Source organism: Amblyomma maculatum, chromosome 3, assembly GCF_055883805.1.
Source record: "Amblyomma maculatum isolate TAMU_Amacu chromosome 3, ASM5588380v1, whole genome shotgun sequence".
Taxonomy (NCBI): domain Eukaryota; kingdom Metazoa; phylum Arthropoda; class Arachnida; order Ixodida; family Ixodidae; genus Amblyomma; species Amblyomma maculatum.
The window spans coordinates 117,320,284-117,454,731 of record NC_139346.1 but is presented as its reverse complement, the minus strand read 5'-3'; the positions used below and the strand labels follow the sequence as shown (position 1 = coordinate 117,454,731).

General features: G+C 45.1%; 3 protein-coding genes and 2 pseudogenes across 3 annotated transcripts; 1 reads left to right on the top strand and 4 right to left on the bottom strand.

Annotated features, from left to right (window-relative positions):
- Positions 1 to 20,044: 20,044 nt before the first annotated feature.
- LOC146195791 (uncharacterized) lies at positions 20,045 to 74,790 on the bottom strand (annotated as a pseudogene).
- An 18,358-nt stretch (positions 74,791 to 93,148) lies between these two features.
- Positions 93,149 to 94,577, bottom strand: LOC146195790 (uncharacterized). Its single transcript, XM_084597921.1, has one exon. The coding sequence runs from the start codon at positions 94,145 to 94,147 to the stop codon at positions 93,569 to 93,571; it is 579 nt and encodes a 192-aa protein (XP_084454047.1). The 5' UTR covers positions 94,148 to 94,577; the 3' UTR covers positions 93,149 to 93,568.
- A 298-nt stretch (positions 94,578 to 94,875) lies between these two features.
- Positions 94,876 to 95,493, bottom strand: LOC146195789 (uncharacterized). Its single transcript, XM_084596863.1, has one exon. It carries the CDS (start codon positions 95,491 to 95,493, stop codon positions 94,876 to 94,878), a length of 618 nt encoding a protein of 205 aa, XP_084452989.1.
- Positions 95,494 to 104,562: 9,069 nt separating this feature from the next.
- On the bottom strand, positions 104,563 to 106,516 carry LOC146195788 (uncharacterized; annotated as a pseudogene).
- Positions 106,517 to 108,327: 1,811 nt separating this feature from the next.
- On the top strand, positions 108,328 to 112,876 carry LOC146195787 (uncharacterized). Its single transcript, XM_084597920.1, has 3 exons — positions 108,328 to 109,132; positions 109,392 to 109,589; positions 112,315 to 112,876. The coding sequence occupies exons 1-3, from the start codon at positions 108,859 to 108,861 to the stop codon at positions 112,731 to 112,733; spliced, it is 891 nt and encodes a 296-aa protein (XP_084454046.1). The 5' UTR covers positions 108,328 to 108,858; the 3' UTR covers positions 112,734 to 112,876.
- Positions 112,877 to 134,448: the final 21,572 nt, after the last annotated feature.

The window sequence follows — 134,448 nt, the reverse complement described above, 5'->3', positions numbered from 1 at the left end:
AAAGAAACTTTTTAAGAAGTCATTACCACAGGAATGAAATTAATCATCTAAACTTTGAGTATTAATTTGCGGAATTAAAATGCCCATTACAACCGCTCAAAAGGACAGTGGACAGGTAAGAAAACAAGATCAAGCACTAAATATCAACCGAGGGTTATGGCACAGATATATTATATTTACGCAGCCACCGCTATCAAACAGAAATCTAGCATACAACCATACCACACTACTTTCCCCCAGGCGTTTTTGGGATAGCTTTCTATGAACATAATAAAACATTTTATCGGATACAGCTACCGAGGTTTTGCTGACATAACGCCTAATTCTATCTTAATACAGTAAGCTGCGTATACTTCTCTGCTTGGTTTGGAAACGAATTTCTACAAGAATATCGTTTAGCAAAACCGAGGCATGTAACCACGGCAGTGGCGACAATGGTTGGCCAGTTGCCAACCCGTTGCCAATTTGCTTACTCCTGCGTGGCGCTCCTAAAGTTTGCCGTTTCCGCAAACCCCAGCTTGTTTTATATAGCATTTTCAGCCGGACAAGGATATGCACGGCATGAACATTTCTACTTGCTTCTTGCTGGATTCCTTTTTGCGCCTTCCCTGCATCATATTTCTCAGGTTAGCCAGTTTCTTTTGTTGTTGTTTTTTTTGTGCAGTAAACCACCGCGATATCACCTTCCCAAGAAAGTGGCTAAGAAAGGTGACGTCGCGGGGATCTACTATACCTAAAAAAAAAAAGGATTGACGGAGAGGACGTCTCCGTCAGTCCTCTCAGCAACGCAGGAATGTTTTTAACGCACCTTTATATCTGGACTAAATAGATTTAATTTTGCTGCAGAAATGAAGGGGTTATGGTGGCGAGAAAAGGGGACGGCCGTCCTCTTCTTCCTCGAGAAATGCTGTATCTAGATTTTCCGCAAAGTAGCGACAAGGTCCTTTCTTTTTTTTTTTTTTTGAAATTTTTAATCTTGCGTGAAGAACACCAAACATATCGGCTATCTAAGGTGAAGCTCCGTAGAGAGGATTAGAGAGATGTCAGCCTAATCGATTTCACCAGTTGGCAGAGCAATTTTACAAAATTATTTTGAAGGTTTCGACTCCAAGCCGTGCTTTTAAATTTCACTCGATACTCACAAGAGGCACTTCTATAGAGCCCTTGCAATTAAATATTACCGCAATTACTATTTCAGTATCCCTTTAATTAAGCTTTGTTTGCAGTAGACGCTATAGCGCCTTTAACGCCGGAATTACGTTTCATGATGTGTCTTTTTCTTATATTCCCTACACGTAACGTGTTCCTGTTGGCATCTTGAAGCATGGCATGCACCCGCAACGGCGAAGTGACCACATGCTAAGCAACCAGTCTTTCACGCTGTGCTCCGAATTTTGTTTTCAGCTCCTCTTTTTACGTGTGTTTTTAAGTGTGCCTTTTCCTAATTTGTAGTAAGAGCGAATGTTAACTCTGCTCAGATAAACCTATGCGCAATATTTCAGCTGCACATATATCCACTCTTCGTCAAGCTAAAGCCCTGCCTAAATTTATTTTGCCAGCAGTTCCCTGATTCAGATTCACTAAACCCAAATCGGGTATTGGGCTGAAGGACAGGAAAACTGTTCAGTGATATTCTCGGATGAATCCTCAATATATCGGTAATAGAAACGGTGATGTAGAAATCTAGCGCCGCAGGCGAAAAATTCTTGCCTGTGCTGAGGCGTCTGTGCACTTTTGTCTGCTTTAGTACAGGGCCCCTAGACTTTAAAGGGAACAAAGTTTCAGGCTTTATTAAACAATTGCTCTATTATTATGTGTGACAATAGCACTTTTGGTTTACTAACTAGAATTCTTCCAGGTGCATATTATTCAAAAGTGAGTTCTACGTTCGTAAAGAAAAAAATTACTGATTAGCATTCTTGTTCAAACTAATGACTCCTTTTTAAACTTAGCGACACTGTACATGAGACCTTTCGATTCCCAGCTACGTTTTTCGTTAGCCTGTATAGATATCTAGCAGCGGAGAGCCTCAGATTTATTTTATTTAAGCATTCTTTAAATATTCACCTAACCACACATTCGTGTTTGCCGATTTACAGTAAGGCCCTCCTGACAGTAAAAATAACACATTTTAGGCAAATTTTCCGAGTGTTACTTAATCAAACAAGTGCTTTCTTCCTTCTAGCTAAACGTATATGGTAGCAGCAGGTGACTGAGACCCGAGTTAAGCCGCCTTACCTGCACGACCGAAGGACAGAGGTGCACCCCGATGTCTTCCAAACATCCTGCCCGTGAGTCGACAATGTTGTTATAGCGACTGCTCTTTACCATTTTCTGAGTAGGGCCAGCTAGCCGCTATCACCATCTTCCAATTTTTTTTTAAACTGGAAGCTCAAATTCATCTACGCGAGACCGGAAGGTCATCTCGCGCCTAACATTTCAACCTGAACTCGCGCACTGTGCAGCAAACATAGTCTTTATAATGTTCCAACTGCAAAAATTCTCGCGCTGTAACACCGTCGTCTTCATAGAGCTTCATCTGCGGCCATCCTTTATTTAACCTAGGTAAATACTCTATACACATGCGCCAATTGATCGAGTGCGGGCGAGGACCTCGAGCGTATTCTCGGGCGAATCCACCAGGCGGCGTGATAAAACGAAGCGGCGTGGCGTAGAGGAAGCCACACTCTCTCCATGCTGGCTACCGAAACAGTCGAACAACGAGACGCCAGACTGCCCATTTGCGGTGTAAGTTACCAAGCGCGAAAGAGTGCCAGTATAGAAGCGGCACCAGCGACTGCAGCTGGCTTACGCTCATGAAACTTAATTGGTTCAAACACAGCTGACCATATACAACGTTGTTTTTTTTTTTATTCTGAGTATCCTCCTTATTTCGGTGGCTTGTAGAATACAATCGCCGTGAGTCTTGCTTTTGAGCAGTTTCAGCAAATTGATGCTCATAATGTCAGAGTGCACGGACAGGAGCCCTCCAATTCATTTATTTCCTTGCTAACTCTTATTTCATGCTGAAAACGACCCGTACAAAAATCTTTCTAGCAGTTCTCTCGAGATTCGTTGCATCGCATTCTACTCCATGCATTTCTCATATGTGCTACCAACCCTCTTTCTTGGACCAAATGCTGGTCGTTCCATGGGTTTTCTTCATGATGGCTGCTAAATCTAATTCATACCTTCGAGTAAGATGCCTGTTATATAATAATACCACAGCATTGTTATCACACCAGCTGCGCTCATAGAGCGACAAAGCTACCACTGATCCTCAATCTACCAAGTCTTCTGCTTGTTGCCGCCTCCAGATCATCGCAAAGTCTATAATTTCCTCTCATCCACATAAAGGCAGCAACTTTAGGTATACACCCCACCGCGGAGGTGCAGTGGCTAGGGCGCTCGACTGCTGTGCCCAAGGATGCGGGATCGAATGTCGGCCGCCCGTGGTCGTCGCTTTTCGATGGAGGCGAAAATGAAGGCGCCCGTGTGCTGTGCAGGTTAAAGAATCCCAGGGGGTCGAAATTCCTAGCACCCTCTACTACGGCGTCCCTCATAGCCTGAGTCGTTTTGGGACTTTAAACCCCATAAAAGCATAACCTTTCGGTAAATTTCAGCAGCTGGTGTGTACTGTACAAAAAGCCTTTATTTGGCCAGCCATCGCTAGAAGCCTTTCAAGCGTCCTGTATGCGAGAAAGTACAAATAAACCACACTTCTTGCCCGGAAAGAATTCTCATCAGAGAAAAACATCGGAAAGTATTATCGAACTACATCAAAGCTGATAAATGTCATTTGCTCCTCCTAAATAAACTATTCCTTTAACTTTTCAATTGCAAATGTTGCTCGCCTAAGATTTATTTTATGTGTTTCCAGCGTGCATTTCGATATGCATACAGCATCTTGCACACACGCTCTTGCATGTGCAGGAGCTCGTAAACAAGTTTACGGGTGCTGTCACCAACCACATATCAAAATTTAAAATGAATGATAGGAACTATTGTCAAAAATCAGTATATTTCTGAAACCGCTCCATCAAAAATGTCGCCGAATCGCTTCCATGGGCTCGAAATATTCATCAGTGCCAAAGCCATCATAAGACAACTACAGGATATGATGAGTAAGAAAAATCCGGCGTTGTTGTTTCCTCTTGTCTCCGGCTGCTGGCACGGAGAAAAGGACGTGCTGCCTACCGCTCCTAGAACTTGTAACATATCATCTGTCATATAAATGGATGGTCGCTACTTTCGCTGCATTCCAGCACGTGCATCTTACTGTCCGTTAACAATAGAAAGCGACTGGAGCGGAAACTTCCGAAAACATGAGCGCCGTTCTAGAAGTGACTATCATCATCCGTTTAATGGCAAAAATACTTCTCAACTGCTTCTACACGGACGCCTGAAGTTCAATGGGTTCGAAGATCAGCTGACGAGAAACTGCAAGCGTTCTCGTAATCTAGGGACAAGAGACTTGATGCCTGGAAATATGCCCGATGGACACCAAAGCCAGGTGGCATGTTCAGAGTGCTTGAAAGCATAGCACGAAAATGATAATGAAAAAACTTTATTGGTAATAATAAAGTAAATTCAGTAATGAAAATGCTAGGCCTGTCAGATCCTTAGTAAGTGATTTCATTGGCTAAGAAGGACAAATTCCTTTCAAAAGCACAACTCGGTTATCTGGGTCGTAATTCAATAAAACAGCAGCCTCATTACATTTCAAGTATGCGGGAGCTAGAAATAAAGCCAAATGTACCGCAAGGATAACAACAAAAAGTTAGCATGTTGAGAAATATTAATTCGGGCAGCACTTCAAATATAGAACATGAAACATATTTACTGAAAGCAGAAAACGTGCGTCAACAATTGGTGTGCCCCATCTGCTCTTCGCAAAGCAAATTTAATCTATCTTAGGTAACCCTATTATATAGGATCAAAAATGATGCTCCTTTTCTACCCCTAAACTCAGCTCAACATAGTGTGCAAGAAAACCAAAGAAAAGAAATCGCGATCATCCCTCACCGCACCACTTCCTTGTCCAGTCACTTGGGAGTGCACTTGACATGAACGCGAAGGAAGTGGCTACAAATGCGCGGCAAGATGTCGCACAAATCGTTTACGAACTATCGCCAGAAGCCCCTTTTAAATATTACTCGCATTTGTAAATATTACAATTCACACAGAGCTTTGAAGTATATTGCCCGAATATTCATGAAGATTGGCTTATCGTTCTGCTAATTTAGAATAATACCAGAGATGTCGCTGCAGGGTCCATTTAAGCTCTGCCTAAAGTAATGATGCGTTGTTAAAGGAGTATAGACACCAATTTTTGAAGCGTCGGAAGAAATACGATTGCTTTCATGGTTATACACAGATGCTCCCCAAGATATCCTAACCTCGCACGTTGCCGCAAAGATATTTTAATTTGATTTTAAAAACAAGCCAGGCAAGTACTTCGTTTTTCAAGACCCATCGGCAGCGACATGTCTATGACGAAAACGTGTACATAGGTAAACAACAACAACCGGCGGCGGCGCCGCCGCTGTTCGAGTCCAGCCATGTGTCGTCACTGCTCTTTGCTTTGTCCGCGTCACAGCGGTGGTGCCGCCGCCGGTTTCGGCCGTGCCCTGAGAAAGTACTACGCTTCTTCTCGCTTTACTCGGTGGCTTATTCGTTGGTGCATGTTAAAATTACCTCACCGGTGTACGTGCGAAGACTGCCTGCTATACTCGGGCCCCAACAGCATGCCTGCACAAGTGCAGGCCTTTCGGAAACAGTGCCTCTGATGGCGCGCAGGGAACGAACTGCGCCGCTTTCCGCCTACCGTAGACGTCGCGGCCCTAGCTGGTTTCAGCGAACGGCGCATCGGAACGGGCTAGCTCTAATAAACGTCGGACTTTAGCGCCGCTTTACTGGCAAGTCCATCTCGTAAAATATTTTCTTGATTTTCGCGATGCCTTCAGCAGCGGCGCCAGCGGATGTAAGGTGCGTCGCACAGGGCAGCAGCTGTGGGGAAAAAAAAGCTCGCTTGTATCACTGTAATTACTTCTACCAGGACCTCAGTATTGGCCGAAATATCCTAGCAATTTAATCGTGACAGGTAGTCCTTTGTACAATAAGCGAACAGTGATCCGCGATAGCTAGATTACCGATAGCGGATGCTATGAGTCCGCTATGACTTGGGAGCTGATCGCGGTGGCGCCGCCTTTACGCACCCACATTGCCTTGACTGCGCCAGACGGTGCCACATGCTCGGACGGCGGCACGCAGGCCCGCCGCATCGGGACCAATCAGCGCGTGAGCAGGAATGAGCACGGAAGCCATCAGGAGAGCTTACGAGTTACAGCGGCTGATTTACTAGAGAATTTTATCTGAGCGAGGTTTCGCGTCCGCTCCGCTCAGCGAGCTATCGGGAGCGCTACTGCGCATGCGCGAAACGCTCAGACGGGAGCGCGCAAGCGGAACGTCTCCTCGTCCTCGCTCCCGCGCGAGCCAAGCGGAGCCCGGAGCGGCGCGGCGAGCGTGCTTTAAGGTTACAGCCCCATTGCTATCAAATAATGTAGTGAAACTACAAAGCATAGCTTTATTTAGCAGCTCTACTACAAAATATGCAGTCTTAAATCATAACTTTTTTTTGCTCTAACTTCACCTCTGACCGATAGGTGGCGCGACCGATACCTTACGCTCTTAAAGCTGGAAAACGACATGGCGACAGTTAATCAGGACATAAGAAAGTTAAGCCTGGAGAAGCGTTTCGAAATGGTTGAGGTAAACAGGGAGGTCCATAAAGCAGATTTTGGTAGGGCTTTTCAGCGAGATGGCATTCATTTTAACAGAAGGGTGGGAGCAGAGACCGGCTGGCGCCTGGCAGGCAGGGCTGTAGCTTCTTTAGGGGGTCCGCGAGGACTCCGTGCACAGAGGTAGTTAGAAGTGAAGCAGAAGAAAGTGTAATAACGGAGGCTGAGCCCCCAAAAATGGCAAAGAGTAGGTCGAGAAAGAAAAGTACAAAAAAGAAATTTAACACTAGGATCAGCTACATAAACATGCAAGGAGGTAGAAAAAGAGCGAAATGGCTAGAGACAGAACAGCAGTTGAAGGATGACAAAATAGGTGTGTACGCTCTTTGCGAAACTCATCTCAGGGATCTAGAAGATCCGCCGTTTATAGAAGGCTACGTCTGGGAAGGGTGCAACAGAACGAGAACGGAAAAAAAAGGGTGGAGGGGTAGGTATATTGACACACCAGGGAACAAATTGGCAAAGAATTAAGTCATCTTGTAAAGAACATATCTGGGTTTCAGGAACAATTGCCGGCATAAGGACATGGCTAGGGGTAGTTTATTTAGGAACAGGACATCAATGCAGGCAAGAAAACAAGGATCTTGTTGAATGTCTGAGTGACGATATAAGCCAGTTTGGAAACGGGACCAATATTATTCTACTGGGGGACATGAACGGCCACATCGACGATCTGGATGGACACACGGATTGTAACGGGAAGCTAATGCTAGATTTCTGTGAGCGACACGATCTAGTTATAGTAAATAGAGAAACAAAATGTGAAGGCCAAATCACGTGGGAATTCCGCAACAGGCAAACGACCATTGACTACTGTCTAATGTCGCAGGAAATTTATAGCAAGGTCAGAAAAATGGAAACAGACGAAGAAGGGGAGTGTAGTCTGGGAAGTGATCATAAACATATTAGTCTGCAGATGAGGCCCTTGATGAAAAGAGAAATGGAACTTAGACAAAACGCAAACGCAAAATTAAACGACGATCAAATAGCGCAGATAGCAGCAGACATAGAGGAAGCAATAGAGAAAAGCCCCGTGGAAGACTGGGATTATTAACAGGTAGAACTACTCATAAGGAGGAAAATTAAGGAGGTTAAAGTAGCAAACCGCTGGAATGGAAAGAGAAGCCACGGAGCTGGTGGAATAAGGAAATCAGGGAATCTATTGAACAACGACGGTCTGCTTCTAGGGAACACCGAATGGCAAAGAAAGCACAGGTATCTCAGGAGGAAATCGACCAAAAATGGGCATCATATCGACAAAAGAAACTTGAGGTGCAGGCCCTTGTCCAAAGTAAAATAAGGCAGTCCACCGATCGCTGGACGGCTGACATACACGATGCCTCTAGAGGCGGAGCAAAAAACTTCTGGAACCATATAAGCTGGCTAGGGAAGACGAATCAAAGAACGCAGGATCGGATTCAATATAACGAGGGAAATTGTTTGAAGGGAGACAACGCAGTGAACTACATTATATTAGTTATAGCCGAGTCATTTAAGAGCGACGATAGGGCACTCTCCGCAAATCAGGAAGCAACACAAGGTAGCAGAATACAAAGCAGCTTAGAACTGACCAATCTAAACTGAAAAAAGGCAGAAACAAATATTCCTAGAACCACATCTACAGGAATAGATGGAATTCCGATCAAGCTGATTAATGAACTCGGTCAAAAAAGTAAGAAAACGTTGTTAAAAGCTCTGGAAACAGTCTTAACGAATAAGCAAATTCCGGACAGCTGGCGGCAGAGTAAAATGAATTTGATTTATAAAGGGAAAGGAGACAGGATGCACATAACATCCTACAGGCCGATTACCATAACATCTGTTATGTACAGGTTAGCCATGCAGGCGGTGAAATTAAAGGTGCAAACATGGTTAGAAAGTAACAGGGTACTTGGAGAACTTCAGAACGGCTTTAGAAATGGTAGGCGCTTAGATGATAGCCTGTTCGTGCTTGCCCAATGCATTGAAATATCTAGAGTGGAAAATAGACCTTTGTATTTGGCCTTCCTGGACATAAACGGGGCGTACAACAACGTAAGCAGGGAACTCCTGTGGAACATATTAAAAGAAGAAGGTATCGGTTATGAGATAATAGAGTTCCTACAGGAAATATGCCGAGATAACAAAGTAGAAATTACGTGGGAAGGGATAAGAAGTACGGAAGATGTCAAAGTATGCAAAGGATTAAGACAAGGCTGTCCTCTATCACCGGTGCTGTTCATGCTTTATATGATAAACCTGGAACGGAGGATACAAGACAGTAACCTAGGTTTTAACCTGTCATATAGATTAGGTGGAAAGGCGGTAGAGCAGCGCCTCCCCGGTTTGATGTATGCAGACGATATTGTGCTGCTAGCTGAGAGTCTGGAAGAATTGGAAACTCTTGTTAAATATTGCAGACACAAAGGGGACGCTCCAGAATTCAGTTTCAGCGCTGTTAAGTCGGATCTGATGATTTTCAACGGCTCAAGTGATCAGGATCTTAAAATACAAGGCCATGAAATACCTACAGTAACAGAATATAGGGTATGGGTAAACGAAGGATTGGCATACATTGGAAAGCATGAGCGATCACTTAAGGCCAAAGGGCGAAGGAATGCCGGGATAATGAAGCATAAGGTATTGTGGGGATATAATAGGTATGAGGTTTTGAGGGGTATTTGGAAAGGAATTATGGTGCCCGGACTTACTTTCGGAAATGCGGTTTTGTGCGTAAAATCAGAGGTGCAGTCGACATTAGAAATAAATCAGAGATCCGTTGAACGATTAGCACTAGGTGCCCACGGCAAAACTACAAATGAGGCGGTACAGGGAGAAATGGGCTGGGCATCTTTCGAAGTACGGGAAGCTCAGAGTAAAATAATATATGAGGAACGCCTGAGGAAATTGGACAATAACAGATGGGCAGCTAAAGTATTTAAATACCTGTACTTAAAAAGCGTTGACTCACAATGGAGGAAAAGAACTAGGAAACTAACTAGTAAGTATGCTAGTCACAAGGACGCAGAAATAAAGAGCATTAAGCAACAGGTGAAAAACACAGAAGGTAAAAATTGGATAAATTCGATGGAAAAGAAACAGAGTGTGGAATTATACCGAAAGTGGAAAATGCAGATCAGGAAGGAAGATTTCTTTGATAACTCAAGAGGCAGTGCCCTACTTTTTGAAGCTAGATCAGGGTGTCTTAGAACACGCAGCTACAAAAAGAAATTTAACAATGGAGAGGACGCATGTGCTGTATGTGGTAACTCCAGTGAAACAATTGACCATATTATACTCGAATGCAATGGTATCCATCCGGAAGTTGATGCAGGCGCAATCACTGTTCCTGAAGCTCTGAGGTTTAGAGATAACAGTGGCCGGGTGAATAAACCGGCGGTGGAAACTAGCAAAAAACGACTGGAAGATTGGTGGCTTCAAAGCAGAGAAGTGACATAATATTAGTAATGTAGGAACAAAATTTAATAAATAGAATGATGGTTTAGTTAACCATTCTAAATCAATAATTAAGATATAGGGAGAAAAATGAGCATGATAGCTACTGCTACCACCCCGTTTCAAAGGGGACGCTCCTATATTCCATCCATCCAGCTCAAGTAGGCGAGTCGCCGATCGGCTAAAACCACGGCTAAAACTCCGTTTATGCACTATGCTCCGCTAAGGTTCCGCTCAAAGTTTTGAGCGGAGCAGAACGCAAATCCGCTCAGCTATAACTCTCCACTAAAACATTTTTAGAACGCCAGCTTGGCTCACAGCGCTGGCCAACCGGACTGATAAAGCAGCATCTTCACCGTAATCAGTTCCTTTGTTCAACATTCCTACCAGTTGACATTTCCTGCTCGTCAACCCACCAAGTTTTCGTGGCTAGCTGGCCTAAATATGGCAAAACTTCTTGCAATTTGTTGAAGGTGATAAAATAGAGAAGTTTGCTGGATTTCGAGTTCAATGGAATAAAAATTGGCGAAACAAGAGAATGGTTTAGAAAGGAGAAAAATGATAAACATCGGTATGATAGTCGAATTGTTAATGGACTCCAACATCAAGACTAGAGGAAATACATAACAACAAACTTCCCAAATATTGTGTACATTAAAGAAACACTAAGGAACCTAACGTATGCACGTATACAGGTTCAAGGCATCATTTTTGCAAACGTTTTGTAAACACACATCGCAATAAATGGACATGCAAGACACTGAAATGTGGGCCCATATTACAGTATTATACTGTTGGCATTCCAAACAGAACAGCGTTCAATAATCAACTCAATAAAGCAAGCTCAGATGAAGTCTCGCTTCGAAATGAGGTCGTCTACAACATATCACACTTATTTAAATGTACATTAAAAATAGGCACTGTGATTGTAGAACTAAAATGAAAAAAAAAAAATAAAAGCCCAAATATTCAAGACCAAGTGCAAAGTCAACTTGACATTATGTAAGGGATACAACAGACGCAAAATATAAATGGTAAAAATATCAGAGAAAGCAATATTGTGATCACATATTTTATCACACTTTTTAAGAGAAAGGTTAAAATGCCTACAATAAAAGATCAAGGAAAGGGATAGAAGCAGTGCAGATAACATGAGTTCTTTTAATACATTTGGCCACATACAAACTTAAACAACAATCAATCGATTTAAATATTTTACCTAAAGAGCACACAGACGTACGTGTACCTAAGACCTTTTTCAGATGTGAGTAACAACAAATTCAGTACAACTTCCCTAGATTATGTCAACAAAATCCCTTCGTGACACCTCCAGTAACTTTATTAACAAAGATGCACAATGACATGAGCAATAACCTTAACATTAACAGTGCTATAAGCTTGACAACACTCGCATAGTACACGAACTTGTGTTCATACACTTCAACATATTACAAAGTGAACAATTGAAAAACATTTCTTTCTAGAAAATTAGAACACATTATTCTTTTTCAAGAGCATGAACTGGCTCTTAAGTCGGTTAAATTGTATAGTCCACGTGGCACTACTGTGTCGGGCAGGGCAATCTTCTGTTGCAGGATGAGTGTAGCGGAAAACGTCGGCGTATAGTCGAGGTTTTTATGTAATACGTCACCAAACAGAAGGTGAGGGTACGAGGTTGCCGTTGCTGATCGAGATTACTTCTTTTAGAGCGTAAACGCAAGTGTGTTCAGCACATATATGCATGAAGTGAAATAACTTGAAACTCTTCAGGCAGTGGGATCTGTGGAATGTTAAATTAGTCAGTGAGCAACAATTCGTACTTAAAGCATGGCTGATATTCTCACCAGAGAGAAACATGTGGTACGCAGTGAACACGAGACGGACTGGTGGGCACTAAGAGAGGTATAAGCTTTCGGTTTTTTTTTTTTCTCACTCTAACCTAAAAACAAGCGAGAATGTAACAGTTAAGCAAGAAAAGGTCGGAAAGTATCTAAAATCGCACAACTTGAGGAAGCTAGCCCGTGTATAAGGCTATTCGGGCATGTGTTGAAGCGATCAGATGCTAGCCACATCTCGCGTGGTTTTCACGAGGCTTCAAATTTAAGCAGTCAAGTGGAGCTATAACGGTTTTCATTAAACAATATCGTGCTCGCTGAAACAATTTCCTGCGTCTTCAAGTGCTTGTTTTGCGTATTGATTTAGGCATTTGTGCATTCATCCCACCTAACCATTCGAGCAAATGCTGTTAACTACGCTGTTGCACTTCATAAATTCCACTCTTACTGTAAACCACCTAGGCAGTATACGCAGTAAACCGCACGAAAGAATCAATTCGAAAGAAGCATGAAATTTCGTTACGGTACACAGTGTCACTGCATGCCGTCCGTACTACACTGAAACATCAGTAGGCTGTCTGACATATCGCGTAATACACAGACTATGGTTCGGTACCACCACATTATCAGTATTTTTTACACGAGCATGGCTGTAGCGCAGTACGCTTACGGCGAAAGGGTAAATCGACAAAGAGCGAAAATAAGTGCGAAGTTGACGAATTTTAATCGAGAACAGAGGTACAGCCGCGCATTTTAAGCGTGCTCATCTTAAAGTATAAGAAAACGCACATGTCACCAGCGCGCCTACACGCATGCGAACGGGCAAAACTATAGCGCTTAATTACCAACCTGTACTGTTCATAGATTGTACCCAACGACCCGAGCCACCGACCCGAACCAATATCACAGGTAACTAGACTCATCAACACAAATTCTCGCTTGATAAGTCAGTCATGTACTGGTAGAAAGCTACTGAACCTGATTTAGGTATGCAGTTACAGAGCGAACTTTACAAATGAGCAGAGAAAATACACGTTTTGATAAGCAATGAATAAACGAAGGCTACATGAATCGTTACTGTGTTTTAGATGAAAAAGGAGCCACTCACCCAAATCCATGATTCTGCCGTGAGCGATTAACAGTTGCTGCATCAGTCAAAAATTAATCGTGCTAGCTGCGAAGCCGTCCGACGAGCAATGATGTACCACTGACAGCCGCATAAAGGATCGTTGCAGCTTCCTCGATGCACATCTCAAAAGTCTCTTCCATTTAGCGGCATTGGCGATTTTATAGTACGTACACAGGCCCAAAAACTTCTATATCACCCCAAACAATGCACACAAGAAACGCCACTAGCAAACGGTTTGGTTTATGAGAACTTTGAAGCCCTCGAACTGATTGCGCTAATGGCGCAGCCGCCACAACGTCGTAACGTTCCGGCTTTCCGGTTGTCCTGACCACTGCGTGGGACTCATGCAACCGTTCGACAAATGATGCCGCTTTTCAAAAAAGTAGGTCACGAAAGTAGCAAAGGTTACTTGGCAATAATGTGATGGTAACCCTTGAAACGCTGCAACATTGGCAGTTGTAACCTTTAGTCTGTGCAAAAATATATAAAACATGACAAAAACATGAAAACTGGCAACTTGTAACTTTTACTGCATAGGCTACAGACATCTAAAAGTTACATTATAGGTCACTGTGTTTAGAGTGTATATATAATGCATGGTATAGTCATGATTCTCTTTGCCACGTGTCCGTTATGCCTGAAACATCGACGCATCATGCCCATCCAGTTCGTCATTCCGTTTTTCTGATCTTTTAGCCCACAAAGAGTGTGTTTAGAAAACGCGTTCACATTAACGCCGTATTGCTCTTCGCGTACTCAGTAGCAATTTCTTTGTGGTTACAACTGCCTTTTTAAAGCCTTAGATGAGCGGAATTATAAGAAGATAAGAACTCTTCAAGGCATTCCAGCGAAAGCAGGAGCACCTATCCAAAGTTATATTCTAGCCAACATGGCGCGTCCATTTTTTTTATTGATTTATAGGAAGGGAAAGGGTCGGTAACTGTCTCACTTGTTTTCTGTGGACACCTCAACCGCACCGCAGAATTGTTTTTCGTGTATCATCTGCTTTTCGAGACGGGGAAAACGCTCGCAAGAAAGCAAGACACAAATCTTTTGTTAGAGTAATAAGCTACTATAACAGTTTCCATTCATTTAAAAGAAGCACTGAATCCAGTAGTTCTTTATGTGCCGGTTTATCCAGCGGATGCTTCTGAAATTTCTGCTTGACCAATTGTCCTTCCTCCGGGCGCACTCCGTGTGCTGTGGAAGAATCTGCTCCTGGTCCGGCAGTACTGGGGGCCGTCGTTTCTCCCTGAATAGGCTCTTTTCCCAGTGGGGACGGTGCGTCTGCATGCAGGACAATACAAAATCAACAATCCCGAACACATGTGTTTTCAACAAGCTTAATACCAATGCTGACTCTTCTAAAGCAATGATCAGGACATCAGTCATGCGACAATCATGGCCCCACTACTCCGGACATCAGCAGATGACATTAGGCTCCAAACAATGGTAATGTCGCGTGGATCACGTTAGTAGCTTAACGCAAAACTCCAACTTGCGGTTTCTAGAATTACCATAACCGTAAGTTTTCTAAGATTATGATTATAATATTATCGTTAGTATTGTTATCACTTAATTTTCTTGCGTTGAAGTTTTATCTTTATCATACTAGTAATGTTGTTACATTGTGGCATTTTTATTGCCGCTCACTTGATTTGTCTCATCTTTCATGTCACGAAAATGCGGAACAAAAGAAAGAGAAAATAACAAGGTGAGAGCATGCACTGAAGTTGGCGCAACGGTTACTTAGCAAATGCTTTCCGGTTGTTCTGACCACTGCGTGGAACTCAGGCAACCGTGCGGCAAATGACGCCGCTTTTCAAAAAAGTAGGTCACGAAAGTAGCAAAGGTTACTTAGAAATAATGTGATGGTAACCCTTGAAACGCTTCAACATTGGCTACCACCGAAGCTTGGCCTTGTGGTAGAACATCCGCCTCGCATTCGGGAGGTACGGGGTTCGATCCCCAGTGCCGCCGGGTACCCACCGGTTTCCAATGGGTACAAGATTTCCCCCCGGCCTGGTGCTCGGCTCTTCTGGGATGAAATGCTTGGGAAAAGGGGCCATGAACCAAAATCTTGGTTCAAGAAAAAAGGGCCACATAATGGGCTGCTGCCGCGCAAGGCGGACTTATTGTTGTCCGATGGCGGAACGAATCACTGCCACATCGGCGCAACTAACAAGGTGAGAGCATGCACCGAAGTTGGCACAACGGTTACTTTTACGATGCAAACTCACGGGAGAAGTGCAAACGCTTTTCGAAAAATAACAGTTCATGTGCAGGGTCCACATTTTCCAGCGTCCTTTTCGGGCAATTCAAGTATTGGGCCATAACGTTCACAGCCACTGCGTGCCATAACAACGTTCATTGGTAACAACCACCTTTGTCGCTTACTGCCCTTACTACTTTTTCATCGTCTACTTAGTTTTCATCACTATAGCTACCACTCCCGGAGCCGGCAACATGTGTGTCGCCTCCTAGCAGCAAACTACTACGTTAAGCTTACTGGTATTGAACCTGCGGTGTTCCATATTGGAATAGAACCCCGTGTTAAGGAGGTGTCAGCCTCGACTAAACGACACAGAGGTGCCATAAACCATAAAAGAACCCGGAAATATATAAATATATCACTGCGATAGGAGTGCGATAAGAAACGCTAACTGAAAGAAAGGAACACATCATGAAACAACCACGCAATATACTTTATCAAATGGCCCCTTTCAAAATACATAATTTCAGACACGTTTTATATTTCTGTAATACCGTTTACGTGTTCTAAAGTCCACCTTAAAGTCGATGGCTTCTGGCATTTTCATTTATTTTTTTAGCATAGGGATGTCAACCATCGAAGTGCACCGAATCACCATGCTCTCACCTTACATGATATCTGACAGTATACCCTTTAGTCTTACCGAGAAATATATTTGTCAGTGGGAAGATAAAGAGAGATCCCGCATTCAGTAATACCTTCAAGGAGGAACAAATAGAAGCAATACACTTGAAGTATGGCCGCATTTTAACTAAATTTTAAATGGCTGAGCAATGTACTATTTTGTGTTCTGCATGCGAGAAAGTATCACCCACACAACGAGTATGACTATCATGTTTAGTTTCTTCGTTTTAGACCCTGCAACACCTACTGATGTCCCTTTAAGAATTAGTGGCAGATAAGTGAAGTACATCCCAATTATAAAGCACATGCGTCGCGGCGTATTCTCTGGATTAGCGCTGTCTGAGGTCACAAGACCACGTGACATGGCCGAGCTGGCATGAGCCAACAACTGAGGAGTGTGAACAGGAAATCGTACCTACCAGCACACTTCGAACTTGTGTAAGACCCGATACTCCCAAGCTGAGCAAGTAATTCTTAATGACTGGATAAAGCACGACATCATGTCTAAGTAATGTTATCTTTCAGTAGCACACGACAACATGTTAACGAGCTCAAATAATATAGCCACATATTTAACCATGAGAATAAACGAGTAGCCAAACACATGTATGAATATTCGCAATTGGTGATGCAGACGGGTGGCATTAACGTAGTCGAACCGTAGACGACGAACTGGAAGCCCAACTCCAAATTTTTTCGATACCGGCCAGCCAACCAATCACAGCCCGGCCATATCACTGGCCAACAATCAGCTGCCAGATGCGCGCTTGTAACTTTTTGCTCACAATGCCGACGCCAATAATTCCAACGGCAGAATTTCTCGACAATGGAGCCTTTAACGCCGCCAAGTTATTAAGACTATTTCAAGCTGTTCTTGCGGTGCTGCGGTGATGCGGTGATGCTGTGCTGTCGGCCCTGACTTGATAAAATTTACAATAAACTGCTTCAAAACTTGTTTCACGAGAACAAACAATTTATGGCTAAGCTTAATTCTCATTGAAATTCATGAAATTGTTAACATTTCTACAGCCTGGACTCCGGGACAGGATGAGAGATGAATTACCCCACACCTCCAACCAAATGTTACGGGGTGGCAAGCCGATGCACACACGGAACAGTGAAGAGATGATTTAATGAATCGCGGCGGGCCTAGCGCTAGCACTCCTGCCCGCGTCACTGTCCACTTTTTTCTGGTCCGTTACAAAATGGTTTAGTGCTATGCGGCCCTCGCGAATCATTGTCGATAAGCTCAGCGTAAAGCTTAATATGCCTGCCGATTAGCGCCCCACCATCAGTGAATCAGTTCGATGCACGTGTAAAGTCAATAATGACATACGAGAAGATATAAACGATTATGGCGTATTGCCGACATTACCTGCTGAATATAGCGCAGTCGCGAAAGGTTTATGTGAACGTAAAAATACAGAAACTAACGCCAGATATTCTGCCATGTGGCTAGAGAAATGTTTTACCCTAGTGCTTGCAACAGCAATTTGTTAGTAAACGAGGTAGCATCTGCTGCGCTGAACCTTAAATTTATATCATTAAATATTATGCGAAAGCCTAAATAACGCCAACTTTTCAATGTAAGCTCAGTGCAAAAACAGCAACTTTATCCTAGTTGAAAACAATTTTTTAAAGAATTGTTTTATACCTCTTTTGGAAAAACAATAATTATCTGCCTCCTTGAATCAATTGTTCTGTGAGTTTTAAATGCTTATAAAATGTTTAAAAATGATATGACTTATATAGATACATTCGGGCAGCAAAGATAAATTTTCAGATTCATATTTGAAAAATAAGCTCATGTTTATCCAATAATACGTTGCAAATACCTAAAACAAAATTGTGAACATTGCTGTAGTTCCCGTACGATAGAACTAATGCTTGCTATCGTGTGGCACAAATACGTTCTCCGTGCATTCAAGCAAACGACACCGTTTTTTCCGAAGAAAACAAAAATGTTTCGGCACTCAATTTCAGGCGCTAGATCTGCCCCGATATTGTTTGTCGCAAGGCATTCTGCTGCATTCGACCTCGAGCAAAATAAAAATGGCGCAGGCAGTGTCCGTGAGATCTTCTACAGAGTTCTCAACACATCTGAGCGAAAAACCTTTCTGTAAAATTCGCACTTCGCAGCCACACTTATCCGACAAAAATATAAGCACACAGTACCTATTTCTCGTACTAAAGTGGGTTACAACGAGAGTGCCAAGCGGACGCAAGAATGGGACATGGTGAGTGTCAGAGAGGAGCCTTTACACGGCTGAACACACCGAAGTTGTTCTGTACAATCTGCAGGAAGTTCACGTATCATCACATGAAAACTCTAAGAAGTTTCTTTCATAGCTTGCACAAAACACATTGCAGAAAAGTAATCAGTGGTTAAAGTGCTAAGCTGCAGACCAGGTAGACTTGGGTTTAATCCCAGCTACAGTGGCTGTGTATCTATGGGGTCGAAATAAAAAACACACTTGTACATAGAGGTGCACAGAGGAAAGGTGACTTGGAACAAAGGTATGAGTCCTCGGCTATTAGTATAGTAAATGTCTGCATGGACATAGCCCCATACTTTTAAAAACGATGGCACAGGTCTGACAGAGAGAGGTATAGGGGTGAACTTGGTGCCCCCCTGAGAGGTATAGCTCTCCCCCCCCCCCCCCCCGCCTCTCCAATTACTCCAAGGGGGCGCCAAGTTCACCCTTAAGCGCTAACCGCATGAGGCGACAATTCGCGGCGACATGCCGCGCGACGCCGTCGCGCGACGGGCTGAGGGCCGCCAAAGCATTGCCGCTCGTCGCCGTCGCTCGGTTTCCGGGGATTTTAGAAAATTTCGCGTGTCGCCCGGAAGCAGCTCGCGAGGCAGCCAATCGGAGAGGGCTTTAGGGTGCTCAACTTCCGTTCTGGCTTTTTTTTCTTTTTTTTGCGTGTGAAGTTTGTTTTCCTAGTCCAGTTTGGGCGAAGAATCTGGTGCCTCCACGCGCTCACTTCGTCTGATCCGTGTATATATATAAGTGCATCGAGATAATTCAGTAAAAACTTTGAAGGATAATAAAAGAAAGAAAAAGGTTAGCGTGGCTTGATATTGTTAATTTCCGAAAGGAGCAGGAGAAAGTCGCTGCTTACAATGCAAGTCGGCATCGCAGTGTATAGTAATGCACCGCTGCGCTGTGACCCTTTAAAATACTATGTGTTACAAGAAATTTCATCAGTGTTCTATCGTACTTCATGCTGTTTAGTGTTAGAAATGGGATATAGCGTGATTGCAATCCCCTTGACCGAATGACGAGGCGGCGGTAACAGAGCAACGCTGAAAACGCGCCTCTGTCGCTGAGCGCCGTCGCTCCGTGCGGTATGCTCCAGCGACAACGACAGACGTTGGCGGCGGCGTCGCGCGACGGATCGCTAGGGGTTGTCGCCCCATGCGGTTACCGCTTTATGCCTGCCTCCCTCTGTCGTACCTGTGCCATCGTTTTTTACTATATTGGTGGACTCGTACTTTACCGTTCCAAGACACCTTTCCTCTGGAAAGCCGGGAACTCAATTAGGCAACCATTGTGAGAAATGCGTCGTCGAGTAGTTTTCAACTCTGAATCCTTGGCAAAGCTTGATTTTTTTCTTAAGCGCAGAGTATTTTGTATGTGTTGCTATTTCATCACCTCAAAATAAATGCTTTATAACCATTCCTTATCTGGGCACTATGTTTTGGCTATAAAGAAAGGGAGGGAGGTGCACTGCGGTGAAACTTGGCTCCCCTAATACAGAAACTGAAGTCCCATGTGCCACTTTACAACATTAAACCCAGCAATTACAATTTTTCAAACCAGATTAACATATAAATGTGCTCTTTTCCCTTTAAATTAGTCCTACTTTCGAGAACTCTGGTTCCTCCTTGTATTAGGCACATTATTGACATGCACATCAATGCTATTCTTTCAAAACACTTGCTTCAGTTTTTGTTTGAAATAAATGGCAGCAAGTATTAATAAAAAATGTGCAGCGGTCCACTAATTCAATGAAGAACGATTCATTGAACAGCACTGTAACCTGCAAGCACTTCTCTTTACTGTAAACAAACAGCACAAACGACTTCATCTCAGCCACACCCATTTGCATTTGCACTTGCGTGTAGTACTTGCTACTGGGCTTCAGGTTACCATTGCGTAGCTCCCCCTTTGCAAACACTTCTACATTCATTGGAATTTTGATCTCAAGAAGGCGAGCCTCACAGCAACTGCATGAAACAATACCATCTGGACTTGCACCCAGAAACGGCTTGAGGCATGAGAGAAAAAGGCCACATTATCTGACATGAACGTCAACATGGCTCTCGTTCTTACTGATGAAGGCACAAGCTGCTCGTGCCTCGGCTTCAAGCAGCAGCCCTCTTTTCATTGTATATGTCGTACGAATTGTTTGCCCATTACTGCACTAATAAGAGACCGTGCATCATGGGGCCCCATTTTTGTCCTACATGTGTGCACCTATGTATAAACCCTGTGTGCAATTGAGGTTGTGATTAAGCCTTCCCTGTAAGAGTGCCACAAGGAACTTGCACTTTGCAGGCGTGTGGCTGCCTCAATGACCGTGACCTCCTCATGCATGTACAGTTTTGAAGGACACTTCTCTTTCACCCATTCCAACCACCGGGAAAACAGTTTACAATCGCTGGCTGTATCTGGCTCCACAGCTTTGTTTGGACGGGCAAAAACTCATTTGCTTCCAACACATCGGCAAAGCACTGAAGGCTGTTACGACCGTGCATCATCCGCACTTGCGCGCTCTATTGTTCGCCTGTGGGCATGGATAAGTGCTGTGGATATGTGCTGTTGGTACAAGGGCGCTAAGTGAGCTGTTTCCATGAATCCTTTTGTGTAAGCCTGTTTTGCCTTTTGGAAACCCTGCAAATGCCAAATTGACCCTGTCAAGAGAACGTCTAGAAAAATACAAAGGAATGTCGCCCTGTGGGAAATAGCCGGAGGTACTTTCGTTCAATTGTTCATCCTTCCCGTCGAGAAGCCCTATCGTCCAGTGAGGAATGCCTACTGTCCAAAGGAGACGACAGAGTGACATGTCCGCTGACTTGCAGGACAAGAAAGGAGCATGACGCATACGGCCATTAAATGATTTTCCGGGAATGCAGGAAAGATTTGCAATTGTCGGAAAGGGACAATGCTGGGATCAGTATGTGGCGCGCACGTGCTCTTAGGTTCTGAGAAGGAAATCCACTTGCCGGAACCAGCCTATCGTTTCTTTGCTGAAGAATAGAAATGTGCCTCCTCTCCTCGCCGTTCCCAAGCTTTTCCCGCCAACAAGTGATCACGCCCAACGAATCAATGCCGGACCAGTCAGTGCCTCAGACCATCAGTGCAGTGATGTGTTCGATTGGATGCCGATATCTGAGGGGCGTGCCCTGGAACTGGTTGGTCAGCATCTTCAGAGGGGGGCTGGACATAGGGGGTTTTAAGGACATTGCAGAGCACGAAAAAAAGGCTCTGAGCCCTGGGTAAACGGCTCATCCAGTCGCTTCTCGCTATGAACTCTTAACGCTTGCCATTTTGCTGATGTGCCCTTCTTCTTCATGTAAATAATCATGTAAATAAGTTTTCTCAAAGTGCCATTAAACCTGCTTGTATATGTTTTACCAACTTCGAAGATTCAATCCTTCATCAACCCCGAGTCTCTGCACGCTACCAAGTGAAGGCCGGGTCAACTTAGCCCCAGCGTCCCGACAAGGCCACTTTCCTTAAGTTTTTCGTGTAGCTACACCAATTGTGGGGTGCGAACATTTAAGTTTTCACGCCCGAGTGTTGAATATTCCACTCGCCTTTTGTGGTGAGTTATCGCAGGTCTAATCCTTTGTGATGTGTCCTTGCAGAAAATTAGGCTGTTAACCTCCTCGCTTACTGCCCTTGGGTTCCTTGGCTAGTACCAGTGGCGTTCTTTCTCTGTACAAGAAACTGAATCTGGTACACAACTGAGGTCATGCTGAGCAATATACATAAGTCCATAGAGCACAAAACAGAGATGTTTGCACACCCCCCCCCCCCTTTCCTGCAACACATGAGCAGTGGCCGGTGATTACATCACCATCACACTTCGAGACTTCAGCACCGACTTTGTAGATTGTTCGTAGTGACATAAATGCCAGCACTTCAGCATGGACAATAGTTTCTGGGGATTCCCTGGTAGAAAACTCAAGTTTTTGAAGGTGGCCAGATGTAAACAGGCGCAGGCCGTCTTCTCTGTGCTTCCTTGCTCCCTTGTTTTCGATGTACCTGCGTGAGAAAAATAGCAGTAAGGATGCATCAAACAGCCACTCTTTGGACACTATGAAGAAGTGTTAGGAGTCACAATTGCCCAAATAACTACTGCCTCTTATAAGAGTAACAAGAGTTCCTTACTAAATTAAGATGCATAGCATTAAAACATTAGGCTCCCTACCCATTATGGTTCCACCAAACTACTCGATTAAAGAGCTATAATTTATTTTGTAATGTTATCATGCTGCTTTGTTTAGTAAACAAACAGTAATTTGAGCTTTATTGTATAATTTTGTTTATTTATTTTGCTATGTGCTTAAAGGGTCGTTCCACACCAAACGCCATACACGTTTCGTTCGACCACCTCCAGTTTGTTAAAAAAAAAAATTGTGGATACTGAATGTGCATAATCAAAGCCTAAAATATTTTTTTGTTTTCGGAAGGTTCGAACTGTGCTCAGCTCAAAAATAAAATTTCGCGGCAAAAATATTTTAGGCTTGGATGACAAACACTGGGATGTTTTTTTTTTTTTCTTTAACAAATCGGAGATGATTGAGCGCAACGTCTAAGACGTTTGGCTTAGAATGACCCTAAATTAATTAAAAGTTCTCTTAGGGCCTCTGAGTCATGATTTTCTTACCTGTATATGTGCTCCTTCGCAAAAAACGGATTCAGTGATCTCGTTTCGCGAGTCCACCCCTGCTTTTTGCGCTCGCCGAGTCTAGCCGTATTTGGTTTCACGACGGCCTGCAGAGAAAAGTGATTGAACCCACAAACCTGTCACATGTTTTTGCACAGTTCAAGGGTCCCCACAGTTGTCATGAACGTCTGAGATAAAAATGCACACCTCTATACGCGCAACAGCTAGAGTCCGCAATCCCGCTCGAAAGCTGGCATGCCCTTCCTGACGACACGCAAAATACTTTTTGACCAGGCATTCACTGTCGCACATGCTCATATTACGGGGTCGCAATTTTCACTGGGGCATTCCGTGCAAGTAACAGCTTTTGAAACAAACGCCGTTCTGTCAGTGCCAATACGGGCGCAAAAGGAACAAATCAAGCCTTCGCACTTTTTTTTTGTCGATCTAAAACGTGAATCACTTCTAAGCTTATTCCGTTTATGACCGAGTGACAGCAGTGCACAAAATCAAGGAAGTCAGGTTTCGCGATCACCTCCAGGCACTATTACTGTGCAGTTTACTCAAACGTGTTGACACAGCTTTGTGAGTATGCTTTCCGTTTGCGAGGGGTCCTTCAATATTTCTGTCGCTATTTTCCCTGAACAAACTGTATCGACACTCGTATCATGGCTAAATGGAACTTCTGAGAAGCTGCAGCACAGTCGTGCAGCTTTTTCTCTTTTTTTTTTCAAAGCGCTAATAAGGAAACCAAGAGCAGGATTGCATCGAAAAAGCCGCGAGCACAGGAACAGAGTCCATTGCGAATGAAACTGTTTCCTTGCAAGTCTCCGAAGTCCTATATCAGAACATGGCAGGTAGGTTGCTATACTCACATGAGAGGCACTGTTGACGATGGGAAGCTTTGGTGTAGTAGGTCCCACAATGCAGAATGTGGGTCAGCCTCAGCCGCAGTAGCACGCGTGGAAACGAAGGCGACGCCGGGAAATCGTCTGCTGTACCACAACAAACATGGCGGCAGAGCAACTCCCGGTATTCCCGAGCTTGCGCAGTTGGCCTTGTGAAATCGGCCTATTAAAAAAAATGAGAGTCAATTTATTTATTTATAGACACTGCGATCTGGTATAGATCATAGCAGGGTGGGAAAACCAAAAAGAAATACAAGCATATAACGCTCTCAAATTCATAAAATTTGCAGGCACTTTTCAAAAATTAGTAAAGAACTCTGAGTTACAGTCTCGCTATTAAGTTTATTCCATTTCATAATTGTCCTCGGAAAGAAAGAATATTTAAAACAGTTATTTCACGCGTTCACAGGGGTTATTGTTAGTGCATGCCTTTGTCTCGTATTATAACCTGAAGAGTAAGTAATATAATTGGAAGTGTTAACATTATAATGACCTTTTACGAGCTCGAAAAGAAACTAATCGGCAGATACGACTGCGCTCAGTCACAGAAGGTAATCCACTACGCTTCACAAGCTCGCTGACAGACGCACGGCCATATGAATTAAATACAAACCTAACGACCTTATGCTGTATACGCTCAAGTTTATGAATGTTAGTTAAGGTTAAAGGGTCCCATATAATTATGGCATATTCTAACAGATTCTTTTCAGATTCTTATGATTACCCAGCCCGGCCTTGTCCACTTTTTCAGGAACAAGTGTAAGATTTCGTCGGATACTATTATAAACATGTTGACGGAAATGGTACAAGCCTGCGATGCGTAATAAAATTTTGTCTCAAACTTTTTTCTGCGCTCGTAACGAGCAGTTAAAACTGCAGTACAAAACCAAGCAGCTGATTGTTAAGAACTTCGAGGCAGCTGTAAAATATTGTTAACTACTATTATGATGATATCCTTAAGAGTGATCTACATTACCCATGGGTAACAAAAGCTTCTCTTCTAGAGTTTGCAATGCGTTTACATGTCATACCAACCCAATGCGTAGCGTTTTTCAATGCCTGGGGTGCAGCGGTACTTTATAAACAAATTGGCAGAGATCGTCAAAGCTTCCGATACGTGCCAAAATTTTCCTTCTGAAGTCTGTCCTGTGCTAACAACAATTACGGACTCCAAAAGAAACAATGCGGTCAGTGTTTGACTATAAATGGCAAACAACTACGAACCTGCGAGGAAGGATCTATGCATTCACGATTATTACGATACGCTTGTGCAATATGTGAAAATTCTTTCCCGGAATTTGTCAGATTTTTCGGTATGAGAGCGTCCGCAATGTCTAGCCGCTTTCGGTGCATGATGCTCTTTACCATTGGCTGAAATTTTTTTTCGGATGCATTCAGAGAAAAACAAGCATTCACAGAGAACCGTTTGAAAACATCACTGAAGAGATAGCTTGTGTATACTTCACGCCCTATTGGTGGAGTAGCTGAGCGCTCTCTCTGGATTAGTTTAACTACCAACCGCACCCCTCCCCTTGCTTTTTCTAATGGACGCTGAGTAAAACTGCATCCAATTTATTTTTCTTAGCACAATTCAGTTCCATAACTATCTCTGCGCATGTTGATGTTTGTCTGGAAACAAACGACCCATTTTTGTGAAAAACTTACCTTTGCAATTTTTCCCGCTTCTGAATTTTAGTTTGTGAGATCGGCACTTGATTTTACCTCTAATTTAAGTAGAAGCAGCTCTACTTTTTCATACACCCCGGAAGAAAAACTGAAATGACTAGCGGTGGCACCAATTTCGTCGAACGAATTGTCAGCCGCAGCCAAAGCACTGTGGCTCAACGCGACACAAGACACAGTCGCTCAACACGACTCCAGCACGAAATAACGGAATGGAGGTGTCGGCTGCTATCTCGTTCGACAAAATGCGTACGACCATTCGTCCCGTATGTCGCTGAGTGTGCCTGTAAGAGTAGCTCTGTTTTACTTTGAAGAACAAAATGTATCAACAACTACCCCATGACTTTTACTGTGCAAAATAATAGTGCACATTTTATATAAAGAGATAATGACACACTTAAAAACTTCCTGGCTTCAGAACAACATGGCTTTCGTAAGGGCTTATCTAGCACGACACAGCTTATTGAATTTTATCATGACCTTGTATTTATTCTCGACAACGGCCTACAAGTCTATTGCATTTTCCTGGACTTTCAGAAGGCGTTTGATACTGTTTCGCACCCTTTACTTTCAAGAAAACTTGCTGCACTAAATCTCGAAAGCTATCTTCCTCCCGACAGTACGTGGTAATAATTGGAACGCAACTCAGTTTTTGTAGATATTACATCAAGTGTCCCACAGTGCTTAGTTTTAGAATCCCTCTCGTTCTTAATATATATAAATGGTATTTGTTCCGGAATCAATTTGAATATGCGGTTGTTTGACGATGACTGTCTTTTATATAGAAAAATTAGAAATCAAGGCGACGTTGCCCAGCTATAAAGTGACTTATCATGTGTTCTTGAGTGGTGTTCGAAATGGAAAATGACGTTAAACACTAAAACATGTGTTCGTGTTATTTTTACACTTAAAACAAATAAGTTAGCCTCAGAGTATAGAATAAACGGTATTATAGTGACACAAAAAGTGGTGCATGAATGCTTAAGTGCGACATTTATAGCCGACTGTTCATGGAATACACATGCGGTTGCCGTAGTTGCAAAGGCCGCCAGAATATTAAACATTATACAGCGAAATCTGAAGCGCGTGCCTCCATGTTTGAAATCAACAGCCTACTTAACATACGTTCGACCACTGCTCGAATACGCTTGTGTCGTATGGGATTCTTGGCAAACTACACTGAGCAATAGAATTGAATCTAAAACAGAGCAGCAGCGTTTGTCCTGTGTCGGTACTCGAGAAGTGATAGCTGCACCGTCATGAAAAGTAAATTAGGATGGGAAACCCTTTTCTCTCGACGAAGGAAATTACGACCTAAACTCTTGTACCAAATATATGCCAACAAAATAGGCATTCGAAAAGTAATATACTTACATAGGCCACATTATGTCTCTGCTCGCGCAGATCAGATTTAATTTTTTGGAATACCGTGCCAGAACTAGCATGTATGTCAGTTCCTTTTTTGTTCGATCCATCAGCGAATGGAATCGTCTTTCAGGTCATCAAGTGTGCTCCATAATCGAAGATGTGTTTTGTTTTCCGCTCTGTAACCACCCCCCCCCCCCCCCCCCTGCTGTAGCGCACTGGGGCTAAGCGGCGTAATCATTGAATAAATAAAAACAAATAAATAAGTAATAAATTGCAATGTCCTAGCCTCTGGAACCCGCGAGGCGAAAATCGGTGCCAAAATTCTGCACTGCACTTCCGATATATGCCCTTATAGTGCCAACACAAGTATTTCGTTTTTTTGTTTTTTCTTCTACATTATTGAAGTTCTGTCTTCAGGCAAAGAAGCTTCTATGTCACCAAAACGTCATATTCTTGAATGCAGGAAGATTTCAGTTTCGCCTTAGCGATCATTTGAAACACAGCATCCATCAAAAAAGAGCTTTGGTTCTGAAGATGCTGGAAAGTGGGACGACTTTGTCGAGGATTGTTCTTTCACTCAGGATGCATCTGTTTCAGATTTCATGGCCCATTGTGAAGTGCTTAAAGGAAAACCAAACTACACTATATGTTTTGAAAAATTCTTCGAACGATGACTATTCTTTCGTTAATACTGCTTTCAATAAACAATTGACGGCGGATTTGCATTGCCCTAACATCACAGACCGTAGTGTTTTTTTTGTTTTGTTTTGTTTTTTTCACATTTCGTCTTCATCTACAGGTGTTCGTTAGGGCCAAATTCAATATCGTTAGCGTGGGCCAGAGGAACTGAAAGCCACTAACACGACGCGCAAATATGCGAATGCAATACTTAAAAGTATGAACTGAGGGTTTTGACGAACAAAGGCATCGCATGGGCTTTGAAAGACGCCGAAGTGGAGGCGCGGGATTAATTCCCGCCGTATGAGATTTTTAGTGAGCGTACCATTGCGTTTTGCCACCATCGAAACCAAGTGGCTGGTATTGAACCGAGGCCCTCCAGCTCAGTAGCCGAGCGTCCTAATTACTTTTTTAGAAAACATACTGACCCCTTCACTTCATAATTAGCTCCACCGATCACCAGTCATTCCAAATGCCAGTGATAAGTGCGACTCAAACAACAGAACTCCCAGGACGCCACGTCATTGCTCAAAAGGCATCACAGGCTCACCAGTCATCTATAGTCACTCAAGGCTTCTCGCTTGAAAGCCTTCTTTTTGCCTTTCTTCTTACTTAAAGCTGGCGCCCTTCCCAGTGCTTGCTAGCTAGCACTTGGAAAAAATTGTGCCTAAGCAAAAATGCATCATCATCATCATCAGCCTGACTATACCCACTGCAGGGCGAAGGCCTCTCCCATATTTGAGCAAAAATACATGTGCTGTTTAATATAAAATTATGCGATTGGTTGGAGAGAAGTGACATCACCAGACCTGAAATGACAAATATACGTTTCGATGTATCTTTATTACTTTCATGTCGAGAGCTCTACACACCTGTAAAGAAAATATGCAACTGCCACCTATGTGACCCGAAGTGATGTCTGATTGAGTGCCGACAGATACGTTGAGGTGTGAATGCTGAACCATGGAAGAATGACACAAAACACGATTAAAGGCAGGCGGCCATTGGTTGTTTTCGCAGTGCAAGCAGATTCTTCACTTGGGTTTCCCTGTGATTTTTATTTTGATGAATTCGTAGCCACATAGTTGTATTTCGCATGTGTGGCCCTGAAGCCTCCTCCAAGCGACCGATTCAGGCAAGCTTAGAACACAGGCCAAGGCAAAGGCATCTGCTTTGCCAGGCACTGCCTTTGGGTGCTGTGCAATCTTGGTAGCCAGCTTCTTCCCGTCCTAAGAAACCAGTATCTCACGCCGTAATTTGGATGTCGTCTTTACCGTCTTGATCAGCTGTGAAAAAAATTTCTCTAAAGACCTGGATTGCGCCTCTTTTATCCAAACAAGATTAAAGCATCCACCAAATATGTAGCTAAACGGTAAACACGTAGAAATGCAAATCTAAACATAGAAAAACATAGCTAAGCAAGCACAGAATTTTGCTTCTGTGAGTAAATGCTTGCTTTTCCAAAGTAAACAGCTGCTTAATTTTTTTTATTTTCCTTGCTGCTGGCTGATGCGGGCTGATGATGCCCTAACTGGGGTACCAAGCCGAAAGGCTGGAACATTTGTCCGCAGACATTCTCAGATAAATGCTCCATCTAGCACGAACAGACGTGGTAGTGCCGAAGTACAGCGCCGCCAGGAAAACATCTTTTGGGACTGGTAGCAGATCGGAGCAATTCTGCCTCCTTATTATGAAAGCGAATAGAGGTTCAAGACTTATTTATGATTATGAAACTAATTATTTGCAGTGAAATGCATATGGGGGATTGTAGAAAAATCTGTCCTTGCAGTCTGACGGGCCCATAATCCCTTATAAATTATTAGTTCGTACATATATGTGAAACGAAGATAATTTTCTTGTGTGGTAACAAGCGTTACTCTCAGAGCATATTATACGAAAACCCTTTTCTACTTTATTAAAAAAATAACGGAATATTTGGTCTTTTAGTCCAAAGTGACGATTCCCTTTTATACTAAGCAGTCTGTGCAAAAAGCTTCCCGGTTTTCAAGTACCTTATTCTTCAGACAGCGGCTTTCTGGCAGCCACCACTCATAGATTAATAAGTTTGTCTGTTCTTTCCATGTTTCCATGAGCACGCATAGGTGTTCAGCGTTTTACAATGAGAAATTCGCGGCAGTAAAATTAACCTAAAATACTTTCAGGAAGATTGTCTGAATGCTACGTACACTCGTGAGCAAAAGTGGTAAACGACACTCAGTCGTTGGTGGAGCTCGGGAAAACTGCATTGCGACTTCATCTAACAACATCTATTTTGGATTGATACTGTAGTGGCGTTGCCCCATTTTACATGCACGTGTCACTGTCGCTGTCCCTGTTGCTATCGCTATATGGAATTTCAATGCAGTTTTCCCGAGCTCCGTCACTGGCTGAGTGCTGTATACCAGTTTTGCTCACGACTGTACATTAATCCAGAATTGGTTTATGATGATGATGATGATGATGATGGATTTTAATGGCGCAAGGGCGACTCAGGCCAAAGAGCGCCAAACTCAAGGTTGACGGTGTACTCAAGTTTATATAATGGAATAGTTGATTTTTTATGAAGGGATAAAAAACAGTGGTGTATAGGGCCTAAAAATGTATTCGCTCTGTAATATCGCTAAAAACAACGGTGTATAGGGCCTAAAATTCATTTGCGATATATAATGGATGCGCAATGTGTAAGTAGATGTATTAAAAGATCTCATCCGTCCTCTCAAGGAGTAGCGGGCTGAGACCCACGTCGATAAGAAATTTCATGTAAAAAGCCTACTTGTAATAAAAATTTAAGCACCTGTTTTAAATGAAACATTGGGTTGTCGCCAATAAAAATGGATGGGTGTGCAGGTATTTGATGAGTGAACAAGGAGGGAAAGTGACGTCTTCTTTCTGGTTCCAGTTGTGCACATATGATTAAAACATGAATGACAGTGAGTCGATCACCACATCTCGAGCAGTGTGGTGCAGGAGAGTTTGTTAAAAGGTATGAGTGTGTAGTATGTGTATGACCTATTCTCAGCCTGCACAAGGCTACTTCTTTCAATCTGTCTCTTTTGTCTGCAGTGTACCTGCCTATGATAGGTTTTATAGTGTGTAGTTTATTTTCAGTCGCTGTGTCCCATTCCTCTTGCCACTGTTGTCGAATTTTGTTTTTAATGTGTGGCTTGAGGTCCTGGTATATTATTTTGTCGATGTCTGTAGTATTTCGACAGGCAGCTGACACAGCAAGCCTATCAGCCGCCTCGTTACCTGGTATGCTACGGTGGCCTGGCACCCAGCAAAGTGTAATTTTAAGTTGTAATTTATGGGCAGTGATAAGGTTGTTAAATAGAGTATTCAGGACTGGGTTTTTATTGTGCCATTTCCAAGAAGTTAGGGAGGTTAAAACACTAAGGGAGTCTGTGTAGATGACCGATGACTGTATTTTGTTTTCTATAATGTGTCTCACAGCTAACAGGATACCGTGGGATTCTGCAGTAAATATACTTGTATGTCTGTTTAGTGTTTTTGTTAGTGAAAATTGTGGTCCATGTGCGGCACATGAGACTTGAGTCGACTTTGAAGCATCAGTGTAATACTCATTACAAATGTATTTTGCCTGCAGAGACATGAAGTGCTGTTGTATGGCTATAGGCAACCTGCAATGGAGTTTGCTGAGACATGTGGCGCCACCTGGCGGCCGACGGGAGCTAATACTGAGTCGGCGCAGAAGCTGACGCCGTATATGTTGCGGCCGCTGTGTTCCTTCTGCGTTCGCGTTTTGTTATCCCAGTGAGTGTGATTTACTCATTTAGTGACTTCAGTGGTATCGTGCGATACTTCGACTACTACGGATGTGAACAAGAATAAAAATAAGCGCAAGGGCGGCGAGAAAGACTGCCACAATCACGAAGGAAACCTAAGTGTACCGCTTGCTGGGAGAACCTGGGGAGAATGATGAGAAAAGGAGATATTGGCTGCGAGAGAGTAATGTAACTGAAATTCGTTTTTTTTTTTATGGGGCCATTGGCGTACAGACGCCAAGAAGCTAAAATAAGGCGACTGCCCGTGAGCGGAGGAAACGGTATAAACTTCTGACTCGAGGAGTCGCGTGCTGGTTGGGGCACACTACACAGTACGTGCTCCGCGCTGTAAAATCTGGCGTGTACTGGTATATGCCGTGCGTAGATCGAGTGGCATACGTCCAGAAAAGCAACAAAGCCGTGCAGCCGTAGCATCGTATTCCAGCCGCATTTCAACGGAGGCGAAATGAAAAAAAAAATGTTCGTGGATCTGTGAACCGGATTTCTAATGCGGTGTCTATTCGGAACCACAAAGCCAAAATATCTTCAAAACTTCCAATTACAGATTTCAGTAAGCATATTTATCTGCAAATTAGTTCTTAAGGTGCTGAAAAAGTCGAAGTGGCGGAGTGTAGAGGCCCGTGATACTGTGTACGCTGAGAATGGAACTTCGTTCTATTGAGCTGCGCCAAATATTTCTTTCACCGACTGCTCAAGCTACTCAAGAGTCTCTTGTCCCAGACGATAGACTATTTCATCATTAGTAGCAACAGCAAAAAATTCTAACTCTTAACGACCTCCTTTACGAAAGCTTTGCTGTTGAGTGCCAGCATTAGCCGCCGGCTTTCCCCAAGCTTGAGGTACGGAGGTACAAAATGCATGCCAGTTGTTGTTAAGAGCTTTATTTTTCCAACGATGTAGGAGGACCCCTACTCCCCGTCCCCGGCACGCACAGTTTTCGTTGATGACGCACGCTACAACCGCACAGTGCTTGCAATTGCCACGACATCCGTAGCGGGTACCGCACCATGTCTCCTGTAACCTCCGTGGCACTGTCGAAAGGTGCACCACGAACAAAAGTGTTCGCCATGGTATTAAACTGTAAAGCGAAACCGCGAGGAAATTATTATGCGTCATGGTATCAAACTGTAAAGCAAAACCGCGAGGAAATTATTATGCTGCTGTAATCAAACAGCAAGAACAAAAAAGAAGAAACGGCGATCAATCTCGCCTCAGGTTCTCTCTGCACTTTCAATGATTGGGTATGAGGTGTGAACGCAATAGGTAAATGAGAAGCTACATTTACAAAATTTTTCATTCATTTAATTATTTCTTAATTCATCATTACATATCCGACTGATGCCCTGAGAGAATAACTTTGGTTAAAAAAAAGTTCCGTCTACTCGCGCGAAATTCAAAGCTGTGCGCGCGGTTGTTCCGTAGCGAGCGGCGCGCACTTCGCGGTGACGTCGACACCGTTCACGTTTTAAACATGACCATTCTCGAACAGGCGGTATCCTTTCGTCAGTATTGGTTTTCGGAAGTAGCTCTGAAGACAGTCGATTGCCTTAAAACCGCAGAAAATGAGAGCCGAGATGCTTCCAGCCGTACAACACGAACGCAACCCGACCGCGCCGGCCTACTCAGATTACTCGGCGCCGCCGTTGGCGGCGCTGAACGCTGCGCTCCACTAGCGCCGCCTGGCCACTGCAGGTTGCCTATAGGAAGGGCATGTTTTCCAACTTGAAGGAATGTTAGGTCGCAATTAACAGTGTGCATTTCCCACGGGGCGATGAAGTCTTTTATGGAAGTTGTATGGAGGCTGCCAACCGGGATGTCCAGATATTCAATATGAGCGGCTAGTCTTATTGGGTATGGTGGTGTTAGTGACGGTTTTCTTGTGAAAAGTTCTGTGTTAGCTGTGTCAAGCAGGAGCCGGCGACAAGGATGGTCCAGTTGAGACAATATTTTGGTAGCATATCTTACAGCAGTAAATTGTCTTCTTCGCTGTAATGACCATCGGTTAGCCTCAACATAGAGGCTAGCAATTGGGCTAGTTCGAAAAGCACCTGTGGCAAGGCGAAGGCCAAGGTGGTGCACTGGAGCGAGCATTTTTAGGGCAGAAGGTGATGCTGACCCGTAAACCATTGAGCCATAGTCAATACGAGACAAAACTACGCTATTCAGAAGGCTCAAGAGGCAGTCACGATCTGTGCCCCAGGACTGGTGGGACAGAATTTTTAGCAGGTTCATTGCCTTCAGACATTTTAATCTCAGCTGTTTTATGTGTGATATGAAGGAAAGCTTTTCATCAAAAACTACACCGAGAAATTTATGTTCTTTTTGAACTGCAAGGCTCTGACCACTCAGTGTAATGTTGGGCTCAGGTCTAATGCCACGCTGCTTAGTGAAAAGCACGCAGACGGTCTTTGCAGAGTTAAACTTAAACCCATTGTCGTCAGCCCACCTAGACAGTTTGTTGACGCCTAGTTGAATCTGGCGTTCACAGATGGCCAGGTTGCAAGATTTGAAACTTATCTGGACGTCATCGACATATAAAGAATAAGAGATGGTTCTTGGCAGCACGCCCTTTAGCGAGTTCATTTTGACAATAAAAAGCGTGCAGCTGAGGACACCACCTTGAGGGACACCATTTTCCTGTATAAACAGCTTCGAGTATGTATTGCCAACACGAACTTTGAAGGTTCGTTCAGACAAGTAGCTTTTTAACGTGTTCAACATGTTCCCTGTGATACCGAGAGAGAAGAGGTCGCGGATAATACCATAGCGCCATGTGGTATCATATGCTTTTTCAAGATCGAAAAAGACAGATAGACAGTGTTGTTTGTGTACAAAAGCATCCCTTGCATAGGACTCAAATGCAATGAGCTGATCGTCTGTTGATCGCCCAGCCCTAAAACCAGCTTGGTTTGTGTCAAGAAGGCCATTGTATTCTAGGAAGTGAACAAGACGACGGTTTACCATTTTTTCGAAAAGCTTGCATAAGCAAATGGTTAGGGCGATGGGCCGATAGCTCGCTGCAAGTGTGGGTTCTTTGCCAGATTTTAATATCGGGACAATGATTGCTTCCTTCCATGCTTGAGGAAAGCGTCCTGTGGCCCATATTTTATTATACAGGCAGAGTAGGGTTTCGAGGGTGTCCACATGGAGGTGCCTGAGCATTGCATATGTGATCCTGTCAGCACCAGCTGCTGTGTTCTTGCATGTGTCTAGTGCACTCTTCAGCTCCTGTAGTGTGAACGGGCTATTGTACCCTCCTGTGCATGGTCTCTTATCATGTATAGGTTTACTCTCTTCGGTCACCTTGTGCCGCAGAAAGGAATCTGTATAGTGTGCCGAGCTAAATATGTATTCAAAGTGTTTCCCTAGTGTGTCTGCTTGATGTTTTAGTGTGTCGCCACTAGTGCTGACAAGAGGTGTGAGAGTGTTATATCCTTTGAGTGCTCTTATTCTGGTGTAGACTTTGTGTGCGTCAGTATAAGAGTTCACAGACGAAAGGAACGAGGCCCAGCTTTCTCGCTTGGAGATGCGTCGAACACGCCTTTGCCTTTGCTCGCTTAAAGGCTATTAGGTTTTCGGCAGTGGGGTGTCGTCGCAAGTTCGACCATGCCTTGTTCTGAGCTTCACGAGCAGTCTTACATTCTGCATTCCACCAGGGTCTTCGTTTGTTTCGTGGCTTACTTGACGTTTGTGGGATGCATTTTTCTGCAGCTTCTATAATGTGCAGTGTGATCAAGCGCTGAGTTTCATCTACATCTAGACCACTAATGGATGAACAAGGCAGTGATGAGTGTTCCCTGAACATCTTCCAGTTGGCTGCATTCTCTTTGAATTTTCTGGGATTCGACACATTTTCATTTCCGTTCTCAGTATATTTTATTAAGATCGGAAAATGGTCACTTCCGTATAGGTTGTTAATGACAGTCCACTCTGTAGCTGCCAGGAACATCGAGGAGCCAATGGCTAGATCTATGGATGTGTAAGAGTTATGTGCTATATTGTAGTAAGTTGTGTTGTGTTGGGTGTTGTGTTGGGTTTAGTGGCGCATAAGCAACTTAGGCTATCATGCGCCAATTTCATGGTTAAGAGTGTTGTATTTATGTAATTTAAACTTACATTCTGTTTAGGACGTTTGCTTCTATTAAAAACCTGAAAACACAGGGCAAATCAACAAGCGCATTTTCACCTAAAAGCAAAGCTGGATGAAGAGGAATGTGTTGTTTGTAAAACTGTGTAAAATGTTTTTTCCTCAGTTGTTCAAGTTGTCTGCATGAGATTAAAATGTGGATGACTGTTAGCTCGTGTCCGCATGAATCACACAGGGGCTTATCCTGTTTAGTTAAAATGAAACTATGTGTTAAATGTGTGTGTCCTATGCGAAGACGGCATAGAGCCACTTCTTTGGAACGTTCAAGATGGGTGCTCGATTTCCACTCTTCTATTACAGGCTTTATGAGGTGTAGTTTGTTATTTGTTTCAGTGTTCCAAGTGGACTGCCATTTTTGTATCAGTCTACTCTGTACCAATTTCATGCAGTCTTGAGATGGTATCTGCACTTGTTTTATTTTCTTGTCTCGAGCTTTGGCAGCGCACCTATCTGCTTTTTCATTACCTCGGATTCCTACATGACTGGGTACCCAGCAAATTTTTATGCTTCGTCCTTCATCTGTAAGTGTTGCTATGCTGTGTATGATGTTTCCAAGTATTGGTATAACTGCATTTCTTGTGTGAAGGGCTGTGACTACACTTAGGGAATCTGTGTAAATAATACTTCTCCTGAGGTTTTCTTTCATTATTTTCTCTATGGCAACAGAGACAGCATAGCATTCAGCAGTAAAGATGGACGCGCACTGTGGAAGTCTCATTATTTCCTCCCATTCGCCTTGAACAACTGCGCTTCCGACATAATGATCTGTTTTCGAGCCATCCGTGTAAAAGTCTGTGAAGTTACTGTATTTTTCTTTCAGCTGAAGGAATTCTTGTATGAAGTGCTCTTGTGGGGTTATTGGTTTTTGGAACTGTGTAAGAGAGAGGTCGCAAACTTCAGGGACCAGGTACCAAGGAGGCAGAGGGTTAGGTCTTTTGGCAATGCTAGGTAAACAATCCGGTAGCTCAACCTCTTGACACATTTGCTCAAATCTTAGGAGCAGTGGTCTCACTGCATTGGGTTTGTTGGTGAATAGTGTTCTAGAAGGGCATTTAGTTACTAGAGAATAGCAGATATGCTTTGGCAGAGATCTGATTTTAAATATATAGGCACATGTAAGTGAAGTTCTTCTGATTTCAAGAGGAGGTTCATTTGTTTCCACAAGCAGACTGGATATAGGAGAAGTTCGGTATGCTCCACATGAGAGTCGAAGTCCTGTGTTATGTACCGGGTCTAGTTTTTTTAAATATGATGGTCTAGCTGACCCATACACTATGCAGCCATAGTCTAAGGTGGAGCGTACGACAGATCTGTAAATGTGTTTAAGGCATGTCCTGTCCGCGCCCCAGTGTTTACGGGAAAGAACTTTTAGTATGTTTAGAGATTTGGAAGCCTTTTTCTTCAGGACATTTATATGAGGAAGAAAGGTGAGTTTTTTGTCAAAAGTTACGCCTAGAAATTTGTGTTCGTTTTTCACCGGTAATTTCGTTTTGTTCAGGTGTAGTGTAGGATCTGTTTGTAAGCCTCGTTTGAGAGAGAATAGGAGAGCCACTGTTTTTTGAGGAGAAAACTGAAATCCGTTTGTGTCTGCCCATGCTGCTAGTTTATTTATGGTCAACTGCACCTGTCTCTCACATGTAGATACGTTAGAGGATGTGTATGCAATCTGTAGATCGTCAACATAAGCTGAATACATTACGGATTTCGGGATAACTGTGCTTATGGAATTCATTTTTACTATAAAGAGAGTTGTGCTTAAGACGCATCCCTGTGGTACGCCATTCTCCTGTACAAAGTTCTTTGAAAAAGTTGAGCCCAAACGCACACGGAATGAGCGATTTGACAAGAAGTCCTTTAGACAGTTTAACATCCTACCACGTATGCCTAAATATGCTAGGTCACGGAGGATGCCAAACCTCCATGTAGTATCATACGCCTTTTCCATATCAAAGAAGACGGCAAGGCAGTGCTGTTTGTGAATAAATGCTTCACGAACAGTGTTTTCAAGGCGGACTAGATGGTCCGTGGTAGAACATGCTGTTTTGAACCCGCATTGCTGTATGTCTAGAAGTTCTTGGGAATGAAGGACAAAGGCTAATCTGGTATTAAGAACACTTTCAAAAGACTTTGCTAGGCAACTTGTGAGAGCTATGGGTCTATAACTGCTGGGGGCCGTTGGTGGCTTTCCTGGTTTCAGGAAAGGCACAATAATAGCTTTTTTCCAGGCCTCAGGAATACTCCCGGATACCCATACTTTGTTGAAAAATTTCAGAAGTGCTTCTAATGCAGGTGTAGAAAGATGTGCAAGCATCTGATAGTGAATTTGATCTGGGCCAGGTGCAGTCTTCTTGCCGGCAGATAGAACAGTGTTTATTTCTTGTAGTGTTATTAACTTGTTATATGTTTCATTAGTACTTCCACTTGTTGGCAGTTTTTGTTTTTCGGCCTTGTTTTTGTATGTTATAAAAGATTTTGGGTAGTGTAGTGAGCTTGAAATTGCAGAAAAATGATCGCCTAGAATATCTGCCTGTTCCTGTAAGTTTGTTTGGGTGCCAGGAGATGTTAGAAAGGGGACTGTGTACGGGGAGAAGTTGCCATCCAGTTTGTGAACGAGCTCCCACATTTTTTTTTTATGTGATTGAGCTATTTATTGATGATATGTATTTTTGCCAAGAAGCCTTCTCAGCGTTTCGGCGGATGTACCGTGCCCTAGCTTTCGCCTGTTTGAATTTTACGAGGTTTTCGTTTGTAGGGTACCTGCGAAAGGTTTCCCAAGCTTTGTTTTGTTTCTTCTTTGCATCTCTGCACTCCTGAGAATACCAGACTTTGCGATTTTTCAGTACCGCTCCTGAAGACTGTGGTATAGCTACAAGTGCTGCGTCAATGATGCAGGCCGTAAATTTTTCATTTATCTCGTCAACACTGAGTTTTTCGGAAAAGGCCTTTTCCAGGCTGGCTTCAGACTGGAATAGAGCCCAGTTCGCAAGGTGCAGCTTCCACCGCTTGGGTTTGTTTAGAGTGATGGAGGGTGAGGGTGTTAGGCTGATAATGACAGGCAAATGATCACTTCCTAGAGGATTGTCAAAGACGTCCCATTTAAAATCAGTAAAAATTGATGGGGAGCTAAATGATAAATCTAAAACGCTCATTTTCCCCGTGCTTGGGGAGCAGTATGTATGCTTTCCTGTATTTAGCAGGCAGACATCATTGTATAATATAAAATCCTCTAATATACGACCTCTAGTGCCTGTCTGATCGCTTCTCCAAAAAGTGGAGTGCGCATTAAAATCTCCAACAACCAGATATGGTTCTGGCAGTTGTTCTAAAAGCTCTTCCAGATCATGAAGGGTTACAGTTAGGTGCGGTTGGAGATACAGTGAGCATATAGTTATTGTTTTATAATGAATGATAGAGACAGCAACAGCTTCGAACTTGGTTTTGAGGCTAATTTCACGTGTTGCTACTCCATTCTGCACTACAATAGCGACACCTCCAGATAACCTATTTGCTTCTTTTCGGTCGCAGCGAAAAACGTTGTGTCCTTTTAAAATGTTTTGGTGTGGTCCTAAGTTAGTTTCCTGTAGGCAAAGGGCTACAGGAGAAAATGAATGTAAAATGTCTTTTATATCGTTGTAGTTGTTTATGAGACCTCGGCAGTTCCAGTGTATGAGGAACGCCATTTTTTTTTTTTTTGGAATGTACCTGGATTTAGGTTTCAGGTTTTTCTGGTCCTGTTATACGAGGTTTTTCTCTCCGTTTTCTTTCTAGAGAGTTATGCCGCCGCTGCAGCGTGGACGAGGAAGGGGTTGTGTCCATTGCCTCAGGGGCTTTGGACGTTTGGGGAGAGTTTGGAGTGTTGGTTGCAGGCTTCCCTTCTGGGGGAGAAGCCTTTTGGGCTGTTGGCTCTGGGGCCAGTGTGCCCTGTTTCTGCGATGGCAGGGCAGCTTTCGCTGCTTCTGCCTGGGGCAAGGATGGCCCTACCTGAGGCTTACCCTCGGCGGAGACCAAACCCTGTTGTGGTGTGCTGCCCCCATGCTCCACCACATTGGAATAGTTCGGTTTGGCTGTGAACAAAAAAGTGCCCTGTTTAACAAGATATCGCTGTCGTGCCTCTTTAAACGTTATGTTTTCCTTGACTTTTATGGTAATGATGTCCTTTTCCTTCTTCCAAGAAGGACATGACCGTGAGTACGCGGCGTGTTCACCTGCACAGTTTGCGCAGTGTGGCGCAGCTTCACACTCGTCAGATTTGTGTTCATTTGAGGCACATTTTGCACATGTTTGTCGGCCACGGCAGCTCTGGGAGCCATGACCGAATCTTTGGCAGTTGAAACAACGTCTAGGGTTTGGAATGTAGGGCCGGATGTCTACTTTGATGTAACCGACTTCAATGGATTCAGGGAGTTTGCTGGAGTTGAAAGTCAGAACTATGTGCTTTGTTGGTATTTCTTGGTTGTTCTTCCGGATTTTGATCCTGTGTACACCGATTACATTTTGCTCAGAAAGACCTTCTAGAAGTTCTTCTTCGGTGAGTGACAGGAAGTCATTCTCTGATATCACGCCTTGGACTGTGTTCAAGGATCTGTGAGCACTGACCGTTATTGGGATATCCCCAAATGTTGTAAGTTGCTGAAGGTTGCTGTACTGGAGTTTGCTTTGCAGCTCAAGCAGGAGATCCCCGCTAGCCAGTTTACTAACTTTGTATCCTGGGCCTAGTATGGTTGTGAGAGACCTAGATACTGCAAAGGGGGATATTAGCCGAGCTTGTTTGGCAGGGCTTTCACTGTGGATCACATGATATTTAGGGAAAGTGTCATGCTTTGCTGAAAAGAACTGGGCTGATACATCGGTCCGCCTTTTCTTGGAAAGGCGATCAGTTTGTTTGGAGGAAGAAGCCATAAATAATGTATGATGTTCGGCCGCGGCGCCAGCCACCCACCATGGAGCCCAACGAGGGGACGGGGCAGGAATTGGCAGGCAAGTCCTGTCCACGTCAGCTGTACACCGTAACTATAACCTAATATGGCGTAACTCAGGGTAGTCAGCCACACAAGGTTAACCCTCGCCACCTGGAAGTAAGGAAAAACCGGAAGAGAGTAGAGGACAGGAGAGTTGTAGGATAGAAGATAGGAACGTGAAAGATGAAGGGGAGGATAGGAAAAGGCGACTGCCGATTTCCCCCGGGTGGGTCAGCCCGAAGGTGCCGTCTATGGGAAGCGTGGGCCAAAGTGGTGTGTTGCCTCCACCGAGGGGCCTTAAGGGTCCAAACACTCGGCATCGGCTCAACCACCAGGATCCCCTTTTCCCCAGACACGACGATGCCACGCACGGCTAAGCGTGGGTGCTCGGGGTCCGTGGTGTCGCACAAAACACACAAACACCTGCTTTAACAGGTGCCCCCTGCGGGGTGTAGTAAGTTGGCTGTTTCGTGTTTAGTAAGCATGATCCCGAGGACAATAAGAATTTTTCGATTAGAACACCTCGGGAGTCCGTTCTTGTACATCCCCATAATGGGTGGTGAGCATTAAAGTCTCCGACCAGCAACCAAGGTTCCGGAAGTTGATCAATCAATTTTTCAAAACTTTCGCTACTTAGCTTATAAGTTGGAGCAATATACAGGGAACATACCGTTGTTATTTTACCATAAACTAAGCTTCTGATTGCCACTGCCTCTAAGTCTGTGTTGAGTGAGATGTTTCGAGAGGGGATTGATTTTTGTGTTACAATGGCAACGCCACCAGAGGAGTGAGAGCTGCCTTGCCTGTCGTTCCTGAATATATTATATTGCTTAAGGAAATTTGAGTCTGCTGGTTTTAAATGGGTTTCTTGCAGACATAGTATGTTTGGTTGATAGTCCGCAAGAATTTCATATATATCATCTAAATTTTTTAAGAGTCCTCGACAGTTTCAATAAATGAGGAGCGCCATAATTAAAAGTTATTTAGGGGGCAAGTTTAAACTTAGGTTTGTAGGTGCTTGGGACCTGTTATTGGGATTTTTCCCTTTCTTTTTCGCTCCAGTCAGCTTTGCCGCCTAGGCAGCTGGGGTGAAGAAGTTGTGTCCATCACATCTTCAGATGCGGTGCACGACTGTGCAGAAAGCACAGGATTGTCAGTTTTAGGCCTCGACTCATGGTTCGAGGCCTTTGGGCCGGCTGACCTGGGGGTCCGCGCAGCCAGCTTTGCGGGTGGTGGTGGAGTAGCGCTAGCTGACTCCACCGAGGGCGCAGGTGGCGCTGCCCTGGAAGAACTGTGTGCTTCCTGGGCAGGTGCCGACGACCGCTGTGATGCCGCGCCCTGCTGCGTCACAACGGAGTAGTGTGGCTTTTGAGGAAGAGAAAGCCGCTTTCGTGCCTCTCCGTAAGATATGTTTTCGGTGACTTTCAGTGTAATTATTTCTTTTTCTTTTTTCCAGTACGGGCATGAGCGTGAATAAGCTGGGTGGTTACCTTCACAGTTTGAGCAGAGAAGCGGCTGTTCTTCGCAGTTGTCTGTAGAGTGTTCGTGCGAGGCCCACTTTGCACATGTGAGTTGGCCACGGCAACTCTGAGAGCCATGGCCATATTTCTGACATTTGAAGCAACGGCGTGGGTTAGGGATGTAGGGCCTGAGTTTTATCTTTGTGTAGCCTACTTCGACAGATTCTGGGAGAGTGCTTGCAGCAAAGGTGAGTACAATGTGCTTTGTTTCTATCTCTTTGTTATCTCGTCTGATTTTTATCCGGTAAACATCTGTTACATTTTGTTCCTTCAGGCCTTCAAGAAGTTCTTGTTCACTCACGTACCTAAGGTCGTCATCAGAGATGACTCCTCGGGCAGTGTTTAGTGATCGGTGCGGGCTAATCTGTACCGGTATTTCTCCAAATGATTCGACTGCACTTAGCTTCTGATACTGATGGTTGTATATTAATTCTAGTAGCAGGTCACCGTTTCCAAGTTTCTTTATCTTATAGCCCTGGCCAATGGCCTCAGTCAACGTTCGGGAAACAACAAATGGGGACACAAGTCGTGCAGTGATTTCCTCGTGGTCACTGTGGACCACGTGGAAACGAGGAAAGTTGTTTATGTTCTTTGAGAAGAACATGGTGGCCTCGGTGCGCCCCCTTTTAGAAGGAGGACGATCGGGGTTAAGGAGTTTAGATGCCATAAAAAAGTGTATTGTTCGGCTGCAGTGCCAGCCACCCACCATGAAGCCCAACGAGGGGACGGGACAGAAATTGTCAATTCCTGCCCACGCCAGCTGTACACCGTAACTATAACCCAATATGGCGTAACTCAGGGTAGCTAGCCACACAAGGTTAACCCTCGCCGCCTGGAAGTAGGAAGAAATGAAGAAGGTAAGAGAGGACAGGACAGTTCTAAGAAAGAAAATAGGAAAGTGAAAGATGGAGGGGAGAACAGGAAAAGGCGACTGCCGATTTCCCCCGGGTGGGTCAGCCCGGAAGTGCCGTCTACGTGAAGCTGGGGCCAAAGTGGTGTGTTGCCTCCGCCGAGGGGCCTTAAAGGTCCGAACACTCGGCATCGGCTCAACCAAGAGGATCCCCTTTTCCCCGGACACGGCGATGCCACGCACGGCTAAGCGTGGGTGCTGGGGTCCGTGGTGTCGCACGGTACACCAAACATCTGCTTTAGCGGATGCCCCCTGCGGGGAGAATTGGTTTATACATTCTAGATAAAGGCATGGTGTTACAGCAGATGAGATACATAGCCCATGCCTCCTAGTCACTCCTACTCATGCGTCCTCATTCTCACCCAGTGGTTGCTCTCTTTTATACTGTCCGAGAAGCGCCAGCTCGACACTCTCTCATCCTTCTAATTCTTTTTTTTTTCTCCTTGAATATTCGCTCTGTAACAACATAATTATTATTCCTCAGCGTTGTCGCGTAACATATTTCCTGTGCCGGCATTAAATAAAATGACAACCGCATGTAACTAGAACACAGACATTGAAGACAGGACGAGCGCTAACGTCTGTATCCCAGTTACATGCGCTAGTCTTTTTAATTAATGATGACACACCAATTATCCTGGCTTTCTGCCTTGATTCCTGTAACGCCCTGTCTATCCTTTTCTCTTCTTTCTCTATGCCACTAACCGGTCACAAGTTATTCGTTTTCTTGCTCTGTATGTCAGGAGCAAGTGAATTAGCTCAGAATTTAGTCCAACCCTAACAAAACAGAATATTGAGTTTTGAAGTTTGTTTTTATGAAGTGCGACACAACATGCGCAATTTATACAGAAGAAATTCCCGTATTCTGAGACCGTTTTGTCTCTCAATACCTCCTTTTGTCTTTATGATAAAATTAGGTTATATTTATAGGGTGTCATCAGAAATTATTCATAAACGCTGCACCCGTTGTGTTTTGCAGAAGGCTGGCTTTTAAATTATTTGAGAGTTTTTGCATTAGCTTTCCTGATGCTAATAAAAAGGAGTAGCTAGGGTGCCTAAATACCAGCGTCCCGTAAACCAAGAGGCATTGGAAAGCCACGTCGGCATCGAGGTAACATGAGAATTATGTCAGAATTTCTCACCCTCCCAATTTCGGTGACCTAAGGTGCACATTTGTTTGTCATCACTCTTGCTTTTGAAATGTTCCTGCAAACCGCTGCTGATGACGTCTGAGTGTCTGTACAGGCGCATTGAAATTTCTTATTTACTTGCTAATTATTGTTTTGTGGTTCGAACGATCCGCGAATAACAGTTCCCCATTGTTCTCCTTAGATTCTCGAGATGCTACCCGACTGCTAGTGTTTCCCGTAAGTATATAGGCACTTCTTTCTTTAACCATGGGCTAGTCCTCGTATACGCTTTCTTCATGTGAGCGTCAAAGCTAGTCTCATTTTGACTATTCCAAACGTAATATACAACTGCAACACAGCATCATCCTGAGGACAGCTGCGCTCAATAAAACACAAAGCCTACTTGAATCGACCTCCCGCGTGTTTCACAGACTGAGGCGCCACCACGCGGCTAAAAGTGTCCCTGTCTCCGTGATGATCGGATGTAGCGGCGGCGGCGAGCGGCTACTGCTTTCGGCGTTCGTTCTCTAGCTATGTATGGTGCTTGTGAAGCATTTTCCAATTGATTTACCATCCATATTATCATCAGAGTTATATGCGTGAGTGCGAAGAACCTTGATACAGACAAAAAAAAAAGCATTTTGCTTCATAGGGAGTTAATCTATAGAGAGAGTCGTTAGCGAGGCGTCGACTTTGGTTGAGTGCAAAGTTTTACAAATGGCGAGTGGTGAGCGCGTGTATTAATCTCACAGTGACATGCCTCTCTCTTTTGTATTTTGAGGATAAATTATGCAAGTTCAACATTCAAGTTAGAAGAAGGTGAATTGTATAACCGAAAAAGTGATTGTTTTGTGACAGCGTATGTACAAGCAAACTTTGCTTAGAGAGTGAAAATTGTTCTGCTGAAAATGACCAACTCTGCACTGCTTTTTTAATATAAATCATATAAGTCACTGCCCAATGTGTAGATATATTGTTTGGTAATGGACATCTCACCTTCACGCACCGCAACATTCGCACTAGAGCGTTGTTCGGACAATATTAAGTCTCGCGCTTTTAATGGGAGGTTCTAGCTCGATGAGATAATGATTACGCACGTTCACCTTTCTTTCCAATATATGAATTGAAGTGGTCAGCAAGTATAACTAAAGCCTATTACACGGAGATCGAAAATCCACGGGTTCGCAGCGCTAACATCGTACACCTGCGAATTCGTAATTAGTTTGAGCGTAGGCGAAAACAGCACGTGGATGCGGTTAAAAGTTGTGTACTGCGTTTTCTAATGTGTTACATCAGCTTGCGTTCATACAGTTGGCAGCTTGAAGTACAAGTAAATGATAAATTTTGTTTTGAAGGAAAATTGATTTTCAAGATGGACCTTGGACCGTATAGTCAGTGACGCGGAATCCGGTCTGAGTTTCTTTGTAATAATCGCATGACAAACTGTGGATTCAACATTATATGAAAATTTGCGGTGGACCTCACAGGGGGGGAAAGGAGACCTGCGAATATTGGTCCTCAGTTGACGCTCACTAACACCACACACTGTGCTTGTACATTCACTGCTATAGCCCAGTTTTACACGTGCGGTCAATGTGGCTGAAAAAAAACCCGCTGCCTCATCCTAAGCCGCACAAAATTTATAGTAAAAGGTTACCTCTCCGGGTGATTGTAATATTCATTAAATAAAACATCAAGGTGGGAGCAAGGCTTTCTACCATTGCACTGCCATTAGCTAAGCTGCGATATTTTGTGTATCCGACGTTTGCACTAAATTTAATTCCTTCAAGCACTTTCGGCTTCGTCGAGTAGGAGGGCACATTGGTATTGTCAGCGCTTTCGATGCCCACCGCAAAAATAGCAAATAAACGAACAGGCATTTCATGCCAACCAAGAAAACCTTTTCAGAATGAATACGCGGGAGCTGTGAGGCAGCCGCGATCATCCAGTTGCCCGCCATATTGCACGCCTGATGGCGCCCTCTACAGGCCGTGAAACACGCGAATATCTTCAGCATGCTCCTTATCTAGTCAGCATGCCCGACCCTCTGTTGTACTTTGCTTCTTTTTCTCTCTATTAAACTCCAATCCAATGTCTTTAATTCCGTCATAACTACTCAATGACATCTACCCAAGCACAGCCAAACGGCGACAAAAACAAACTTCACAACCGATTGGATGCGCTTCAATGAATGTCAATGAGTAATTCGTCTCTTACCACAAACATATTCCACCTTGCGGGGTTCCCCTAAATATTTGACCAACTCCGATATCTTAATTTGTCATCTGTTATTTTGCCTTCTGTATGCCTGGTACTATTAGGCAAACAGCGCTTTCCACTCATACAGGAAGAACATGCCGACATGTTTACATTGAAAATCCTTTTACCTTACCAGCCATCGAAGCTTTTGCGAAAACCTTTTCAATCGTCCAGTTTACCTGAATATACGAAGAAATCACTCTTGTAGCCAGGTAAGATTCCTCGTAGAAATAAAAAAAAAAACATTACAGAGGATTATTAAAATACTACAGAGCTGGCAACGTTAATCACATCTCTTAATAAATGCTTTCTTGTAGCTTTTTCCACCATATTTTCTTCACCTAACTTTTATTTCAGGTGTGCTTGCTACCATCACTGTTTCGGTATGCATATAGAGTCCTGTACACATGCGCGTCCTGTACACTGATCACTCGTGAGCAGTGTCCACAGACACTGTCACAAGCCCCATGTCAGAGTTAAAAGAATAGATGGAAACCATTGTCAAAAATCAATGCATTCATTTGAACTTTCGTGTAAAATATGTCAACCAATTTCTTCCTTAGATTTGCAATATTCCTGAGAGAGAAATCTGTCAGAACTGCAAGATATGATGGGCTAGCGGAATCAGATGTTTTTGTCTCCTCATGTTTCAGTCCCGCTGCCAGAGAGAAAAGGTCGAACTGCCCTGAGCTCCAGGATATTACAATATACGATCTGTCATAACGCATAAATCATCGTTGTTTTCATGGTCTTGCAGCACGTGTAACTCGCAGTCCGTTAACAGTCGAGATGCTGGAGTGGAAATACTCGCGCAAAAATGGGCGCCGTTTCCTCACAAGTGGTTATCGCCGTCAGCTTGACGGCAGGGAGACTTCTTGACTATCCCTGCCCGGGTGGTTGCAAATAAATGAGATTCAAGGCCTAGCGTCATTGCAAGGGCATTTATAATCCAGGGAAGAAGGGACGTGTTTTGACATAGCCATGATAGGTGAGCTGGCACCCTCCCAGACATTCCACTGACGCCAGGTGGCATGCGCTGACTGTGCTTGAATATGGAGCCCGAGGACAAATTTCCGTCTTAGCTTTAATCCTTTATCTGTTCCCGATCTAATTTATATCAATTTATTTAACGGACGCACAATCACCATCACCTCTTCGGCAAGCGTGAGCCGGCGACAAGCGGAAGTGCAGTACGAAGATTACAACAAACGGCATATTGAAAATTTAAATTCGAGGCGCACATGAAACAAAAGGATGGAGTCAAGCATGTAGACAATGGAATTGAACGGCGGCGCAACACGGAAACGGACACAGACAAGAAGGGGACACCACATGTGCACACTACCAACTATTTATTAAACGGAAAGGTGGCATATTTATACGTCCATCTCAAGCATCAGACTCATCGCCACAGTCCGCTCCAAACCAAACACGTGAACGCCGGGCAGCACCAACAGGAAATCAGACAAGATATTTCTAACCTCAGTAGATAAACTATCAAAAACGGGAAAAAAAAACATTTTTTTAAAAACGGAAGGCAGGCCATATCTCATAGCAAACGCAGTGTGGACCGAAAACAGCAGAGTAAGACATGAGAAGCGACCAGCCCGAACCCTAACAAATAAAAAATAAAACGATAAAACAACCGTAGCAAAAGCAGAGTCAAAACAGTTAAGCAAAAGCAGTCAAAACCTTAAGCCAACAACAAAAGACGATCGTAGCAAAAGCAGAGTCAAAACAAAAGAAACAACAGCGGTCAAACCTAAAACAACAGCAACAAAAAGTACTGGTAGCAAATGCAGAATCAAACGAGCGACGAAATTAACAACTCGCCTAACTAAACATCACAATGCCGTTAAAAATTCCGGGCTTAAAGTCGCACAGTGCATGCCGTCACAAAAAATTATCAAGGAATGAGTTGTGTTGTGTTGGGTTTAATGGCGCATAAGCAGCTCAGGCTATCATGCGCCAAGCACAAGGTTGTAAATGGCGTACGCTATTTATTCTACAGTTTCCGTAAAACATTTGCTTCCTTTAAAAAGCTAAAAACGCATGATAGATCGACAAGTCTGCTTTCACCTAAAATCAAAGCTGGATGGAAAGGAATGTGTTCATCGTAAAATCGAGTAAAATACTTTTTCCTTAGCATTTCAAATCTTGTGCATGAAAGTAAAACGTGGTTTATGGTGAGTTGCTGTCCGCATTCTTCACACAGAGGTTTGTTTTCTTTTCTCAACAAAAAATTGTGCGTCATATGCGTGTGGCCAATGCGGAGACGGCATAAAATCACTTCTATAAAACGTTCTTGATTGCGACATGATTTCCATTCCCCTAAAGTGGGCTTCACCAACTGCAGTTTATTATTTACCTCCTTACTCCATGATGACTGCCATTCGTCCTTTAGTTTGTTGTGCACCAGCATCATACAGTCTCTGTATGGCATGTCTATGTTCTTTATTCGTTTTCCATGGGCCTGGGCAGCGCAAAAGTCTGCTCTCTCATTGCCTCCAATGCCGACATGACTCGGGACCCAACAAAACGTTATTTTATGTCCTCGAGCAGAGGCTGTTGATATGTTGTGTATGATTTCCCCGAGTAGTGCTACAACTGCATTTTTGTGGTGAAGGGCAGTGAGAACACTTAAGGAGTCTGTGTATATAATACTGTTTGTAATGTTCTCGTTTACTATTTTGCTTACAGCTACTGCCAGAGCATAACATTCAGCTGTAAAAATACTTGCACACTGAGGTAATCTCACAGTTTTTTCCCATTTTCCATGCACTATTGCACTTCCTACGTGTTTTGTTGTCTTGGATCCATCCGTGTAAAATTGTGTGCAATTGTCATACTTTCCTTTAAGAGCTAGAAATTCTTGCAGGATGTGTTCAGGTGGTGTTGTATGTTTAGAAAACTGAGTTAGTGTGAAATCGCACACAACAGGAAGGCTGTACCATGGTGGCAGTGAATTTTGTCTTGATGCAATATTGGGGAGGGCGTTTAGTATTCCTAATTCTTTGCATTTATCCTCAAATCGAAGTAACAAGGGTTTGATTGACTGAGGCCTATTTTTGGACAATATTCTGGAGGCACATTTAGTGACAATGGGGTAGCATATATGTTTTGGTAGGGAGCGTATTTTCAGGATATATGAAAATGTGAGCATGGTCCTTCTAAGTTCTAGGGATGGTTCGTTGGTGTCTACATAAAGGCTTGCGATAGGTGATGTCCTATACGCACCAGTAGAAAGACGCAAGCCTGAATTATGTACAGGGTCCAAGCGCTTCAAATATGAAGGTCTTGCTGATCCGTATACAATGCAGCCATAGTCTAGGCAAGAGCGAATGACTGTGCGGTAGATGTGCAAAAGGCACGTCCGGTCAGACCCCCAGTGTTTGCGTGAGAGGACTTTGAGTATATTCAGAGATTTGGAAGCTTTCTTTTTCAGGACGTTTATGTGAGGAAGAAAAGAGAGCTTCCTATCAAATGTTAAACCTAGAAATTTGTGTTCGTGTTTTACTGGTAGTGTGATTTCATTTAGGTAGATGGTGGGGTCAGTGTGCAGTCCTCGTCTAAGAGAAAAGAGAACAGCCACAGACTTTTGCGTGGAAAACTTGAAACCATTTTTATCTGCCCATGATGCCAGCTTATTTACAGTTAGCTGAATCTGCCTCTCACATGTAGTTACGTTTGATGATGTGCATGCAATTTGCAAATCGTCTACGTAAACTGAATACATAATGGATTTCGGTATTACTTTAGCTATAGAGTTCATTTTTACTATGAAAAGCGTGGTACTTAAAATGCACCCTTGGGGCACTCAAGTTTCTTGTGTGAAGTTTTTAGAAAGTACGGAACCAAGACGTACTTGGAAGGATCGATTATGTAGAAAGTCAGCTAGACATTTTAGCATCCTGCCGCGAATTCCAAGCTCTCCCAAATCTCGCAGGATCCCAAACCTCCATGTGGTGTCGTAGGCTTTTTCAAGGTCAAAAAAGACGGCAAGGCAGTGTTGCTTATGTAGAAACGCTTCTCGAACTGTATTTTCGAGGCGGACAAGGTGGTCAGTAGTGGAACATGTTTTCCTGAAGCCACACTGGTGAGTGTCAAGCAGTTTTTGGGATTCGAGGACAAACATCAATCTTATATTTAGAATACTTTCAAAGCACTTTGCAAGACAGCTCGTCAGGGCTATTGGCCTGTAACTACCTGGAGAATTTGGAGACTTTCCAGGCTTCAAAAGTGGCACTACAATGGCCTTCTTCCAGGACTCAGGAATTTTTCCGGATATCCAGATTTTGTTAAACAGTTTTAACAATGCTTCTACAGAGGTTTCTGATAAATGGGCTAACATTTCGTAGTGCACATCATCAGGTCCTGGTGCAGTGTGTTTGCCAGCTGACAGTACTCTATGTATTTCTTCTAGTGTAATTAAAGCATTAAAAAGTTCATTTATGCTACCAGTCATTGGGAGTTTTTGTTTTTCAACTGTTGATTTACACTTTAAAAAAGATTGTGTATAGTGCGTCGAGCTTGAAACTGCAGCAAAATATTCTCCCAATATGTCTGCTTGTTCCTCTATACTGGTTTGTGCACCAGAGGTTGTGAAAAATGGAACTGTGAAGGGGGAGTACTTTCCATCTAGTTTGTGTACTTTTTCCCACATGTCCTTGGATGTAACTGAGCTGTTGATAGAAGATGCATACCTCTGCCATGATTGCTTTTCAGCTGTGCGGCGGATATACCGAGCTTTAGATTTTGCCTTCTTGAAATTTATCAGGTTTTCATGTGTTGGGTAGCGGCGTAAAATTCCCCATGCTTTGTTTTGTTCCTTTTTTGCCTTTCGACATTCTTGCGTATACCATGCTTTACGATTTTGTCTCACCACACCGGAAGTCCGTGGAATGGCTAGGTAAGCGGCGGCAATAATACGTGCTGTGAAAGTTTCATTTAATTTATCCACATTAGAACTGTCCGAAAAGATTTCTTCTAGGGCAGCTTCCTCGCGGAAGAGCGCCCAGTCGGCCAAATTTAGCTTCCAGCGCCGTGGTTTTGTTAGGGTGATTGATGGTGATGATGCTAGGCTGATAATGAGTGGAAGATGATCGCTTCCATAGGGGTTGTCAAGGACGTCCCATTTAAAATCGGTAAAAACACTTGGTGAACAAAAAGACAAATCTAGGCAGCTGAATTTGCCAGTGCTTGGAGAGCAGTATGTGTGTTTCCCCGCATTTAACAAACAGACATTGTTGCACAGAATAAAACTGTCTAAAACCTGACCTCTGACGTCAGTTTGTCTGCTTCCCCAAAAATAGGAGTGAGCATTAAAATCCCCAACTAAAAGATATGGCTCTGGTAGTTGTATTAAAAGAGTTTCTAAGTCATGAAGTGTAACGGTTAGATGAGGATCAATGTAAATGGAGCATATTGTTATGGCTTTAAAATGGAGCACTGTGACTGCAACTGCTTCGTATGTGGTTTTAAGGTCGATTTTTCGGGTTGGAACACCACCTTGGACCACAATAGCAGTGCCACCTGAGAGTCTGCTTGGGTTCTGTCGATCGCAACGAAAGACGATGCTTTTTAAGGATGTTTTTATTCTGTGGTCCAAGGTTTGTCTCCTGGAGACACAATGCGACTGGGGAAAAAGAACCTAATATATCTGTTATGTCAGTGTAATTGTTTAAAAGTCCACGACAGTTCCAGTGAACTAAAAATGCCATAGTAAAATATTAGTTGAGGATGGTTTAAAAACCTAGGCAGTTGGGTCCTTTGGACCTGTTATTGGGACTTTGTCCCTTCGTTTTCGCTCGAGAGAGCTTTGCCGCCGCTGACGCGGCGGCGAGGAGGGAGATGTGTCCATCACATCCTCAGATGTGTTGGACGTTCGTGCAGAAGGCACGGGTGCACTTGTTTTAGGCCTTGCCCCTTGGGACAAGGCCTTCGGGCCCGCTGACCTGGGGGTCAGCGCAGCCTGTTTTGGGGGTAGTGGAGCAGCACCAGCTACTTCCACCAGGGGCGCGGATGGCACCACCCCAGACTCATTTTTCGTGGCCTGGGTAGGTGCTGAAGACTCCTGTGGTGCCGCGCCCTGCTGCGCCACAGAGGAATAGGAAGGGTGTTGGATTGAATATCGTTTGCGTGCTTCGGTGAACGTGATGTTTTCTGTTACCTTTAGAGTGATTATATCCTTTTCAGTCTTCCACACCGGACAGCTACGCGAATAAGCAGGATGGTTGCCCTGACAGTTTGCACAGAGATGGGGTTGAGCTTGGCAGTCATCAGTTTGGTGCTCATGTGCAGCACACTTTGCACAAGTGAGTCGGCCTCGGCAGCTCTGAGCACCGTGACCGTACTTCTGGCAGTTAAAGCAACGTCGTGGGTTCGGAATGTATGGCCTCAGGTTGAGTTTTGTGTACCCCAACTCCACAGACTCGGGGAGTACGCTCAGTGCAAAGGTAAGGACAAAGTGTTTAGTCTCGATTTCTTTGTTGTCACGTCTTATTTTTATTCGGTATACATTTGTCACGTGTTGCTCTTTCAGCCCTTCCAGCAATTCCTCCTCTGTCATGCACTTTAAATCTTGGTCAGAAAGAACACCGCGAACAGTATTCAAAGAACGATGTGGGCTAATCACAACAGGAATGTCACCAAAAGCGCTGACTCCTGAGAGTTTCTCATACTGATGATGATATAAAAGTTCCAACAGCAGGTCTCCATTTGCAAGCTTCTTGATTTTGTAACCCTTGCCTATAGCTTCAGTCAGTGTCTTTGCAACAATGAACGGTGAGGCTTGTCTTGCTGTCTTTTCTGAGTGCTCACTATGAACTACATGAAAGTGTGGGAAGGTGCTCTTTGTTTTCAAAAAGAACTGGGCAGTTTGGTCGGTGCGCCCTCGTTTCGAAGGAGGGCGATCAGTTGAAGAAGAAGAGGAAGCCATAAAAAAAGTATATTGTTCGTCTGCGGTGCCAGCCACCCACCATGGAGCCCAACGAGGGGACGGGACAGGAATTGGCAATCAAGTCCTGCCCACGCCAGCTGTACACCGTAACTATAACCCAATATGGCGTAACTCAGGGTGGTTAGCCACACAAGGTTAACCCTCGCCGCCTGGAAGTAGGAAGAAACGAAGAAAGGTAAGAGAAGACAGGAAAGTTGTAAGAGAGGGGATAGGAAAGTGAAAGATGGAGGGGAGGACAGGAAAAGGCGACTGCCGATTTCCCCCGGGTGGGTCAGCCCGGAGGTGCCGTCTGTGGGAAGCGTGGGCCAAAGTGGTGTGTTGCCTCCGCCGAGGGGCCTTAAAGGTCCAAAACACTCGGCATCGGCTCAACCACCAGGGTCCCCTTTTCCCCAGACACGGTGATGCCACGCACGGCTAAGCGCGGGTGCTCGGGGTCCGTGGTGTCGCACAAAACACACAAACACCTGCTTTAACAGGTGCCCCCTGCGGGGTATCAAGGAATGAAACTTCATTTTTACGGAGGGATACAGACGAGTCGCTAACACAAATGCTACCCTTCTTTTTGATCATAAAAGCTTCAAGAATTTCCCGTGCCACCTGATCGCGACTCCTGCCCAGAATCCTTATACCGTTAAGCATTGGCTGACAATTGCATTCTTTGCAATGGGTAGACAAATTTAACCCGCCTCCGTTTTCTAACGATTTCTCATGCTCCCGTGCTCTGTCGTTAATACAGCGACCCGTCTGGCCTATATAACCCCTCCACACGTCAGTGGGATTTCGTAGACCACTCCGACGGCACAGGAACAGTAATGCTTGCCGTGCCTCTTTTCGCACAGGGCTTTCTTCTTCTGCCCGATTTTCGAGCACAATCCGCTCAGCTTTTTGGGCGCGGAGAAAACGACAATGACAATGATTCACTAGGAGTGACTCGACTGGAAGCAACGAAGCAACTAACGGGTATCTACAGCTACATCGTTACCGTAGACTAAACCTGTCAGAAGAGCATGCATCAGCTTCCCAGCATCTCCACTCAAGCAACAAGGTTGTCATTATTCCAGCAGACAAGGGTGACCTGACCGTTGTCCTCGACCGCAGGACTACGACCGCAAATTTATTCGCCCTCTTGAGAGCCATGCATGCAACAGGGTTCAAAAAGACCCTGAGTGTAGGACCCAGGCGAAAATTAAAAAACACCTCTCACAGATTTTAATACTTCATCCAAACCTCAAACCTCTCTATCTGAAGCCTGCTTGCAAAAATTATTGGCACAGTGCTTCTACGAGCTCCCCAAAATTAGACAAATGGCGGGTTTTTTCCTCGTCTGCCCTTAAAGCTTGTCGAGCTACCTCCAGAGTGGTTTGTCCCCAATGGCCGCTAGAACATTTGCGCAAGTGTGGAACTCGGAAAGTTTGATGCAGCTCCTTTCAAGAGACAGCGACCCTGGATAAGGTGTTGACCTCGTTTCGACTTATCCTTCTCCTCGCCACCATACCAGTTCCCATGGAAGTCAGATTAGCTAAGACGGCGCTTGAGCGTACCACTCCTTTCTGACCGGTTTGTTTTCGTTCACTGTTGCACATGCTATGCTAACAAGCTCACTTCAAATGTGTCGTCTCTCACCCAACTCGGGTTTAGGATAGTTCGCCATGAAGTAATGCTGTCGCAATAGACAGATAATAGATGTTCAGATGATATAAAGCGATAAACTGCGTAAGCCCCATAGTCTTTTGGGATGAAGGTTTTCCCTTTAATGCTTGATTTCCTTTTTGCCACATACTCGTGCCTCATAGTCGAGTCTATTGATTTCGCTGTTCGGCTTCCATTGCCCGCTGCTGACTTTACGATGTTGCTTCAATTGCACGTTGTGTTCTTTGAGCTGTGCCTATGGTTTCCTCACGATTTTTATGCCTTGTATATTTTCTGTGCTACACAATATTTTGCATTATATTGCACGCCGCTTTGAATCAGCGCGATGATGCCCGGCACCGTGGCTGATGCACATTTTCCCTTTCGCTTCCACCAAGGGCCGGTTCCGGCCCTAGGATGGAGACAGCCGCAGGATGCTTTTGGGGCGACGTATATAGAAACGCATGCTACTAGCACGAAATGCTTTCATATTAAAACCGCTGCTGCTTAAACGTTTGCAAAAATTAAATGACAGATTTGCTAAGTCCCCTTTGAAATGATTCTGTAATTAAGAAAAATAATAGCCACTATAAATATAGGCAGATACATAGGCAGATAGGCAGATACATCTTGCGAGTGAAGCGGAGTTTCCTTTTCAAATGACCATAGCTGTCAATGACATGGAAACATTGTCATGACATCGCGGCATCCGCGGGAAACCGAATAAGTAATGGTTCTTAAGCATTCCCTTTAACAGTACGAGCCCCCACAGCTGTAGCTCTCACCTGCTGCTTCTCTTGCGGGTCTTCGTTCACGTATACGCAATAATTAGTCAATACTCCCATATGCTAGTCCTCCGTTACTGGCCCGTACTCAGATATATTCGTAAGGTCCACACAACGGAAATGACACCAAACCTCCCAAAAGCTACGCTGTGATGACTGCGAACTGCAGCCTTACCGCTCTTGCATTAAAAGGCCTCCACCGCTAGTTACGTCCACCCGTTCGTGAACCTACCCAGACAGCGTCCGTTAAAAAGAGCGCAATTTTATTAAAAACGCCGATTCAGTGCTTAACATATGTCGCGCCTAATTGACCAAGGCAAGATGGTCTCTCAGTTGTGCCGACGACTGTCAGGTGCTAAAGAGGTTTGAAGGAAAGGAGATGTAGGGAATACACAGCGCCACAGGACATGGAAAGTAGTGTTCTAGATAGACATGAAGGCAGGAACATTTGGAACAGGAGTGGTCAAAACAAAGACAATAAAATTGTCAGGGATGGGTAATCGAAATTTGTGTTCAAATCTTCGAATCCTACGAAGCACATGTACTTGGGCAGGATCGCAATGCGGCTTGCAGCTCGATGATAATGCTTTTCACCAATCTCACGTTGAAATTTGGTTAAACAGCTCTTTTTGATGTTCTGCCGTGTAAACAATTGCACAGCAGGGTGATAACGCTGGCTCTGGCGCGCCGAAGGGGGGGGGGGGGGGGATTTCTCGTTGTTCGTTCACCGTTATTCGTCATGATATTAATGCAACGTGCGCGACTCAGTGTATCTTGGTGTATTATAAGGATGCATCTAGACTGCAACCATCGAGCGATCGTAACTTAGATATAACAGCCCCTTTTTGCTTTTAGGCGGTTTAGCTAATTATTTCATTTATTATGGTAATAAACAGCGGCCAGAAGCGAATCCACTGTGTTCCTCTTACCTTTGTGAGTAGCTCCTGGCATTGAAAATCAGAACTCACTGCTAGCATGGTCACCATTCTATAGATAGATTATGATCCTAAATTACACATTCAAGATCAATATGAAACCAAACCTAAAGTTTGGCTGCGCGACAGATGCGCGCGCTCCTCCCCTATCGACGAACTTCTGCTGCGCTTACCTGGCTTGACGCCGTTGCAGCGCCTTGTCTAACAGCGCAACACGGGCTGCATGCGCTTTTTCTCTCTGCGTCCTGCTTGCGGCCGTTGCCTTCGTGTCTTCTCGAACGCAGCAGGTACAAGCAGACGGCCGGTAGTACCGCACGCCAATTATGTTCGTTGGTGAGTAGTTTTGCGATGTCCTAAGCAGCGTCGCGGCTGCCTAAAAGCGGCTATGCAACTTCCTTGTCTTCCTTGCTTCCCTTGCATCTTGCTTTCCTCAGATGATGCATCCGGCTGCAGGCTTGTTTTATACACTGAAACTTTTGGCAGGCGGCACGAATTGGATATGCAAGTGAAATATCAATAGAGTAGGACATACCTCAGCTGCAACTTGGATGTAATTGGAATGATACATCGCCCGCTGCAACGACAAAGAGCACGTCCGCGGTCATTCGTAATAAAGTTTGCCCTTACTGGGCCCCTGCAAATCGGCAGCGCGTACAATTTAAAACTTGAAAATGGTAGAAGCCATCTCATAGAGAAAGATCTGTCGTACTTATGGAATATAAATGCTGTCTTCAGATACCACGCTATCCACCTACCGGTTTTAGGCACACCCGAGATAGGTATAAAGCCCGCCTTAATTGGGAACTGCAGTGGTTTTCAAACTTGCTCACCTTTTACTGTACTGAAGTAGACTCATTGTAGGTCAGGTCTGTAAAGTTGTAAACACCAGGTCTGTAAACACCAGAGCAATCGCCGATTGAAAGCGCAGCTTTCAAACTTCCCGCGGCCCGCGACGGCGCAAGAGAGGAGGAGAGTGAAGAGAGAAACCTCACCCGGCGCCGGCGTGCGTGACGTCACCGTGAGGATAGGCCAGGCGCTCCCAGTAGCCTGAGTGCATTTTTAACCTGTGTTGTTGCTTGTGTTTCGAGGTTGCGAAAGTTCAACGTGTCGCTTGAGTTGAACACTCGTCTCAACATGCGGTACTGCTGTGCCTTCTGGTGTAAGAGCACCTTCGACCGCGACGATGTCAGTTTCCACAAGTTCCCGCAAGACAAAATGCTCCGAGCGCAGTGGGTCGCTTCTGTGAAAAGCGACAAGTTTACGCCAACTACATTACCGGGCAATGGAAACTACAGTTGCTGAATTCAGTATGTTGTATTCTGAGAGCAGCTGCAATGCACCTGGCAGAGCTATTTTCTAGCAATATATAAACAGCTATTGTTAAATAATATTATGTCCTAAGCGAAAATACGATTATTCGCGCGAAAAAAAAATCGCAAAAGAGCAGCGGGCATGTACCCGTTTTTTTTTTTTTTTTTTATTGAGCACGAGCGAATTTCGGCAGTTCCTTTTCGGAAGGAGGGCTTCCACCAGCGGCTGCGAGCCTCGACTATCTGTTGCGTCAAGCTTCCCGTATAGTTACCACTCGAGCATAACTATACAAAGCAATATTGCGAATATGTATACTGCTGTAGATCAACGCACATTTGAAAACTAAAATCGCATATACCAGTGTCACATCCCTATTGCGAAAACCAGCGCCGCTGGGTCCCAGCGCCCCAGTGCCATACCTGATTATGGGCCCAGTATGACGCTCGAGCCTGGGCGTACTGGGGCGCGGCATACTGACACGCGCCGCACTGGTCGCCCGCAGAACAAAAACTCCTCGGATAAAAAGTAAAAGCTGAAAAGTAACGGAGTACTTCAACTACATTAAAAAAGGCTAAAAAAAATCTACCGAAAAATGAAACTGCAGCACTAGCCCGCTTTGAACTCGGTACCTCTCACTTCGCAGCTATCTATGCTAACCACTCGGCCACGCCGATTTCTTTTTTTCTTTATTACCATTTTTTTTTAAACACACAGCATACACTCTGAATACACAACAACAAAGCAAAACAAAAGGAATGCTAAAACCACTAGGCACGTTCTGCTTAAAGCGCTAGATTTAAAAGGGCTTTACCGAAGCCAGCTGGTCCAGTACAGGTAGCCACTCCGGAGAATTATCTTGTGTACGCAGAATTTCTCTCAGATATACCACGCTCTCGATGAAGTAGTGTCGAGCGGGGTGTACAACGGTTCGCTCATGCCTGACACCCATACGCGGTTTCCATACGCTATGCATACATAATAGCATCAGCATGTCATTCGGCACTCCTTCAGGGTCGGCGCATGGCAGATATCGGATACCGTTATTGGCAATTCCTTTTTTTAAGTTCGTTTCAAGATGTCCCAGAGGAAAACTGAGTCATGGCACTCCAAGATGTGTTCAATGGTCTCGGGTTTTCTGCAAATAATGCAGTTAACAGACCAAGGTACAAAGAGCCCTTTGTTCTGCAACCATGGTTTGACTGGAAGAGTGCAAAAGTGCTGGTGCAAAAACATTCTTTTTTCTCGGCCACGCCGAAAACGAGGAAACTGTCAAACATTTTTGCCTGTTATGTCATGATCGCATTCATAGGATTGGGACTTGAAGTTTCGAAGTATACAGGCCATTGCTGCCGTTCTAACAATTACAAATTATTGACCATTGGAGCTTGCTGCCTGCTCTCACGACTTGCACCTAATGTTCTCGATGCCTACGCGCACTATTTTGTGCACTGGAATCATTTTAACATGTAGAGTCTGGCATCGCTGGCAGATTTACCAGCGGCGGCTCTTCGGTGGTGCTCTGCTACCTTGGGTGTAATTTTCGCTGAACACGAAGCTGTAGCACAAACCTTGAAGATAAAAAGTACAACCATGCTTCAATACCGGCAAGCGCAGCAGCGACGACACTATTTTGCTGCTAACTGAATCTTATTTGTATGTAAACATTTCGGGGAGCGATGCGATGTTCAAAATTGCAAATTATGAGCGCTGCGACAGAGAACAACGAGAGAGTAATGGCGTTGTTGTTCTCCGTCGCAGCGCTCGTAATTTGCAATCATGTACCAACTAGCTCAACTTTCCGTATTACTGATGTTCAATATATGTGGCTTGAGCATGCAGTTCCGAATAATCCGTATCACCATATCTCGAGAGAACCGAAAACACTATACACCACAATCAAGACTACACCGAGTACTCGGTTCGCACGCAGCTAGCCAGCCAACAAGCAAACACCCCAACGGGTTTCGTCACTTCTCTAGTAGGCAGAGCGTTAGGGACGCCTGAATCTGCCTCCGGGTCGGAAAGGTAATATTAGAAGCGCTTCGTCGTTGAAACGCTCCCACACATACATCTAATTTTGGCTAATAAAAACATATGTAGCTTTGCAAAATGCCGTTCCGCATGCCAGAGCCACATTACGATGCCAGTAGACGCTGATGGCTGGCCTTCGCTTTGTCGATGCCGCGTCCTTTGCGGCCGCATCTGGTGCGTATACATACGACGAGACCCAGATAGTCACTTTACCGTGCCTCAACAGTTTTTATAACGTCGCAGAGAGCTGTGACGGCAGCGATCTACATGTCGCGCAGCGCAGAATGCATATCGGAAGCATCTCGGGTCCTCACGACGACGTCACGACAGCTCGACCAATCGCAGGAGGCGCGGCCAGCGGCATGTCTCGAGATGCCGGTCGCTTATTTTAACTAAAAAAAGAAGGACAATTGGCGCTTGTTTCTGCCTAAATTTAATTAGATAGTCGAGTTCGCGGCGTGAGAAAGTGGTATAAGCCATAAAAATCTCTATTCCTGCAAAAACTTCTGCAGTGAGAAGTCTTAATAACTTGTCTGCGTGGCCTAGGAGTACCCTAACTCAGCATCCAAGGCCCCTTGAATTTTGATCATCCCACATTACAAAGTCAAATGAGGAAAGTTAGTTTTTGCTCCTCGCTACTCTTGCAAACTCCATCAAAAGTGGTCTCGTTAATTTACGCAACTAATCAGACTGAGCGCTCGGCAAATTAGCCTGCCAAACAACAGCTGCCGAAAGTACCGTCACCTTAAAAGTTACTTCTTCATAAAACCATCTGCCAGATAACCACAAAACGTTACCTAATAGATCTGCCAAAATTAGTGTCCCCCGAACACGTTACGTCACTCAACAATCTGCCAAACGTGGCATCACCTAAAAAAGTTACGTTATAAACAAACTGTCAAAAGTGGCACTACCTAAAATTGCATCATAGAACTGCCAAAACTGCTGCCACTTGAAAAAAGATACATCATAGACCCACCTATCAAAAGTGGCGTAACCTTACAAATGGTACTACATCATAGAATCATCTGTCAAAACTGACGTCATTTCAAACCGTTACGTCACGAGAACCATCTGCCGAATGTGGCGTCGGCTCTAATCGAATAGAATCACAGACATGTATATTGTTCACAGACGTATAAAACGGCAATAGATCGAAGGGGCCTGTCATCGCTCCTTTAAATGGTACATGTTGCACGCAGACAACAGTTTGTAGAGTCGCGGTGAATTTCTTAAACCAGACTGTCTATTTCGAGCCGCATTCAAACGTTGAATGTAACCGCCAATTTCAGAGCCCTATACTGGGACAACATTTATCTTCGTCACGCATAAGCTCACTAATTTGTGGGTACATTTAGTACTGCATTGCATGGCCTAGAAGTGGATCTTGCCGACTAAAGACTTGGCGGGAAGTGTACATATTTTGTGCTATAATATCCAAGGACTGAAAAAGATGAACATTCGCTATTAGCACTACACTTTTCGAGACATTTGTGTTGCACAAAGCTTTCAGTGCTCCCAATATTTATTGATACGCTCTTATCATAGCAATATTTTTGTTTCGCATCGTTTCATGTGGCCACGAGAGCGTGAACCGAAAAATGTGGCCATTAGACGTGCTACATTCTCTGCCCTGCACTGAGATTGAGTGACCGAGGTGATGCACGAAAACAATCATTGCATACACAGTTCACAAGAGAGGCTCTGGAAGCCAGTGAATGGAAGGGCAGAGGTTTTCATCCAAACTACGGTCTGCAAAAAGGATGTCTAGCTCATGTCGAATGTTCAGCTATGACATAATTCGTGTTGTTCTCAATATTTCGATCTGAAAAATTTCCTTGTCTGGAGGGCTCGAAAACAGCAACACATCTCGCAGTATGGATTGTGCTTTTTAGATGTATTCTGAAACATACGTGAAATATATCAAAGGTATGTAGGACGTGCTTCATGTCAAAGTGTGAGGGTGATATTCTCATTTGCACAGAAGAAAATGTCGCACATTACAATACAAGCTGTAGGATTGCGCTGCACGATAAAAGTTGAGATGTATAGCATGCTCATTTTTCTGAGGCAACGGAGCGAGCACCCAGGTGATCGTTAATACTTTTGGCGAGCATTTCATCAACATTTGAGGTAAATATGCGACATTTTCCAGATGAGGGACTCTCTTGCCAGGTCAGTAGTACGGGCACAGAACAGTATGCAACTTATCGTGCACCCAATACACAGACAACTTAAACAGTTGGGAGACGTCGACGTGCTTGTTTAGATCACATGCAACATTTTAAACCAGTCGAATTTAGTTTTTGAAAACAGAGCCTCAGTGACGGAAGGGTAGCGCTTCGAGCTCACGACCCAATTGCCAGAGGTTCGATTCCATAACTTTACTATTGACTTTTATGGCATGAGCCGTTATACGGAAAACACCCTTATCCGCAGCGTGAACGATGTCCGTCCATAGTCAGCGATCGAGGTAGCCAGAAAAGAAACGTAAGGGAACAACGATGGACGACGATAACGGAAAACAAGAAAATATGAATGACAGGATGTTAGAAACGATGTGAGCGACAATGTGATACAAAGGCAAACAAGATAAGAAACCAGAGCAGCGGCTCTCCAATGCATCACTGTCACCCACGCCTATCAGAGCAGTATCCGGCTCACTATGCACACCATTGCAAGCATGATTGCTGCTGCTCGTCAATGCCCTTGGGCTCAGCTTTTCTATTCCTAGATTTGTGCATTAATCTCTTCATCGTCGAAGTGAGTGGTTGAAAATCAAAAGCAAAAGTACGCGACAGAAGTAAAGAGCCAAAATTCCTTCTGAAGGGCACCAGAGCGTGTAAACAAAATAAAGCTCAAAACCAGCGCATGCGGGTTTTGAAGCAGCGTGTGGGTCGCTTCGCGGTACTGCGGTAGATTGCTCCCTTATTACATCTTCTACCCACTTTGGCGGATTCAACTAAATATTCGACCGACACAGTTCCCACTTCGAGTTACCGATAAATTCGCTCTTACCCTACCATCTGCTCTGCTGGCCGTCCTGGATAGGTCAGTTCGTACAGCGACTGCTCCGCAATGACGGTGCTGCCGGGTTCGATCCGATTTTTCTATAACTACGAAGTTTCTGAGAAACCTGTATCACTTTACTTTATAATTGTTTACCTGCGCTTGTACTTTATAATTGTTTACCTGGTATGGATGGCAATGGGCAATTACTCATTTATAGCTGCAGAAGAAGCGGAGAACGCTTGTAGCTCACGGGAGGCTTGAAGTCGGCGCAGGCAAGAGAAGATTGCTTCTTGTCTGAGCGAAAAATTAGTCATTGGCGTAGCAAAAGAGATGTGCGAAGGGCGATTAAGGATTTCAGCAGCGAGAATGGCACCGGTGACAACGCGCAAAGACCAGACCTTCAAATTCTGTGACTGCCGACCATGAGCAAACTTCCTGTTAGGAGAATAGCGCAGCAACAGGAGCGTAGAGAGCATCAGCGTAAAGAAGCCATTGTAGCCCGGCCGACGACTCATGCCAGCTTCTTACACAAGAGCCTAAAAAACTCACCCTGCAGAAAAAGCGCTCCCATCTGGAAAATGGTGCATATTTACCTAAAATGTCGATGAAATGCCCGCTAAAAGTATTAACGATCACCCGGGTGCTCGCTCCGTTGCCTCAGAAAAATGAGCATGATATACATCTGAACTTTTATCGGGCGCGCAATCCTACAGCTTGTTTTCTTGTAACGTGCGGCTTTTTCTTCTGTGCAACTGAGAATATCCCCCTCACACTCTGATACGAAGCACGCGTCCCACATATCTTTTGGAATATTTCACGTATGTTTCAGATTACATCAAAAAAAACACAATCCATACTGCGAGATGCGTTGCTGTTTCAGAGCCCACCAGAGAACGAAGTCTTAAAGATCGCAATACTGATCATAACACGGATGATGTCACAGCTGAAAATTCGCCATGAGCTAGACATCCTTTTTGCAGACCGTAGTCTGGATGAAAACCTCTGTCCTTCCATTCACTGGCTTCCAGAGCCTCTCTTGTGAACTGTTACAATGATTGTTTTCGTGCATCACCTCGGTGACTCAATCTCCGTGCAGGGCAGAGAATGTAGCATGTCTAATGGTCACATTTCTCTGTTCAGGCTCTCTTAGCCACTTGAAACCATGCGAAACAAAAATATTGGTGTGATAAGAACGTATCAATAAATATTGGGAGCACTGAAAGCAAAGTGCAACACAAATGTCTCCAAATGTGTAGTGCTAATCGCGAATGTTCATTTTTTCTGTCCTTGGATATTCTAGCACAAAATATGTTTACTTCCCTCCAAGTCTTTGGTCGGGAAGATCCACTTCTAGGCCATGCAATATAGTACTAAATGTATCCACAAAGCAGTGAACATATGCGTGACGAAGATAAATGTTGTCCAAGTATTTTAGGTCTGTGAGTTTTACGGTTATATTCTACGCTTGAATGCGGCTAGAAATAGACAGTATGGTTTGAGAAATGCTCACCGCGACTTTACACACTGTTGTCTGTGTGCAACATGTACCACTCAAAGGGGCGATGACAGGCCCCTTTGGTGTACTGCCGTTTTTTACGTCTGTGATTCTATTCAATTAGAGCCGACGCCACATTAGGCAGATGGTTCTCGTGACATAACGCTTTGAAATGACACCAGTTTGGACAGATGATTATATGATGTACCTTTTGTAATTTTACGCCACTTTTGATAGATGGGTCTACTCTTTCAAGTGGCAGCAGTTTTGGCAGTTGCCTCTATGATGTAATTTTGGGTAGTGCCACTTTTAACAGTTTGTTTAGAACGTAACTTGTTTAGATGATGCCACTTTTGGCACATCTATTAGGTAACGTAATAAGGCTATCTGGCAGATGGTTTTATGAAGAAGTAACTTCTGAGGTTACGGTACTTACGGCAGCTGGTATTTGGCAGACTAGTTTAGTGAGCGCTGAGTCTTTGATTAGTTGCGTAAATTATCGAGACCGCATTTGATGATGTTAGCTAGAGTATCGAGGAGTAGCCAACTCACTTTCCTCATTTGACTTTAGAGTGTGGGATGATCAACATTTAAGGGCACTGGGATGCCGAGTTAGGGTTTTCCTAGGCCACGCAGATAAGTTCTTAAGACTTCTTTCAGGCGGGCTTTATACCTATGTCGGGTGTGCCTAAAACAGCCCAGTCGAAAAACACTACAGAACTGTGTCAAAAATACGACAAAATTTCCTGTAGTTCTGTCGTAACCATCAGATTTTTCTGTAGTTCTGTAGTACTTTTCTGTAGTTCTGTAGTTTTTCTGTAGTATATTTCTGTTGTCTGTAGTTCGGCTGCACTTTTCCGTTGTAACTACAGAAATATCTGATGTTACTACAGAATGTTCTGTTGTCACAACAGGTTTCCCGTCAAAAACCGCACAGAAATTCTGTCGTAACATCAGAAAATTTTCTGTAGTTTTTTCCGACTGGGAGGTAGGTGGATAGCGTGGCAGCTGAAGACAGTATCTATATACCGTAAGTATGACAGGTTTTTCTCTGTGAGAAGGCTTCTACCATTTCGGAGTTGTAAATTGTACACGCTGCGGTTTGCAGGGTCCTAGTAAGGGCGAACTTTATTACGAAGGACCGCGGACGTGCTTTTTGTTGTTGCAGCGGGCGATGTATCATTCCAATTACATCCAAGTTGCAGCAGAGGTATGTCCTACTCTATTGATATTTCACTTGCATATCCAATTTGTGCCGCCTGCCAGGAGTTTCAGTGCATAAAAGAAGCCTGCAGCCGGATGCATCATCTGAGGAAAGCAAGACGCAAGGGAAGGAAGTAAGACAAGCAAGTTGCATAGCCGCTTTTAGGCAGCCACGACGCTGCTTAGGGCATCGCAAAACTACTCACCAACGAACATAATTGGCGTGCGGTACTACCGGCCGTCTGCTTGTACCTGCTGCGTTCAAGAAGAGACCAGCGCAACTACCGCGAGCAGGACGCGGAGAGAGAGAGCGCATGCAGCCCGTGTTGCACGGTATAGACAAGGCGCTGCAGCGGCGTCGAGCCAGGTGAATGCAGCAGAATTTCGTCGCTAGGGGAGGAGCGCGCGCTGCTGTCGCGCAGCCAAACTTTAGGTTTGGTTTCATATTGATCTTGAATGTGTAATTTAGGATCATAATCTATCTATAGAATGGTGACCATGCTAGCAGTGAGTTCTGATTTTCAATGCCAGGAGCTACTCACAAAGGTAAGAGGAACACAGTGGGTTCGCCTCTGGCCGCTGTTCATTACCATAATAAATGAAACCATTAGCTAAACCGGCTAAAGGCAAGAAAGGGCTGTTACATCTAATTACGCTCGATGGTTCCAGTCTAGGCACATCCTTATAATACACCAAGATACGCTGAGTAGCGCACGTTGCACTAATATAAATTCCGAATAACAGTGAACGAACAACGAGAAACAGCCCCCTCCCCGGCCCGCCTGAGCCAGCGTTGTCACCCTGCAGTGCAATTACACGGCAGAACATGACAAAAAGCCGTTTAACTAAATTTCAACATGAGACATGGGTGAAAAGCATCGTCGTGCTACGTGCCGCAGTTAGATCCTGCCCAACCACATGTGCTTCGTATGATTCGAAGATTCGAACAAACATTTCGATTACACATCCCCGGCGATTCTATAGTCTTTGTTTTGACCCCTCCTGTTCCAAATATTTCGGCATGTATGTCAATCTAGAATACTTCCTTTCATGTCCTGTGGCGCTGTATATTCCCTACATCCCCTTCCCTTCAAACCTCTTTAGCACCTGACAGTCGTCGGCACAGCTGAGACCATCTTGCCTTGGTCAATGAGGCGCGGCATATGTTAAACACTTAATTGGCGTTCTTAATAAAATTGCTATCTTTTTATCAGCGCAGTGGGGCTAAGTTCACGAACGGGTGGACGTCACCAGCGGTAGAGGCTTTTTAACGCATGAGCGGTAAGGGTATACAGTTAGCGAAAATCACAACGTAGCTTTCGGGAGGTTTGGTAACATTTCCGTAGTGAGGATCTTACGACTGCATGTGAGTTCGGGCCAGGTAACAGAGGGATAACATAATGGAGTATTGACTAATTATTGCATATTGGCGAACAAAGTCCCGCAAGAGAAGCCGCAGACGAGAGCTAATAGCCTGGTACCTCGTACAGTTAAAGGGGATGAATAACAACCACCACAAATTGGATTTTCCGTGGACACCGCGATGTCATGGCACTGGTACAATGTCATTGGCAGCAATGGCCCTATAAAAAGAAAACTCCACTTTACTCGTAAGATGTATCTGCCTATACAGACTTATAGCGCTCATTACTTTTTTTAATTACAAAGTCATTTCAAATGTCACTGAGAAAGTCTTATATAATTTTTGCAAACATTAAAGCAACAGGGATTTTACTACGAAATCATTAGAAAAAGATGGCAACATGCGTCTCTACGTCTCCCCAAAAGCATCCCGCGGCTGCATTCAGGGCCAGAACAGGTCCTTGGCAGAAGCGAAAGAGAAAATCTGCATCAGCAACTACGGGCGGGCATCATCGCGCTGATTCAAAGCGGCGAGCAAGGTTATGGGAAATTTGATGTACCACAAAGTATATACGGCATGAAAATCATTAGGAAACCATAAACAGAGCTCAAAGAACGTCACATGTAAATGGAGCAACAGCGTAAATTCAGTAGCGGGCAATAGAAGCCAAAGAAGAGCGAAATCAATAGACCCCACTATGAGGCACGACGATGTGGCGAAAAGGAAATCTCAAAAGGAAAACCACCATCACAAAAGCCTATAGTGCTAACTTTGTTTATCGCGTGACATCACATGAGCGTCTACCATCTGTCTATTGCGAAATCATTACTTCATGGCAAACTATCCTAAACCCGAGTCTGGTGAGAGGCGAGGCATTTGAAGTGAGCTTGTCAGCATAGCATGTCAAACAGTGAAAGGAGAAGGACCGGCAGGAACGGAGCGGTACGCTCAAGCGCTACCTTGGTTGGTCCGACTGCCATGGGAACTGACATGGTAGTGAAAAGGACAATAAGTCGAAAGGAGATCAACAGCTTATCCAAGGTCACTGTCTCACAAGAGGAGCTTCATCAAACTCTCCGAGTGGAGATGTTCCAGCTGCCAGTGCGGACAAACTACTGCAGATGTAGCTCGATAAGGGGTTAAGGACAGATGAGGAGAAACCCGCCATTGGTCTAATTTTGGAAAGATCGTAGAAGCGGTGTGCCAATCATTTCGTGCAAGCAAACTTCAGATAGAGATGTCTGCGGTTTGGATGGAGTTTTGAAATTTTTGAGAGGGGTTTGTTTATCTTCACCTGGGTCCTATGCTCAGTGTCTTTTTGGATCCTTTCGTATATGTGTCTTTCAAGAGGGTACATAAATGTGCGGTCGTAGTCCTGTGGTCAAGACAACGGTCAGGTCACCCTTGTCGACAACCTTGTTGTTTGAGCGGAAATGCGAGGAAGCTGTAGCCTATTCTCCTGACAAGCTTTATCTACGATGGTGATGTAGCTGTAGCTACCCGTAAGTCCCTTCCAGTCGCACCGCTCCTCATGAATCACGTCTACACGCTTGACTCCATCCTCTAGTTTCAAGTGCGCCTCGAATTTAATTTTCAATTTGCTGTTTGTTGTCCTCTTTGTACTGCACTTCCGCTTGTCGCCGGCTCGCGCTTGCTGAAGAGGTGATGCTGCTTCTGCGTTGGTTAAATGAATTGATATAAATTAGATAAGGTATAGATAAAAGATTTCAGGCTAAGACGGAAATTTGTCCTCGGGCTCCATATTCAAGCACAATCAGCACATGCCACCTGGCGACGGTGGGATGTGTGTGAGGACGGCAGCTCACCCATCATGGTTATTTCAAAACATGCCCCGTTTTCCCTAGATTCCATACGGCTTTGCAATGACGCTCTGTTAAGCAGGCCTTCAGTCTCATTTATTTGAAATCACCTGCGCGGAGATAGTAAAAAAGTCGCCTTGCTGTTAGGCTGACGACGACAGCCACTTGTGATTGAACGGCGGCCTTTTTTTCGCGAGAATTTCCACTCTAGCATCTCGACTGTTAACAGACTGCGAGTTACACGTGCTGCAAGACCATGAAAGCAACGATGATTTATGCGTTATGACAGATCATATATTGTAATATCCAGGAGCTCAGGGCAGTTCGGCCTTTTCTCTTTGGTAGCGGGACTGAGACATGAGAAGATGAAAACGTCTGATTCCGCTCGCTCATCCTATCTTGTTCTGACAGATTTCGCTCCCCGGAATATTGCAAATCTAAGAAAGAAATTGGTTGACATACTCAACACGAAAGTTCGAACGAATGCATTGATTTTTTACAATAGTTTCCATCTCTTCTTTTAACTCTGACATGTGGCTTGTGACAGCGACTGTGGACACTGCTCACGAGTGATCAGTGTACAGGACGCTATATGAATACCGAAACAGTGATGGTCACAAGCACATCTGAAATAAAAGTTAATTGAAGAAAGCGTGCTGGAAAAAGTTACCAGAAAGCATTTTAAGAAATGCGATTAAAAGTATCAGCTCTGAAGTATTTCAATAATCCTTTTGTAATGTTTTTTTTTTTTTATTCTACAAGGAATATTTCCTGGCTACAAGTGTGATTTCATTCGTATTTCGGACAAACTGGGCGCTTGAAGAGACTTACGCAAAAATCTCGATGGCTGGTCAGGTAAAGACGATTCTCAGTGGAAACTTAGGCCGGTGCGATATGTCGGTAGGCTGTACGAGTATAAATGAGGAGCGCTATTTGCTTTCATAGTACCAGGCATACAGAAGGCGAAGTAACGGATAACAAATGAATATGTCAGAGTGGTCAAATATTGAGGAGAGCCCCGCAAGGTGGAGTTTGGTTGTAATAAGGGAGTAGTTACACATTGACACCCACTGAAGGGCACCAAAACGGCTGTACAGCTTGCGTTTGTAGGCGTATGGCAGCGCTTGAGTAGAGGGCAAACAGTAATTACTCCGTGATTAAGGACATCTGATTGGATTTTAAGAGATGTCAAAAGAAGCAAGGTACAACAGGGGCGGCCATGCTGAGTAGATTAGGAGCCTTGGGAGAATTGGGTGGCCCCAAAATGCACAAGATATAGTTGATTGGAGATCTATTCAAGTAGGCTTTTTCCTTTATTGAGCGCAGCTGGGCTCAGGCTGATGCTGTGTTGCAGTTGTATATAACATTTGAATAGGGGAAAATGAGATTAGATTTGAACCCCACATGAATAAATCGTATACGAGGACTAGCCCTTGGTTAAAGAAAGAAGTGCTCAAAATAGTTATGAGAAACAATAGCAGCCGGGTAGCATCTCAAAAATCGAAGCAGAACAATTGGGAACAAATAAATCACGGATCGTTCGAACGACAGAACAATATTTAGCAAGTAAATGAGGAATCGCAATGCATCTACCCAGACACTCAGATGTCATCAGCAGCGTCTTGCAGGAACGTCTCAAAAGGAAGATGACAGATGCGGGCGATGTCCATTACAGGTCATCTAAATGGGGATCGTGACAAGCAGTTCGGACAAAACTCTTATGTTACCTCGATGCCAACGTGGCTTTCCAATGTTTCTTGGTATACGGGACGCTGATATGTAAGCACCCCAGCTTCTTTTATATTGAGACCAGCAAATTTAATTCAAGACCTCTCAAAGAATTCACGATGGCAGCCTTCTGAAAAAGACAGCAGATGTTCGTTTGTGAATAATTTTTGTGACATCCCCTAAATATATCCTTATCACATCATAAAGACAAAAGGCGCTCTCATGTTGGCGTGCGAATGTTGTGTTGAATTTCATTAAAATAAACCAGACTCAATAAACCAGACTCTGGTTCTAAAGTTAATATTCCATTTTGCTAGGCTGAGCTGAATTCTGAGAAACTTTTCTTACTCCTGACAAACAGAACAAAAAACGAATAGCCTATAACCTGTTAGTGGCGTAGAGGAAGGAGATAAAATGCTAGACAGGGCGGTACAGGAATCGAGGCAGAAAACTGGGCTAGTTGGTATGTCATCATTTATAAAATAGACTACAGCGTATAACTAGGGCACTGACATTAGCGCTCGTCCTCTCTTCTTCTTTGTCTGTGTCCTATTTACATGCGCTAGTCTATTTATTTAATGATGGTACATGAAATACGTGATGTGGCGAAGCTGGGGAATAATAAGAATTTTAATACAGACGACATATTCCAGAAAAGAAAGAAGAATCGGAAGAATGTGACAGCGTCGAGTTGGCGCTTCTCGGATAGCAAAAGACCGCAATCACTGGGACAGATAGAGGACGCATGAGCAGGAGTGTCTAGGAGGCATAGGGCTAAGTATCGCTCATTCAAGTATGAAAGACATACCCTATTTCTGCTCTCGCTCATCGCTGCAACACCTCGCCTTTACCTAGAATGTATAAGGCACTTTTTGGATTAATATACGTAGCACTGAAAAAACGTACGTAAAAGTATATGTTAGGTTAATTATACTGCTACGAGTTTCTCATTGTAAAACGACAAACACGCATGTGTGCTAATAGAAAAGTCGAAATAACAGACAAACCTTAGTGTAAGACTGGCGGCTGCTAGAGAGCCGTGATTTGTCAAGAATAAGGTACTTGAAAAACGGGAAGTCTCTTGTACAGACCGCTTAGTATACAATGAAGTGGTCACTTTGAACTAGAAGGCTAAATATTCCGTTATTTCTTTAATAAAGTAAAAATCGGCTTTCGGATAACATACCCTAAGAGTGAATCTTGTTAGCACACAAGAAAATGAAATTATATTCACATATACGTACGGAGTAATCATGTATAAGAGATTGCGGACCCGTCAGGCCATCCAAGGACAGCTTTTTGTACAATCCCCCATATGTATTTCATTGCAAATAAATGTTTTCATAATAAGCATCATCATCAAATCCTGCAACTCGATTCCCTTTCATAACAAGAATGATGTGCTGACTGAGACAGAATTGCTCAGATCTGCTGCCAGTCCCCCTCAAAAAAATGTTTTGCTGGTGGAGCTAGACTGCGGCACTGCCATGTCTGTTCGTGCTATACGGAGTGTTTATCTGAGAATGTCTTCGGAGCTTTTCGGCTAGGTAGAGCTCCATCAGCCCACATCAGCCAGTAGCTTGGAAACTAAAAAAGATTAAGCGGCGGTATACCTTTACAAAACAAGCATTTATATGAAAAAGGAAAATTTAGTGCTTGTTTAGCTACGTTTTTCTACGTTCAGCTTCGCAATGTCATGTGTTTTCCGTTTAGCTAAATATTAAAGTATCCGTGAAATATTTCACGGATACTTTAATCTTTTATTTTGGATAAAGGAGGCCTAATCAAAGTCCTTAGGGGACTTTTTTTTTCACAGCTGATCACGACGGTAAAGACTACGACATACGAAGTGCGGCGTCAAATACTGGCTCTTTAGCACGAGCCAAACTGGCTGACACGATCGCACAGTAGTCAAATGCAGTGGCTGGAGAAGCTGATGTCTGCTTCTGCTTTGTTTAAACCTGCTTTAATCGAGATTCTTCACGTGGTCGCTTGGAGGACGCTTCAGGGCCACAAAGGAGAGGGTCTAACTATGTGGCTAGCAATCCGTCACCAATAGAGGTCACAGGGAAGCCCAAGTGAAGAATGTGCTGGCACTGCGAAAACAACCTTTGGGCGCTATTAATCGTGTTTGTATCATTATTGCATGGTTCAGAATCCACATGTCTATGCATCTATCTGCACCCAATCAGACATCACTTCGGGTCATCTAGATGGTAGTTGAACGTTTTCTCGCAGGTGTCTAGACCTGGTGGCATGAACGTAATAAAGATACATCGAAATGCATATTTGTCATTTCAGGTCTGGTGACGTCACTTCTATCCAACCAATCGCATAATTACGGCACATGTATTTCTATTTAGGCATAAGTTTAGTGCACTAAAACCGACGTGGTTCTCTGACAGGTTTTCCAAGTGCTTGGAAGCGTGCCAGTTTGAAATATGAACACAAGCGGAAAGAATGCTTTCAAACGAGCAGCCTTTTGACTGACTATAGGCGACCGGTGACACTGTGATGCCTTTTGAGCAAGGACTTAGCGTCCTGGCAACTCTATGATTGCTTGAGTTGCACTGGTCACTGGCGTATGAAGCGACCGGTAATCGGTACGGCTAATTATGAAGGGTAGGGGTCAAATTGTTATCTGAAAAACTGGTTGGGACTCACAGCTACTGAGTGACAGGTACTGGGTTTCAATGGAGGGCGAAACGCAATGGCATGCACAATAAGGATTTCGTGCCTTGGGCCGTCAACGTCCACAGTTAATAAATTTAAGTATTGCATTCGCATATTTTCGCGCCTTGTTCAGCGGCTTTGCACTTCCTCAGGCCCACGATAACGAGCCTTGACAAACAAGCCCACCTAGATATTCCCTCCACTATCCGGCAAATCGTGCGGGAAGAACTTCTACGGCTCAACCTACTTCCCCCGCATGAATCTGCTGAGGTCTCTGTCCAGAGGATCTCTACACGGCCGGCTTCCCCCCAGAAGCGATTGCAATGCAGCCTTTCTTCCAAGCTCCTAAAGTTGCAACTTCAATTCACTACACTCCTGGGCATTTTGCCAAACCGAATGTGTCGATGCTTGACGCCCCAAGGTATGACGTCGCCTCAAGTGCACCTAGATCTTCTATTCGATCTACCAGGGTTAGTGAGCAGTATGTGCATTCAGCCACACCTACGACGCGCCCTGTTGTTCTTGGCTCTTATCCACAACAGCATCTTCTACCTTCCCCACCAATACGCTACCGCTGCGGCGTCGAAGGTAACATCGCCAAGTTGCAGGTTGCACCGTAACAATATATATATATCGTGACGGAGAAATCAGAAAGGGGGTGTTTATTTACAGTGCTGTGGCAGCAGGACAAGGTGAAGCCTACTAAACCCCAGAAAACCAACGCTTAATTCTTCCTCTTCTTCTGCCACAGGATCACAATCTCTCATTGTCGTCAGTAGCGTGACATTTCCCCCCAACACAGGCTAAGCCCTCTGGGCGTGTTCGTGAGTCGTGCGAGGCTGACACGGTTGCAAGCAGGCAACATGACATAGTTCGGTTTTGACAGACTGGCGACCCGAAGCTGTCAGGCGGGCTATTGCATAAGTTAAATCACTGATGCATTTGACAACCACATATAGGCCATCATAGTGGGCCAAGAGATTTTTATGTATGCAGCGGCGCGGAATTGGACGCAACAGCCAAACTAAATCGCGTATAGAGTACATGACCCGCCGGTAACTGGCGTCGTATCATACTTTGGAACGTTCTTGTGATGCACCAGATCGTAAGCGGGCGATTCTCCGAGCTTCTTCGGTGAGATAGAGGGTCTCAGCCAGGAAAGGATCTTCATGGCTTGAGAAGGGCAGGATAGTATCCAGGGAGTACCGTGGTAATCTGGCATACAGCAGAAAGAACGGGCCGTACCCAGTCGTCTCATGCGTGGCGATATTAAACGCATACGTGATGAAGGGTAGTATGGTGTCCCCGTTCTTATGCCCTGCAACCACATAGAAGGCTGGCATATTTATAAGCATTCTGGACACGCTCTCAGTCAAGCCATTTATTTGTCTGGCGATGGTATGGCGTCGAGTTACGGGAAGTTACGGCGCACATACGCATGAGCTTTTCAACATCAGTGGTGCATTGTCGGCCCCGATCACTCATGACAATTCGTGGCGGCCCGTGTCGTAGGATGACTGAGTGCAGCAGAAAAAGCGACACCGTAATGCGCCATAGCAGATGGAATAGCGCCGATTTCAGAGTAACGTGTGAGGTAGTCCACGCAGATTACAATCCAGCGATTTCCATCCACGGACTTCGGAAACGGACCTGCGAGGTCAATGCCTACTTGATCAAACGAAGCTGTCGGGGTCTTCACAGGGTGCAGCAAGTCAGATTGAGTTGCAGTAGGACGTTTGTGGCGTTGACATTGCTTGCAACTGGCAACGCATTGTTCAATCGTCGAGCGCATTCTAGGCCAGTAAAATCTTGAGCACGGTGGAGTGTTCGAACCGATCCCCAATGTCCAGAAGTTGGATCATCATGAATGACACGCAATACGTCCGTGCAAAGCGTCTTGGGAACTACGAGTAGGCATCGCTGGCCGACAGGCGAATAATTCTTCTTCCATAGGAGGCCATCAGGCACACAAGAACGGATTGTAGCTGCCCTGGATTGGGAGGCGCCAAAGAGAGGCTGCAGGCTGCTATCCCTTTGCTGTTCCGTTTTGAAAACATTCATGTCAGCGAACGCTGGCTCCAGGGTCGATATATAATTGTCGAAATCGTCGCGGTCAGATCCGGTCGTCGTCATTGGCATCTTAGAAAGACAATTTGAGTCGGCATGAATCCTCCCGCTTTTTTACACCACGGCAAAGTCATATTCCTGTAACCGGAGGGCCCAGCGTTCGAGGCGACCACGTCGGTCTTGATAGTTCCGCAGGCAACATAGTGAATGATGGTCAGTTACGATAGTAAACGACCGTCCGTAGAAATATGAACCGAAACGCTGCACAGCGAAAACGACAGCCAGGTATTACTGTTCGGTGACTGTGAAGTTTCACTCCGACTTGCTGAGAGTACGACTTGCGTACGCGATAACATGGTCTCGTTCTTCGTGCCATTAGACAAGGACTGCACAGAGACCGATTCCACTAGCGTCTGTGCGAGCTTCTGTCACTGCAGCAGGATCGAAGTGACGTAGGATGGGTTTCGATATTAAAAGAAACTTCTGTTGACGGAATGACGTGTCGCAGTCTGGTGTCCACTGTTGTGCCGGTGAGGTTATGATACAGTAGCCCACCATAAACAGGGTTGCGCCAAGGAGTTGGTTCCGTAGCGCTCGTCACCCGTTTCGTGAGCGAGGGCTGTCAGCTCCCTGGGCGGTAGCGATAAATCCTAGTGGGCGCTGGTGAGATGAAGAAAGAGCTTTATACACTATTTACAGGCATTTACACGAGATCGGCTCTGGGGCCGAAAGCTAACATAGCCATACGCGACTGTTCTCGCGCAGCGACGGCCGGGGAGATTCCGCCGCGTCCGCTCTCTCAGGGGGCGAAGTGCTCCCGATGGACGCTAGTGACGAACTCACACTAGAGTCTCGAACAGAAGCACTTGAGTCTCCGTAAACCGAGAAACCGTTGACGCTCAAATGGTCCAATCCGACGGCAGCACTTTCGCAGGGCCAACGGGAGAGCTTGCTGTGCTCTTGCTTCAAATATGCCGCGGGCGAGAAGGGGTCCACCGCCAGGGCCACGGCGCCGAGCTGTCTGGATGCTCAGCTCGTGTTCAAACACGTCGCTTCTCTCCCTTTGGCACGGCTCGCCTCCACTGCACCGGTGCTTTGCTGAGAAGTATCTGGATTTTGTGAAGGAGGCATTCGCCAGAGAAGTTTGGCGTCCGGCTGAATTTCTGGGCGGCTTTGGCCGGGCACAACGCCAGTCAAAAGTGCAGTTTTTGTTGAGAAGGCATATCAATGGGTAAGCAACATCAACAAAACGATGTAAAAGCTTTTAAATATGAACACAACGCTAGAAAACGGCGCAACTCCTTCACTGTCTGCGGAGTTGAAATGACTCAATAGCAGCAGTTTTCTGGGAATCCGAAATTACACTATCACCATTTACAAGGTGTCCTAGCACCAGCGCTTGGCGCTCTCCAAAGCGGCACTTTTTCGAGTTTAAAATTAGGGTGGCGTTGTGCTGACAATTCAAGACGCGTACAAGACGGTCATTGTGTTCTTGGAAGGACTTCGCAAATATGACGACATCGTCCAGATAGCAAAGACAAATGGCCCATCTTCAGACGCGCAAAACTGTGTCCGTAAATCGTTCAAAATGTGGCAGGCGCATTGCACAGCCCGAATGGCATAACATTAAACTCAAAAGGCCATCTGGCGTTACAAAGGCTGTTTTTTTTTATCCGCAGGATCCATTGGAATTTGCCAGTAGCCAGATCTGAGATCAAGACAAAAAACGTAGGACGCACCAGAGAGGCCGTCGAAGGCGTCGTCTATGCGAGGAAGAGGGTAGACCTCCTTTTTCGTGACATAATTTAGACACCGGTAATCGACGCATAATCGCCAGGAACCTTCTTTCTTGCGTACGAGAATAACAGGGGCTGCCCAAAGGCTAGATGACTCCTCTATCATCTTCTTCCGTAGCATGTCCTCCACTTGGTAATAAATGACTTTGCGCTCAGAAGGGGACACGCGATACGGCTTCTGACGGATGGGATGAGCCGAACCAGTGCCGATGGTATAATGGGTCCGAGTTGCAGGGCGAGAGGTTCGTCCATCTGTTTGAGAAAAGTCAAACATAAGCGAAAAGGGTATAAGAATATCCCCAATAGTGCGGCGTTGAGGTGAGCTGAGATCGGCTCATCATAGATGAGCTGAGATCATAGATAGATGGAGTACGCCATACTTCATCATCTCGGCGTACTCCATCATCATAGATGGAGTACGCCGTCGAAGGCGAAGAAATTTCTTCTCAGGAATTTGAAAATGATCCACGGTGGACCCGCGCCGTCCGGGCCCGCAACAAACTCTACCCCACCATGAAGCAGTCATCAAATGACGCATCAGCAGAGTCCAATTCCCAGGCAGGTCCAGGCAAGCCGGCCCTGCCGTTGCAAGGCGTATCTACTACAAGCAAAATCAAGAAGCATGCTCCCCTTCCTCGCCTACCAACTTCAGATTTCAAGATCGTGTTCCGCCCGGGTGGTCGTCTCGACCTGCGTCTCGTGAATGGCGGTGCTCTTCTCCACCTTCTCTGCACTGGCACAGATATTGACTATGCAGATGCTCGGGCTCAGGACAAGCTACGGATTAACCCTTACAACTCATTCACCGTAAGTACGCCTTCAGAAGTCCGAATGAAGCGCTATGTCCAGATTCAAGAACTGCGACTTCACGACCAACAGTACCCGGTGAAAACATACGTCGCTGCCCCTGACAACGCTGTCAGGGGGATACTATACAACGCAGTTTATAACCAGACCCAAGAAGAAATCTCCGACCTTGTGGCGCTGAACGCTAGCCGGCATTTTACGATCGCTGACGCTCGCCAACTAGGACGCACGAAGTCCATATTGGTTACCTTCATCGACAATATGGAGGTTCCAAAACAGCTTGTCTTCTACGGCACCCTCTACGCATGTTACCCTTTCAAGGCGAAAGTTGAAGCGTGCACCAACTGCCGCAAGCCAGGCCACCGCGCTGATGTGTGTCCCAAGGAACGCACCGGCCTTTGTCCACGCTGTGGTGAGTCTCACCCCATCAAAGAAACGCCGGATTGCACTCCCAAGTGTATCATCTGCAACGGAGCGCACTTCACAGGAACGCGCAAGTGCAAAGTGCGTTTCGGGCGCTCCGGCAACAAGACGCCTGTCCCCAATACTGGGACAACGCCTCCAGCAGGTCTACCACCAAATCCATCACCCAAAAGTCTCAGGGAGTCGCGAAGCCGCCGACGCTCTTCCTCCCGCTCAAGAACTGACCGCAGTCGGAGCCGTTCCGTGTCCTTCCCGCCACTTCCAGGCCGAAAGGTCCAGGATTCATCTAAAAACCAGGTGAGCTGGCGGCTGCAGCCTTCGTCGCTCGAGAAAGAAAACGCGGAGCTGAGAGCCAAATTATCATCCCAAGGTCGCGAAATCGCTGCTCTTAAAGAGCAGCTCCAAATCCTCCTAAGGCGTGAACGCTCCGCAGCGTCATTGCCCCCAGTGGTGCAATCCCCGACAAATCCAAACATGCCCCATTCCTCCTCTGCCTCTACCCCCTCCACCTCCTCCTCACGCGCCACGTCACCAGCACGTGGGCTCCCCGCTAAGCCGAAGCCCGCTGATGATGCTAATTCCCTTTCCCAGCCAGTCACTGACAACCTTGTACATCAGGTCACGTCATTCATGCAAGATTTTGAGAAACGCATGATGGCGACACTTAACACATTCCGCTCTGAAACTCAAACGTGGATGAAGAACATTTCTGACCGCGTGGCGGCGCTCGAAACACGCCAGAGCAATCAAGAGGCGTCTGTCGCGCAAATCCAAACGCAATTTCTCGAGCCTCCCCCAGAGGTCATACGTCACCCGTTACATCTTCCGCGCTCTCCGTCATTGTCCAAAATGGCTGCGACACCCCAAACCATTAAAGGTCAACTCCGGTGGTTTTTCCATCATTTTCTGTTTTTCCTTGAATTACATTCCTCGGCACGTCCTGACTCCAACACAAAAAACCGCTTTTCGAAATTCCAATTAGAAGTATTTTTAAAAAAGAAAAACAGCAAATTGAAACCGAAGCTGCTTTCACGGCCAGAAACGACGTCCCAGGTGACGAAATGGTGACGTCACACTCAGTATTAGAAAAAACACTCGTACGGGCATTGGATGGTGAAAGTAACGTACGGAAATCATGAAGCACTGCATAAAATGTTCCAGGTAGTTTAATATAAGCCTCACAATTTCATAATCATGCGGGAAGTGGACAGTAACGCCGGTATACTGTTTGTGACGTCAGAAACTCAGTGTTGCCGGCAGAAATAGTCTCAACTTAAGCCATGAAAACAGCATATTTTAAAGTCGTGTTGCGCGCGAACGGATTGTCGTACGGCGCCCAAATTTTGTAGAATGTGTCAGGACGGACAGGAGAATATACAGTAAAATTTTTATTAGAATATTCGAATGTCAAAAACCTCCGGAGTTGCCCTTGCAGGGGGTTTAGTTCAAAACGAGACAACCTGCAGTTTCACTTACAGACCCTTTCCTGCTGCGACACCCCCAGTGTCATTGCGCTTCAGGAAACGCTAACGTCAGTCAAGCTCCGTAATTACACTACATACGAACCAGCTACTCCACCACAGACCAGGGTCGCGACACTAGTCCATCGCAATCTAACTGCGATAGAGCACCCGTTAGAGATAGACGACGTGGAGTCTCTTGCTGGAAGGCCTCTCCCTGCTTAATGAGACCATGTTCCCCACGCTGATCGGGTCAAGTGTTCAACACAACACCAGCCCAGACCTCACACTTAGCAAACACATCCACGACAGCCGATGGGTCAACACAAACCATTCACTTGGCAGTGACCATTATATAATTTCCACAGAGCTCAATATTTCTTCAATTACCCCGCTTAAACGACGAGGAGTTCAAGTGGTGAACTGGGACAAGTTCCGCCAGATACGGAGGCTGGCCCCGGACACCATCACAGACCTCTTTGAATGGACCGACACCCTCACCCGCGATGTCGCCCGCGCTACTTCCACCATTCCCGAGCCTGAGGACACGTCGAGTGCTGATAGCCGCCTTCTACATATGTGGGAAGCACACGCCAGCCTTCAGCGGCGCTGGCTATGTCAAAAGCACAATAGACCTCTTAAACGACGTATCTCTAACCTTGTGTGCGAGATTGAAGCGCATGCACGCGACCTAGCCCATCAACAATGGGGACAACTCTGCGACCGCATATGTGGCAATTTAGGCCTCAAAAACACTTGGTCCATACTGAGGCATCTCCTCGACCCGGGTCACTCCAAGGCTACCCAACACAGGAATATCACACGCATCTTGCATCAACTCCCCCTCTCAGACGACGCGCTTGTCCAAGCCCTTAAAGATCAATATCTAACCACAACCCCTCCCACGCCTCTTCCCCCGTATTCGGGGAGCCCCAACCCGGAGCTCGACGCGGATATCTCCCCAGCAGAAGTTCGCGCGGCCATGCACAAACTCCGAACCACCTCAGCCCCCGGCGCTGACAAAGTCACTAATAAGATGCTCCGCAGTCTGGACGGCTCGTCTGTAGAGGCTGTTGCGAACCTGTTCAATCAGTGCTGGCGAACGGGAACCCTCCCCTCACAGTGGACTCATGCCTGCATAACTTTCATCCCCAAGCCAGGCAAGCCTCTTGATATCAAAAATCTGCGCCCTATTTCCCTTACGTCTTGCCTCGGGAAGCTCTTCGAGAACGTAATCCTTGCTCGTCTCCAGGAACACATGGATGATAAACTCCTCTTCCCCCCCCCCCCCAATGATAGGATTCCGACCCCACCTCTCCACTCAAATATCATGCTGCAGATCTCAGAAGACATCATTCACCCCCGCAACAGGAAACGCACGCGCGCGGTGCTTGCCCTCGACCTGGAAAAAGCATTCGACAATGTACAGGGTCCTTCAAAATATGTGCGAACACGGCGAAGCGTTCGCACAAATTCGCATATTCGCACATATTCGAAGCGTTCGCATGCGCACATAGCGTGCGCATGCGCCACATTGTTTCGATGCGCGACCGCGCCGGATGCGCTGACGCTCACGGAGCGCGGGCACGCTTCGCCGTGTTCGCACATATTTTGAAGGACCCTGTACACCATTCGGCCATTTTGGAAGCTCTATCATCCCTACATGTCGGCCATCGTAATCATCAATACATCTCAGCCTTTCTTCGCCAGCGCACAGCTGAAATCACATTTGGCTCCCTCTGCTCCCCTGTCTTTACCCTTGGTAACCGAGGCACGCCTCAGGGATCTGTGCTCTCTCCGTTCCTGTTTAATATTACTCTCATCCCAATGACAAAGGCTCTGTCAGCCATTCCCGGCCTGTCGCACTCTCTATATGCTGACGACATCACCCTGTGGACCTCCACAGGTAATGTGGGAACCACTGAAGAGAGACTGCAGGCTGGCGCAGATGTGGTGACCTCTCGTGCTCAGAGGGTCGGTCTTGCATGCTCACCCACCAAATCTGAACTTTTGGTCCTTCACCCGCCTAGAGCGAGAATTGACAAAGCTCCCCCACCTAGAATCGAGGTCACTATTCGCGCCGTCCGTATCCCGGAGGTGGAGAGTTCGCATCCTGGGGATGATTCTTCAGAACAATGGCAAAAACACTGCCACGATCACCAAGCTCAGTGTTACTGTTCAACAAACAATCCGCCTGATTAGACGAATCGCTAATAAACACAGTGGCATGCGGAAACACGACCTCCGTCGCCTGATCCAGGCTTGCGTTCTTAGTCGGGTAGTCTATTCATTACCATTACCAGTAGAGGAGAACAAGGTCAACTGCCTTATCCGCCAGGCGTACAAGACGGCCCTCAACCTTCCCCGCCACACGTCGAATGAACGTCTTCTTAAGATGGGCGTACACAATACCCTCGCCGAACTCATCGAGGCTCATCGGTCTGCCCAACTTGATCGGCTCTCCTCCACCTTAGCCGGCCGTCACATTCTTGACGCCATCGGTCTACGTACCCCTGGATATTACGCCCACACCTTCTCCCTCCCATGCCACACACGAGAACTCCTTACCATTCACCCCCTACCCAAGAACATGCACCCCGAACATCACGTGGCTCGTCGTGCTGCTCGGGCTGCCGCCCTACACAAACACTATGGCACAGAGCCGGAGACCGTCTACGTCGATGCTGCCTCTTACACATCTTCTCCCGTCTTCGCCCTAGCTGTAGTATCAAACTCCTCCACCCTTCTTACCGCAGGTACTGTCATCGCTTCCACTTCCGCGGAAGCGGAGGAGGCGGCAGTAGCCTTAGCAATCTCTACTACATCGGCGACCCTCATTTTTACCGATTCGAAGACAGCCATCCGAAACTTTGCGAAAGGACGTGTTTCCGAACCCGTGTTCCGGCTTCTCAGCCAACCTCCCGTTCCTATCCGACCTATTCAGCTTCTCTGGGTCCCAGCCCATGCCGGCCACCCAGGTAACGAGGCGGCTCATTCTTTTGCTCGAGGTTTCGTCAGCCGAGCAGGAGCCACCGACGCCTGGGGTGACGCTCGAGATCGTATGGTCACATACCATGAGATCACTGTGCACTACCGCGAACGTCTTGCCTATCCACCTCCACACAAGTCTCTCACTAAATTGCAGCAGGTGACGTGGCGCCAGCTACAATCCCGCACTTTCCACTCCCCTGCCTACCTCGCCCTTGTTCACCCGGGACTGTTCACGCCAGAATGCACCCTCTGTGGTGTTCCAAAAGCGGATTTTGCTCACATTCTTTATTCTTGCCCTAAGCATCTTCTACCTGCCGAATGGCAACTCACAAACCTTGAGCGATGGGAGGCTGCGGTGTCCAGTTCTGAGCCGGTTGCCCAACGGCAGCTGGTGGACGGCTTTGGAAGTCGCCGGGAAACGTCACCTTCCGGCCACGACACGCACCCAAGAGCCATTCCATCCCTAGGATGTCACAGCTAAGGCTCATCTTAATAAAGTTTGTCACCACCACCACTGCTGTGCCTGGTGGTAAGCGCTCTCGGCTCCGTACCTTCTGCCAGGTGTCGTATGATCGTTTTGCACGAGCTCTGTAGGCTTCATTATTTTGTCTGAATTCGCTGTCGTCCCACTTCGGGGCTAGCAGCTTCGAAGTGGTTGGTACTGTGGTGTTCAGACGACCCATTAAGAGTTCTCCTGGTGAAAAACCCTTCCACGCTGGGTGTGGCCCTGTAGGCAAGCAGCGCTTCGTGTATGTTGCAAGACTTCCTGAAAAGCTGCTTTGCTGTCTGCACAGCCCTCTCAGCCATACCGTTGCTCTGTGGGTAGTAAGGGCTTGAGGTTGTGTGTGTGGCTCCCCAGTGATGCACTAGTTCTTTGAACTCTGTGGAAGTGAACTGCGGCCCGTTGTCTGTGCGTATTGTCCGTGGAACACTGTACCGTGCAAACATTGGCTCCAAGACCAGGGGTATGTTTTTGTAGCTGTCCTCGGCAGCTGTTCTAGCTCGAAAAATCGGGAGTAGTAGTCTACTACTACAACATACTCTTTCCCCTCCAGCGTGAAGAGATCCATGCCGACTGTGTCCCAAGGGTGTGCTGGCCATGGGGTTAGAAGCAGGTGTTCTGTTTCTGGCTTTCTGTGCTCTCTGCAAGTTGGACACTTTTCCACGTAGTCTTCAAAGTGCTTGCCTATGCCTGGCCACCATATGCATTCTCTTGCCCTCGCTCGGCACCTCGTTGTGCCCAAGTGGCCTGCATAGAGTGTTCCCAGAACCTCTTCCCTGATGTTAGGTGGATGATTAATCTGTCGCTTTTGAATAGCAGACCATCACGAGCGAAATCTCACTAGCCACCTCGACATACCTTTTAAGGTCAGGTGACAGCCCATGAACAGTTGGCCATGATGTAGTGCAGAAGGTAGCCACCCTGGAAAGTTTTTCGTCTGACTGGATGCTTGCCCTAACTCTGTCCAGCATTTGGTTTGAAGCAGGGAGCTGTTCAAGTGCTAATTCTTCAAACTCGCGCACTGCACTCTCGAGTTCTTTCTTTGTCTGCTGGTTTCCCAGATGGCTTCCAGGACAGGTCAGCTGTGTACAGCTTTTTGCCGGGAGTGTGGGACATGGTGTAGTTGTTTTCCAAAAGGCGCATCCTGAAACGTTGAAGGCGAGGACTCAGCTCATCAAGTCGTTTATTCGTCAGCAGCGGCATTAACGGCTTGTGGTCCGTTTTCATGTGAAAGGTTGATCCCAGCAGCTATTTGCGGAAGTGTTCGCAAGCCCATGTGATTCCCACAACCTCCTTTTCTATTTGGGCATATCTTTGTTCTGTATCCGTAAGGGAGCGTGATGCATATGCCACAGGTAGGAGCTTTTCGTGCGACTGCTGTAGAAGTACAGCCCCAAGACCGTATGAGGAAGCATCCACAGACACTGTGTGAGGCGACTGAGCATCATAGTGAGTGAGAATCGGCATCCTGTTTAAAGCTTGCTTGAGTTTGTCAAAACTCTGCTGCTGAGCTAGGCCCCAGTGCCAGTCGACGTCTTGGTGGAGCGTCTCCGAGAGGCTTCGTAAAGTCACGGCCAGTCTCGAGGGAGAGCGCATTTCTCTCTTCTCTTACGGCCTCTCCAATGGGGTCTGTTTCCCCCGCCCGCCGCGCCTCGGTGGTGTCGCCACCGCCCCACTGCTGCTCCTCCGCTACAGCCGTTCACGCACAAGGGGCGCTCGCTCTTCGCTCCGCCCGCATCGGTTGCAACCGGCAGGTTCTGATATTTCACCCCTTATGGCTTATAGGAAGAAGCCGTAATCAGCGTCTGATTTATCGTGTATGAGTCAATAATGCGCGTGCGCGCGAGAGCGCGCGCGCGTTCGTCAGTGCTGTCGCGCACGGTCGAATGAAGTTTCGGCTGCACTTACATCAACAATTTTTGCCCCTAAATTTTTAAAAAATTATATGTACCATTTTACGCAGTGTGCCTTTGAAAGCTGTAAGCAGGTACAGCGCGACCTGACGCTAGTGCATGACAAACTGTTCGGTGGATATTCTGTCAACCGCTGCCGTTTTCGTTTAGAGCAAAAGAGGCACCGACGAAAATTCATAGCACGTCTCAGATTCAGATTAAGGAACAAAACTTTACGCATACAGTTAAAATTTCAGTTGTCTAGTGAAGTGGGCTGTTCTAGCTTCATTTAAAACAAATCAGTAGGTTGAAAGACAGCAGATGTATATGTAGTCTCGTGACTGACGCACACGTAGACAGTCGTAGTCAGTTTAATAGTGATAAAAAAAACATTTAATTGAGGTAATGGGCATAAACAGATTTGCATAATTGAAAAGAGCAACAAGCAATAAAAAAATATGTCCTTCAAAGTTAACACATTGCACTCATTCATCAAAACGGTACATGCAGCTAGAAAATTATGTCTCAAAATCTTTCTGGATGGTTTGTGCACATAAGAAGCTGGCCTTTCGTTCCTGTCTGTCACTTTCTTAGCATAACTGACAAGGATTCTGAGAAATTTCTCACATATTAAAGAAGCGGATCTTATAGCATGGCTATTGTCAATGCCTTCCGGGCATTGACAATAGCCCGGAAGGCCAGTTCTCAAGTGCTGGCTGGATTAAGATTTGAAGGACTTCAAGGACATTTGTGTGTGGTAGGTGCACGACAGCTTTTTCAAAAAAAAAAAGACACAACCTTGCCCAAGAGGGCTACAAACTCTGGTTTCGAATAATGTAGTCCGCTAGAATCTTGTCCTCGCACAATATAGTGTACATTGGGCTGCTTCTTTTGCTGGTTTCAAGAAGGATAGCACAAGCGTCACACCCGAAGTCACTGATTAACTTTACAATGCATCCAGCGACGTAAGCTAAACCAGAATACGTGACAGTGGGTAATGGGATGAGAGGAGATACCATCACTTCTTTCAGTTCCTCGGTTACTGATTGCGGCAGAGCTGAAATGATTTCGTCGGTGTCGACACTAGGTGCCTAGGCGCGCAATACAGCGAGACATACAACTCCTATAGTCACCTCTGAATAAATAGCACAGAGAAAAGCTTTTATATCCATTATTGAGGAGTGTCCCTTGAGTAACAGTGACAAATGTGTAATGAGCAAAGCATTCTACCAAAATAATGGGGCAGCGATTGCTCTCTAAGGCAGGCATTACTGCACAGATAGTTCGAACTATTAGTTCAAAAACATACTAGAAAAGAAAATATTGCTAGGAATTAGTGCTTGAAATAGATTTCCTGTTTTTTTCATGAAATAATCATGATATGTAAACATTTCATTAAACCAATGTTTATTTGCAAAATTAAAAGGTTTATAATACAACATAAAACATTTGCTGGTCTATAATTTATAGCAAAATTGATAACAAAACTTAAAAGCGTTTACTCTGACGTTATACTAATACTTTGTCATGTAAGCATTGTGCAACTTACATTACATTTTTATAAAATTATTTTCATCTTCGGTGTTACCTCGATGGTTTCAGCTAGCGCTGAAAGATGGTTTTGCCATTGTTGCTGTTATGTTTGCCTTGAAGAAGCTTCGATGTGATCATGCTCATTCATTTTTTTTTGTTCATCTTCTTGTACAGGCTTGGGAAAACATTCAGATTAAAATGAACAAAAGTAGATACCATGCCGCAATACATGTCATATGCTTGTCGAACGTTTGCTGAGCGACAGTGTTTTTTAATATAGACTCCATTCACGTGTGTAGCACGCTGACAGAATGCTGCTGCAGCATCTACCTTCTGTAATCTTTCATTTAGGGGCTGCACTCACCACGAAACCCGCGGGCGACAGCGCGAAACTAGGCAAAAGCCACCCGCCGCCACTGAAGCAGATGCGGAGCGAAGAGTGAGCAGGTTGTGCCCCTTGCGGCGGCGGAGAGCGTAACTCAAGGAGAAAAGTTCCCATTGTTCATGCGACGATCGAGAAGGCCGTAAGAAAGAGCGCATACTCTCTCCCTCGAGAGCGGCCGTGGTAAAGTCTGCTAGCTCTGAAATTTCGCTAGGTGGTTTGCAGAGCCCAATAAACACCTGACTTCTGACACATCACATAGTGGGTCTAGCTGGACTATGGCCCTGACCTTTACCGGGTCGGCGCTGTCTCCTGTTGAGTTTACGACGTGTAAGAATGTTACTTATGTTTGTCGAAAGGAGCACTTGTCGATGTTGGGGGTAACACCTGCATCTTCCAGCTTCCTCAGCACCAGCAGAAGGTTGGTGTCGTGTTCCTCAGTTGTCTTCCCTCAGACAATGATGTCATCTTGTCGACAACTCACACCATCTAATCCTTCGAGCACACGGAGCATTTCTCGTTGGTAGAACTCTGGTGCTGTGGAGATTCTGAAGGGAAGCCTCAGGAACTAGAACCTGCCAACTGGTGTGATGAAGGTTGTGTACTCGCGAGTGCTTGGTCAATGGCACCTGCCAGTACCCTGCTCGTGCATTTAGGCGGCTGAAAACTGTTGCACCTGCTAATTTTGCAAGACACTCGTCCACCGTAGGCATGAGCACACGTTCGCGTATTATTTGTTGGTTGAGTTGACCATAGTCCACGCAGATGCGCAGCTCATTGTTCTTTTTTCGTGCGACAACCATTGGAAAACACCACTCGATTGCTCGCTCGATCTTCTAGATGACTCCCAAGTCTTCCAACCTTTCTAGTTCTTTCTTCACAAGTGGAAGCAGTGGAAGAGGCACGCGCCTAGGATAACTGACTGTGTATGGCTCAGCATCCTCTTTGATGTGGTACTGTCTTCATGACTCCAAGCCCAGGCATCATCTTTGGGTATGACGCAACTAGGTTGGGGACAATAGTGTGGCGAGGGTTTTGTCTAGCTCAAGAGGGCGCTGTAGAATCCCAAGTGATTCTATAGCTAGTCGACTGAGCAGCAGTTCTTTTATTACTTTGATGATGAAGACTGCTTCTTGGACTTGTGTTACGTCAGGTGACTGTTGCATCGATGTAGCCCACAGTGGCTATCGCTGTCTGGCCTGGGCCTATCAACAGCTGTTGCGTTGACTTGATGGGTCCCATGACAGTTCCGTCGTATTGGTCGTGTGCAATTGCCGTCACATCCGCGCCGGTGTCGACCTTGAAGGTAAAAGGCAAGTTCTTCACGGTAGCAGTAATCCTCCATGGTGTGTTCACTCCAACTTTGATTTCGCCTAGATATAGCTCTCCGAGATCTTTTGGTCGTCGGATACTTGAGGTCTCGTCCTTCGGCTTAGACATAGGATGGAGCGGGTGTAGTGGCCTTTTTTCCCACTGGTTGCACGCCTTGTCTATCGCGGGACACTGTCTTCATGTGCATGGTCACGCACACCATCACACCACTTGCAGCATTCGTCTTCAGTCTTGTGTGTACATTGAGGGCGCGACTTGAAAGGCACCTTCGCTTCGTTCCGGCGTTTGTCTGGCCGCGAACTTCTCCCATGTCCAGAGCTGGCTGTTCGATGGAGCGAATTTCCTTGTGTTGAAGTTTCACATTCTCTGAATTGCGGGCAGCTGTGATTGCTTTTTCGAGAGTGAGTTCTGCGTCAAGCTGCAGGCTCTCGCCGAGTTTTACGTCTCGCAAGCCGACCACGAGCCTGTCCCGAATCAGTTCGTCTTTGAGAGTTCCGTAATCGCATCTTTCGGCCATCTTGAACAGTTCAGTCGCAAATGCGTCGACGCTTTCATGCTGCTCTTATTTCCGAGAGTTAAATCATGCTCTCTCATAGATGACATTCTTTCGAGGTAGGAATAGGAAATGGCTTTTCAAAAGCACTCACCACGGCGGAGTATGATGCCATCTGTTCGTCTGTCAGTTCCAAACCAGCGAGCACGTCCTCCGCGTCTTCGCCCATGGCGTAGAGTAATGTGTTGGTTTGCATCGTCTCGTCCTGTCCTGTCAGACCGGAGATGAGTCGGTAGCGTTCCCACCTGTGGTGCCATCGTGTCCAATCTTCGGGCTTGCGGAAATCGAGCTTTGTCGGCAGTTCCACAGCGAGTGGGTTGAACGTCATTCTCGGAGTGCCGCTCGCGCGCTCTTCGTTCGTGCCGCAAGTGCCTGGCATGACGCTGCGGCCGCTTACGTTGGGCTCGCTGTCCTGGGTGTCACGCTGCGTTGGTTATCCCGCCGCTGTTTATTTATACATCAGATAATGGCACCCGTTTTCGCTTTGCTTGGCGCCGTCGCCCATGCCGGGGTCTCCCGGCGGTCCGCCTGGTTAGCTTGCTGCTTGGGGCGCTGTCGTCAGTGGCGCCCACAACCAACCCACAACAGTAGGTCTGGCTGAATGCTCATACTCCTCAGGAATTCTGGTAGATGGAATTGAAGATCTAGGTGCTCTTGCGGCGACGTCATACCTTGGGACGTCAAGCATCGACGCATTCGGGTTGGCAAAATGCATTGGCGGGTATCCAATAGAAGCTGCAACATGCTCATACTCCTCAGGAGTTCTGGTAGATGGAATTGAAGATCTAGGTGCTCTTGAGGCGACGTCATACCTTGGGGCGTCAAGCATCGACGCGTTCGGGTTGGCAAAATGCATTGGCGGGTATCCAATAGAAGCTGCAACTTCAGGAGCTTAGGAGAAAGGCTGCACTGCAATCGCTTGTGGTGGTGAAGCCGGCTGTCTAGAGACCCTCTGGACAAAGACCTCAGCAGATTCATGCAGGGGAAGTGGGTTGAGCAGTAGAAGTTCTTCCCGCACGATTTGCCGGATAGTCGGCGGAGGATCTAGTTGGGCATGGTCATCAAGGCTGGCCACGGTAGGCACGTTGGCCAGCCGCCCAAATTTCGGCGCAATACTACATGTTTTTAGAGCTTGAAACGCGCGGATGTGTTTGTCGACATCGGAGACAGTGTCAAGGTTGTCTTTGGCAAATAAGTTGTACACGTCATCTGCGATGCCCTTCAAAGTGTGGCCGACTCTGTCTTCCTCGGGAAAGTTGGAATTGACACATTTGCATAATCTGAGGATCTCTTCTGTATAAGTGGTACAAGTTTGATCGGGAAATTGAGCGAGGGTGTGCTCAGCCACGTTTCGCTCGGAACAGAGCCGCCAAAACGCTCTTTTAATTAAGGCAAACCATTTCCAAGTCGTCAAGGTGTCCTCGTTATTCTCAAACCAGGTCGTTGCCATGCGAGTTAGAAAGAAAACGACATTTGCTAGCATGGTGACAGGTCCCACTGGTTGTACTGACTAGCTCATTGATAATGAAGTAGCCACTTCTCAATGTCCTCAAACGTTCGTGGTTCCCAGTAAGGATTAGACGGAACAGGGCTGGAGGGGGAAGGCCTGTCGCCAGCCTGGCTTGCAGTGTTGCGGCATACAGTTAGAGTAGGTGTGGTTCATGATGGTCGGAAGCGGTGGCAGTCCAGCAAGGCGGCGACTACGTCGAAACTCCAGTTGGTGTTGCAGCGCCGTAGGTAGGGATCGAACGGGGCACCTTCCACCAAGTTGCTACGGTGAAATCAGGAAGGGCTGTTTATTTACAGTCCTGTGGCAGCGGGACAAGGTGAAGCCTACAGCCCCCAGAAAACCAACGCTTCTTCCCCTTCTGAAACGCCACCACAATCCATCGTCATCAGTAGCGTAACAATATATATATATATATATATATATATTGTCACGGACAAGGCTAGACATGACTATACCGCTGTCACACGGGCATGGCTGAACTCTTTTTAACTCCCTTCAACCAAGGTAGTCTTTATCTGAATGGAGATATGTGCCGTATCACATGGCAGTCCTTTAGGAAAGGAAGTTTAAGAAGTTCTGATCATCTCCCTCGAGTAGGCAAAGGGAGGACTCTGGTTCCCTGTGAGCTTCAGTGCAGGTTGAAAAAAGAAAAAACGCATTAGTTTTGCGTTTATAACTAATTTTAATACTTTTTACAGATTAACGGAACTAATCGAGCGCATGCAAGGACATTCACTCTCAGCAAGAGCACTAGACTGACTAGACTCGAACCACGTGCACGGGTCGCGCTTTCTTGGTTTGTTGCTTCACCATTTTGTTTTCGTTTAATGGGGCCAACATGGCCGGACGATATAAACGACGTCAACAAAGTGCGCGTAGAGCAAGGCCGGCCGCGTCTGCAGCCGCAGCAGCCAAGGGCCACCTGGACAGTCAGAAACGTGGGCTCTGATTAATGTGTGGGAGGATAATTTGGACCAGTTGCGCGGCGAAAAACAGAACGCCAAGGTTTATGACGCTATTGTGCAAGCACTAAGATTACACGGAATCTTCAAGACCTGGAAACAAGTACAATCAAAGGTACAGGTGAGCATTGTTTCATTGTAACGCGTGGATGCGCTATCGTTAAGCTTGATAATAAAACAGTAGTAGAACTGCAGTTCGGGCGAGTTATGCATTTTTCGTATAAAACAGTGCGCATGTGTCTATTTCTTCTGCTTCATCCCGTGTCTTCGCGCTGTTTTATACGAAGGATAATGAGCTTTGAAGGACAAATGGTGCCTCTTGTCTACTATTTGAGCCAGTGTTTGGTTGGACAACGGTAACGAAATCACGGCTAATCGCTTGCCTGTGTGTGACAAGGCATTTGCAGGCGGGCCTCAAGCAACCCACTGCATATTGTGCCATAGTGTATATTTATTTTTATCTACCCTGTCCTTTCTCCCTGTCACACACCTCCGATTTCCTCTACCGCTTCCTTATTATTCCTTTATTTCTGCCACAATTCAGCTGCTTCAGATATTAGATACCGGGGCTGGCGTCTTTTCCTTCCTTTTGAATATGTAATAAAATAACCACATACTACTACTTGCCTGTGTTGATCAAGTAATTTGGCGGAAATAATGAGTGAGCAATGTCCTCCCGTGTGTGCTGACTGAACTTTGCAACGATTGACATTCGAATTCACTTGCTGTTTTTTACCAGGAAAGTAGTTCGAGAGAACACCACCGGATCTGGGGCCACAGCGTGGCCGTTCTTCCAGGAAATCCATCGCTTCCTAGGCAGCCTGCCAGTGAATGACCGTTCACTTATTCAGCAGAGCGTCTGCTATCCAGAAGAAACTGGAACAGGTGAGATGCATCTTCTTTTTCTGCTTTCATAGCAAATACCAATATGCCGCAGACAAAAGGCAAAGCAATTGATTTAGCAGTTTCAGCAGTGAGCAAGTTTGTACCCTCCATTTACTAGCTTTTGAAAACCTGCAGGACAACCATGTGCTTAAACTCCTAATGGCCAATCAGGCACCCGACATTGTCCTGCTGCTTTTGCATTGCAGTCGTGACAACTGTTTTGAATGTTGTGCACCTGTTGGCTTCTGAAAGAATGCTTACTAGACGATTTCTTCAACAACCCTTCGTGGTTTTAAGGGCTGACAATTGAATGCTCCTCGTGCTTGGCAGTTTGCATTACCAGTGCATAGGTGAGCATCATGAGCGGTGCCTCACACTATTCGCACTCACATTCACTCAAACTCGTCCACCGAGACGTACTCACCACCACTTGCTCAGACTACAGCATGCTTTTGGCTCATCATATATATCTCATAATAAAGTCCATCTTCCCTTTATTTGTCTGCTAATTATACTTACAACCAATCTCTTTCACATTCACAAATATTAGTGTGAGAGTGAATGTGTGCACTCATAAGTGAGTGTGCTGGTCTGTCGGTTAAGTGCCAAATGAAATGTTCTCACTTCAGTAACAATAAATAAATCTTTCATATGAAATTTTTATTGCAGATAATATTAGGTATGGAAGTAGGAAGTCCACCAACACCTTCTTCAGATGAGCTGGGTGACTCTTCAGGCAAACCTTCTGCAGATACCGAAAATATTGAACCTCTACGCTCACAGACCGAAGCTGTCTTGGTTCCAAATACGGAACCCGAAAGCAGCAGCGGGCATCATAGGCAGACACGAAAGAGGAAACGTGTGGCCCCACAAGATAAGTTCGACTTGCTGCTGGAACAGCAAGACAGGCTCATTGAAGCACTGGAAGACACTTCAAGGCACGAGAGGAGCCTCAGGGAACGGCAAGTCGTTGCACAGGAGAAGCTTGTGCGGTTGCTTGGAGACTTCTTCAACAAATCTTAAAACACCGAGCGAATATTCGGGTGGTATTAAGAACTTTGTTAGATTCGACGCTTTCGATGGACGGAGAGCTTTGCTACCTTACACTTCAACACATCAGCTTCAAGCCACATGAGATGAATTAATGTTAGTACATGCTATGCTCCATTCAATGCTGTCCCATTTGTTGAAAATACTGAACAGGAGCAGCACGCACTCCCTTGCCATTGGCAACTTGCATGTCGGTAGTAAGCGATGGCTGCTCATAGAGAGCATTCTGCTGCTCAGCTTCGTTAATCCATTGTTGGGATAGTGAATCATTGAGGTGTTCACAAATGTTGTTAAGTGTGCAGCATGCACGCACAATAATTGGAACATTTTTAACATCGCATTCCATGCGCTTCATGATATACCTGAACTGTGGTGATTTAAGCCTGCCAAAGGCTTCTCTACAATCGTTCGGGATTTGGATAGCTTCCGTACTTGAGTTTCCAATTGGCTTCATTAAGTGTACTGTGAGAGGAAAAGCCTGATCACAAAGTACTACTGGCGGCACATCGGTATTTCCAACTTTAAGCACTGGGTGCCTGAATTTGGGCCCTTCAATTGCATCGGCCAGTGTTGAATTTTGAAACACGCGAGAGTCGTGGCACCTTCCAGGTGAGCCGACCACGACATTCCGAAATCTGTACTTATGGTCGACTAGTGTCAGCAGGATCACACTACCTGAAAGCAAAAGTGAGCACATTTAGTGATGAGCCAAACACTTCTAAAATTGCACATTGCGGTAACACAGTGGCAGACTGCATATTTTACAACTTTAACGATGAGTAAGCAATTCCATTTGCAAGCCTGTGCAAGTACTTTGTTTTTTTAATTATACTGTCAGCCTTTTTCAGGCTTATACAGGAGTGGGTCAGAAGTTGATGAAATTATAAAGCGAGATACATTTTTGTGCAAAGTATGCAGTCATCTACTTAACATGTCAAACAACATGCAATGCGTACTGCCCTGCCATATAGACTCGTAAGCTGAAAATTTTAAGCAAGTTCAATTTTCATATAGTTAATTACTGTGAACGAAATTCACATTTTCCATCATACGTGCCAGTGTCGACATGGTCATACACATTTAACAGCAGAAATCAAACGCTGGGCAGCTCTGTGGTAATACCCTCATCTTGAACGCAGTGATCAACCAAGAAATTATGGACCTATTCTCATAAAGTAATAATGTACACTTATCATTACTGTGCACTATTTCAGCATGACCAACAATATAGGTTTCAAAGCATTACAACTGAATTGGCTTCCATTTTTCTTATTTTACAGGTGGTGAGTAGATGAATATACTGCACACAAATCTATAAGCACAATGCAAAGTCACACCTTTCTCCTTATTACCTCACATTGTACAGGAGCAAACTACCCGTGAAACCTATATTTTAGTAAATGTTAATACTCGCCCTTTATGTACTTACCAGCCTTTGTAGTTGTAATATTCGCTGGCGTGCTCTTTTGGGGGGGAAACTGGGAAGTGGCACCCGTCCAGTGCGCCTATTGCTTGTGGGAAACCACAAACTGCTTGGAATTCCCTCATGTGGTTGGCGAGCTCGGCGACTGGCACCATTTTCACCCAGTGGTTTTCTAATGCTCCCACAACAGTTCCGCAGAATTCTCTATAAATTGCATTCGTTGTAGACCGTCCCAAGTCGAAGAGATGCACTACATTTCTGTCCTCAGCCGACGAGCACAGTTTATATAATGCAACGGCGACTCGCTTCTCAACGGCAACTGGCTGCCGCATATTTGTAGCTTGCCGCGTCATTGTAGGCCAACAAACATCAACAATGTATTTAAATGTCGTTTCCGACACTCGGAACGATTCCCTGAAGCAATGGCTTCCCAAGTTGGGCAGCGTGTTCTCAAACCATCGGCAGTCTCGATGGTACGCCCAAACTTTCCTTGGCGCACGCCGCGATGACGGTGCAACTGCCATGAGGGCGGCATTGTTAATCAAAATTTGCTGCTTGAACAGTCGCACCCTCTCCGCAGCTGCGTCGATCTCCAGGTCCAGAGAAGAAATAATCGCCATAGCGAGAGCGATCCCGCACCTCTTCCAGACGTCTTCGCTCTCGTCACTCATGCTTCTTCCGTTCAAAAACTCACGGTTTACAAGCTGGCTTTCACCGCACGGTCCGCACCCACAAAAAAGATTTGCAGCACGCAGTACCGATGGGGCTTGGCAGCACTCCAAGAACACTATAGCACAGCGCAAAGCTTGGAAGAAAGTGAACGCATAAATATCCATGCATGCATAACGCATGAATTTTGCAAGCAAATTGTGGCCAGCAGAATGAACAAACCCACTATGCTAGTAAAAGTAACAGCGCATTCCTTTCACATGAATGAAAAATAAATTTATATTTTAAATTTACTTCAAACTGTAGGAAAAAAAAGCAAATAAAAATTATTTTAGATGTTTTTAACTTCATTATTTTATATGATCACACAAAACCAACAGCGCCTAATGGGACCCCAACGGCGTCTCTGAGAAGCTCGTTCTTAGCCGTATGACACGGTGACAACTTCATTGGGGCTGAACTCCCTCCCGCTCCCTCCGTGGTCCTTTATGGAAAAGTTTGAGGGAATTGGGACTTGCCCGTGTGACAGAAGTATAAAACGATGGGACGAAGCTGTACCAGAGGCAAAGTTCCGCGCACAGCACGCGAGCCAACTTCGGCGTCCTTTTCTTCCAGGCGCCACCTAAGAACATCAGGGACACCAGGTGGCAATATATATATATATATATATATATGCATTGTATTGCTTCACTCAGCAAACCAACTCGTAACAGTGAATCCACACAGTAGCACAGAATCTTGAGAGCAGAATGGACAACTCGCTCAGTAAAGGTCCGTATCAGGTGCCAAGCTCTTGGCAGCTTTCATGGACCTGAACAAAGGTTTTCATGAAGAGGTAAAGAGGTGGGTGCTCTTTACTGAACCAAACTGCTCCAACAAGAGTATTTTTTCATCACAGAGACACAGGAGCTCATTGAGTGCAACCTTCATTGGCCATACGGAACCTTTGCTGGACTTAAATACAGATGAACCACCGGTGTTTAGAGTTAGTTAGATCACTCCATTTCATTTTATGGTCTCTGAAATTTCTGGTACAGCAGACCATCAGTGATGTCCACAGTATTTGGACGTGACGAAGCATGGCGATGCCTTTTCCCACTATTTTCCCAAATTGTTTCAATAGCTGCTGCAGTTGTTTAAAATTGAGTGATGAAAAATTTTCCTTTGGAAGCTCTGCTGGCTCGCTACTTTAAAGCAAACATTGCATCGCAAATGACTTATACCACTGGCATCAAATAAACATTGGCATGTCGAGCAATAAGCATCTATGTTTATCACTTTCGGCTGCTGAAGCTCCCAGAAGTTTTCGAAAATTATATTTTGTACAAAGAAATCTTCATCAAGAGGGCATTCAGTAGCTTGAGTCGGGTAACTTGTTTTCACGGTAGCTTCGCTGCTACAAAAAAATGTTAAGATAAGCAACGTGGCCTGATGTATAGCTGTAGACTGTCCAGGAGGTGTTACTGTTGAGTTTGCAGCAATGAACTCGGAAGAATCTTCATCTGCGTCGTAAGTTTCTTCGTGAACATTAGGACCTTCCTCTTTAGCATCCTTATCAAAAAAGCAGTGCTTCCCGATTCTTCAAAGGGCTGAGCAAGTGGCACCAGATATTCTTCATGCAGACTATGTTCACCTGGAACATCAGAAGTGTCTTCAGAATGCTTATTTGCTGCAGCTAACTGCAAAAAAAAGAACAGGAATGTGTTAGTGGCATCGGACAACTAGGAAAGCTAGGGCATGTATGCTTGTGTCTGTGTCTCAGTAGTGTAAACCTCGAACATATAAGCAGTAAAATGTTTTGTAGCACATAATATGCTCCTATAACATAGAAGTGACAAAATGTGAAGACAAGTATTCTGACGAATTTTATCATATATCTGAGTTACTGATGCAGTTTGTGGAACTAAATTTTTGCTGCATTTTTTCTAAGGCTGCCCACCAATAAAAAAATGTATCTGCCTTATGATGTTCATTAAGGTCAGCTGATCAGCACAAGTATAATGAGGGTTCCTCAGATTTAAAAATACAGAGTACAGAAAACTAGTCCTTCAATGTCAAGAAGATGTGCCTGATGAGCTGCTTAGAATCAAATTTGGCTACATGACAATTTTCAGCTTAGCTGCACAGCTGAAAGGCCTGACCAAATCATTTGCTCTACATTACATGTCCTCTGTTCCCAGTTTGTCTTTTCCTCAATGCGGCAAGCTTTTCTTCCATAAATCACTGGGACCCACTCAGCAGACTTCTCTGCCTCAACCGTTGATCCAGCTAACTTCTTTCTCTCATGATTTATGCTACTAATTTTTTGTTCCTGCACCGTACCTGATACGGCTGTCACTAATCTGCATTCATAAAAGACTGCAAAGTTCGGGAGTTTTTATGTGCCTTAAATTTTGTAAGACTAATGTGGGGGAAATGAAGGGCTTGTTATAGAAGTGGCAAATATTCACTGGAGCCAATGAAATGGTAGGGGATCTTTTATTTTAGCTGTTGGCATTTTTGGCCACTTGGCCCTTGCAGCTGCACACAGATTTACCATGAATGACAAAACGCGTGGCCTGGACTGCCGTCAGCGCCACGAAACGATAGTCATCAGTGGGAGATAATGCTCTCAGTATGTTTACAGCTGCTGACGATAGCTGGTACGCAGCATGCACTGACTGCTGTATTCCTTGCGCTTGATCATCGGTGGACAACGCACTTGTCACGGGGGCTTTTTGATGCTCTTTGTTTGCCGACGCAGCCTTTGCGGCCCCGGCAATGCTCTTTGCAGGTTTCTCATCGCGGGAACCAAAAATTGCACGCTAAGCTGCCGCAGCTCGCGCCCCCTTGAGAGTTTTGATTCAGATGCGGCCGACATAAAATTTATTCCGCTCTGTGGTGCACTTGTAAGTAAAGTCCTTATATGCCAAAACATCGAACAATAATAAAAATGAGCGAACTTATACACAAAACATCTTTCACGCTTTATAACTGATTAATATTTCATTTTCGGAAATACATTTATTACCATTGTGTTTTTGAGCCTTTATGAATTATTTACACGTTTATATACATGCACGCTCGCTCGCTCAAAAAGAAAACAGTCCAGCCTCTCAGCATAAAAAGGAAAAGGGTAAAAACATTTGGCACTAGCTAGGTGAAGAAAACAAAACAAGAAAGCAACAAGCACTTTCTAAAACTATCTAGAACAGAGTTGCTCCACGAGTACTCTTCCCTGTCTCCATGCCCTCCGGCAGTCAATAATAAAGCGCGTCCACCAGCTCTTTGTCCGCCTGCAAAAGCGGTCACTGCTCTTGATAGGTGTCTCTCATAGCACGAGTCGCTTTGGGACGTTAAAATCTACAAAGCATCCTGTTGAATGGGAAGCCGAGCAGATCATAATGGTGAAACTGGAGCGTAAATGTCTGCAAGCCTTGCTTTCATCATGCCCCAAACATTTTCGATGATGCTGAGGTCAGGGCTGCAGCTTGGCCACAGCACCTGCATTACGGCATTGTTATCTAGAAAGGCTTGTGCCCCTCGAGCCGTGTGTATGAAGTGCGATCATGTTGACACCAGGTCTTCAGGAAACGGTCCATATCCAACACATATGACATCGAAACATTCTCCAGGATTTCGATGTATGATCCCGTTATCCTGACATGAATCTTGTGGATGGGTCCCAAGCTCTGGTAGCTGACCACACCCCAGACGTTCACTGCTGTGCCCCCGTTCGACTAATTGTCAAAGATATACCGTCTCTCGTAATAGAAAGAAAGCGAGCATTTTTTCCCACTGAACTGGTATAAAAGGACGCATAAAAAGCATACCGGTAGCTTTCAGGACGCCAAACTGTTTGGCGCTGGTCCCATCGTGTGCAGAATGTTGATTTATCGCTGAACACGACGTAGCAGCAGTCTTCTGGCGTCCATTATTCGTGGGCCTCTACGAACTCCAGCCACTAGCGGTGTTGCGGCGGGTGAAGTTGCGGCTGCCCGGCTTTGCATTCTAGCATCATGGAGCCTTCAGAGTATGATTTCCTCACTGATGTGTAAGCCGAGCTCACCGCGGATTTCTCGCTCCGTGAGGAGTGGATCATCAACTGAAGCCGCGACAATCAGAAGTTCTTCGGGAGTTGTGTGCTACAGAGCTCCACGCGAAGTCTTCCAATCTAAAATTCGTCCTTAATTGCCTGAATAATGGGGTTTACCATAGAAACGGTCCGCCACATTATTGCGGCTATTTTACTTTGGTTCATCTCTGAGCCTATGCACTATTCACCCCTTCGAGACAGTTTCAGAAAATGACCCTGAAACTCAGTTCATACGATGCGCTTCCCAACTTGAGCCAGGCTCCAAGAGCTAGTCACTGGAACTGGGAAAGTACTGCATCCGTTTTCACTCCGCCGCCACGCCAAACCCCTCCTCCGGCTGGTTCACCGCGGTCACGTGGTCACGCGCCGCCATAAATGTCCCGTCGGCTTCCCGGGCGCCAGTAATGCAGTAGGAAGACGGCTTGTACGGCATCATCCAGAACGTGTCTTCTCGCTCTTATCATTCTTGAAAGCCAAGCAAAGGGATTGAAAATGCATAAGTATGCCCGGCTGTTTCGCTTTAGGGTTCACCAATGGCCAGGAATCCGGAAAAGCCTTTCTTACCGTTCGGAGCTGTATGAATGACAGCGACCGACCAGCTATTGGCAACATAGGATAAAGCGGAATAAATTTTCACTCACGTGCAAAACAATTTTCCGTGAGCCAAGCATTTGAATATACATTGTGCTTCATAGCGCTCTGCATGTAAGAAAAGATTAATGTTATAGGTCAAGGTGACAGAAATTGAAAGGTCCACTGACATAGGTCACCAAGAAGGGTAAACAACGCCATAACACTGATAGATATTGAACCACCCATCATTTTCCCGCAAAACTTTTCTATCTAGCTTCTGCAACACCAGAGATATTGGCGGTTAAAACTGACCCTTCCAATTTTCCCTCTCAACTCATAGGCCGAAAGGAGCCGTAAAAAAATAAAGAATACAAGCAAGTTCAAAGCTCCGCCCAAAAATATGTCACTTCGACAAACTGCTGGTTGCCGCGCGCTCGCTCGCTGGCGTACTCGCGTCAACCCGTCCTGGCTCGCACGCAGTTCGCCAGTTCGCGCAGCGACAGTTGGTGTAACCGAGAACCCGTGGTTAGCCCATGTTACACGGCGGACCAAACCATGGTTACACCCCTAACCCCGGTTATAGCAGAACGAGCTTGGTGACCTCGGTTTGCGTCGTTAACCGGGGTTATGGCGGCGTCTGTTGACGGAGGCTACTCGTCGGCGCCCGAAATCGCAAAACGTACGAGCGGGTCTGCTTCACAAAGTTATTCATATGCCCACTGTTTCAGGTTTAAAGATTGATGTATAGAATATGGTGCTGCCTGATGCCTTCGATTACGGCCGACAGCGCCGCGACTGCGTACCGAAGCCTTGTTTTGCCTGCAGTATCGTTTGAATGGCTTGTTGCTGAGCAGAACATCAAAAAATGCGTGGCCTAGCTTAGCTATGAAAGCACACGAGTTTGCAACGCTTGCAACACGGGATGCCGCGAGCAGCCTGAGGTACGTTACACAATTACCGCAGGGTGGGGCGCACGAGCGCGGCGAACGGCGCCGTGCGTGACCGTCCCTAGCCGTCGCTAGGCCTAAATTGTTTCGCTTCGATGCCCCGGCGGTCGGCGCTTTGGAACTGATCAACGCTGTCGTAAATAGTCTACTTAATAAACTGCCTTATTGTGAGTCCTATCCTGCTATAGTAAAATAATTATAGGATTAACCCTGGCGACGCATTAATTGCAGAGCTAGTACGAGCAGATCGGATGAGCCGAATTGCAGCAGCGGCAGCTAGCTTGAGCAGAAACTTGCTTGCATCACAGCTATCGCTCTTAACAGCGATTTGCTGCTGGCCAGCGATCCACACGAGAGCTTCATACTTGATATTCGGCTCAGTATTCCAAACGCCAACAAATTTTAGCACGCTTTATTTCGGACATCAGTGCTAACGATCCGCCGTGTCGTTCGCGTACGGTATGCGGGAGGAGGGGCCACAGCGGCGGTCGAGGAGGTGCTGCCATCGTGCGGTGCTTGACCATGCTGTTGACGCCTCGTCGGATGAGACTCCGGTACTCCTGAAACCATGTTATATAAATAAGATATTTGTAAATACAGCTTCGTTCTGCCAATCACTGCATCGCTTCGGCAGCCAGCACTGAGTTCGAGCAGCACACGACTTTCGCAGCTACCGGAAGTGTGTCCGTGACGTCATGGCTGCAGTGGCCGCAGCGAATGGCAGCTTCTAGCAAGCCTTGCCAGTCAACTCACCCGTGACGTCACGGTTTAAGGAAATAGTTCCATGCGACACCGCCAAACAACGACCTCTCTGCCCGCAAACTTCAAGAAATGCCGTTTTTAAAAATTAATATATCGCTGGCTTTGTTCCAATAAGTTTTACTTTGGGTTAATGCTCAAAAGAATTTGTTCCACACACTGAACACGTTTATCAGTGGCTTCTTGGTGGCCGTTTCAGCGGACCTTTAAGGGAGCTGTGCGCGTCGTAATCATTAAAATAATACATGCTTCATCTCACAATATAGCATTCAATAGAGGTGTGTCTAGATGGGAAAGCGCACTTGATGAAAACCATGACAATTTTGGACATTTCAACACAGAGTGGAGCTTTCTCGTGATTGAGCTGCGGCATAGATTCCTGCTTTGTGAAACTGATCTCCCACAAAATTCTGTTTTCTCGATGCACAACGCCACTGAGCACTCGACTAGACGGTAAACAACACACTGTGTCTCTCTCACTTTTTTAATAGACTCCCCACCCTGCCCCTGAATGGTAACGACTCACGCGAATGTGTACATAGATTTGTGTTTGCACCACTTTATCCTGAACGTGATGAGCATTCGGCCCTTGGTTATTATTGTATATCTTTCCTACCTCCTGACACTTCTTTGTTGGCTTGCGTTCAGCGGTTCATTCGATAATACAGCTCAAATCTATAAGCAGGTTCGATATGAGCAGGGATCAAGGGAAATTATTACATATGAAATATATTTCGCTGAGCTGTGTACAGCTTGCCACTTTTCTCAGAACGTGGTCAGCATTCCAGCCCTTGTTTATTATTAAGTGAAACTTGAAATTTCTCCAACCAACACTTTTTATTTTACAAAACCAGATGTTTCGGAGCCGGCTCGGCTCCTCCTTCAAGGGTGCATGACGCGGGGCTGAATGGTCTAGGGGGAGAAGGGAGAGGAAGTGAGATGGGTATGAAAGAAATGAGAAGGAAGGAGGGGGGTTTAAGACGAGTCACGGTGCCACAGGTGCAGGGGTTTGGATGGATGGAAAAACTTTATTTTCGTCAGAGAGCATGTGTGGACGATTCCGTGTTAGATGGCCTTCAACCCATGGCTGACAGCGACCTGGGTGGCCCATTCCACGGCCCTGGTCTGGACGACCGGGTCTGAGCTGGCCAACACGGCCTCCCACTGCTCGAGGGAAGAATCACGCATAATATCCGCCGGTGGTGGTGCTATGCTGCAGCTCAATATGTAGACATAGGTTGCCAATTCCTGACACCATTTGCACTCCGGCTGAATGTCCGGATCGACCAAGAACTTATCCATCCTTGCACAATGCTGTAAGAAAAGATTTTGCTTGTACAGCAGAACTTTGACCAGTGATACCCTACTTGCTCAAAAGAAAAGTTGATAGAGAAGTAAATTGAGCGCTGGGTGGTGTCTGAATCCCAAATCCTAGCACTCAGCTGTTGCGATTTGCGCACGCGGGTGCTCTTGAATGCGCCGACCTTGTGACATTTCTCGACTGTGCGATTCCAGACTGTTCCATTCGGAAGCTCGAAATTGCGCACCGAACGCATTCCTGCGCTGTGTTTAGTTTTGTTCGCGGCCACACATTCCGTGTAAATTTATTTCGTTTCTGCGCTGACACCATGGCATTTCGTGATTCCGATGTCAAAAACACATTATCTGGTTAAGGACTTATTTTATTATCCATGCATGACAACGGATATTTCATCAGTATTCAAAAAACAGAAGTTTGCGAATGGTAGATTTCGTTTAAGCTGTGAGGCCATACATACACGTGAGCTTGAGGAGTGCGCTGCAGTTGCAACTCGCCTAACACGCACACGGGGGGGATGACCAATTTCTGGTTTTTGTCAAGACGACTACAAGCGTTTCGAAACACACCACGGGGACCTATCTTTTGCACCACTGCGCCGATGACCCCCTGTTTGAATAAAAAAAAACGTACACCTAGACAAGGCCAAGGCATGGGCCAAGGGGCCGCAGCGCACAGCTTGTGCAGTGCCGGACGGCGCGTCCAGCCAATCTAGTTCGACCACAGCGCCCTCTCTTCTCTCAACAGCCAGCGCCTCGCTTTGAGCGCCGCGTTCGTCCCACTCAGACCCTTCTAGTACTCTACCAACGTGTCAATAAAATAACCCTTGCAGCCAAAGGCAGCCCAAGACAAGTCCTCTTGCTGCAACAGTAGTTAGCAGGCTGAGGCTCCCCTAATAAATGTTAGGGGAGCCTCAGTCTAACTACTGTTTTAGCAAGAGGTCTTGAATTAATTTGGGCTGCCTTTGGCTGCAAAGGTCATCTTGCGGTAATGCAGTGGTTACAGTGCTCGACTGCTGTGCCCATAGATGCAGGATCGAATCCCAGCCGCGGCAGCTGGTTTTCGATGAAGGTGAAAAGCAAGGCACCCGTGTGCTGCACGATGTCAGTGCACATTAAAAAACCACAGTTGGTAGAAATTTTCTAAGCCCTCTACTATGGCCTTTCTCATAGCCTGAGTCACTTTGGGATGTTACACCCCAAAAACCAAACCAAACCCTAACACTTATTAGTTTTATTATAAATTAAGGGCGCCAAAACAAGATGCACACACAAGAAAAGAAGAACGGAACAGAGCGCCTCTCTGCTCGGCACTCTGTCCCATTCTTCTTTTCTTGTGTGAGTGCGTGTTGTTTTGGCGCCTTTATTTTATAATGAATAAACACCAACTAGCCCAATAAGAAGTTCTCTCAAACTTATTTTGTTTTGTGCAAACCAGAATGAGGCCAATGAAGTGTATGGCTCATGATGTGGATGTTGCAGATCCCTGTTGCCGCTGGTTGCATTTAATGATCGGGAGCTGGAGATTTGCTAGCACACAGCAGATATGAAAAACATCACTCATACATGGAATAAGCTCAGTTGGCACCTCGTTCAAAATATTATATACCTTAATTCTCTGAATCATTCTTTCAACATGTATCCTCACCTCAGCAATATTGTAGGTGTCCCTAACTTCTTGTGGTGTGAACTGGGTGACATTAAGAAAGGGTGGCCTGACAAGCACAGCATTTTGATTTCCTAGTACTGTTTGGATTCCTGGGAAGCCGTTGTCTGCCAAAACTGTATCCCCAGAATGCACAAGGTCGAGAAAACCAGAATCTACATTGATATATGCATCAGACAGTCGACCACCGTAAGCTTTGGAGCGAAAACAAATCATGCCTCCTGGTGTTATACCCACTAAAATTTTGAAGTATATGCTCCTTTGTAGTTAGAACACAGAACTCTTTCTTGCTGCACAGTAGGTGGCTGCTCTACGTATTTCAGTGTAGTCAATGATCATTGTACATCCAGGATAGTGCACTTTAAAACTTTCTGGCATAGTGGCCTTGATAACACATGATGGAGGGCAAAAAATCCATTTCTTTATTGCAACAGCAAGTGTCTTTAAAATGCTTTTGAAGTGGCGTGATGCTGACGTTTCGCTCACAGAAAACAATACAGCTAGTGATGAATAGCTAATACCAAGCTTCAGCTTCATCAGGAACAACAGCAGCCTATTCTCAGACGTTACGATGACGGGGGAAACATTGTTAGTAGCATTGCAAAGACTGTTGTGCTGACAGTACACAAGTCCTGCAATGCATAGAAAGACATGACAACACTGTCATAACCAGAGAAGTAGCTGGTTCTGTGGTCAGGGCCACAGTGCCTAATACTAACCTCTGGCTTGTGCTGAACGCTGCCATCACACGACTCGAGATGGGTCACTTGAGTTGAGGCGTCGCATTCCTTTACAATGCTTATGAAAACTAAAAGTTCTTGCCCTACACACTTATGTCATTGTTTATGTCCACTGTGTAACATTGCAAGAAAAAAGGAAGAGCATTGAGTAAGTTACAGCCGAAAGCTCCTCTTAATCACTCATGATACCCAAGATTGCGTGACCTGTTCGTCAAACTGCATTGCAATGCAAACTGCATTGTTCGTCAAGAGCATTGCAGCCAGAACACGCGCCGGCCCTGGCGGCATAGCTGTTGTGAGCTATGATATAACAGCATCTCTCGCACACCACAGGGCGAGCACGTCACCTGAGCTTCTTGTCTTTCTTCTACCGCCGTTGCATCCAGTTCACACATACATTAATTCGTGAATATTGGCTTTTTCTTTCTTTAACGGAGGTGATACCTACAATTGACGAACAGCAGTTTCGGAATGGCGTGAAGACTACAGACGCACAATATTAGCTACTTTGCGTTTCCTCAAGATTTTAATCAGTTATATTTTGCTACACGTGGTGTCTAAATATTAAGCCTCCTCGCAAGAAGTCCGATAGCATAAATTTTTTTCTAATTGAATGAGATTTCACGGATTGAAATCATGGCCAAAATGGTTGCTTTTAAGAGGGACATGGCTCTTAAAGGGCCACTGTCCAGGCAAGGCCCTTTTAAGCAAAGGAGCCCAGTGTTTCGATCAGGTACCGTAGATAGCCTGTGCAAAATGCTAGTGACGCGCGCCGCAAAGCATCGAAAATAGAATTCAAAGCTCTCTCATGCTCTCCTCCGGGAAGCCAGCTTTCCCGTTTCCTGTGCTGGCCCGACGGGCCACAATAATGATGTACGTACTGCAAACGACGTCCATTGGTCCGTCTCGCTGACTGACGGGAGGACGGGTGTCTACCGCTCGCTGCGCGCTTTTCCCTCGCCACGGCCAGACTGAATCCAGCGGCGCGCGCTCCCTCGGCCGTTTTTTTTTTTTTCGCGCTCGCGGAGAGCCACGCCCCACCTCCCGCCAAACGCGGAGGAAGAAGGGGAATTTGTATTGCGAAGGCTAGACGACCTCGGGCAGGAGAGTGAAAAACCTTTGCGAGGGAACGGAAGGAGAGAGGCATGACAGAATCGGGTGATTGCGGTGGCTGTAACTGCGTTATTAGTTGCTCTTTTCAAAAACATTTTGCGGCCTTGCGTTCTGGGGGCGAAGTCTCACAGTCACCGGGGAAGAGAATACTTTCGACCGGAGGGTGGACAGTGGGCCTTTAAAGCTATTTTCCCTACGTTTTTCAACAAATTTGATAAGGCCTGGTATTCCGATTTAGTTTCTTGCACTGATTTCAAATATGTAATTATGAAATTGTTTATAATTTGCGGAAACAAGGAAAAAATAACCGCACTACAAAAAATTCAATATAACACTTTGCTAGGTACTAGAAAGCATAACGAATACAATTTTAGGCGCACTTTTATATAACAAATATTAGCGATGTTATAGCAGTTCAAGGTTCACTGTTCCAAACGTGCCTTCCTGTCCGATTTATAGTAAAATTGAAAACTTTGAACTGCTATAACATTGTATTCATTACACTTTCTAGTACCTAGCAAAGTGTCCAAGTGAATGTTTTTAGTGCTGTTATTTTTTCATTGTTTCTGTAAATTATGAACAATTTAATTTATCTTTTGAACTAATTGGCCAATTCGAAACATAATTACACATTTGAAATCAGTGAAAGAAACGAAATCAGAATACCAGGTTTTATCAAATTTGGTCAAAAATTAGAAATTACTTTTAAGAGCCATGTCCGCCCTAAACAGAAGCGAAATGCAATACAGCTGGCGTATTTCGTGGTGTGCTTGGAGACTGTAAACGGCCTAAACTAATACATTCTTTTTCAGCAAATTTCTAAGTCCAGGGTTATCATGGGATGACGAAAGAGTCAACTGGCCGTACTGCCCGAATCCGCGTGTCTCACTGCCTGGCAGAGATCGGGCACGCTACGAGCAGTGACGCGCCGCGCCGGCGCGGCTCGTTCATACACAACCCTTCAGACACCACACTCTACATCATGTTCTACTTGGCACTTGCTGTATTTCATTTTAAACCAGCCAAACGATGATACAGAGAATAGAAGCGAACAAGATCAGGCTGGCTTCTCTGTCTTGTCTTTTGGCTGGTTTAAAATCAATGATTACCAACTCGCCCAATTGTCAAACTTGTTGGTTTATTTACAGGGCAATCCCAAATCTGCTGCTATGGTTTAGTTTAGCACTGGTGAACACTCTCTATGTTGGGATACATGCAATATAAATAGCTTGAAAGTAAAAGATTGCACAGCCATCATTGTAGCAAGTTTGTAAAGCATGGGATGCATAATGTGGAGGTCTCGGACCTCAACGGTGGCATGTTTTTTTTTTCTAATTCGCAATGAGTTATTTTTCATTTGAGAGTAAATACACTGCTAATTACCGTTCATCACCAATGCAGATTGTTCTTTATTAGTTAATTATATACTTTCCTCAGTTTCATTCTGTTGGCCTGCATACCTGTGTCGTAACAGGGCCTTTATATATTTTTCCTTCTCTACTAAATAGGAGAGCATGAGCCTCTCATAGCCTGCGCTGCTTTGGGATGTTAAATCCCATAAATAAGACCAGCATGAGCCTCGTTTCTGGCAGTCTTACCGCCGTATTCACAAACACTCCTTCCCTTAACGCGCTAAGCGGTCCTTCGGCAAGGATGGTGTAAAGTGAACTGTAAAAAAAGGCTGAAGTCCGCTTCATAAACCAGCCTTACGCGCTTTTAAGGGCGCCTTGCCAAAGGCGCTCTTATCCGAATGTGCATGTGATATGGGAGCGAGGCTTTGCACATTTTTATGCTTGAATCATCTGGGAATAAACGTATAATTTATTCATACGACAAAACATAAAGAAATATACTACTGCTAGTACGCTTAGAAGTAAGTATGACAAAAGTTGCGCAAATGATATTCTCATTTTGACGTTTTTATTCTTCGGCCGGCCACCATGCAGTATAGCCGTCGCAATAACTTCTTTGTTGATTTCACGTCGTCCCGTTCTTTATGAGTTTGTTTTCGACGTAGGCGGACGCTTTTTTTCTTGTCTGGGATTTCTTTTTTCTTTTTTTCATTTGCGCCCTTTGCGTCGTATTTGTTTTGGTTTCTGCAAGCAGTTTGTGCGTAGTGTTTGTAGATGGAGCCGAAAAAGAGGGTGAACTTCACAGAAGAAGAAAGAAGCGTGCTAATTGAACTTGTCACAAAGTATGTGGCGATTGTGGAAAATAAAAAAACAGATGCAGTTTCCCTGGACAGAAAAAAGAAAACCTGGAAGCAGATCGCCGACGAGTTCAACTGCCGGTCCAACATCCGTTTTCGAACAGTCGACCAACTCCGAAAATGCTGGGACAATTTAAAAGAAAAGTTTAAAAAGGCAAAGGCCGATGACACCAAGGGAGTGTTTGCGACAGGTGAGTTTGCTTTTTCTTTTTTCCGTAAAGCTAGTGTTTAGGCGTTTTTATATGCGGCACTATTGCGCCTCAGCCGTGTTAGCTTGCTTTTCGGTTGACTGAAATATCATACACGTGCGGGCTTGGATTTTGCTTCATGTGGCCACATATCTCTAGAGGATATGGTGCTCACGATGTCTTGCACTACGAACAACTGTAGGCAAAAAACAAATTATAGCACTAACGCTGATACGCTTTTTTTCTTCTTTTTTTTTCCCAGGAGGCGGCTGCGCGCCAGCCAGTCATCTCACGGAGGAACTCGAGCGCGTTGGGGCAGCAGCGTCGCACTTGTCGACGCAGTTGCAAAATCAATTTGACAGTGACCGCGGGCGCCACACAGTCACCCAAACAGGGTGCTCAGCGAGCGTCGCAACGTTGCTCGCTACAATGCAAGCGGAGCCGCTTGAACTGTCCAACGGTACGTGTTTTGCCAGGGAATTTGTTTGGCCTAGTTGATTACATGTGGCGGTGAGCATAAAGGGGCATGCTTTAAACTTAACGACTGGGGGGGGTCTCTGCGTGTTTACTGTTGATGCTTCGATTTCAGGATGTCTTGATTAACCTTCTGAATTTCAATACTGGAAATTGCTGCTTGTGTGTGTTACAACCACTTCTTTCTGGCTTTGTGCTCATGTACAGATTATATTGGAATGTTCATGCTCTCAGATGTCACATGCTTTTATCGGAGTCTGTTTGCAGGGTATAAAATTCATTTGTAGGTTCACTGTTTACATTTAGCCAAACAAGTGGCACACAACACTTGTATGCATGCTGTGCAAGCATATCATGGGTTGCTAATAATTGTTCTCTCCTGGTAACTTCTCCTCTTTAGCGTACCGTGAGAGTCATAAATGTCTTGTTTGTAAATTGCAAATGCCTTCCACTAGTGTGATGCATATTTACTGCTCTGCACTGTGAGAGCCCCTGTTGAATATGAAGCTGCGGCTAGCCGCAGCTAGCATGAATGAGCGAATGGTTGCAGAAACATGTCATCACACTCTCAGATGTTGCACATGCTTTTATCGGAGTCTGTTTGCAGGGTATAAAATTCATTTGTAGGTTCACTGTTTACATTTAGCCAAAGAAGTGGCACACAATACCTGTATGCATGCTGTGCAAGCATATCATGGGTTGCTAATAATTGTTCTCTCCTGGTAACTATACTCCTCTTAGCGTACCTGAGTGCCATAAATGTCTTGTTTGTAAATTGCAAATGCCTTCCACTAGTGTGATGCATATTTACTGCTCTGCACTGTGAGAGCCAGTGTTGAATATGAAGCTGCGGCTAGCCGCAGGGCATGAGTCACTGTGTTAGCTAGCATGAATGAGCGAATGGTTGCAGAAACATGTCATCACACTCTCAGATGTTGCACATGCTTTTATCGGAGTCTGTTTGCAGGGTATAAAATTCATTTGTAGGTTCACTGTTTACATTTAGCCAAACAAGTGGCACACAACACTTGTATGCATGCTGTGCAAGCATATCACGGGTTGCTAATAATTGTTCTCTCCTGGTAACTTCTCCTCTTTAGCGTACCGTGAGAGTCATAAATGTCTTGTTTGTAAATTGCAAATGCCTTCCACTAGTGTGATGCATATTTACTGCTCTGCACTGTGAGAGCCCGTGTTGAATATGAAGCTGCGGCTAGCCGCAGCTAGCATGAATGAGCGAATGGTTGCAGAAACATGTTTTATCGGAGTCTGTTTGCAGGGTATAAAATTCATTTGTAGGTTCACTGTTTACATTTAGCCAAACAAGTGGCACACAATACCTGTATGCATGCTGTGCAAGCATATCATGGGTTGCTAATAATTGTTCTCTCCTGGTAACTATACTCCTCTTAGCGTACCGTGAGTGCCATAAATGTCTTGTTTGTAAATTGCAAATGCCTTCCACTAGTGTGATGCATATTTACTGCTCTGCACTGTGAGAGCCAGTGTTGAATATGAAGCTGCGGCTAGCCGCAGGGCATGAGTCACTGTGTTAGCTAGCATGAATGAGCGAATGGTTGCAGAAACATGTCATCACACTCTCAGATGTTGCACATGCTTTTATCGGAGTCTGTTTGCAGGGTATAAAATTCATTTGTAGGTTCACTGTTTACATTTAGCCAAACAAGTGGCACACAACACTTGTATGCATGCTGTGCAAGCATATCACGGGTTGCTAATAATTGTTCTCTCCTGGTAACTTCTCCTCTTTAGCGTACCGTGAGAGTCATAAATGTCTTGTTTGTAAATTGCAAATGCCTTCCACTAGTGTGATGCATATTTACTGCTCTGCACTGTGAGAGCCCGTGTTGAATATGAAGCTGCGGCTAGCCGCAGCTAGCATGAATGAGCGAATGGTTGCAAAAACATGTCATCACACTCTCAGATGTTGCACATGCTTTTATCGGAGTCTGTTTGCAGGGTATAAAATTCATTTGTAGGTTCACTGTTTACATTTAGCCAAAGAAGTGGCACACAATACCTGTATGCATGCTGTGCAAGCATATCATGGGTTGCTAATAATTGTTCTCTCCTGGTAACTATACTCCTCTTAGCGTACCGTGAGAGCCATAAATGTCTTGTTTGTAAATTGCAAATGCCTTCCACTAGTGTGATGCATATGCTTACTGCTCTGCACTGTGAGAGCCCGTGTTGAATATGAAGCTGCGGCTAGTCGCAGGGCATCAGTCACTGTGACAGCTAGCATGAATGAGCGAATGGGTGCACTGCTGTTATTGACTGTGCCCTGCAGATAGCAGTATCGACGCCACCAGTCAGCCTTACCCGTCAGGTAGCTAGAAAAAGAGCCAGCTTAACCAAATCCCAGCGAAAACTGATTATTTTGCGTGTTTAAATTTCTACAAGGGTAGCCAGAACTACCGCCAGTAGATTGCCTTACAACTCATAAGTGTAAAAACAAAAAAGCCAGCTGAATAGGTTGGATGTAGCCTTAATAATTTATTGCATTTCATATTGCACAACACACATACTAACCATTACCACAACTACAAATAAAGCACAATCCTTGAAATTGTGTACTCGGCAAGGTCCACTTTCAGCTGCTCACTGGGGCAAGTCCTGTTTACACAGTCAGGTTTTATGCATGTGGTGATGTAGAGTTGAGGTTAAAGTAATTGCAAATTTTTTCACAGATATGTCCTATCAGTGGGACACCCCAGCCAGCCCTGATGGTGGAAGCAGCCACATGGAGGATGTGCAGGGTGCAGAAGATAGAGGGGCTGCAGTGCAAGCAGGAAACTCACCACCAGCTTCTTCGCAATCTTTGTCACAACCTGCTCCTGCTCCTGCTTCTGCTCCTGCTCAACGCAGAAAGTGTTTAAAACAGACAGCTGTTGAGGAAGAACTTGGTGCACGTCTGAAAGCCGTCAACAGTGACAACAAGCGGAAGAGAAGGGAGCACCTGCTGAAAATGAAACTGATGAGAGCTGAGCATGCTCTCCACATGAAGAACACAAAAGAACTTCATGAGCTGAAATGCAGCAACGAGAAAGCTAAGTTAGAATTTATAAACGTGAAAATAGCTGCCCAGAAAAAAAAAAGTCTCCAATAAAGAGAAATCTTGCACATTGAGTGTGCGTGTCTTGTTTTCCTTTGCCACATTATGAAAAATACTGCTGAATAATGCTTGCTCGGGTCCTGAAGCCACTCGCCAAGTCAACAGAAAGCGGCTCTTCAGCTTGTAAAGCTGGGGCGTAGGGCTGCTGAGGGTCCGATATGGCCTGTGGGGGGGGAGCAGGAGGCATTTCTTCGCGTGAATGGGTCCGGCCAAAGTTGTGCAAAGCAGCACACGCTGTGATGACGATTACAGATGTTGTTTCTATTTGCAACTTCATATCTAAGCATGGAAATCTTCTTTTCCATACGCCAAAAGCCCTTTCCACGGAGTTCCTTGTTCTTATGTGCGACTTGTTATACCTGAATAAAGAGACATTTGAGGTTTGGATGAGTAGGCATACAATATTGTGACTTGTATATTCACTTACCTGTACTCTGGGCTGCCTCTCTGTCCAGGATCTCTCAGTGGAGTCATAAGGTATGGCCGGCAAGCATACCCCATGTCACCAAGGAGTATGCCAGGAACACTTCCTTCATAACGAACTCTTGCACTGCTGTTATCAAAAATTCTGCTGTCATGTGCCGAGCCTGGCCAGCTTGCAACTACATCGAAAAATTCCAGCTGAGGTCCTGTGATAGCCTGTAAACATGTGAAAAAAAAAAAAAAGACATAAATGGCTGTTCCAGCTGTCATGTTTTTCTGCACCTGATATAAAAGCCCTTTCTAGGATGACCATGGGTACAAAGTTTTCGTTGTAACAGCAGTAAAGTGCACGGTCGTCCACTCTTCCGCGTGGCATGCACTTTTTAAAATGCTACTGCGTACGTCGCAGCCGCACACCGCAGCGAATAGGCAGACGACGTAAAGCAGCAGCTTCTGGCCCCTCTACACATATGTACACATTTCACTTACCTGCACATTGATTGAGAAGTATCCCTTCCTGTTTCGAAATACTTCCGCGTCGTCTCCGCCCGGGCTCTTGATACGCACGTGCGTGCAGTCCACACAACCCGTCACCCTGGGAAACTGTGCAATCTTGTAAAAGTCATACATGACTCCATTCATGTTTCCAGCTTCAGGGAACTTTACTAGTGCCGGATACAAAGTTGCGGCTATCATCGTTGACACTCGCAATACAACCCGGGAAACTGTCGGCTGTGAAACATTGACAAGGTCTCCGGAGACCACTTGAAAAGTCCCCGCTCCGTAGAAACGCAGCGTCACCAGCAGTTGCAATAACGGCGGCACAGGGCAACCACGTCCGTCTGTGTTCTGGTGCAGTGGCAACATAGGCAGAAGCTCGAGCACAGCAGTCTTGGAAAAGCGGTACCTTGCCAGGAATTCCTGGTTACTGTACACCTCTATTGGATTCTGGCGATCCCTAAGGTTGCGCCGCAACGCGTGCGCAAAACTGTATGCTTCATTCATGGTATCTTCTGAGCGGCGGACAAAATCGGCGAACTCGCTGAAGCTGTCATCGTAGTACGCCGCCATGTTGAATTCTGAGCCATAAGGTGCCTGGGACGGTACCTTAAATGGCTCCCTTTACGTGAAATTTAAGTTGGGCTAAAGGAGGCCGCTAAGGGCAAGGCCTGTTTATGAAAGGCGTTAAGGAGCTGCAAAGAGAAGGGGCACTAAAGATAAGGGCCAGGTAGGTTTGTGAATACGGGGGTTAATGTCGTAGATCTATTTCATTGAGCCTCTTTGTTAATAATAAGCTTGTCAAACATACGTCAGACAAAAACGTACAGTGTTATGGGTGTGACACTATGAAGGTGTCAATCATTAGAAATGTCAAGTGTTGAGCAGGCATGGAGGGCCTATCATTGCCGTGACAAAATTAAGGAAGCTCCGGTGCCACTCAAGCGAAAACGTGAGAAGCCACTCACTGACAGAAGGCCATAGAGTAGGGCATCTGAAGGAGGAAAGGGCTACCCTGGAGTGCAGTCTATCCTCACTGAAGGGATTACTGACCAGTGCCTTGGAAATTTTATCAGAACAAGCATGGATAAAAAAAATTATATGCACAAGATAGGGAGTGGAAATGTGCTGCTTATTGATGTGAACTCCGAACTAGTCTGGTGGTGCTTGAGCACATAGTGGTATAGTCCACATTTCTCACGCTAAAATAGTCACGCTTTTAGTTAAACTTATCGTTCGGGCATTAAGTATAGAAACAAGCATTGCATTTTCTGCTAGTTTGTTCCAAACTGTTGCAAAGGTCATTTGTGCTATTTTAAAGATCTGTACATATTTTGGCTGTTAGTCTTGTATCTTCAGCAAAGCACTGATCTTTGAATAAAAAGGAATCAAACAGGTTATTTTGGTATGTCAGGTATTAAAATTTCAGCTATTAAAACCATTTGACTTTAGAAGCGTGCTCCAAAACTCCTGTTTTATAGCTTCAAAGTGCTCGAGCCTGCTTCCACCTCTCCAAGTTGGTCTGTGGTTCGGGTCATTATTGACAATTCTGCATGACTGAATTGATGTCTTCAGTTTGGAGTTTTGTGGGGGATTGCATCCATTGGAAAGAGTGAAAAATGGCTGCCAAAGATAAAACCGCTGCATTATGAAAATTCCGGTTGTTATTGGGACACCATCTCATGGATGATGGCACCTGAAAGCGTTTTGACTGGAGGTACTCGCACTGCCAGTGCAGCACTTCATCTTAGAGGAGGATATGCACCTAATTTTGGTCGCATTTTGCTTGTTAACGACATGCAAGACATACTCTGTACAGATCATCACTCGGTTTTCATCTTCAACTGCTAAATAATTTATAATTAATTTTTTGTTTCATCTGTTTCAGGGTGTCTATACTCCATTAACACATTGAATGTAATTAGTGCTGCTACTGCACTTAAAGTCGTGTTGGTCTCTGCAATATTTTTTAGCTGCTTTGAGAAGTATGATGTTCACGGACAGCCTCCTTAACAACATGAACTGGTGTATTTGTGATGAGGACTGTATAACAAAGACAGCCCGGGGTTTTATGATGCTGGCATTATAGCAACTGTTGTGGTGTTGCAGTTCGGTAAGGGATTTGGCCATCTTGTGGTTGTTGCCTGTTTGCTGTGGGCACCCTCAAAGTAAACAGCTGTGGTCTTGTCACATAGTTTGAGAACTTCTTGTTACCTGTATGGAAACTACTGTTTGGCACAAAATGGCTTGCGGCTGCCATCATGTGCGTTATAAAGGGCGAGAGGCTACATCTGGGTGGAACAGTTCCCAATTCTTCTTCACAGCCCATAGGAAGGATTTTGCAAGGGTAGAAAATGAAAAGTCCACAGCTGATTCAGTCGCAATTCTGGAATCAAGCTGCGTAGTCGACAAATGCTACAATCCGAGAGCAACGCATGTTGTCTAATGAACAGTGCAAGCGAAACTTCTTGGATGCAGCAGCAAATGAAAACGTGCACACAAGGTTTTCAAGATGTCTCAACGTTTATTCATATGCTTCACAACCTACCAAAGCCCGCATGCTTCCGTTATACTAAAGCACAATCAGCTGCCCTGATGCCTGCGGCCAGTGTTGATAACTTCATATTAATTCTTTACCACCCAAAGTGTCCATTTCTGCTGCGCATGTGCACTGCAGTGATACATTGTCACACGCATGCAGAGAGCACTAGTACTGGCCTTACTTAGGGTAAACGTTTCGCTGTTTTGGCTTTGCTCATTCTTGAGCTATGCAACATGGTGCACACTTTTGTTTTGGTCTGGTTCCTTTGACAAGTCATGAATTCAGAATTTGTGCTTTTTTCATTTTTAAGGGTGTAGAGACCATATGCAAATCACTATAGAATATATGAACTGCTGCATAGTCTCCAGTCCTTTTATCTTTTTATTTAAATTTGGTACTTCTCTGAGTGTTTTGTTATTGTTCTGAGCTTGCATACTTTCTTTTTCTCCCCATGACAGCCAATCCTGCACGTAACTGATGCTAGTCGATAGATCACAACAGCTGCCCACCTTTCAAAGCATGGCATTCCCTGGTCCAAGTTGACTGCTCCCTGTGCTACTGGCTCAACAGTACACTTGCAAGTCTGCACTTCACTTACGAGCATAATGGCAACACACACACGTTGCCCATAGCTTCTGTGTCAAAATAAAGTATTCCTACCTATGTGCCTTTTCATTCATTAATAACACACATGATTGGAGTAATACACACTCTAGTGCCAAAACACCATGTTGACACACACATTTATGTTTAAACTGCCTATCTGCGTCTTCTGAGATACTGACCGCATTGGATGAAATTAGATTGGGCCAAAACACGCTTCTCAATGAAGTGAAAACTATGCAAACCAAGCTTGCGCAAACTGACAAGGCTGTCGATGAGATCAACAAAAGGCTTGCAAAAATCGAATAAGATTACTCCTCAACTTGTAGGACCAGGGCCATCTGTCAGTTCGACATGGAGGACTCCAGCCACGTACCAATTAAAAAAAAGGAGAGTCAGGGTAAATGGGCGACTGATTGGCAATGGTGCAAAGGAAAAGCAGTGTTCTAGGTTAGTGCAAATGGGAAATATACTTGGGACAAGATGCTTTCGGTGGAAACGGTAAAAGAAGAAATGCACCGGGAGGAGGAGGAAGAAGCTTCAATGACACGTGTATTAGGCACCGAGAATGTCCTAAGTATGGGTCACCAATGCCAACAAGTCCGTCAGCTGGTGCAAGACTAGCCAAGCCCACCACGTCGGGGAAGAAAAGTGCGAAAAATTAAATGTGCCGGGATGGTGAGAAAATTCACATTTCAGGTTTGTGTTGTTTTGTGTTGTGTTGGGTTTAGTGGCCACATTTCAGGTTTGACATGGGATTCAGTGACAGAGGAAAGGAAGAGGTGTCAAAAGAAGTTTAGTTTAGTTTAGTTTAGTTTAGTGGGGTTTAACGTCCCAAAGCAACTCAGGCTATGAGAGACGCCGTAGTGGAGGACTCCGGAAATTTCGACCACCTGGGGTTCTTTAACGTGCACTGACATCGCACAGCACACGGGCGCCTTGCTTTTCGCCTCCATCGAAAAGCTGCCGCCGAGGCCGGGATTCGATCCCGCGTCCTTGGGAACAGTAGTCGAGTGCCGTAACCACTGCGCCACCCCGGCGGGGGTCAAAAGAAGAATGAGATAATCTTGAAAATGCCTGGAAAGCAGCTTCATTCATCAAACTGACAGGTTGAGAGAAGCTGGCTATCCAGTACATGGTGTCATCTTAGTTGCTGAAGGAATCTACAAAAAATGAAACCAGCAAGGAAGCTATGCATAACACAGTCGACAGAATACAACAAAATCTGGTTGCAATACCCTACCTGGACAGCATATTGCATAATTTGAAATGAATAGGCAAAAAGTAAACATCAAAGTAGTTTTTACAGCTTCGGAAAAGTTATCGAAGCTTTGTAGGATCACTCAAACTGGTGTGCAGCGACGCGCATCTAGCATGAAACACCAGAGTTTATTTGTACCTCGCAGCAATGGTGTGGTATAAGAGATCCCATCATGGTCATGGCCATAATCATGGCGACGTCCGTCCATTGCTTCTTCCGGAGTTAGCGGCAGCATATGACAAGTTATCATGGTGATGTTTGCTTCGGAAAGCCATCCCCGTACTTCCAACATTTCTTCATGCATGCTGATAATGCCGTCCCTAAATCAGCACCCATCCGTGCCTGTCTACCGCCCGTGTACCGGCAATGGACCTACCGCCTGTGAAACGACAGCGGCTCCTCAATACTTCTGCCGTGCAGCGCCCTCAACAGAACCTCCCTACTACCCGGCATCATCATTCTTGGGACCACCGTCAGCCCCACTGACAGCAAGATCAACACATCACGATATAAGGACCAACATGCTCGTATCTTCCTTCAGTGGACTCGGCAGCGCGCGCACTATGGCACGCACTAATTCCAGTCATCTGCTTCTTACGCAGGTTATCATGCTGATGTTTGCTTCGGAAAGCCATCCCCGTTCTTCCGACGTTTCTCTCAGAGCCAGTCTGAATTACTCGCGTAATGAATGGTTGCAAAGCCTAGATTGTCCACCCCAAGCATTTTATGGCTTTTGGAATGGACTCACTGACTGCACAAAATAATAAGCTCTCAACTGCATATTTTGCGCCTTTTTCTGCGCAGGATGGATTGGTTATTTGCGGTAGTCAGATTCCCTCAAGAAAATGACAGCCTGGCAGCGGTTCCAGTGGCATTGCTGTCCAAGGACAGGAGCCAATGGTTTTGGCCCACCTCGATAAAGGGGTCAGAAGTGCTGGCTCTTGCCGAGCAAAAAGCAGAGCTGGACAGCAGTTGGGAGCAATTCCCAGTTGTAGTGATGACTATGTGCCGTAAGTAATGCCCTGTAGACTCCCGATCTTAATGTTTTCATATGTAACCTAACGGACCTATTGTTGCTTGCATAGTGTAATGTTAAGACACTGAGGTCTGAATTCACAAATACACATTTGTGAATTCAGAATAGAGTGTATCCAACAACTTGACTATCTGAGCTGCGTCAAACAACTCATATCAGCATACAAAAGAAAGCTGCACATTAAGTACTCTTATGCAGTCTTCTATAAGGTATGCGTGGTGCTGTGCTATCATTTCTATGTTCACAGGATATTATTCGAATCATGGATGCGAGCCAGAATGACATGGTTTATCTCCCAAAGAAAATTTGAAAATGCATTAATTTTTTGGCCTTCAAGAACTGACTGAGGAGAGCAGTGTATAATAATTAGTTAATGGTCAGTGCCCATTATGCACGTTGCCTTCTTGGATTTTTTTTCTCATTTATTAATAACAGCACCACAAATTTAAAGTATGATTCTGTCCAGGGACATTGCTCCAATTCAAGGTTGGTGCATTTGGCGAGTAGCTTTAAGGAAAGTCGTAAGAGTTTCTCATTTCGGAGCCTCCCAATATTGAAAGACTTGTTACTTCTACCGTCCTCCTTTCTCACTAAGTATATGCTGGTTTGTTGTTCTTGATTCGAAGAGAAAATCTTGCTGTATGCTAGTGTATGCAAGCAGAAACCACACAAATAACAGGCGCTTATATGTGCAGTACTCTATCAGAAAGTGAGGCCTATATATACATGCAACAATAGAGAGCAAAGCAGCAATAACGTAATCCCTTTAGAGGTATTCGCACCATGGTGGAAAATCGACTATTTTAGTAAGCGCAACTCAGATACATCTCTTTTCATGTGTGGATGCCAGCGCTGTATGCATGTATGTGTATAGTGAGTGAACATGCCTAGGGATTACCCATTAGTTGCATTTCAAGAGTTTTGAGAGTGTCAGGACTCAATAACAGACCTAATGTATGCTTCGTTTTATCAGCAGATATCAACTGTTTATCTTTATGCTCCTAATCTCAAGTATCTTTATGACGCAATCATATTATTATAACTAATTTGCCTCACTATGCGTAGTTATCCTGTGCGTGGTCAAAAATATCTAAGAAAATAGCCTTGGACTCAGTAATGGTATCTGGAAGGAAACATATTCTGTCCAGTGCTATATGCCATGTATTTATAGTAGCCATTCAGAGAACCCCATTTCGAAAAATCGGGGATAGAATTGCACACCCAGACATTGATCTTCCCCAATTCAATGATGGCTGTGCACTATACTAAGTGACAAAGGAAATAAACTTCAAACAATGGTTCGACATCTAGACAATCATCAAAACACAACATGCAGAAGAGGTAATGTATGCAATTATATTCGTAATTAGCATCTTATCTTTGCTACCATGATGACGAAAAATGTATTTCCTTGTACTTGTTTCATAGGTACATAGAGAAAGGCGGCGAAGAAAGCTAGGCTCACAGAGTGCACGTCTGCCATTGAGACGGACAAATCTGGTAATTCAAAATAAGTGCTTTATGTTTAATATGCTAAAGCTATTGCATAGGATAAACAAGCATGCATTTTCCTTTTTATGCATAGGCACTGATGCTGAAGTGGCAAGGCTTCCCACACCTCGTAAGCCAATTTTCTATTTCACAGTAGACAGGTTTGAGAACCTTTGCTGCAGTTTCCGATTATTATACTGTTTTCACTTAATGCCATAATAGCCACCCCAGAAATTATTTGCTTATCTACGGTGTAGTCTTTAATGATATCTAACACGCTATGTGATAAAATTTAGAAGTACCGTGATTTTTTTTACCTAATTGCAAAGAAATACTTATGTAGAAATATATATTTCCTAAAAGCATAACTATGTTATGTTGCAAAGGCGTACGCATGGTAAAAGCATTTGATTATGCATTCACTTAAAGGTATGTGCAGTATTCAGAGGGACCTTAAATTACTAGATTAATTAGGAACTGTCAAATAAAGGCAATATTGGTGATATTCTCGCAATATAAGGAAAGATGAGTACCTTAAATAAACTGTTGTTAATTAGGGTGAATATTACTGGGTCAAATCTGGGCATTTTAGATGAGATGAGCATGTATGAGACGTACGCAAAAAGGGGCTTGTTAATGCGCTTTCATTTTTCACTCTGGGGCGTGTCTTGAAGACATCTATACTTATGCTGTAATTAAGAGTTCGAGAATGACTAATTATTTACATATGGAGTTGTGTTGCTAACAAAGGCAAATCCTGTTGTAAATATTTAGACCAAATAGGTCCTGTGAGACAACCTATGGACAAGCAGTTGATAGCAAATGGCAAGCGGGCAATGCGAAAATGTGGTGCATTAATGCTGCATACAATTATTACAGCATTATGACCTCGTCGCTAAGGCGGGGATTATGCGTCGCCCATGTTTTTGCTCCCCATCCGTAGATGACTTGAATAAAACCTGTGTGAGGGGTTAATACAACGTGACTCTGACAATGACCATGCATATTTAATGCAACTTATGTTAGCTTTTATGCTGACAGCATATTTGCAAAGCCTATAACTATAAAACCTAGGGCAGTAATTGCCTGTTCAGGTTGCGACAGCTATTGATAAGGTAATAAATAAACTGACTGTTTCTAATCGTGTTTTTTTTTTTGCTCAGTCATCATAACCTACTGCTTAGTTGTTTCCTAGCTACGTTTCATTAAGCTTAAAAAAAATTCTGTGTTGCAGCTCTGCTGGTTAGAATTATGCAAGCGGTGCTTGAAGTGAGGCAACAAAACCGAGAGGGCCAGAGAAGGCTGCAAATCAAAGCAGACTTGCTCTGCGACTGCATGGCAGCTATTGAAGCTGGAGCAGCAGTTTCAACTTCTGGCTCCTTGCGACCCCCCGAGCTACCGAAGCTGCCAGCCGGAACTATTGAAGAATTCGAAGCAACTGAGGTAGACTTGCAGGATGATGCTGCTGCTGCTGCCTTGGTAATATACCTTTATTATAAACTTTCTGATTGTAAAAGTATTGAGAAGTGCATTAGTTTGGAGGTGTTTATGTGCATTTTGCCATTATACGTACCTGAAGTAAAACTACTTACTGGCGAAAACAATTATGGTGCCGTGTCTTGCTACTTTATTCACTTGATATGCGAAAGGAACTATAACTGCTTTAATACGGTGTTCTTAAATAGGAGCACACAAAAATTCTGAAAAAGAACAACGAACACACAATGGTGACTAGCAACGAGTTTCTACATATAGTGCAACCAGAATATAAATTCATAGGACAATCTATCTGCTGTGTCAGTGTCAGTCATTTTGTGAAGGGGCAATAATTTATAAAATTCAAACCAAGTGTCAGCCTTTGAAATGAGAAAACTGCGATGAAAAGTGTGTTAGCATGCCACCTGCTGCACTATTAAGAAATTCTTGATAAACGCTTTCCAGCTCTAAACCTATTGCCAGAACCTACTGAATAAGGTTGTTTGTTTTCACGCTGCACCAAGGAAAGTTTCATTGCTATCTGGAAAAGAATGACATTTTAATTAAAAAAACGTCTCAGTACCATCATCTAAAGGTTTTCCCACTTCTGTTCTTCACTATCTGGATTATATTTTTTCCTCTTCTTGTTCAAGTCTTGCCAATTTTTAGAACATGACAACTCCTTTGAGTTTTATATAGCTTTTCTTGCCCCTTCACGTCTTGACTGGCACTGACACAGCTGCTGTATTCACACAAGACTGTGTACTCATTGTCCTCCCTTAAAGGCGTCGCATGCCCTTTAAGTGGTATAACAGTCAACCGCATGACCCTCACTTTAAACAGACTTTTGTTTTTGTGATTTTCAAATTGTAATTCCCCATTATTTGCCTCGTGTTTCAGCGTCGGCGGTCGGTCCAGCTTGGGGGCCATAGACTGCCAGAAGTGGCGGCCCTTGTTATGAAATCAGTCATGGACCTTGCCGTGCATGCTGAAGTTCAGCATGCACGGCAAGAAAGGCAAGAGAGCTTTCATACTGACAAAGCTCTGCAGTGGCTACAGGTGATGGATAATTTCTAATCCTTGGTGCATGTGTAATAGATGTACTGCTAATGGTCATAATCCATTTTATGAATAATGGTGCCTTATTCTGATTTATACGTGCAGATGCCCATCTGCAAAAAGCAAAATATTGATACCCAGGGTACCCAGGCCTACATTGCCAAATGGATGCCCTAAGCTTGCGACAGGGGAGATGGCCGTAAAAGGCATATGGCGGTGTTCTGCATCCTGCAACTGCATCCGCACCTGATCCAAGTTCTGCTCCTGCCCTCTCCTTTGGACCAGCACCAGAGGAAGCGACAAGGGACCCAAGCCAAGAAGGCGACCGGACTTACATCGAGCCTACAAATTGCATACTGCCCCACTCTGTGGCCACGTGTATATATATATATATATATATATATGTAAATAGGTGTGTAATAAATGTTTGGCTACAAACATTTTTGTTTACTGATGCCATTTGCATGCGCTTGCAACATGTTGAACAGAATATTACTCCTAGCAATTTCCTTTCGAATATCAAACATTTGGCAGACACTAACACGGCAATCCCCTTCATGGATCACTGCCTTGTCGTAGCGGAGGGGCTTGCGAAACTTGATGAAGCCGTGAGCTCTGCTGTGTAGGGCCACCCAAGTTAAACAGATCACGGCAGAGAGTTCTGACAAAATGTGATTCACTGGAGAAGGTAATGGCAACCCACTCCAGTATTTCCTGCCAAGAAAACCCTATGGCCAGTCACAATACCATTAATGATATGGCGCCGGAAGATGAGCCCCCCAGGTTGGAAGGCGTCCCACATGTTACTGGGGATGAACAAAGGGCGATTCCTAGTAGCCCCAGGATGAATGAAGCGGCAAGGCTAAAGCCAAAAGGACGCTCAGTTGTGGATGTGTCGGGAAGCGAACGAAAAGTCCGATGTTGCAAGGAGATATATCACATAGCAACATGGAATGTAAGATCTATGACGCAAGGTAAACTGGATGTCGTCAAGCGAGAAATGAACAGATTGAACATTGATATTTTGGGGAATCAACGAGCTCAAGTGGACTGGAATGGGAGAATTTAACTCCGGCGACCATTATGTCTTTTATTGTGGGCACGAATCCAAGAGAAGGAATGGGGTCGCTCCCATAGTAAACAGAAGAATGGGCAAAGCAGTGCTAGGGTACAACCCCATAAACGACAGAATGATTTCACTTCTGATCCAAGGTCACCCTTTCAACATAACAGTTATCCAAGTCTATGCACCGACCACTACTGCTGAAGAACCTCACGTTGAGAGATTTTATGCGGACCTACAATGCCTTTTAGACCGCACCCCATCATCAGACGTATTTCTCATAGGAGACTGGAATGCTAAGGTCAGGAGTGAAGAAATATCCGGAATTACAGGCAAGTTCGGTCTTGGTGAGCCAAATGAAGCTGGGCAGAGGCTAGTAGAGTTTTGTCAAGAAAACAACCTGACCATAGCGAATACTCATTTTCAACAGCACAAGAGGTGCCTGTACACATGGACTTCACCAGGCGGTCTGTACAGGAATCAGATCGATTATATTCTTTGCCGGCAGAGATGGAGAACCGCTATACAAGCAGTAAAAACGGCCTGGGGCCGACTGTGGCACCGATCATCAGCTTCTTGTTGCCAAAATTTAGCTTCGATTGAGGAAAACACAGAAAACTAGAAGGCCTTTCAGGTATGATCTGGATTAAATTCCATTAGAATATGCTGTGGAAGTGAGGAATCGATTTCAAGAATTAGATCTAGAAGACAAAGAGCCCGAAGAGATGTGGACTGATGTTCGTGATATAATACAAGTTGCTACTAAGGTAGTTCCAAAGAAAAAGAAATGCAAGAAAGCAAACTGGTTATCTGAAGAGGCTTTGCAAATACCTGAGGAAAGGAGGATGGCAAAAGTTATGGGGGAAAGAGAAAGATAAAAGGTTCTCAATGCAGATTTTCAGATAATAGCAAAGGAGAGATAAGAATGCCTTCCTGAACATACAGTGCCAAGCAGTTGAGGACAACCGCCAATTAAGGAACACAAGAGCTCTGTATAAGACAATCAAAGATATCAAAGGAAGCTTCTGTGCTAAGCTGGGCATGATAAAGGACAAACGAGGCAAGGACCTCACTGAAGCCTCAGAGATAAAGAAGAGGTGGCAGGAATACACAGAAGAACTGTACAAGAAGGACCCGATTGTGCAAACACAACATAAGGCGGTTGTGATTACTGATCTCGAGCCGGGCATCCTGAAGAGTGAAGTTGAATGGGCATTAGCCAGCCTTGCTAAGAACAAAGCTAGCGGAATTGGCATTCCAGCTGAGTTGCTTCAAAACCTCGACCATGATGCTGTTAACATTCTGCATACATTATGTCAGAAGATTTGGACAACCCTGCAGTGGCCATAGGATTGGAGGAGGTCAGTTTACATCCCCATTCCAAAGAAAGGCAGTGCCAAAGATTGTTCCAACTACCGCACGATCGCGCTTATTTCGCATGCTAGCAAGGTGATGTTGAAAATCCTCCAAGGTAGGCTGCAGCAGTATGTGGATCGGGAGCTTCCGGACGTGCAAGCTGGGTTTCGCAAGGGCAGAGGAACTAGAGACCAAATTGCCAACCTTCGCTGGATCATGGAAAAAGCAAGAGAGTTCCAGAAACCCATCTACATCTGCTTTATTGATTATGCGAAAGCGTTTGACTGCATAGATAACAGCAGATTGTGGCAAGCTCTCCAAGAGATGGGAGTTCCAATTCACCTCATCTGTCTCCTCGGGAACCTGTATGAAGGGCAAGAGGCCACAGTTAGAACTGGGCATGGTCTTACTGGTTGGTTTCCGATTGAGAAAGGAGTGAGGCAAGGCTGCATACTGTCGCCCTGCCTATTTAACCTATATGCAGAGTGCATCATGAGGAAGGCCGGTCTGGACGAGTCTTCACCTGGAGTGAAGATTGCTGGAAAACATATCAACAACCTTAGATATGCGGATGATACCACTTTAATGGCAGAAAGTGAAGTGGAACTCGAGGAACTTCTGATGCCCGTACAAGAAGAGAGTGAGAAGTTTGAGCTTAAATTGCACATTAAAAAGACAAAGATCATGCCGTCTTGCCCTATTAAGTCCTGGAGCATCAAGGGACAAGAAGTGGAAGCTGTGACAGATTTTCTCTTCTTGGGCTCCAAGATTACCTCGGAAGGAGACTGCAGCCACGAAATTAGGAGACGCCTGCTTCTGGGAAAGAGAGCAATGGTTAGCCTTGACCGCCTAGTAAAGAGTAGAGACTTTAGTCTGCTAACCAAGATCCGTATAACTCGTGCTATGGTCTTTCCAGTTGTGATGTATGGATGCGAGAATTGGACTGTGAAAAAGGCTGACCGCCGAAGAATTGACGCGTTTGAATTGTGGTGCTGGCGAAGACTCTTGAGAGTTCCTTGGACTGCCAGATCAAATCAGTCGATATTGTCGACCATAAACCCTGACTGCTCATTGGAGTGTCAAATTCTAAAGTTAAAGCTCAGCTACTTTGGTCATCTGATCAGAAGAGAGGAGTCGCTGGAGAAAGGTTTGATGTTGTGAAAGGTTGAGGGTCGCCGGAGAAGGGGTAGGCAGCGAACGCGATGGTTAGATGGCATCCTCGAGGCACTGCAGATCAGGTTATGTGATGTTAGGAAGATAGTGAGAAACCGTAAAGCGTTGCGTGACATGGTTCATAGGGTCACGAAGAGTCGGACACGACTGAACACAGCAATGCCAATAACATATCGGAATTATTAAAAACCGCGAGAAAAAAATAAAGCAATACTTAAATGAGGTGTCCCACGCTTACAGTAAACCAGTGAACAAACCTGGTTTGGAGGTATTTCGGCAACTAGTAAAAGGGGCTGAAAACCTATGACGCGAAATCAGTGGGTGAGCTTGTGGGGCTCTGCAGCCCCTCGAAGTGTTTTAAACCACGTGCGTTTTCCTAATTGTTTGCGTGGGCAGCGCGAGTGCGCCTAAGCGAGCAGCTAACCTTGGGGGCGTGATATTAGTAGCGAAGAAACGATGGTAGATAAGAGCGTCGGAAGCAAGGCGCGAGGCTTTTCGCCCCGCCGGGGAGGCCAGTCCAGGGCTGCCTGCGAGTGTCACGGGACAACAGGGTGTGCACAAACGACTGAAAGAAGACCGGCGACACGAAGATGAAAGGAGTGCCTGCAGAAACGGCCTAGGCGTATTCGCGTGAGTGGCTGCCACACAAGGAGCAATATCTGTTGCGCCGCAGCTAGTGCACTGGCCCTGTCGCTCGCCCTGTTCGCGCCGCAGTGTGCTGTGTTTGCCGCGGTAAAGCTCCGACCCTCGTAAGGTTGTATCCTTGTCAGTGTATTGTCATGCGCGTCAACAGCATGTCTCTAGCGCAGTGGCGTTTCTTTTGTTTGATGTCCCTTTTATTGAATGTTTTTGCATTTATCCGGAAATAAACCATTATTTTTTAAAAGACTGAAATTAATTGTCGCTCGTCGGGCAAGACCATGGCTCATGAACCCCTTTCTGAAGGCGAGGCCTTCAAGCTTAAATGGGAAATATTGTTAAGCCAATACGTGTGGCTTAATGCCATGATGGACCAGTGGGAAAGCTTGGCTTAGAAATATCGGGCATCCAATGAGTGTAGCTGGATGCGTATGGAGAACCAGCGGGCAATCTTGGATGTGAAATATTGTGCAGCCAGTGAGTGTCGCTGGATGCTTGTGCTGTACAGCCAGTGGGCAAGCTTGGATAAGAAATAATGGATAGGCAACGAGCAAGGTTGGATACCTGTGATGAAAAACGAGCGATTAAGATTTGGTAATATTGGGAAGCCAATAAGCTTGGTTGCATACATGTAGTGAACAACTGGTTGGCAAGATTGGGCAGGAAATATTGGACTGCCAGTGAGCATGATTGGATCTTGTGGGAAGCACGGGCAGGAAATATTGGGCAGCCATGAAATGTGGCTGGTTGCCAGTGAACCCAGTGCATAAGCTTGGAAGCCATTAATGGCTGGTGAATGGACGACCAATGGAGTTCACTGGCATATATATTGGCTCGATGTGCGTGCCAATTGGTAACATTGTTTCCTAATATTGGACTGCTGGCAACCCATTGCTGGTGTGCTGCCTGGGGTACAGGTGTTTATTTCGACTCCATAGATGCACAGCCATTATGGCTGCGATTAAGCCAGTGTCCACGTGGTCTGTAAACTAGCCCTTTAACCACTGATTAATTTTCTACAATGTGTTTTGTGCAACTATGAAAGAAGCTTCCTCAGTTTTCTTGAAAAGTGGAGGGGGATAGGTAAAAGAAAACTTGGAACTGTAAAATTGAGTGCTAAAGCCAAAAAGCTGATTTCATAAAAGCTTTCCCAGGTCTGGCTCATGGCAACACTTGATTGTGATTTTTATTGAAAGTTACAGCTAGCACTGTTAGGTCAGCACTTGACAATTTCAGAAGCAGCCATTGCTACAGTGTATTTTACCTCGCACTGCATTCTTGTGGCACTTTATAGGATGGCTCCAGTGAGTAGAGCCAAAGCTCGCAGGATTGAAGTTTTAAGCACCAAGCTGATGTGCGTGAAACCTGTTTATAAGATCAACTGTAATTCCCAACCCACTTTTGTCACAGTTGCAACTAAGAATTTTGTAGTGTGCAGTAATTTTCATGTTTTTTCTCACTGTTGCTTACAGTAGATTTATTATTCCTTGCCGTGTTTTATTTTTGTTATTAAATTCATGACCATGGATTTCTGTTGAACTCTGCTACTATGACAGCATACTTTTCTTCAGCTGGATGCCGTTTATTTCTTTTATATGACCTCATGTAGGGAGTAACTAAAATTGGTCCATTATTTTTCTTTCACAGTTCCATTTACCAAAAGTGTTATCAGTAGAACATCTCCTGAAAAAATATTCAAAAACAAGAAAGGAACTTTGCTAATCAAAGGCACAGCACAAGCGATATGGGGGAATGACGTCCTCATGAAAAGAAATGTCACTGGGACAGCTTGCTCCACGAAAGAACGAGGAAGCAGCCAAACAGCCCCTAACATCTGAGAAGCTTCTTGTGGCGAGGTACATTGTTGTGTCAGGCAACTGTTGCTTGTTCTATTGCATGCCATAACATATATTTTTACTTCCTGGCATTATGAACAAACCTGCAGTAACAGAAGTCGTACTTGTGGCATAGCATGATGCCAAACTAGTACGCACAGATGATCCTCGGACATTGTAGTGAAATTACCAGAGACGTGCCTCTTCCCTACAAGCCTCTGCATTCAGGTATTTTAAGTAGCATGCATTGCAGGCTGCTGTATTCATCCTATGTTCTGGTGCACATAATATTTGCAACAGATGGCATCAAGACAACTTGCATAGTTTGGCAGGTTTCGTAAAGCTGACAAGCCATGTGTATTTCTATCCAATGTTGCAGTTTTTGCGTCATTTCCATTGCTGATTTTCAGGCTCTGGCTACATAGCATAGCAGTCATAGTTGCTGCATTGTCAGTAAGTGTTCTGTAATGTTGAAATTTTATTCTGTCTCTGCAGAAACACACACTCAAGTACTGGGGCCTCCAGAAGTCGGTGCACACTGCTGAAACAGAAAAGAACTTGACAAGTGTACTGACTGAAAAAAATTCAGGATCTGTTCAAATCGAAGCAACGCAAGCAGATCAAATTTGACAAAATATGAGTTTCCAAGGCACATGCAGACACACCTCTGTTGAAGCTGTGCATGAAGATTAAAATCTGGAAAGTCATGACAGTGTTTGTCCACGATACACATGGATGCTGTTGGCGTAGCACGAAGGTGCCATAACACATTAAGCAGGTGTTTACAACTGGAGCAACAAAGATAGCACTCACAATTTCATGCTTATATGCTGTTAATTTGCTGAAACGTGCCCCAGAACAAGCGTTTGGATTCATGAGGACCCAAGCTTGTTTCTTCAAAATGCTTTCCATATTGAGAAATAACGAGTCGGCTGACTTCTTGCAACCCTCCGCTGGAACCAGTGCCTGCTAGTCCCAGTGACTACTGAGAATGTGCTAATAAACCAGCACGTCAGGAACCAGCAGGAAATTTGCACTTGAGATTACTATTAGAAATTAATTGTATCTATATGTTTGTTTTCATGATCAAGAAACGCAAAACTCTTTTGCCTAGTCTGGTTTAAATATATGATCTCCAGAGCCGTTTAAATGTATAATCTTCAGAGCCGAATAAAAAAAGCAGAACACTGAAGTAAATTGTTCTGCAAAAGTAGACCGACATGGAGTGGAAGTGTGGGGAAATGATGAATAATTGACATAATTTCATGCGTCAGATTTATTTCCTGGCAAACCTTAGTGGCTGCACTAGCTAGTTTTTGCACTGCTGCTTGTTTTTGATGTCCTTGGTATGACAGGAGACCAGTGATAGCAAAGCCGTCCTTGGTGCTTCCTCTAAGCAAGGTAGCTAGCAGCAGCATTCATGCGCTCTTGTCGAGCTCTGCACCCTGGGAGAAGCGCGTCACCTCACTACTGCCACACGTGACTCCACTCGCGCACGTGACGAGACGCGAGCGACGCGATCCCGGCTGTACCGGCAGTGTGACGCATGAGCATGGGGACGTGGGAGCAGTCGGGAAGAAAATGGCAGAGTGCGCAGGCAGCTACGTGGGTGACTACAGATTTTTTTACCCGTGCGTTTGAATGTGCCTTTGATGAAGCATATGTTTGTCCCCTTACAGCCAAGTCACTTCGCGATGTGATAAATCCCATGGAAGTCTACTCAGAAGAGGACTTCGCGTTTCGATTCCGATTTAGCAAGGCGTCCATGCTGGCCATCTTTGGCAGAGCTGCAGATGAAGGCCAACACCGACCTGAGAGGAGCGCCGCTTCCACCGCTACGGAAGGTGCTTATTGCGCTTCACTTTAACGGCACTGGTGCTATGCAGACTGTAATCAGTGACTTCATCAAGGTTTCACATCAGTCCGTGTTGAGCTGCGTTTGGAAAATCACACAAGCCGTATGCTTACGCCTGTTCCCAAAGGATGTGCAGCTCCCAAAAAAAGCAGAGGAAAAGGGAATCATGGCTCGTTTTTACAAAATTGGCTGGTTCCCCGGCGTTACTGGTTGCATTGATTGCACTCACGTCCCCATTGATAGTCCTGGAGGAGAAAACGCCGAAGCGTTCCGCAATCGGAAGGGAGTCTTCTCCATTAACGTACAAGTAAGTTTCAGTCGTTTCTTTTCCGCTTTATATCATGTTTAGGATTTCCAGGTACGAGATGTTTCAATATTGGAAGGCCTTCGTGCATGCATGGTCATTTTTTCGTGCTTGTTTTGGTAACTCCCTCCCGACGAGCATTGTCACCTCGGCTCGAGGCCGCGCATTTGTCACATATATATGTCACGTTAATGTTGTTTTGGTGCGAAAGCTCTCATAAGATCGTCAGAGGCGAGCAAAAATCTTTCTTGTGTAGGTGTCCACCAAGAACTGAGGCACCGTGCCTTCCTTTCCACCAAAACCAGACCAACTAAAGACATTTACCATTGCGCCAGTCTCTTCGGTGCTAAACAGCCAAGCAAAATCATGCCAAACAATGCTTTTTGGTAGCCTAGACAGGACTGGTTACAACATGTAGAATGTTTGGTCCACAACAGATTACAACATTAAAAAAAATTGCGCACAGTAATGTTCCTGCGGAACACATCGGGTTATAAACAGGAGATAATCGTGTTACATTCGCACTTAAACACAGAAAAAAAAAACAACTCAAGGGCAGTCAATAAAGCAATCAAACAGATATGCTAAACTTACTGGCTGGAACTCTTTGCAGATGAAAATGATGCTGGAGATAAGGTTGCTCATTGCAAGGTAATTTGTTCCAATCAGCTGTCGTTCTTAGAAAGAATGAGAGCTTGTAGGAAGTAGCTCTGCATTGAGGCATTAAAATTGTTTTCTCATGTTCGAGCCATGCACATTTCTTTCCTTACAGGCTGTCACTGGTCCAGAGCTCCAGTTTTACAGCGTTGTCGCAAGCTGGCCTGGATCCGTCCACGATAGCTGGATATTTGCCAACAGCAGAGGAATGGCTCTGTATGAACAAGGAGCTATGCCAGGCGTTTTCCTTGGCGACGGGGGCTATGCCTGTCTACCATTCCCGATGCCACCTCTGAGGGTTAGCCTCGTCTTGTCTTCTCCTATGTGTCTGTGTTATTTGCGGTAGTCTTTTTATTTATGATGACACACCAACTTGCCCAGCTTTCTGCTTTGACATCTGAGGGATCCTCGAACAAGTGCAAAAAAGAGGTATGCGGTGATATGATAATGGGGTGCGGGAAAACACTCGAATGCTCAGAAAGGGAGTACATGTACAAAGTTTTAAAAAATGAGATGCCTGGGAACTTGATTCCTCGCATTTACTGAAGTCGAACATGCATGAGGTTGTAAGTATGCATTAATGAATTTGCACAAGAACAGATTTCTTGCTTCTAATGAATTATTTGCACACTTTCTGCCTAACAGGTACAACACGAGTCAGATCAAAACCAGGAATACCATGGAACTGGCCTTCGGTAAGTTTGAAAGAGGCGCTTTGCATGCCTGAGAGTAAATCTGCCGATGGCCACTGACCGTTCCGCAGCCATTATAACAGCTTGTGCAGCTTTGCACAACATTGCACATGCACTGAAAGACCCTTGTCCAGGTCCTAAAGAGGAATACTTCGATCTGAGTGAAAATTACACCCCAGAGCAATTCGATGCGGTTCTGGGCACACAAACCCGTAGCTGCCTCATTCGCCAGTGCTTTCCTCTGGGCGCTGATATGATGGAGTGGGCTCTGTACAAAGGTAAAGCCACTACTTTCAGCAATACATAACTGATTGAAAAAGCTATCTCTTATGTTTCAACCCCAGTGTGCTCAGGACTTTGGGCGCAGAACATTGCCAGGCTCATCAATCACACTAGCTGAGGAAATTGTGTTATGTCATTTACCACTGTGCATGGAATGAACTGGTTAGCTGTTAATGACCAGCTGAAGCTGGTCACAAATGCAGTGTTTGGGTATCGGTGGTCAGGCTTGCCGCAGAGTAAGTACTCATATAAAAAAGCTGTGGGCCCCAAAGATGGCAGCCATTGTCAACACGAATTAATTTTGTGCAAAGTGCACATTCCTTTTTTGAGCAGAACGATCAAGCATTCTTGTGACATTTGCAATTGCACCTCTACCATCTGTGACACTAGGAAGATGGGCAAGTCCGTTAATGTGAACCTAAACCAGCAGCTGTGCCATATTATGATACGAGTCAAAGATGTGCTTTTAACCAGTTTTTCGAAGCTGAGATTTAATTAACTTAGAAAGCACACTTAATGGCAATGCCACAATGTGTTGAATACCTCGCTAAGATGGACTTCTCAGATGGAATGACTTGACGCTGACCGTAAATACTGATGAAAGTCCTCTCTAAAAATCAACTAATGCACCAGTTTGGACAATTCAGCTGTGCATAAATGACCTTCTACACCTTTAATGGAATGAAATGTTTCCTGGCTGTGTTCTGATTATTATTCAGTCGAAGCACATTGTGTTTTCGACGTTTCATGCAAAAAGTTAAGGTATCCCAGTGAAAATTCATTGAGGACGAGGTTGGTAGTGAGACCTAAGCACTAAAGCAGTGTCAATAGTTGAAGGCGTCGTATGGAAATGAGGAGCCGCGAGTAGCAACAGCTGTGTTGGTATCTTGCAGGCTTTGTAGGACTGAGTTGAAGTCTTAGTCCACTAACTAGAGTGCATTCCAGTGAAACCATGCCTGGTTGTTAGGCCTCAGGAATGAATGCCGATGACAACCAACAGACATGAACTCCTGGTACACCTGAACACTTCTACCATTCACACAGCAATGTTTTTCGTTTTGCAGGCCATTCTTTGTTCTCTTGCTGTGTGTTTTTTACTTTGTCATCTTGTTCTCTTCTGGAGACATCAATCATCTGTCCTTTTTTCTTTTACTTTTATTTCCCTTCCATTCTGCATTCTCTTCCTATCACTTGGGACAGCCGCTCACATCAGCATGGTCAGTGTGTACGTTTTGCTTCGTCAAACCACAGCAGAGAAGACTGCAATATGGTGGCACAGGGGTCTTTCATACTCTCCGAGGGTTTCTTCATATGCAGGAAAAACATTTAACTGTATGGGAGGCATATGTTGCCTTAGTAAATGGAATCATTCAGTTTACGCTAAAATGGATGTGCCTTTATTTACACGTCAACTGCTTTTTATGCTTGCCGAGATTGGTTCTATACGTAAAGCAAGATCCTTCT

Coding starts and splice junctions, on each gene's coding strand:
- LOC146195790 (XM_084597921.1), bottom strand. CDS start 94,147: ATGTGCTCACTTTTGCTTTCAGGTAGTGTGATCCTGCTGACACTAGTC.
- LOC146195789 (XM_084596863.1), bottom strand. CDS start 95,493: ATGGCGATTATTTCTTCTCTGGACCTGGAGATCGACGCAGCTGCGGAG.
- LOC146195787 (XM_084597920.1), top strand. CDS start 108,859: ATGGAGCCGAAAAAGAGGGTGAACTTCACAGAAGAAGAAAGAAGCGTG. Junction 109,133..109,391: donor CAAGGGAGTGTTTGCGACAG/GTGAGTTTGCTT, acceptor TTTTTTTCCCAG/GAGGCGGCTGCGCGCCAGCC. Junction 109,590..112,314: donor GCCGCTTGAACTGTCCAACG/GTACGTGTTTTG, acceptor ATTTTTTCACAG/ATATGTCCTATCAGTGGGAC.